This window comes from Dermacentor variabilis, chromosome 10 (genome assembly GCF_050947875.1).
Source record: "Dermacentor variabilis isolate Ectoservices chromosome 10, ASM5094787v1, whole genome shotgun sequence".
NCBI classification, from domain to species: Eukaryota; Metazoa; Arthropoda; class Arachnida; order Ixodida; family Ixodidae; genus Dermacentor; species Dermacentor variabilis.
Genome location: NC_134577.1, coordinates 9,168,069 through 9,289,964, shown reverse-complemented (window position 1 = coordinate 9,289,964; position 121,896 = coordinate 9,168,069). Strand labels below are relative to the sequence as shown.

The window sequence follows — 121,896 nt, the reverse complement described above, 5'->3', positions numbered from 1 at the left end:
TCTCAGTGCGAACATTGACGTGATCTATGCATGAAGACACAATTAAGCGATGTGCCCAAAATTTCGACACGTGTGGGAAGGTTGATAATAGAATCTATTCCAACGTCAGCAAGCGTGTTCAAGTAATCAGCTACAATGTGTCGTTCTTTCTTCAGCACGTCAATGTTAACATCACCTATCATGCACACGTGACCAGATGGAAAAGCAAGTAGATGCAATTCGTCCACAAACTTTCTAACACTTTGATTTGGCGGCCTATAAATAGCGAGCAATGTGATGGCAAAAGATCGTGTGTGAATACGAAGGGCTAGCGATTCAGCACTTGTGAAAGTTATGTTCAGAGGACTTGAAATCCAACAATTTTTAATAAAAATGGCAATTCCACCGCCACGGCCGTCCTTGCGCGTCAAAAAATGATTGTGATAACCTTGGAGTTGAAAGAGACCAGTATGTTCCTGCCCAATATTAATTTCAGTTAAGACAAAAACATCAGCTATATCACGTACAGCACCAGCGTGGACACAAAATTCATTCCAGTGCTTGCGAATACTAGGCACGTTTGCATGAAAAACAGTGAATGTGCCTTCACCTGGTTTTAAATGAACAGAAAAAGAAGGAAAGTCTCGAAATTGTTCGCACGAAGCCATGAATCAGGAAAAAGATTACAACAGACAAAGCAGAGGATAGAAGAGGTCAGACTAGCCGAGACAAGTCACAAGGGCTTATTATGCGCACAACTGGGTCACCCTCCTTCTTACGGGCATAAATTTTGCCATGTTTCACCCATACGAACTTGAAATCGGCCTCTTTGGCCTTAGTCTTTGTCTCCCAGAACAGTTCTCTGTTGTATTTCGTCAAGTTTTCGACAAAGAAAACCGAGGGCTCATTTTCCTTCGCCAGAGATTCCAGTTTCTTTCGCTTTGCCAGCCAGCTGTCACGTATGCCCGCCGAAAGGAAGCGCACTAAAACTGGAGCTGTTTTGCTCTTCCTGGGCAACCGGTGCACAGCTACTACGTGACCTGGCAGGAATGAATCAATGCCCAGTTGAGCGGCCAGTTCAGCAACAGTAGTAGTCAAGTTTTCACTAGGAAGTTGGGGTAGGTTATGAATTTCGAGGTTTGAGGACCTACTATACTGTTCAGAGGCATTTATTTCTCCTCTAAGGTCTTGAATGACAGCTGCCTGAGAAACGACCTGATCCTCAAGTACCATCACCCTAGAAGACAATTCTTTTTTAGGGCCGGCTCTGGACGTGCCGCCAACTGCCTCGAAATTCGAAATTCAGACACTGCAAACTCTTGAGCTCACAATTAGCGCACTCGCTCGTCCTTTGTAATCTGGACACCACCTATTCACTCTCGCAAATAGGTGGTGTCCAAATCCTCGTTTTATAGGGTGGCGCCCTTTAAAGTGCGGATCTTAAAGGCTATGCTTTCGCTTTTTGAATGCGGCGGAAAGAATTTTGCTAGAGCCAGAAACACGGCAGAGACGTGGCGTTTTTGACCACCACCTATTGAGCCTCGCTCTGGATATGTCGGAAAGATTTATATTGTCTGGCAACTCTGGTCAACTCACGTGCGCGTGAAAATGGCTGCTCTCTTTCGAGGTTCCGACAGCGATTCCGACGATGTTGGCGAGCTTAAATTAAATGAAAGCTATGCCAAGAACTACAACAGGTGGAGAGAGAAAGAAGAACTTCAGAAATGTTAGTTGTAACACCTCTTTTATTTCTTGGTACCTGCGGCTTATATTGCACCGCGCGCATGTTTACACACGTTTACACTTGTGGGCGAGCCATGTGGTTTGTTGCCTTGGATACGCGTTCTAGTCAAGTTTTTTGACCGTTTACTTGCCTCGGGAAGTTTCACCGCAGTCTTTCATTTATTTCTTCAGTGAAGGACAAATATGGCGAGAACGTCACCTTGGATTGCTCTTCGAGTTCATCGGAATCGGAGGATGAGGACGCAGAGGTAAACGTCAACTGATCTTCAGGTCGCATTAAATTGCGGACCTCTTAGTGCTGTCTTTTTCTTAAATCTGTTTTTTTTTTTTATCGTGACAGGAACTCACGCCGGCCCTCGAGAAAAAGTTCTTGGAGACCCTCAGTGCCCTTAAAAGTAAAGACCCGAAGATCTACGACAAGGACACTGTGTTTTTCGAGCCTAAAGGTAGGACGCCTCACTTTGTGCCTGGGTTCGGTGTCGCTTCCACACACCGGTGTAACAACACCGTAGAGGCAGCAGCTATGTGCACTGCAGTTGACTTATTCGTTGTATTAACTGCGCGCGCATCCGAAGATGGACGTGTTCAATACCATTCGGTTTACGAAATTGATTGCTGTTGACTGTCGGAGTCGTAACAGTAGTATTTGGACCTATTGCGCTTCAAAGGCACAAACAGAAAGCGTCATGGTGAAAGATGCGGTGACTGTCACAGTGCGTCTGTTCTACATGCAAATTCGGGTGACTCGTCGTGAAGTTTTGGCAGTGCTTTTTCAGCTGTCTATTCCAAGTCTTTTTAACACGTGCTCGTTGCATTGCGTAAATCTGCTTTTGACCCATGAACTGTATTCCAAGTCGATCATTTTGCTGTGGCGAATAATGATTGGCCCGGATCTTTTTCATTGATCTTTTTAATCATCGGCATCTTCACACTGTGCACCATTCCAATAATCTGTCCATATTTCTGTGGGACTGGATGCAGCCTTACTTTTTTGTTTCATAATTTCTGTACATTTTGACTGTGTAGGGTCATCATCTTTAGGAATGCTCTATATCTTAGAGTTTGTCTTGCTAGGCTCGGACAACTCAGTACGTGTTTTATGAACACATTTTAGTTCACGTGTTGTGGAATTTTCATTTCTTTAGTAGCCACCGTTGTTATATCGTGCATATCACTTAGTACGACAGGAATGGAGACATTACTCTTCCTCTGCGTTTATTCCATCCACTTTTTCCTCCCCCTTGGGCGGCTCCAAGCGCGCGCCTTCTCATGGCGCTGCGGTAGGCAGCGATGCCTTATATAACGTATCCCCTCGTGAAAAAAAACAATTGTCCGTTACTTCCTGATGTAGTCATGCAGCATCTTTGGTGTCTTCTTGTTGCGGGCGCTTCTCCTCACGCGCTATTCGCATCTTGACAAATTACCTGAAGCTTGTTGCGTGCGCCCTGCGGCAGGTGGTTCAGGATTCAGGGGTGCATTATCTGCGCTTGATTTGCCAGGTTGTGACGAATGGCTTACAGCCGCACTAGTTGAGTGATTGGTTGCCGGTGACCAGTTCATGACAGCAGTGGTACCTAATTTCATTCTGCTGATAGCTTCAGGGTGAACGGCTGCTAATTTGGAAGCATTCCACACCCGCCCATCTTCCAAGAGGTAAGAGGCGGGTCCGCGCTTTCCAATAATTTTCTTAGGCGCAGAAAACTGTGAAGATAACTTCCCATGAACTGCAGGTAATTTAACCCGCACGTAGTCACCCACGGTGAAGTTGGGTTCCTTGGCACCGCGTTTTTGATCGGTGTAGCGCTTCGTCATTTGCTTGTTCTTGATGCGCTCTCTCAACTGCTGTAGTGCCTTTGAAGGGTCATTGGTAAAAGATCTGTCAGGAAATTCCACAATGTCGAGTCTGGTGTGAGGTTGGCGTCCATGAAGAAGAATAGCGGGTGCAACACCAGTAGTCGCATGAGGCGTACAGCGATATGTTTGTAGGTAATCAAACATCGCTGTTCTTATCTCACGACGTTCTGACAGGGCTAATTGAATATAGGACTTTAATACCCTGTTAAATCTTTCCACTGAACCGTTAGCTTGCGGGTAATACACAGAAGAGTTGTAATGGGTGATTCCGCGCTCTGTGAGAAAATCTTCAAAATTCGCTGAAGAAAATTGTGGTCCATGATCGGATACGATACCACGTGGATATCCTTCTCTTGCGAAAAGTTCAAGTAGGAATTTGGTCACTGTAGACGTGGTCGCATCGCGTACGAAAGTCACCTCTGGCCACTTGCTGTAATAATCAATAAGCGTAATGGCAAATCGACAGTCAGCTGGAGCTTGCGTGAAAGGTCCCGCAATGTCGATAGCAACTTTGTCTCAGGCTTTCTCGGGAAGAGTGACTGGTTGCATTGGGGCTGCAGATGTACGCACTGATTTGTCACATGACTGGCAGGCTACACATGTGCGTACAAGTTCTTCAATGTGATTATCCATGCACGGCCACCAATATGACTCCCTAAGACGAGCCTTGGTACGACTAATTCCTGGGTGTGACTCATGAGCCAGATCCCTAAGACGGCGGGTCAAAGCGGAAGGCACGACAATCCTGTCACCCCGGCAAAGAATGTCGCTAATAACAGAGAGTTCAGATCGCATGTGAAAGTAAGGTAGCAGCTCTTTTGACAAGGATTTCTTGTCAGGCCAAGAAGTAGTGTTAAACTGCTTGACTTGAGAGATAACCTGATCGGCGGCACTTGCTTCTTGAAGCTCTTGCATGGTAACTACTGGGGACAAGAGACATATAAATTCTTCTTCGGGTGCATCATGGGTGAAACTCTGTACCGGCAGCCGGGAGAGTGTGTCAGCCACGACGTTTTCGCTACCCTTCCTGTATTCCATGATGTAGTTGTAGCAAAGCAACCGTGATGACCAGCACGCAATCCTTAACGGACGGTGACCTGTGCCTTTCGTTGAGAAGAGCGCAACCAAAGCAGCGTGGTCTGTCCGCAAGGTGAAAGGTCGGCCCCACAGGTAAATGTGCCAGTGCTCGCAGGCCCAGACGCAGGCAAGGGCCTCACGTTCACCGACGGAGTACTTCCGTTCATGCGGTTGAAGAGTACGTGAGGCGAATGTGACAGTTTGCAGTGATGTTCTGTTATCCTGCTGCAGTACAGCACCTAATCCATATCCTGAGGCATCAGTTGTAACGTACACGGGTAACTGAGGATCAAAAAGGTGAAGAACTTCCCAAGATGTTATCAACGTTTTCAGCTGCTCCAAGCCGGTTTGGGCTGCCGCTGTCCAAGCGAAAGGCGCGTTTCCTCAAAGCAAAACATGCATTGGCTCCACGACATCAGAAAAATGCGGGATGAACTTGGAGTAGCAGCCTGCGAGTCCCAGCAGCGAGCGAAGTTCACTAATATTTGTAGGTGATGGTGCCTTGGTTATCGCCTCGATAGATGACATCAGTGGGAATAACCCTTTGGCGCTGACACATGGCCTAGGAAAGTCAACTCAGTGGCGTCAAAAATACATTTATAGTTGAGCCTGAGGCCAGCGACAGAGAGCCGTTTCAAAACAGTGCGCAAATTGACCAAGTGATCCTCTCTGGAGCGCCCGTACACGATTATGTCGTCAATGTAAAACAAGACGCATTTGCATCCTTGGAGGATCATATGCATCGTCTTCTGAAACGCTGACGGTGCCGATGCCAGTCCGAAGCACACCCTCTTAAAGCGAAATAGTCCGTCGTGGGTTATAAACGTCGTAAGATCACGACTCTCTGGGTTTAGTGGTAACTGATGGTGGGCAGAAGTTAAATCTAGCCTGGAGAATCGCTGTGCACCAGCCAAGCTGTTCAAAAGTTCCTCAGTTTGTGGCAGGGGAAAACTGTCCACTACTATAGCTTTGCTTGGCTCTCGTAGGTCTACGCACATGCGAATCGAGCCATCCTTTTTTCTGGCTACGGCAATTAGAGAGACCCACTCTGAAGAATCGACGCGCTCAATGATGTCCTGAGCTTCTAATTTTTGTACTTCTGGTGAGACTTGCTCACGAATGACGAGTGGTAGTCGTCTCAGTTTGCTAGCCACTGGTTGAACTCTGACCTTGTGACAGCGCGAACTCTGACCTTGTGAGTGAAACCTTTGACTGTTCCTAGCTGCTTTTCAAACAAGTGCTCGAACTCGGAACGTAATTCAGGAGGGAGCACAGGAGTTTCTTGCGTCATTAGCAGACACCTGAGAGGTGACCCTTGAATCTTCATATCCAGAGCCGCGATACCATCTAAACCAAGAATTGTTGTTCCTCCCGACACAACGTACAGAAGGACAGAAGTGCGTCGGCCATGAAATGAAACTGGAGCAATGAAACATCCTTTTATAGCAATTGCTGACTTAGAATAATCGAGGAGCTGGACGGATGTTGATGTCAGAGGAAATACAGTATCGAAATGGCGTCGGTAAAGTTCTGCTAGGAGTGAAACCGATGATCCAGTGTCAATCAGGAACAACACGGAAATTCCTTCCATTTCCAACACTGCATAAATTCCCTGCTTACGACTCCAGATGTGACAAACACTTATGTGATCGTCCGTGTCAGCTGTATCTGCGTCGCCTTCCGTGACATGCTGAATTTTCTTTTCAGACTTTCAGGAAGACTTGCACACCTTTTCCAGATGGCTAGTCATTCCACATCTGCGACACTTATGTGTCTTAGCTTTGCAGTGAGGGCTATTCGCCAGATGGTCCAAAGAGCCACAACGATAACATTCTTGCTCTTTCAGAGCTCGCCGACTTTCAGTTGGCGTCTTATAGCACGTGCAGGTGCCACAGTGCTTTGCTCTCATATTTGACGTGTTTGTGTTTTTAACGTGATGCACTTGCGCTTCATGTCGTGCAAGTTCTCTCGCTTCTCTAGTCGCCTGATCATGCTGTCTCGCAATGGTAAGGGCTCGAGAAAGCGTAAAAGACTCTTCCAGTAAAAGACGTTCACGCAAGTATTCGCTAGTAGTTTTTTCTATAAGCTTGTCGCGCATCATGTCGTCTGCCAAGTCACCGAAGTTGCACGCTCCTACGAGACCTCGTAGCGCGGTGACGTAATCTAGCGCAGTCTCACCTGGGGCTTGTGCACGTCGACGGAAACGGTGGCGCTCTGCAGTGACATTGACAGTGCTCTTGTAGTGACTTTCAAGTGTCGCAACAGCGCAGTGGAACTCATCTGGGGCAGGAGTCGTCAACGTCCCTCCGGTAGCGCTCGAAGCCAAAAAACGCGGGTCGTACTCCGACGTGAGAGTCTGGAAGATGCGTTGTCCTTCCAAGCCCAAGCAGTTGAGCAGAATCACCTTCCGACGCATGGCAGGTAGGTCGGAGGCGCCCGACGCCGCCATGTAGTTCTTGAACGCTTGAATCCATTGCTCCCATGGGATGACTGGGTCTCCAGGTGATGACAGGAACGGGGGTGGAGGTTGTAGCCCCAAAATACTCATCGTAGAGGATGATATGCAGCAATCGACGGCACAGATGAAGGGCAAGCCGGTAGCACGTGGGTTGTTGAATCCTCGTCGCCAATTATGTTATATCGTGCATATCACTCAGTACGACAGGAGTGGAGACATTACTCATCCTCTGCGTTTATTCCATCCTCTTTTTCCTCCCCTTTGGGTGGCTCCAAGCACGCGCCTTCTCATGGCGCTGCGGTAGGCAGCGACGCCTTATATAACAACCGTGTGCTTTACTTTAGGGATAAATTGTTTTTGCATTAGGTCACCTTGGTTACTTTTTAACCTTTGGCTTTAACCTTTAATTGGCGCCTGGAGAAACTGCTGGAAAAGCAAGACCACTGAGAAGTGTTGTCTATCAGAAGAATTTAGTGGTACCTATAAAAAAAAGATGGTGTGTTGCTGATAATGCAAAACAGTGACATGATAGCTGGCACAGTATTAGGAACTGTAAGTCTTGCACAGTTTCATGTCGTGTCAGTTGGAGTAAACCTTTAGAAATGAACGCCATGTACCTCTTCTTCAGAAGACCAAGTCATCTACGTTTCTGGAAGTGGCATACCCTTGTAACAGAGAAGTTGTTGTCTTTTAAGTATGATAGGCACAGCCTTTTTTACCCTGAAGTTGCCATAAATTTGAACGTCATTATTACATAGTTGCATCTGACATGAAAATACCTTTGTTATGTTGTGATATTGGTGAGAAAAATTTTTATTTACTAATGTGTGCTGCTGGGCTAATTGGTTCATAATTCAAGCTTAAGAATACGTAGTGCTAAGTAAGAAGAGTAAGACACTGACAAGAAGGACATTATTCTTGCTGTATACTGCAATAAAATTACTTGGAAGTTGGCATCGGTCCTGTCCTCCCGTCTTATTTTGAGCTATTCTTAAGCTTGAATTTTAGATTTGCTTCATCTTATTCAATAATTCATTATATTTATGTTCATTTTATTGATGTATGAATGACTATTAAAGATTACTGGTGGCTGTGGAGCATGATTAATCCTTCTATCCAGTTTCACGTCATTTTCCTTGAAAATGAAGAGCTCCTGATGCATTTGTTTACTGCTTGTATAGATTACTTCAATTGTTATGTTTCTGATTAAACTGCACCATTTTTTTTTTCTCGTTCGCAGTAGATGCAGATAAAGGTGAGCCAAGTAAAGAAAAGCAAAAGAAGGAAAAGCCCATGTTCCTGAAAGACTACGAAAGAAAGCTGATTGTTGAGAAGCAAGGGTAAGCTCTGCCCAAGGCACTTTTCTTTCTCTTTTTGTAAATGATATCATTTGCCATGCATAAGCATGAGAAAGTGCATAACTCATGTTGTGCACATGGCAGGATTTTACTGGCAAAATTGTCACCAAATCTTTCATTGTGCTTTGAGCAATGTGGTTCAGTCTACTGACACCTACGCAAAACCTTGAAAAGTGATGAGGTGTTGCAATGCACTCAATAAGAGACTGGTGTCTGTTAGTGCATATGTTCTTTCTCAGTGGTGATCGTAGCTTTTACAGCGAACACCAAAACTGTTCAGCTGTGTCATGTTTGTAGCTAGAAATTATCATGTTGTCATAATGAGGGCAAAATGATTTAGTGAGCATTTCTTAGGCACTTCATTATCTGTACATGATCATCATCACATTGTGTTCTCCATCTTCATCGCTGGTGGGGACTCATCTTGAGATTGATCTGTGCCTTGAGTGTGATCGGTCCATCACGGCTTCGAGCCATATTAAAGGTTGTGTTAACTGCTACGTCACACATGGTGGAGGTTGCTCCTCGGTTCCCCATCCTCTGCTTGCCCGTTCTACCTGCTGGAGCAGTGGTGGACTGAAGACGTGGTGGTCCGATCACACTGAAGGCACAGATCAGTCTTAAGATAAGTCCCCACAAACAATGGATATGAAGAATCCGATGTGATGACGATCATGCGCAGACGAAGAAGTGCCTAAGAAATGCCCACAGTATAAATGTTAAAGAAAGGACACCCCATCCAGCACAAGATCTGATGCCTTATTCTTTGAGAGTGACATGGCTAACTGTGTTGCATGGCTCACAGGGCACTTGTGGTTCTCGCCACAATGCATGACAGTCATAAGCGAAGGCGAGAGAATGGAAGCAAAAGAAGCGCACTGTAGTGCCAGCCTGGAAAATCCTGTCCGTGGCATCTTATTACGATAATCCGTGCCTCTGACGTTGTGTTCAGCCCAAAATGTTTCAATGTGAATGTAATAACCCACTGTCAATGTAATCACTAAAGCCCAATATGTGTGATGCCATTCAATATGTATGATGTGTAGCAGCTAAATCTTGTGCATATCTGACATTTTTTTACTTTAACCTTTAGACAGCTTCACTTAGCATCATAAAAAGCTGCAAATTGAGTTACAGCGTCCCTTATAGCATTTGAAGGGCTCTGCTAAGTTCTTGCTTGGAGAAACAACGGTGGAGAAACAACACTTGAGTCATGGTACATCACCACTCTCTCATCAGAATAGCTACAACATGTGTAAGAGTGTTCATAACAAAGTTTAACTGCCTGTAACTAATGAGTGATATATGGCTACCTTTCTGTTAGCATGTGTGGTGCAGGCTGCACATGCTAACAAGAACTCCAAATCATTTTTTTAGTTATTGTGTTTAATTTAAAGTTCATGAGCATTGGAAACAATGTTTCGTGTCAAACGTTGAGATGTGTATACATTATACGAGTGATTTCTACGATTTATTTTCAGTTATCCTGTGTTTAAGGTTCATAAATGTTGGGTTGACTGTTTCTCTGTCCACTCTTCGTATTGTTCATTTTGCACTTCCTGTTTTTTGGTGCAGCGTGCTGTCAGATGAAGAAGATGCCGCAGGACATGCTGACTCGTCAGCACAACATAAGCAGGGCCATTTTGCCACTGCTGCTGAGGAAGAGCAGTTGAAAAGGAGGTCTGCCACTGTTAACTTTCATTAGTAATGTGCTAGTTAATAGTCTAGTATTAATAATATACTAGACAGCTGCTGAGAAACATACGACTTTAGAGACTGCATGAAAATGTCATGCACAGCCTAACACCAACAAAAGCTGTATTTATAGAGACACAAAGGTTCATAAATGCAACAATTCCTTTGCTTTGATTCTATTCATTTTTTAAAGCTAAACTTTGGCGAGCTCCCCATTCCTGTCACAGAAAAAGTGTAATGCTTTGTATCTGCACAAAAATGCGCAATTTGCAAAGTTAAGAGATTTAATCATTTTGCTAGTGTTAATGTAAATTATTAGTAGCTTTTTTAAGTGATAAGGAACAACTCGAAGCAAAAGAATAAAGAAAATAAAAGAGTACCGATAGGGCTCCTTAGAAAATGCATGGGGAAGCTTATAATAGGGGCGGACCAACTAAAATTTGGACATGGGCCAAGCATAAATTTGGGGGACGGCCAAGTTGAAATCTAGGTGTGGGCCAACTTAGATTTGGGGGTGGGCCAGCTTGAAATTTTGGGAGGGGGTCAACTTAAATTCGGGAGTTGGGCCAACTTGAAATCTGGGGGTAGGCTAGCTTGAAGTTTGGTGGTGGGACAATTTGAAATTTGGTGGCATGCCAACCTAAATTTGGGGATGGGCCAAGTTGGAATCTGGGGCTGTACCTACCTAAATTTGCAGTGGGCCAAATTGTAGTTTGGGGGCGGGCCAGCTCACTTCACAGTGGGCTAACTTAAATTTGGGGGTGCCAATATTAAATTTAGGTGTGGGCCTACTTGAAATTTTGGGGTTGCCAATGTCCAACTGAACGCTGCGGAGCGTCCTTCGAGCGCCCTTCGCTTGCCCGCAAGGTGTTCATATTGCGGGCAAGCAAGTGCATTGATATGCTTGGCGAATTTTGGTTGGGCCTTACCAAGGCGGATTTAGAATGCAGGCGAAAGCTTGTGTGGAGAAGGAACGCGCACATAACACAGGCTTGCGAGAGCAACATGGCATCCAGACAATGCACTCTCCCCTCGTGCAACACCTCATAAATCACTGCAACAGCTGGGGTTCCCTTTTAACCAGTCTGCTCCATTGAAGCGCGCTCGTGTCTGGCGTTCCTTCTCAATTGATACAATTGCAGGGAAGGGTTCGGATGTGGCGAGAAAATTTGACAATTGTCTTCTAAAGCCTAAGTGCTCTTTGCCACCGGAAAGACCATGGGTAGACATGCATAAGCTAGGAACTGTAAGTAAGTAAAACTAAGCAAAAACGAAGTCTTAGCTGAGCTAAACAATGCTTACGCTTTAGTAGAGAATTCCCAGAATTTCTGTAGTGTTTATTGGCAGTCATTGTTAGCTGCTAGTATGCTGGCAATAATGAAGGCGTGCTATTGTGCCAGCCACTGATGAAGGGCAAGAACAGTGGAAAATAAAGATGGAAAATTATAAGAACCGTTGCATAATACAACCCCATAATTATATACCAATGGGCCCATCCTCTGCTTTGCATTGTGTTTAATAAGAGGTTTTCTTTGGGGGTGGGGGAGGAGTAAACTGTTCAGCCAATCATTGCATCAATCACTCAATCAATTAATCTTTATTTCCAACAGAAGTTGTCCCAGGTAGAAAGCAGTTGCAACCACTTGAATGTTGCTGAGGGCCCCCATACATTTTGGCTATAAACTTGCAAATGTAATTTTGTGACTAGAGTAGTAAAGTTTTTTGTTTTGCTTTCAGTCGAAGACGGCAATTTTCTTGTCATATTACAACATACACTGTTGTGTCAAACTCTCTTGAAGGGCATTTGAGCAGTGTGCCTGTCATAGTTCTGCACGCAAGGTTCACACAAGGTTCCTTCCAGCTTATGCTAAACTCTGTTCACTGTCTGCTTAAAAGGTGCTTCTCTTAATGCTGTGCACTGTGCAGCTTCAAGGCTGTCCTCGCAGACTTCGATGACGAGGATGAAGGATCACTGCTGCAGACAGCGAAGCAAAGTAAGGCACTACAGGTAAAAGAAATTTATGCCGTAGCTTGGTAGAGTTGAAGCAGTTCGCATTGTAATTATTGAAAAGCTTATGCAATAAAACACAGTGAAGTCGCTATAAGATCCCTAATGAACTACCATAATATCTGGAGTCATCATGCTGCCTCAGTATATACTCCATCATTCTTTCTTGCAAAATTTGAACTCTGCGTGAGATCAGCCACAGCTGCAAAGTGGTGTTGATAACTGATCGAAAACACCCCATTATTAGCAAAAATCACCAAGCCATGATGGTAACTTGTTTGGAATTCTGTCCTTTTTGTTTTTTCAATTCTTCCTTGACACCTTTCTGATTTCTTAAAACTAGTGTGGTTTTAAGTTACCTCCTGCTGGAGCAAGTCAGTGGTCAGCATGTGGAAAGAGAAAACCCCCAATTTTCTAAAGTGGTATCAGATCTCAAGATTGTGCTCGACCTAAAAAGTGGCTTTGATGCACCTAGATGGCTCTCTATTAAATACTTTGGTATGTCCTTAAAAGCAGTTACAAATGGGGCGTATATATCCCCTTTAGGATAAATTAGGGCAAGGAATTGAACCAAAGTCCCTTGAGAAATTTTACCAAAAAGGTTTATGTGTACTTACATCACTAAGACGTCCCTAAAAGGTTGCTAAGGCTACAAAAAGGCAAATTTGACATAGAGGTGGCTAAAATGTTGCCAAATTTATGGAAGTTACCAATACCGTTAAGAGCCCCACAGACCTCGCAATGTCATAACCTTTTCAGGCACCTCCATATCATCTTGTAGCAGCTGTAGACAGCATACTGTTGTTGCTTACTTGTCTGTGTTTTGTGTTCATCTTGGAAGCATGCGCTCGCCATCAGCATGGGACAAGTGCACTTCTCTGGCAGTCATTTACGGAGCATGTCGACTATTTTTCCTATTGGCAATTTGTCCCGATCGGTTTACAAATTTTATTTTTTACTTTTGTACTGAGATACTTGCCGTAGTGGCTCTGTAGCCCTGGCTTTCTGGTACTACTGAGTACAAGGTCATGGGTTCAATTTCCAGTCATGGCGGCTTCATTCTAATAGCGGGGGTGCGATGAAAAAATGCTTGTGTATCAAACATTGCAATCATATTAAAGAAACTTCAAGTTGTCAATATTAATTGGGGGTCTTCCACTGCCGCATTCCTCATAACCTCTCTGTTGCCTTGGAATGTTAAATCTAGTTCGTAAAGCATCTGTCAATATTGTACTGGCACAAATGGCATGACACAAATTTCTGAACTTGTGCCCATTGGATTATGGGGAAGGAGGATTTTAGTGTATTACATAAGGTGCTTATAAACATATTTGATGAACGTTTATGTGCATCTGCACATTGTCATGAAAGTTTCCGTTTAAAAGCCCACGGATAACAAAACCTGATGCCACTGCGACGTACTTGCAGATGGTGTCTGCTCGATGACTGAGGATTCACAAACAGTGCAGTGCCTTCAAATTTCAGTCTATTGGCTATCATTTGTCTTCGGAGTGGCATCTGATATATATTTGACGAACGTTTTCCAGACATATTGCATGATAACAATTGCAGATTTGTTTAACATGACACTTTAGGTCTGAGCCCTTTTATGGAGCAGTGCAATCAATTTGTTTTTGTGTCCTGCTTTTTCTATGGCTGTTTCTTTTTTGTATACATTCATTACATGCATAGTATGGTGAAAAAATAACTTATTTATTTATTGAGTAATGTTGCTGTGGCATCTTGTAATGTAACAGTGCTTTGTCGACTTAACTCAGTCACCAAAGTGCTGTTAGCTTTTTTTGTGTAGTGTATTCAATGTTTTTCACCATTATTATAATTCCTAGTGCTATTCAACTGGGCAGAATGCTAAAATGCTTGTGTACTTAGACTTACGTGCATGTTAAGGAACCCGAGGTGGCCAGAATTTGAGTCCTCTGCGGTGCCCATCATAACCCATTGTGCAATTTTGGGGGCATTAAACCATCCATTTTAAGAAAATCATAGCTACTTGGGAGCATTAGGTGTGAGTAAAGGAAGCATCTCCACTTGATGGTGGTAGCTTAAACCAGAATTTCGTATTTAGAAAAAAGCACTAGGGAAATGCACTATATTAGAAGATGTGGCTCATTTCTTGTGTGTTGCTTTTATTCACTGAGAATGATGAATCTATCAACATCCAGCACTGAGTACATCTAGCCATGTGCAATCTTTTAGTACTGAGGTAGCCCTAAGTAAGAGCAGAGGCTTGCGTCTTCACCTTCATTTCGTGTTCCAAGCACCAGCACTATTAAGCTCACATTTAGTGCCCCTCAGCTTTGAGTTCTCAATTAGATCTCGCGTTGCAATCGGCTAGCCTCCTGGTTAGCTCAGGTGGCAGAGCAACTGCCCCCGGAAAAGTGTTGGTGCCGGTTTCGAACCCCAGATGAGGACAAATTTTTTTTTTAACTGCAGAGGTTTGTTTATGAAAAACCCGTATTTGTTTCTCTTGTAGCTTCGTACTACTGCAAGTTGGATGGATGTTAATTCTCCCTTTCACTTTCAGCAGCACCATTGTGTTCCGCACTTGCACTTTTGTTCCGTTTGTTGTGTACCTGAAGATATGTGTTAACTGTTTATTAGGCTGAAGCCGAAGAGGAATACAAGAAGTGGCTGAAAGGGGAGGTGGACAAGATTCACCAGAGAAAAGACGCTGAGAAATTGGTAAGTGCCAGTCAGTAATGCATACAGGGTGTTTCAGCGAACACTTTCAAAAATCTTGAGTTGCCTGTGGCAGGTATCGCAATTCTAGTTCATGAGCTGATCTACTCGAAGTGGCGGACAATACAAAAAAAATTGAGATGCAAAATCAACTAATTAATAAACATTCACTAATTATGTTTTTAACTAGTTACATTATGGCCCATATTGCAATTTACAAATTCTAGCCGTGGAGTTCGCAAGGCGGATCCACTTGGAACGAATTTTCACGCTGACACTGGTTTCGAGATATAAATTCCCGAACTTTGCGGAGAAACGCATGGCGTTCCAGTTAATTTATTGACAAGACGTAAGATCATGAAGGCATAGTCGAGGATAAATCTGACATGCAAAAAATAGTGTTTCTTTAGCATCTTTGGACACTGATTTGAAATTTCTGCAAATAAAAAACATTTTACTTGTCTTAGATACTGACTGCCTGATGTCTACGTTCCATTTAAGTTTTGGCATGAAGTAAACACCAACGTACTTGCACTCTGAGACGTTTTTATTGTTGTGTTTTCAACTTTGTACTGTGTTTGACATTCGAATTTTTTATTGGAAAAATGGAAGACATTACATTTCATAATATTCAGACTCATTTGCCAGCATAGACGCAATTTGCCATTTTATGAAGGTCCCTCTGCAAGATTGGTACATCTGATGGTGGATTGATTTCTCTGTAAAGAACACAATCGTCTGCACATAATTTCAAAGGGGTCTGTATGTCATCTACAATGTCATTAATATATATGTGAGGAACAATAGTGGCCCCAAATGCTGCTCTGGGCACTCCTGAATATAGGGTTATGTGTGATGAACTACACCCATTAAGAAAGAGTCACTGTTTACAACCATTTAGATAATTACAAATCCAGTTTCGGGTTTTATTACGTATGGTCAAAGACGTCAACTTAATGTTTAGTAAGTGATGAGCTACTGTGTCAAATGCTTTTTTTAAGTCAAGGAATAGTGCATCTGCATGTTTATTCTTATAAAGTTACCTATAAATTGTTGGCATTCAACGAATTGTGTGTTGCATGAGCAACAGTTAGGAAAACCATGCTGTGAGGCAGTGAAAAAGTTAATGGATTCAAGGTATTTAAATAATTGATTATACAATATGTGTTTGAAAACTTTGCAGGATACTTAAGTTAAGGGTGTAGGCTTGTAATTTTCCACCAGTTTCTTGTCTCCTGATTTAAATATTGGATTAGCATGTGCAATTTTCCAGTCTTGTGGAACCAGCCCAGCCTGTACAACATTTGAAATATTGTACAGAGATAGTTAGCAATAGTGCCGTGACATTTCTTTAGAATATAGCAGGGAATTCTGTTGGGACCCATACATTTAGAAGGGTCCAGTTCCCATAAAAGACAGTCGATACCATGTACATCAATGTTTATTTCAGGCATGCAGTGGTCAAAGGCACAGTTAGGAGAAAGTGATGTGGTCATGTCTGTCATTAGTCCCTTCGAAAACACGGGTTTAAAGTATAGATTAAACATTTCAACCTTTTCAGCATCAGTCGTTATAGTAGTGTCATTCGATTTTAGGGCGAGAACTGAAATGTTGTTGGTTCTACTTGTTCTTATGTATTTCCAGAAACCTCTAGGGTTTTTTTTTTCTTCCCAGGTCTGTGTTTAAATGAGCAAAAAATAATTCCTTCGCTTTCTTGATTCCCAGTTTTAGCATCCAATTTGCATCCTTTAAGTGTTGGCGGTAGAGTGGAGCGTTATTACAGCATTTTTCTGTAAAACCCGCAGGGGTTTTACAGAACATGTTTGTCTAGTATTCCTAATAATTTGTTGTGAAGGGGGGACCGTAAGTGCTCTGTATCGCTACTCTCGTACAGGTGCTGGAAGGTTGGAAAGTATGATACTAATTCTGCCTGTATGGTGTCAAAATTGCCTTTTTCATATAAGAATTTTCGCCGTGGTAGTTGCGCCAGTATTGGAACCACTGAAATGTTTTTGTAATGACTGCGTTGTGTTCACTGAGGCCAGGTTGCATTGAGATTTTGCTTACAATGTTGGGGTTATTACAAAGGACAAGATCTTATGTAGCCTGTTGTCTAATAGGAACAAGTACATATTGGGTTAAATTGTTTAAAATAATTAGTTTGTAAAAAATTGTATTGATTTGTGATTTGTTAGTTATTGGGCTGTCAGTAGTCCAAGTTATGCCTGAGAGATTAAAATTGCCTGCCAAGAAAAGCAGTATCGGAGAGCACTGATAAAAGGTCAGCAAGGTTTTGAATTGGGGTTTCATTACTATCGGGTGGGCGGTAGAAGGATCCGAATACTAGCTTGCACCTCTTTGAGAGGTGCACTCGACACCATACTGATTCTGCATCGTTGTTAAAATGAAGTACTTCACTAGACAAATCGTTTGCCATTAAAATAAAAACACCTCCACTGTGCCGGTGCCTTTCTTTACGGTAGGCAGCAAACCCCGGTGGGAATACTTCGCTCTTCGTGATACTCTTATCTAACCACGACTCGGTGCCTAGTACAACGTGCGGCTGCACAGTTGAAATCATTGAGGCAAAATCATCCGTCTTATTTTTGATGCTTCTGTAGTTAACTAAAAGTATGAAAAATCCTTTAGGTCCAACCACGGAGCAAGAAACATTTAGGAGTGGGAACTCTGCTGTTTGCACACACACATGCCCGCGGAGCCGTTATCGTGCTGGCGGCCTGGAAAGAAATCACCGCCGTTGAGAGTGCGCTGGAGCCGCCTGCCCGGGCGCTGCATTTGTTTTTTTTTTTTTTCGCTGCGGCTTCTACGATGCGCCGCATGGCGCCGCCACTGTATATGGCCCCGTCGGTGCATACAACAATTGTGACCTTATCTGGTCGCCCGCGCTCGCTCGCGCTAACGGGAGTTTCACCTCCTAAATGTCTTACTCCGTGGGTTCAACCAAGCCATTCATGTCAGTTCTAGGTGATTTATCACGTGCATGTCATTCTCCGTCATTCAAATGCGCAGACACTCTCAGTAGAACAGGTTGCCGCATATTGTAGTCCCATGTAGTCGCTGTTTATAATTGCCTCGTCATATTTTAGGCGTAGACAGGACTCCTTGCGTTTTTCTTTTGTGTAATTCCAGAGAAGAAGCCATTTTTCCCAGACAGAGTGCTTAAAGTCTTCAGACACACTGAGACCCTTGTCTTTAAATTTGCGTGCATTTTGTAGCACACTCCCTCATGCTTTCCAGCTCGAAAAGTTCACTACAATCGGCTAGTTTTTCCCTTCCCAGTATGCTCCCACTCTATGCGCCCTTTCAGTAAGTATGTTTATTTACCCTCAGCACCGAAGCGAGTTTTAGGTTGTCTTTGCAGATGCTTTCGATTAGTTCTTCAGATGTTTGCTGTGTTTCCTTCGGGTTGTTGTCACGGATGCTAGAAAAGACCATATTTAGTCTCCAGCTCCTGTTTTCAAGATCATCCAATCTAGCCTCAAGCTTCCACTCTGATTCCCTGACTTGTGAAATACGATTTTCAATAAGAGTGGTCTTCGCAAACACTCTGTCAATTTTCTTCTTGAAGTATGGTTGTTTGGACTAGTTGGTTAGATACAGCAATGGGGGTCATAGTGCTGGAAAACATGGACAAGAGTGAGAGAACAGGACGAGCGCTCGTCCTGTTGTGTCGCTCTTGTCAGTGTCTTCTAGCGCTATGACCCACATTGCTGTTCCTTTTCGAGTTCTATATGGTTCATTTCAGTGGCTGTTAGCGTTGTCAAAATGGTCGCCTGGTCTGCCTGCAGCTGTGCGAGTGCATGTGCGATTTTCTCAGAGCATTCAGCTTCCGCTTTTGTCATGGGACTAGGGTTTAGCTCTATGCCTATAACAATGCATATCTTTTACTGCCCCCAAGGGCACAAATCACCACAGGCATGTCTGAAATAGCTCTGAAGGCTGCCACTACACTTATTAGGCGTATCGGTGCGTGTACTGGGATAGGAGACGGTGTGTGCTCGCGTTTATAATTAAGGCATACAAACCGTGTTGCTTGACAGTCGCTTCTTCCCACTCATAGTATGCTTCACCGCAATGCTTCGGGTTTGCTTCGTAGCCATTAGTGAGGATTACAAAGGCGGAGTCGGCGCCATTGCCAACAGTGGCGAATTGTTTTAATGAAAAACATGGCACCGAACAGCAACAAGCTTGGTAGCGAACATCGCAGTAGCTAGGTCTAGCGTTGCTGCGGTGGTGGCTACGGCTGCCAGCGGATCTGCGTGCGAAAGCGCCGGTTCGAGGTGGTAAGATAATGAAAATGGCGGTGGTGATGGCTTCGATTAATGCCGTTTCGGACCTGTGGTCATGGAAAAAAGACTGGAAAATCGGACAGTGAAGGTTTTTTGCATCTGAAATTTCAGACGTTCTTATACATTGACTCTAGGGGTATGTGACGATGCTATGAAGTCGTCTGAATTACCGGGCATGTCCGAAAAATTGGCCGTCCGGAAAATTGGTCGTTGACTGTATTTATTTTCCGGAATTTCAAGTACTTCGAATAGTAAATGTTTAGTGCTAATCGAATCGAATAACAAACACTATTCGAAAAATACTCAGAAGTTCCAATCTCGAATGCTCAAATATTCCAATCGAATATGAAAAAATGCGCAAATGTGCCATCGCATAACTAAAGATGGTGCGTTATTTCAGTATGCGATTTAAATAACTTGCAACAATGTAAATACTCTTAGGTATTTAGAATATATTGAGGTCATTCACATATGGGATGCAGAATCGTTGCTTGCAATAGGTATGTTACAAGTACTTGATGTCAGATCGGGGAAACGTTTCCATGACCGTCGAGTTTGCTGCATGGTAGTGATACAATTCCTTTGAGTCAATAGTTTTGGAACTTCGAAGGCCATCAACTCAATAGCCATTGAAAAGTGCCCACGTGACTTGTGTATTACTATCACCTTTGCAGATTCAGGATCTCTGTTTTTGTGCCTGCTTTCTTCTGTGTCAAATTTCTGGCTTTGATTTCTTTTGCCTAAATGAATGTGAACCAACTCTGCAATCTTTCTGCACTCTTCCAAACCTGTATTCTGCAGTTCTTTAGAGGCTCCTGGCATGGCACTTTCTGCTGCACTTTCAGGGCTATCTGCACGACTACTGGAATAGCAGCAACTTGGACAAGGCTGAGGATTTCCTTCGTGACTACATTCTCAACAAGCGCTACCTGGAGAGGAGCAGTTTGCTGGCAGCCAAGCTCAACGATGAAGAGGATCTGAGTGCAGACGAAGCGACTCTTCAGGAACAGGAGATGTTTGAGCACAAGTTCAACTACCGCTTTGAAGAACCAGACTCTGAATTTGTGAGTGGCATGTTTTGTTCTTTTTTGGTAAATCTCATGACAAGCTTTATTGCACCACCACTGCTGTGAAGAACGCAAGTAGTAGCTGTCCTTAAAGGCCAACAGCAACGAAATTTCACTTGGGCTAACTTTACTATAAATGCCCAGCGTATACTCTCAAAGTAATTGTGGCAAAGCCACAGGGCTCGTAATTGCCTAATTTTATTATTAGCAGCTATTAAACAACGCCTATGCAGACAATGTATGCACCTGGTGGCGTAGCGGTAGTGATGTGAATATGGCGAATATTGAAGAACCGTACGCAACTGTTGGTCTGTCAGTTGTGTCTAGGCATCCAGGCGCAATGCTCGCTGGTCATTTACAAGTTGACGAGCATCTCACTCGGCGTGCAATCTTCCTGTTGCAAGAATGCTAATGCATTGCATGGCCGTTGGGTGCTAGAACACGAGCGATGGCTGTGGAGTACACAACGCTGAGTAGAGGAAGGCCGAACACATCTTTGCTGTCCAAGCTTTCAGAGTGCAAGCGTGCACCGTGGCGCAGCAGGCAAGTGTAACGCGAACAAGCCAACACAATGTAAATACGGTACTTCAAGTGACCGTTTTTCGGGTGAAATAAAGGTGCAGTGTTGATACAGCCACATTTCGTACGTTTATTTCTCCTTTCTTGTCCATTTTTGATAATTTGAAAACCCTGTTAATTCGATGATTTTTCGCGGTCCGACGGAGTTGGAATTAACAAGGTTCTACTGTATATCCACGCCTTTAGGTTAGCCAACCCAGTGCACTCTTCAAGCGGAGGCAGAACGTATCGAGGCACTGCTGTTGAATGTAGACAACCAAATTGAGAAAAGCGGCTAGACTCGGAGAATACTCTGCATTAAAAGAACATCGTGGACATGCAATGGCATTGGCACAGCACACAAAGGAGCTAGTAAAGTATACTAGCTCTGTGGCTAGCACACATGCGGGACATGTGGGGATGCACAACTCTCACGCGTCCCCTGATATGTTGTTTTTCCCACAAAGCTTCAGTCTCCTGCAGTGCGGCTTCGCCGCGTGGCCTGGGGCCGGCGCCGGTCGGCGTGGTTGAAGCGCAATACGAGAGATGGCGCGAGGGCCGGCGCTCGTCGGCACGCAACCAAAGAGCGAGCGTGACTCGCTCTTGGGTTGCGGGCCGGCAAGCACCGCGGACGTCCTGCATGCGCGCCGATCCATGCCTCTGCAAGACCGTCTCGCGTGGCCACCTTCGAACGCGCCACCATTCATGTGACCGTACACGCGAACGACCAGGCTTTGGGATCCAGCATGGGGCGAACATATTCGCTCATTATCCGGTCGCGGTGAGTCGGACTTCTAGATTTGTTGCGCGCCCATCGGCATGTTTTGTAGATAGCAACTCGGCTAGCAGAGATTGATCTATAAAAGGTGCAATAAATGCCCTTGTGATTGTTTGCAGTACTGTGTTGTCGTTCCTTTGTCCCTAGAGCATGGGTTTGAGAATCCCACAATGTTCACTGATCCATGGAAACAGTATACAAGCTAGGGAGGCAGTCAACTTGGGTGGTGGCTCTCTACAGTTTGAATACAGTAAACGCTCGCTAAATCACCAATCGTTCATTCGAAATTTCAGATAATTCGAAGTAGCCACCGCGGTCCGTCCAACAACTTATTGAAAGCAATATGTAACGCATCCCGCTAATTCACACCAAAATCCGCACTGCCACCGATAATTCTAAATACAGGCAATCGTGGATGGGGAGAGTGCTAGTGCGCTGGAGTATGGAGCCACGCAGCTTTGCTCTTTCCGTCTGCAGCCGTCTGTCGCAGCCTCGTTCTCTCTCTCTCTCTCTCTGTCTCAAGACCAAGATAAAAACGCAGACAGGGCGCTGCGTGTTCCTTTTTTATTATTATATATTGCGATAGCAATATTATAGACACTACAGGCTCTTTTCTGCCGTCGGCATGGGTGTCACTGTCACCGTGAGGTTCTGTATAAAATCCAAGGGCGATAACACCGTCGCCGCGCGCCCTACGCTGCAGTGCGAGTGAAAGCGTGCGAGGGGAGCTGACGATCGTGGGTCACTCTCGCCCGCGCGAAAGGTACGAATGTGAAGAGAAGCGCTCCGTGTTATCTCGCACGCGAGGCAGCCAATCTTGCGAGGCACCAGGGGGGCTTCTCTCCGGCTGCAACTGTGCATGTGCCGGGTGCGCACGGTCGTGCGGCCGTATCTTGAGAGCAATCTGCGTTGGGGATTTGGGGGCAGAGTATAGTTGCGTTGGCGGCTCGTAGTTTTGTGCGTGTGGTTTGTTCTTGGCGCTCACTGCGCTGAAGCGATAGACAGCACGAATGTACAGCATGTTTCAGCAAACACTTTTGAATTATCGAGATTCGATTGTATGTTAGGTACCAGTAGGAAGAGGAGAGCAGTAGTACTAATATCTCGGAATAAAGTTTTGGCTGAAAGTGCACTGAATATTTATGTTTATATTAGACGTTCTTTCATTGCGTGCTTTCTTAATCTTTGGAATCGGGGACAAATTAAGAAAGGAGAAACATCATCGAGCAGAACCCACAGTGCAGCTGGCCTCAGCTTTCAGCTCAAGGCACCCTTGAGTCTAAGTAAGGTGGAAATGTGGGCACTGTCCCGCCACCATACTGCCAGCTGGACAAGGTTTGCTCTGGGCAGGGAGTGATTGCTGTATTACTCGCAGTCACACAAGTTGCCAGCCTAATAAAGCCTGATGCTAGACAAAGGCTTAAGTCTTGGACTAAAGGCTTTTTACTGTGCAAAATAATGTATTTTTTCCTCCTCTCTTGTAGTGAAAGTTAAATGGATAGGAATATGATAAGTGTAATATTGTAGAAATTGAAAAGAAAGAAGCGGAGTTGAATTGCATACTCTAACTGAAATGAAGAAATAGCCTTGGGCAGGGTGTGCAGTATGAAGAGATTATCTTTTAAAGTAACAAAGTGATACGAAGGAGACGGAAACATAGTTGAGGGTAGCAGAAAACCATACATAATAGCAGATCCGGAAATTGATAGCATAGCTGTTAAAATAAAGCTCAGTGCCCAACACAGTTTTTGAGCCTGTCAATGCATTTGTAGTTTTTACATTCTGAGACCACCCACATGTCAGCAGGCATATCTTTGCTTCTTTTACAATCCACCATTCTGGTACACTATTGGCGAACACAAGGCCGCAGATGCAATTCCCGGCCAAAATGTCAGCTGGTAGTTAGAGTTAAGCAGGACTCCTCCATTATGGCATATTTTTAGCCCCTCAATTTAAAAGCATACAACCTAAATAAAAGTAATTTGACCGTGGGCGATCCATTCTTTTTTTGCAGATCAAGAAGTACCCCAGAACAATGCAGGATTCCATGCGACGAAAAGATGATCGCCGAAAAGTCAAAAGGCAAGAAGTGAAGGAAAGAAAACTACAGGTGAGCTGACGCTTTACCTCTCTACCGGCACCAGCTGCAGCATGCAGTTGTGAACAGCGGTAGATGCTGCTCAAGTTTCTAGAATCTGTGTTTCTTTGTTATGTACTAGCACGACAACACAACGATCCATGAAGTACCTACAAGCCCAAATTGCAACTCTGTTGAATATTGCAACACATCGTTACACTTTTTGTCGAATGACCACTTTACCAAATGGGCACTGTTACTATCATGTCATTGCTTTTGGGTATGAGGCACTCTGTGTCCAAAACCTTGCGAACATTGTCACAAATTTGACAACAAAAAGACATGTTTAATCAAATTGTTTATCACACGCAAATGGTGTTGTACATTCTCTAATTTACGTGAGCGCCAGTGATTGCCCTATAATGTAGTGCGACTTGTGTATATATATTGGACTGGCTTGGGGATCCATGAGGTCAGATTTCACAACCGATAATTGTGCTTGCTACCATCTTGCCCAATAAGAAGTCCTTAACTGTTTTCTTAGTATTTCTAATTTTTCACCGTCACTATAATGCGAAAAAATTAGTTTTAGATTGGAGGACGCTAGTGGCTTGGGTACGTAAGAACTAGTGGGGTACGCAAGAACTAGGGACCCCTACGGTGGGGTGTGTGCATGCGCAGTACCGTTGCCCCCTAGTTCTTACGTACGCCAGCCACTTGCGTCCCCTAACCTAAAGCTCTATTATTTGTAGCCGTGAATTACCGTCAAGCTACTGGAGGTGATATTGCCCTGCCACACATCTTGCCATTCGGCACTTACATATTGCAATGCATATTGCCGGTGCATTCATTTCTGTGCTTTCAGGAGAAAGAACAAAAGAAGGAAGAAATCAATCGGTTAAAGGCACTGAAGAAGAAAGAAATCCTCGAGAAACTTCAGAAGCTCAAGGAGGTCACGGGAAATGACCAGCTTGGCTTTGCGGATGCCGATATTGAGGGAGACTTTGACCCTCAGGAGTACGACCGACGCATGAATGTAAGTACATATAGTGACAGTATTGACAACGCAATGAGCGGTATGGAGATTTGTGCTTTTGACATTGGTCAGTAGCATGTTATGCAGCTTTATGTCCATTAGGAAGGTGGGCGCTTATTAGCAAGGGTGGAACTCCTGACCCAATTGCGCCATTTTGATACAAACACTTCCGATTCCTGCCCCACGCTGCACCAGAATGACTTCAGCATCTGCACTCCAGCTGTGGCCATGAACAGCGAGCAGATTCGTTCTCGGAAAAAGGGTGCGCAATTCACATTTTACACACCACAAAATGACATCTCCCACGCAATTTCTTGTAATTTTTGCACATGTAGCACTAGACTTTTCAGCGCTTCTGGCAAGTGGCTGGCACGTGCATGGCCTTTCCCTGCTGTCGTTGCTGCTGTGGGAATGGCCAGGGTGGCTGTATTTAGTGGTGTAGCACTCCCCAGCTGAAGTGCAAAAGAATGAAAAGTAGACAGGGCTCTGCGAGTGTTCTAGAACCTTTTTAACTCTTTTTTCCCTTACTTCCTGTGCTTCATTATCTTGTTGCCACTGTGGCCTCTGGTTCTGCCCTTGTATTGTTGGCATGAATAGAAACACGTGCCATAATGAATGCCTTTTATGTGTAATTGCAGTCGACCGTTTTTTGGGGCATTCTTGATAATTCGAACACCTTTGCAGAACCGCCACTACCTCATTGAGTGAGTGCATAAGATCATCTGGAATTTCGGACGCAAAACTTTTTGCCGTTTGATTTTTCTGACTTTTTCACTGTGACTGCAGGTCTGAAACGGCATTAGTCAGAGCCACTGCCATTTGGATTATACTGTCAAAGCCTCGAACTGGTGCTTTTGCACACCGATTCGCTAATAGCAAACGCCGTGGGAATGCTAGGCCTAGCTGCTTCAGACGTTTGCTGCCAAGCTTCTCACTGTTCGGTGCCATTATATTCATTGAAAGAATTTGCCACTGTCAGAGAGGGCACCGACTCCACCTTTTTATTCCTGACCAATGGTTTCGAAGCGCAGAAAGCATGCCACTTTGCATATTGTTGATTTCAGAAATTGAGCTTTGCCGCAATACAATGTTGTTACGTGGTCAAGCGTAAGCAATGTATTGCGGTGAAGCGTAACAAGAGTGTAGAGGGGCAAGTGTCACGGGACATGGTGTGTATTCATTAATTGTACTAGCCGGAACCTGCCATCCTTTGTCGAAGTAGAAGCTACTGTACACCTAATAAACCTACTGGCAGGCCTTCAGAGCTATTTTGGGCGTGCCTGTAACGATTTCAGCTTTTGGGGCAGTAAAGCGCATGCGTTTATTTTTTCGGATGTTCGAATCCTTGAGATGTTCAGGAGATGTTAGGAAATTTCTGGCAATATTCATGAGCAATTGTTCGGGTTTGACACCTTGATTTGCGGACTATGACAGACATCAAAGATGAAGGCTTATGAATAATTTTGACCAGTTACAGTTCTACAGTAAGCCAGGGGCCAGAACACATCTTGCTTAAGTGAAGTGTCACATCACAAAAGAGAAAGTATCTTTTGAAGTGATCTGTCAAGGTTACAGTGTGGCACATTTGAGAAAGGGTCACTACTTCATGTCTATTCAACCAAGAGGATTGCATGCCACAGTGCAAATCAAATGGGGACAAAGGATTTTTTAGTCATGAAGAAGTGTTTAAGGAAGTGTTTTCTCCTTCTTGTGTCCAGACAATATTTAACAGTGAGTACTACGAGCAAGATGCTGAGGAGTTGAAGCCAGAAGACCCCTTGGATGAGGAATTGGGATGTGAGTGAGCCAGCTACATTGCATTGGCGTGAATGTTGACAATACTCAAGTTCATCATGTCTGCTTGCATTTGCACTTGCTCTCGAGGTAAAGTGCTGGTTTTACACGTAAATCATGTACAGTAAAACAGTGTTAAATTGTACCCACTTAAACAGTAGTTTTGTTTTTAAAGCAGTAAAGTCAAATCCCCGACTCAGCAGCCCTTGAGCATAATGCGTTTTGTATCCGCATAAACCTTACCACCTTATTGCATACGCATCAGTTAACACATAGTGTTAAATCACAGCGGTACGGCGGCCCGGCAGAACAACGAGCCTCAGAGATCAAAATGGCCTCTAAGTGCAAACGCAGAGGGCGCTTGGAAGGATGAAGCCACATCAACATCTTTTTGGCGCTGTGCCCGAGTTGGAAAGTGTTGTGGCACGTGTTGGGGCACGTGTTGTGGCATCCTGCAAGCTAGGGCAAAAAAAACTGTGTGCTCAGCATAGCAGAAAAATTGGACATTGTTTGTGCTATTGAACGTGGCACGAAGAAGTCTGTGCTGGCATGCGAGAGGGATCTTCCGTTGACTACGGTGGGTGGCATTTGGAATGTGAAGAAGTTGCTCGGCAGTGCTGCTGCGACCACGAAAATACGTTGGCTGTGAGGTTAAACTTTTCGAGGTTCAACTTTTCGCCATTGTTGCCTCTGTTATTGCTGAAGTGTCACCTAACGACAGTGACGAGGACAAAATGGAAAGCAAAAGTATTGGTGGTTCAGGCCCGACAGTGGCAGATGCTGCGCATTATGTCAGCATCATGCAGGTGTTTGCTGCAAAGAGGGGACGGACGGAAATGCTGGCTCGTAGCTCAAGCGAGTTTGAGGCTGCCATCGTCGCTGCTAGCCTTCCGTGGCAGCAAAGGAAAATAAGATTTTTGTTGCACGAAGTGAATAAATATGCAAAGCCTGCAAAACTAGCTTCACTCGAGATAGTTCAAGTGTTAAATGTTGCCGGCCACAATTCTAAGCCGACCCTCAAAAGTCCAAAGCCAGCAAAAGAATAAAAAAAACTTACCTCGAATGTAGGTCGAACAAAAAAGCGAAGACAGCATTCACAAAATGAAAACAGCATTTATTGCACAATGAACATGCCGAGCTCATTCTACGTCATCATTGCTGCTAGCCTCGCCGCTACCTTCCCTATTTATTCATTATTCCTAAATTTCAGCTCAGCATCCATTCCTAATTATTAAGGAAAGTCATTGTGTGTACCTTTAGCTCTTATGCCTTTGTGATGACTGTCACTGCATTGGATTCCTGTTTTTGTTTGGCCATGTGGTGCTGAGGTATTATTATACCTGCATGTACAATCTGTACGCCCACCTGCTATGGTCTCGGAGAGAGACTGGCAGTTCTGAAATAAATTACTGTCATCTTCAAACAGTGCACTACCTTCGAACAGTAAATGCCATCCTTGTTGCAACACATGCAAAATGCATCTCCCATTGCATCTCCTCCAATGACGGACGTCTTCCTCATTGGTGCCGAATTCCCGCCCGGCTTGAACGTTTGACGATGCCTCTGCACCTAGCACAACTTCTCATTTGAAAGCACCACTATCGCCTGTTTTGTGCCATTACGATAACACCACACCACACGTTAATAACATGGACCAAAAAAACCAGCTCCGATATGACACAGGTCAAAATGGCAACGTCGCTCGTGTACTTCAGTTGACTACTGGTGCGGCTAGTAGCAGCTGCAATACTGACTTTCTAGATGGTGCTAGCTATGTGCCGTATTTATCAGTTTCAATTAAAAACTGGTGCGTACTTTAAAAACCTTAAATACAAGCCGACCCCAAAGGTTGGTATAGGATTATTAAAAAATATATATATCAGTCTAGATTAAAATAAATATGGGGTTTGGAAATATAAAACAGCGTAACAAGACAGGAAACCAGACAAAAAAAAAACAAGAAAAAACAGCACTGTTTTTCTTCATGTGCTGTCCTGTCTTGTTGCACTGTTCTATAATTGCAAGTAGATCAGGAAGGACCTGCAGTGTATACCTACGGGCAATTCTGAATTGTGTAATCTCTTGCCACTTTCTGAATTAAAACTTCTGTGGTGAGTGTGCATCTCTGGATACAGTGCACTGCAAAAAAATATATTAAAGCAATCGCAATGCAAAAATTCATCGAACATATGATGAAATGCAAAGCATGTCCAATTGCACATACAATAGCATGTGCTTTGACCTTGCATGAATCCTCAAATTTTTATTGTCGAATGGATAAACATTAAGCTGCCCTCAAGTTCTCACGGGGAGCTCATCTATTGAGGGCAACACATGCTGCATGTTTGGCAAGAAAAATGATTTCAGTCGAAGGCTTCTCTAAAATTAGTTTACATCAAGGTACTCTCACAGCGTCGTGTTGACCTGTTGAATTGTGGTGTGCTGCAGTGGAAGACTGGGACCAGTGGCAAGGGTGTGAAGGCGAGGAGGGTAACGAGGAAGGTGGTGAAAACGAAGACTGGACAGAAAACTGTGAATACGACTATCCTGGCTATGAAGGTGGCACTGGAGAAGATGAAAATGTGAGTCTTTATTTATCTCCTACTTCTGTTGTCTTTTTTGTAGAAAGAAGCCCCGTGTGGACATATGTTTCCAGTGCATTGTTAGAGCAGTGTGTTCACATTATTGTCACGTTGTAGTGACTGAAGAACCAGACAGTGCCAAAAGTGTGAGTCACAAATATAATTCTTCTTTTGGCGAACTTGTGCCCAGTAAAACATGTTGCACTCTAAACAAAGATAGCGGCGATCACAATCCTGGGTCGTCAAAATCTTATCTATGGGTCCAGTGCATTGGCTGATTATAACATGGCTCATTGTAGTAAGTTCGAGTGCATTCGTGGGTGCTCGCGTATGTCATAGAATGTACACTATTATTCGCTTTGCACATGCAATCTGATTAGACGAGATAGTTTTGCTATAGAGTAACCATTAATATTAGGGAAAGTTCTGATACATGAAGTTATGTATTGCACTAAGTGATAACTTTGTAACAGTGGTTTGGTGGTGAAAAATAGTAACCGGGAAAAGGTAAACACTGTACATGTGTCGGTAAACTAAAGAAGAAAACTTGCAGGATGCATCTTGGATACATCAGTATTGCATTGGGGATTGGGCCGTAGACATGGGAAATATGGAGTGCTGCCACTTTTTACCTCTTCCCCACTGCATATCCGTGGTGCCAAAGTGTTTGTTAAAGAAGCCAGGGGAGAATGAAGCATTGACAGCAGGTTGCATGCTTGTTATCAAGGCCTAAATTTCAATCTGCCAGGGTTGTTACATTGTGCACGATAATATTTTGTTAGAGCTCATGATTGGGATATGACATTGCTGGCTCAGTGCTAGATTTAGAGGCGCCAGTTGAACATTGCTCTTAGGGGAAACTGTGCCTCTGTTTTTATTGCAAGGCTGCATCATTGTAAGCTTGGCATTTAGAGTAGTTTGAACATAAGTATAAGCCCAGGTAAGTTGTCACTGATGACTCCTGAAATCTGTAGCAGGCAGCAAAAGTACTGTTAATTTGCAGCAGAGAAATTAAATTTAATAAACATGTTAATTACCATGTGCGAGCTGGTAATTACCACCGTGGCCTATAAATTACATGCCCTGTTTAATTCAAATCAAATGTTTTGTAAATCATATGAGTGTGAACTATGATATAGCAGTGAAAGCTGTTTTGTTGGTGCTTTGAGCTAAAGTGCATAATTGAGTGCTTAGTAGGTCTTAGCTCCCTATATAGAATGTTATTCACTTTCCTTCATTTTATAATTATTTCAGGATTCTGAATTGATGGGTGAAAAGAAAGGCAAGCGTCGAAAGAAGTCTCATTTTGCCAAGGTTGTGAGCAGGAAAAAGCCAGTGTTTGATCCATGTAAGCAGTCTCAATGTTGCTGCAACACTTTGCGAGGGATGCTATGCATTGTCGTGTACAAGTCAACTCTGAATAGTATAAGACTTCAATGCCCTCCCATAATTTTTTTTAGAAAGCATGCAGAAAGACAAAAGGACGCTATTGAAGTGCAAGTCATGAGTGACAAAATTATTTCTTGTCAAAGGTGCATGCCGTGCTGCAACCTGTTGCAGGAATATACAGTAGAACCTCGTTCATACATTTTGGAAAAAATTGAGAGAAAAAAAAATGTGCTAACCGGGACAACTTGTGATCCAAAATAACTAAAAAAATTTGACAGACTGAACTTTTGTTAGTATCTACGTAATGTGAAATGTTGTGCAGATCAATGCAGCACGAGGCACCAATGCGTCTCGAGCCGGTGGTGCTCCGGCGGCCCGAGACGCTTTGTTTTTCTATTGCATCGTGTTTTAAGAAGCTGACCGAAAACCGAAACGAAATCGAGCTGGTGGGTGATGCCAGATGCCACTGAAGTGAAACGTGATGTCCACATCGCGCTGCCTGTAGGCAGGGAACGGCGGTGTGTTTGGATTATTGCCTACTAAAAGCATGCAGTACACTATACCTACACTTCACCTATCTGTAAAACAGATAGGTGAAGACGTATATCGCAGTAGGTTTGGCAGTGATATCTGTACATGCGGCATGCGACAACCCAGGCGGAGATTTGTTGGTACCAGAATAAGAAACCGAGCGTGCCGCCGTTTTTACATGAGACGGGCGGCTATACACTGTTCTTGATGGCACGTGCCTAGTGTCTTTTCTTGTTCACATGGGATCTAGCGGCCAGAAAACGTATCGTATTTGCTAGAATTTAACGCACCCTCGATTGTAATGTGCACCCGTTTTCTGAGACCAATAAAACAAGGAAAAAGAAACGCACTCGATTGTAACGCGCACCCGTTTTCCGTGACCTTAAAGAAAAGTCGTTTACAGTACCACGCACCTCATTCTTTCATACAGAAGTGCAACTTTCTCTCATTTGGAAAAATCAGATTTACTCCAAATGCACTAAAGTTGTGATAAATAAAAATTGCAGTTTTGCCCAAAAGGCAAAGCATCGATTACGATACCAAATTAGTAGACAGCTATACGAAAAGTAAGGATAGTAGTTTTAATGACCGTATAAACTTTTAAACATTCGCTTACTAACTAAATTAACAAGCATGGCATCATGTGTGCACAAGCAAACATGAACACGTCTCGCTCAATGACCGCGAAAACTCTATCGAAATGTGGGAGTGAGGAAGTGAGGTAGCAGGAGCGAGAAAATTCAATGTGAACTAAGTGACGAGAACACAGCGCAGTGCACCTAGATTTGTAGACTCTTGTCTCCATCGCAGATTGCTTTCAAGATAGGGGCTGCACGGCCCCACTGTATGTAGCAGCCACCGGTGTAGAATGCCTCTCCTGTTTGCGCCAGTCCCGCACGGAAGTTTCGGGAACCCCGAACGCTTGTGATGCGGCCCGATTTCCGTTCGTCTCCGCACACGTGATCGTTTTCCTTTTTATTGCGGCATCATGATGAGCTCGGCATGTCTTTGCAGTCGGCACTTTCATGCTGATAGAGCAAAAGAAAATGGAATGATGACAGTGCACTAACCTAAGCCAATGGAAGCATTGCCTAAGCAGACATACTGCAGCACATGGAGGAAGCTGCGACAGGTAGGCTCGAAGGTAGGCAGGTGTTCTCGGTTGTGAAAGTTGGTGCTGGAAGAACGTATGTAATGGGGATGTATCTATGAGGTTCTATTGTGCGTGTTCTGGTGTACTTTGTCACTCCCAGTGGTATTGGAGCTATCTGTCATTGCTACTAGAGCTGTCCTCTTGACTTCTTTCCTACTACAGCTGCATCAACATGGATCGCTGATATCTATGTCTGTCATTTTTGCAAAAATATGTTTTGGACTTCATAGCTTTCCAAGAGGCAGCTTCTGTACCACGACGTAGTTGTCCACTTGCTGCCTTTTGTTTCAGTGACGCCAAGCTCGTCAAATCATTTTGATTGCTAGACACACCTGACACTTTCACACCACAGCAGACATTGTGAGTGACTGATCACCTTTAAAAGATTGTGACTCCTACATCTTTTGCTTGAAAAATCGACTGAGAACTGGCTCCATGGACAACCTTGAGCCAATGTGAACACCGACCTATACATTCGTTACACTACGAGACAGTGAAGGCACTCATGAAATTTTTACATTCGAGTGGCCTATTGGAGAGACTAATTCTCATGGATGTTCACGACCTTCCCTAGCTTCTTTTTTTTTTTCATTTCTTTGCCTTTTCTCTTCACTGTTCTTTAAGTCTTTTATTTACCCTACCCCAAGTGCATGGTAGAAAACCAGAATCTTATCCAGTTAACCTCCCTGCCTTTCGCATCCCATTTATCTCTCTCTCTCTTGAGCCAATGTCAAAACCTAAACTGTGGCAGGACACAAAGTCAATTCTGCATGAGTACCACCATGCATGCGAAGGATGTATATGTTCTACATACTATGTATATAATATTTGTTGCACTGAATCTAGTTCAGCTGTGCTTGTTGAAATTTTTGAAAAGGAAAAAAAAAATAAAAAGAAGTAAGGAAGACCGTTGATAGTGTGGTACATGCTACACGCTCCAATGAGTTCAAACATAATTTGTCCTTTCTCACCCTTCCTTTGAATACTGGTCCTTTGATCCGATTGATGGAGTGCTTTTGTTAGATTGTAGCTTTGCTTAATGTTGACTGAAATGAACTAGGCACTCAAAATAACTTTCGTTTTCCTTCATTGCAGCCAGCAAGTCATTTGAGGAATACTTTGACGAGTACTACAAGTTGGACTTTGAGGACATCGTTGGTGGAATGCCGACTCGTTTTCGGTACCGCTCTGTTGTCCCTAATGATTTTGGCTTGACTACAGAAGAGGTACAAACATTCATTGCTTTCCTGACTTCCTGGCCCGTCATGTTTTGGTGTAGCTCTTGCTAAAGTGCAATGAAATGCTTTGTTGCAGATTCTTTCGGCAAAAGACAAGGAGCTGAATCGATGGTGTTCTGTGAAGAAGACCTGCCAGCACAGGTGAGGTCCAGGCATTCCTGACATGAGTGACATTATTGGTGCTGGTGTTCCTGCTGAAGAGTTACAAATAGGGAATTCCGATTTTTGCTTATAATCTCTGGATTTGCGTGTGCATCATGCACATCTTAACCTTAGCTTAAAGCCCAAACACCATTCCTTATATGGAGAATTAAAACAACCCGTGCACCAGTATTTCTCAGCCAGGGTTGGCCACTCAATATTACATATGACAGGAAATTAATATAATTGGAGGTAAAAATTTCATTACATAAGGCCCATGAGCTTCTGAGCATAGCTGTGTTCCAATACTCACCTTGCACAACTAAGCAGACAGTCGCCATGTAAAATCTCATTCCAATTCTGATGAAAATGTGAAAGAATATATCTTCCTGCAGAATGCATCAGAGTAAAAACTGATGCAGGCTACTTTCCTGTCCAAGCAAGATGGTAGCAGAGCAAGATGCTTGGAAACTCAATGGGGAGGTTGTTTGCACACAATACAATGTAGTCACGCTTTCCTATGCACTTAATTTAAGTCACGTAGTGTTTTTCATAGGTTTGCAGATGTAGATAATGTGCGTTTTTCTCGAAATTTTCTTGTTGCCGCCAGATGGCATCTCATCGCGTAGGAGTCTTCCGGATGGTTCAAGACATGTTCCATAACTTGGGCTCGAAGCTGCCTTCTGCATAGAGTTAACATAACTTAGCTGCATCCTTAGCTGTCTACGTAAACTGTCTCTGATGCTGGCCAAAGTTGGAACACACCCCACAACATATGCTCCATGATCACAGCAGCAGTTAGGGCTAGCTGCTGTGTCATAGCTTGAAATTTAGTCTTGTCACTTGCAAAGTTAATTTGAAACTTATGACACGCTGTTTTTGAACAAAAATTCACTTGAACCCTCACAAAGCTGATCTTTATCTGTGCTGTCCATACTGTTTGTTTTCTGTCACTTTGAAGCTCTTGATACTTCCCCCACAATGCAGCTAAACAATATGCCACATCACTGCCAATTCCATTGAAGAGTTCTGTATTTATGCAGTGTGATATGGTGTAATGTGTTGGTGACGATGATGTCATCATCCACAGGGCAGCAACTAGTGTCATCTAGTAGCAGCTTGTGGAAATGAACCAGCATGTCAGTGTGCTGTCCTTGTTGCTGAACATGGCACCCTGTAATACTAACAAGGTAGCTTAACAGTGTGAGTAAATAGCCATTTCTCTAAAGTAATCAGTTTATTCTTTCTGGCTAGGACTGAAAATGAAGAGATGCAGGATCTACACACATTCCAGAGGCGAGCCACCAACGATGCACTGAAGCGAAAGATCTTCCCCAGCTTGTACACAGAACCGTGAGTACAGTGTTGCTGAAACAGTTTGTCCTTGCTCTTTGAATAACTTGAGGTAAAGCCACCTGCAATGAAATTTTGTGCAGTGTAAGAATCCCCATTTTGTATGCCATTACCGTTCACTAGAATTAATGCATCACCTAGAATGCGCGGCTCCTCAGCTTGAACTTTAAATGTTAGGTGGCACCCGTAACTGTTCGCAGCGCACTGAAAAAGCTGAGGTGACGAGCTGGGTCTTTTGTTATAGCCACTAACCACCGGGTTCATGCATTGCCTGCTAAAGTGTTGTTTAGAGGCTGCTAATCAGATAATTGTACAGATACTAGCACTGCAGCTTTTTACTTCAGTGGTATATACAGTAGAACCAGTGGCGTAGCCAAAAATTTTGTTCCGGGGGTGGGGGAGGCTCACGTTGGAGCTCGGCCTCCTTCTTATAGAATTTGTCGAGGGTTGAAACATCTAAATAATACCTGCAGTGCCATTGCCACAGATGATGCAAACGAATTCTTGAACGCTACATTCTTTCAAGACAAGTAAGATATGTATTTTTCATAAAAGAATATACTCGTGTGTCCCAAAACTTGTGCCCGAAATAACTGATATCAATGCTTCCATGTTTTTTGTCTATTTAAAGTAAACAAAATATCACATGAATTTTAGAACTATATCAGTTCGAAACCAGCAAAGCAGTGCATGCCGCTGATATGAAAAATTTAAAGGCCATGTAAAGTTCACAACAGATATTTTAATGAAGCTTTGTCATTCAGGAACCTTGTTTACATTTTTGTACATATGCAACAGCAAGGAAAAAATCTTAGTGACACTGTCTTGTTCCAATGTATTGTGTAGGAGCAGCTGTCACCGGTCGTGTATTGTAATTGCTCTGAAATTCTACTCGCAACAGAGAGCACATATAAAAAGCAGCAGGTCTGCAAAATATACAAGAACAAGTCAAATGAAAGTGAGCCAATACAAATATATGACAAACGGGGTATTCTTTAAAATATCGTCTCCATGAGCGTTTTTACATTTGTGCCACTGACTAGCGAGTCGTGCGATTCCCATCTCATAAAATTCCTTGGGTTGCTGCTTCAAAAAGTCTGTAACTGACTCTTTCACGTCATCGTCCGACATGAATCTGGTTGCCTTGAGCTGTTTTTTCAATTGCCCAAAGTGTGGAAGTTGCAAGGCGACAGGTCTGGTCTGAATGGCGGATGTTGCAGCGTTCCTCACTAGAACATTGCAAGTTTTTTATTGACAACATCAGCGACCGGGGGGGGGGGGGGGGGGGACGAGCATCGTCGTGGAGCAAGATGACCCCATTCGTCAATTTTCTACCTCGTTTGTTCTTGATTGCGATATGCAGCCAATCTAGCATTTCACAATATCGGAAACGATTGATAGTCTCTCCAGGTGTATCAAATTCGATCAGTAATGACTCCTGGCAATCGAAAAAGACAAGTCAACAGCACCTTACCAGCAGAAATGATGGCCTTTGCATTCTTTGTTGGTGGTGAGTCCGGATGTTTCCACTTTAAGCTTTGCTGTCATGTTTCAGGCTTGTAGTAGTGACACCACGATTCGACACCAGTCACAATTGCAGACAAGAAGTCGTCACCCTCATTGTGATACCGGATCAAATGAGCCAAGGTAGCGCCGAACCTCTCTGTCTTCTGCGGTGGTTCAAAATCTTGGGCATTCATTGCGCACACAAGAGCCGCTAACTGAGATGTTCATGAATTATGGTGTGAACTGAACCATGACTGATGCTCACATGCTCTGCCAGCTCATCGAAGCTTACCCTCCGTTCTAGTCTAATCAGCTCATGTACCTTTGCGATTTTGTCGGGGGCGATTGCACAATGGCTTTGACCCGGTCTTGGATCGTCTTTGCAACTTTCACGTCCTTCGTTGAGCCGTTTGCTCCAACGCTTCACAGTGGTCAATGAAATGCAATGTTCACCGTACACAGAAGCCATACAACGACTAATTTCTTTTTTGGGGAAACAATTTCAGCTGTCAAAAACCTCGCGACACCGCGTTCAACTTTTGGAGCGTTCATTATGTCGCGCAACCACATTCAACCCAGTGCATGAGAGCATTAAAGAACATTTATCCTCACACCTGCGTGTCACTTTCGTAAATCGGAGATGCCTGTCTGCTACGCACATGACTCGCAGATAATGGACCGAGCCATTATTGCGCGGGGTGTGTTGGTTCACTTTCATTTGACTCGCCCTCATGCATTAGAAATGCGAAGATACAATGGAATATACAATGTGAAGGTACAGCTTAATAAAGGGCAAGAAAGTGTCTCTGGAAACAAAGTTCACTGCACGTATACACAAAACCTCGCAACAAGATATTTAAATATATGTATAAGTTTCCAATAAATCTACATATCTGAGAAAAAGTCACTGTATAATGCATCAGACAAGGCAAATAAACATGTTGCGCAATCATGGATTCACAGATCACAAAATCCTAAGCCCCCTCCCCCCTCCCTCCGCTGCCTCTGATCTATCGTGCACGACGGAAGGCTTCCTCCCCACTTTCCTTCCTTGCGCACAGCCACTATTGTTGGCTCACCCATGCCACCACCACTCTCCTACGCTTTCACTCACACATATAGCATGCGGCGCATAGTCACAATGTTGTCACCCTTGGACTTCGTACGGAATTTGATGGCGACGGCAGGAATGCGCCTGGAGTGTCCATATAATTGCTATCGGAATGTAATAAGAGTATCCGGCAAGTGATGTGTCCCGTGGCCGAATACTTTCCTTTCTGCAGAAGAAGAATCAGTAAAAAATCGAACTTATAACTCTTATAGTTATAACATGGAGGTATGCACATGGAGGATGCTACAGTAGCTCGGCTAGAAGTGCGTACGAGGTGGCCGTTTTTCGAATGCCGAGGTGGTATGGTAACGCGGATTTAGGGTCGTACTCGATTCTAACGCGCATGCAATTTTGGGACCCGTTTTATCAGAAAGAAGGTGCACGTTAGATTTGAGTAAATATGGTAATTACCTTGCATGCTACTGCTAGACCATGCTAGAGAACCAGATTTCATGATGGTGGTATAAACATTAAAAACTGGGAGCCTTTCTTTTTTGCTTGTGATGGTGCTCGCGGTGCCATCCAATGGCAGGTTCAAGCTCTACACGCGGCCTGCACCACAGCTTTGCTTTCTCCTGCATGTTCCTGTGCACTGTCGCATGTTACGCTTACAGCATACAAAATGCCAGGTTCTGATGGTTCACAGAATTGTCATCCGAATTCCTTTCTGGATTTTACTCATGAATGCTTTCCGACTAGGTCATGGCTTTTAGATATGTTCTAGGAGCCTGCGGATTTTTTTATACTGCTGCAGCATAAAACCCTCATAAAAATTTGTGATTTAGCAATGTTTTTGGCTAGATGTGCAATATTTTTTTAAGGGGAGGTTTGACATTTGTGATGGTAATGCATACTGTGCATTGTATATTGTGCAATGATCATGCTTTAAGGCAAGATTATTGTCTTTCAGTGCTGAGACAAGTGAAACAAAACTGTTGGAGGAACCGAGCAAGAAGAGGAGACGAAAGAAGAAGAAATCTGTGCTCCTCCATGAAAGTGCTGCAAGTGCAGAGCATGTGAAACCCTCAGGCACTACGTCGGCAGCAGTTACTCATGATGCTTCCAATTCTGACGTGACTGCAGCAAGGAAAAGGAATCGCAAGAGGAAGACATCTACTCAGACTGAATCTTCCTCAGTTAGCAACAATGACTCTCAGCATGCAAACATTGCTGTTAATGATGATGCTTCTGAACTTTCAAAGAAATTCAAGTCTAACGACCAGAATTCATCTGCTGAGCTCAGCCAAGGCTCCGTAACATATAAGAAGTTGAATATTGGAGACATAGCAAGCAAGGATAGAAGTAGACAAATGACAGCTAACCCTGACATGTCTGCAAGCAAAAAGAAAAGGAAAAAGAAGCCAAAGGGTACAAAACAGTCAATGCCACTTCAGCAAAACACCCAAGTTCCAGCCCTGAAAGTTTCGGACAGCAGGCTTAAAGCCTATGGCCTGAACCCCAAGAAGCTGAAAAAGCAGTTGATATATGGCAAGAGAAAGGACACTTCTTGATGCAGCCCTTTGGGGAAGAATCATGTGACAGCCTTTATGTTGAGAAGCAATGCCAGAGGACATGATTTTAATGTTCGTTATAAAACCTGTAAATACCTCCAACAGCTGTCTAGTTTCTTGTTGTTGTTGGGAGTCTTTGTTTTTCTTGATTTATGACCATCATGACATCATAAATAAACTTCCCTTTAGGAAGTAGGTGTAGTAATGGGATTCATCACATGAATGTATGGTCCTGAAGATGTTGCCTTTGTACAATACAAGGCCCTCTACAATATCCGATGCTTCTGACCTACCACCTCAATATTTGTTTGTTATATGGAGTGGATTTTTTCGTTAAGTAATCTTTTAGTGTATTAATATTTTGTTTGAAAAATATACACATAAGACGAAAGGGAAAGCGAGGAGCAGGCTGGCAGCTGCCACAGCAAGGGGCACAACACCTGCATACTCGTGAGCAAGTGGTCACAAGATGTAATTTTGAAGCCCAGAAGAGTTTCTTGTCATTCTTATCTTGTTTAGTCTGACATGACAGATTTGCGTGCACCTCTGCTGGCCTTTTGGGACGTTCATTTGTTCTCTTAATCGACAAGGCCTACAGGAGCGTTTTCCTTCACTTTCCTCTTGAGCACACTGTACTGTGGCCTGTATAAAGACTGTAGATTGTTTTAAAACTTTCAAGGCCATTTTGAAAAACAAGATTTTAGGGCGCTTAAAAGACACAGAGTGCTCGTGTGTCTGTGTGTTTTTCTTGTGTGTCTTTCGGGTGCCTCAGAATCATGTTTTCGAAACGGCACCAACTTGCCCAAGAAGTTTTATTAAAGGCTTCATAGCAAATTTTTGTTATACAGTGGAAGTTGTTATGTGTCCTCTAGGGAGAGTTCTGCCGCAAACATTTTTCAAATCGGCTCATTGATAGCCGAGATAAAAGTATTTCTGTACCGCAAACCCGTGATTTCAGCAGGCGGGCTCCGCTGCAGAGCGAGACTCTCTCTCCACTCGCCCCGTCTAGCCTCCGCGGGCGGAATTCCTTTCCTGCGTTCTCCCATACAGGACCTCGAGGATCGCGTGACGCATACGTCACGGGCCCCGCAATCATTTTTTTTCTTGCTTTTTTTCTTCTTTTTTTGCCCACGTTGCGCGCGAGTTATTGTGATGTCTCGTTTCGCGCAGCGCACGCTTTTGCGCGCTGTGCACAAGCACACATGACTAGCGTCAGTGCTGCACGAATACTGAGGCAGAACAAGCGGATCGCAGAGCGTGATCACGCGCTGGAACAGGGTAGAAAATGGCAGTTTCTGTACCTGCACACGCAGTGGCGTAGCTAGGTCGTCTGGCAACCGGGGCCGATAGCTCTTGTGTCACCCCCCCCCCCCCCCGGGTGTAGTCGAGGAAGGCGAGCATATCGACAATTTCCGGGTGTATTCAGACGTATATGACACCCCCCCCCCCTTCTCTGGCCCCTTGCACCCGGGGCCCACGGCCCCCCGGCCCCCCCTGTTGCTACGCCACTGTGCACACGTCACTGCACGACCGCGGGAACAAGCAGACGAAGCGGAAGTACATCTCTCGCTTCGGTGCGAAGTAAAACAAAAAACACTCAGACACTCCATTTGTGTGTTTTATTATTTCTCTAAACTTCAATTCGTCAATTCAAGCAACAGACCACACAAATAACAGATGTTGCCTGCAATAAGTCACGTGTCGCCACGAGCGACGTCACACTGCGGACACGACTACGTCACCGTCCCGCTTGGAGCGCGGCGGCCGCGTGGAGAAGGAAAAACGGTGTTCGGTTTGAAATTTCATTTCTTTCCGCGGCGCCTAGCGATGTAATACTTTGCAGACACGATCGTTGGAGCGCATTGTATGCTCTACGCTTGTGAGCTCTAAATGGCCCTACCTGGTGGCGTGCCCTTTAAGTTATATTTGAAGGCCACTTTGTGAGTCACAGGACCTGTAGAGTGACTGGTGCTCTGGAGTTGAGGATGAACAGTACTTACGCTCTTTCATGTTGAATCGCTGGAACTTTCAGAGAAGTTTGGCAGGTGCCCTTGTAGCTGCCACATGGGCATCTGCTACAGGTCTAGTCTAGTTTGCAATGACTGAAACCTTTAAGACTGCAATGTGTACAGCCCAATGGCTGAATACGACCTCCGGTTTAGAAACTGCATGCTCTGAAAACATGCATATTTTAAGTGTGTGCTCTTGAAGCTTTGGCCATGTCTCCCATTGTGACCGTGGATTCCTCAGGTGCGATTTTGCAAGAGCAGGAAGTGGACCCTACTTCGCTGTTGCTGTGTTGGGGAAGGGTAAAGTGAAGTGCAGCCGTGCATTCGCAATCTTCCCGGGCCCAAAGTGTCGATGGGCGCACGCTGTTGCCGTGCTGCTTGGCACCTTGCTCGCACAACTGCGCCTCGCTATGCCCGGGTAGGGTGGAGTGGAGAGGATGAGTCTGGAGGGAAGGACGCGTGGCAAAAACAGACATAAAACGGGCACAGAAGAAGACTGCTTGCCGCAGTTATTTTGGGCTACTCGGGGAACCAAGGCTCGCCGGCATGGCCCGGGTCTTGGGGCGAGACTTTCGTCCTTTCCTCCTCGCCGCCGGTGCATGCGCTAGCCTTCACTTCGGAAGGCCGCCGATGTGCGAAGAAAGGAGGGAGCATCATGATCATGGCGACTTCCGCTGGCTCTCGGTCGACTTCTGCAGCTGCTTCGTTTGTCCTGAGGTGAGAAAACGTTTGTCCATCCGCAGCTCGGGACACCCGTGATGCCCTAGCTGCCTACCTGCATGTGTCAGTGGCGGTTCTGCAATGCAACGCGTTGATTACTTCGACCACGTACGTTGTGTCCGAGGCTACTGTGCGCAGGTGTACGGGCATCGTGTGTCGTCTACGAGCCGCGAAGCGACGACTGCAGTCAGCTGTCTGCGTGTGCGCACAGGCACGGCGGCGCATGCAGCTTGCTTGCCTCGTGACGGTTGCCGGGCTCCGCTACGCATCAGAAGCGGGTGCTTGCTTCTTTTCGGGTCGAGTGCAGTCTTGCTCTATAGAATATTCGACTTGCGATTCAATGATTCCGAGTTGTGTGTGCAGGTTGATGACTGAGAGTTGGTCTGAGTCCTAACGCAATGTGAACACGATGTACTGCAGTTCCGTTGATAAAAGTAGAGATCCTCACGCAAATGAGCCGCTACTGTTGGGGCTTTTTATCTGCTGATTTTGGTTGCGTCAAGTCTTCGAGTAAAACAAATTGTGACGGTTCTCAGGACCAGCGGACCTGCAACCGTTTAGGAGCACGTCAGTTGCAGCAGCGGTGATGGCAGTAACATAAGTGTTTCCAGGCCGTCAATTTCTAGCAGTGTTTACAGTTGGCCAAGAGTCCAAATGGTCGAAATTTTCTTTTGCGCAGGTTGACAATAAAAATTTCGTTTGCTCCTTTAAAGCAAGAACCCGATCATTTTTTCTGTCTCAGTACTGCGTCGTGAATATCGCTAGAAAGATGGGTTATGTATCCGCGTAGATAGGTTATGTATCTGCGTTTATGTTCGCGCTGTTCTTTATGAACGCGCTTATTTTTTAATCCTGAATTGTGCATATCTAAGAATGGGTAGTACCAGCGTAACTGAACTGAGCGCATAGTGTTGCCGGTAAACCTGTAATCGCCTTCTTCAGTTCTTCAAGTTTCAAGTTTCTTCAAGTTCGTTATAAGCGACATTTTGCAGCAGACGTTTGCCTACGCTAATCCTATAGAAAACAATGTTATTGCATTCGCTGCTCCTCATGCTCGTGTCAACCGATTCTTGCGTGTTTATGGAATGTTCTAGTTGGATGCTAGCAGGATTTAGTGCCCTATAATTGTGTGGTGGAGGTAACCTGCAAGGTGCATTAGATGTCGTAGAGCCACTTCCAACTAGTTCAGACTTCGACTTTACGTTCAGCCACGACCTCGCTACGATCCCGGCAGTGTCCGAACTGCATAGTGCCCACGTGAAACGATGCCCGCCGTATGTTCTGCCAAGCGTCGCGTCGCCCGATCTCGGCTACCATAGTTTTGGCACCGTTACCCGCCAGTAGCTGGTGCCTGATTAGTTCAAGCTCAGCTCAGTGGTTCCAGGACTTACATTTGGAAATGCGGTTGTTTACTTGAAGTCAAGGGTACAATCTGGACCCTATAGCAGCGAAAGGTCAGTGGGACGCCTCGCATTGGGTGATCACGGGAAGACGACAAATGAAGCTGTGCAGGGTGGTATGGGCTTGACAAGTTTTGAAGCGAGGGAACGATTTCGATTTTTTTTTTTTCGATTTCGTTTTTATTCGGACATTTCAAGAAACGCCCACGAAGAGTATAATTGGTTTTGAAGAACGACTGCGCAATATGGAAGAAAGTAAATGGGTTGTTAGAGTGTTCAGATATTTTTACAAGAAGAACGTTGACTCACATCGGAGGAAAAGAACTAGGAAGCTTACCAGCAAGTAGGCGACCGGCATAGTAAGCAACATGGCAACAAAGAACGCCAAACGCAAAGTCGGAGAGGCTGAGACAATCTCATGGGTGGCGGCAATGGAAAAGAAACCTTCTATGAGTAACTACCTAAGAGAAAAAAAACGAAATCAAGAATATAATTTACGATAACTGAAAGGGAAGCTCTTTTCGAAGCGCGGTCTTAGAACGCGTACTTATAAAGCGAGGTACACAAAGGAAAAAGAACCACGTGCTTGCTGCGGTAAAGCTAGGGAAACGATGGAACACGTATTATTAGAATGTGAAGATACCTGCCCAGCTGTCGGCTTATGCTACTGTGACCTCATTTAAGCCCTTGGGTTCAGCGATAGCAGGGATGTGGTGGCTAGCAGGGGAAAGTAAACATGTCCGTAGTTAAGATTAGTAAGAGGCGATTGGGAATTGGGTGGCAGAGAGAGAACAGCGCGGAGGCGTACGAAAACATAAGTTCCCAATAGTGGTTCAGAAAGTTTGATGCTGTCAATTATTTGTGTTCTTTTATTTTATTTTTTCTAAATATAGGTACGACGTACATAAGGCGAAATAATTAGAGCTTGGTGGAGCAACCCATGCCCCGTTTCAAAAGGAACGCTCATAGCATCCATCCATCTTCGGAGTGAAATTGATATGAAAGAACGACTGATGAATATGGAAGGAAGTAAGTGGGTGGCGAGAGTGTCCAAGTATTTGTACAGGAAAAAAAAGTTTCACTTTCGCCCGAAAGGCGAAGCATCGATTGCGACAGCAAATTAGTAGACAGCTATACGAAGCAAGGATAGTAGGTTTATCGGCCGTGTAAACTTGGAAACATTCGCGTACTGAATTAACAAGAATGGTGTCGGCGCGCGCAAGCAAACCATGAACTCATCACACTCAAAGAGCGCGAACGTTCGCTGTCGAAGCGCTGGTGCGAGCAAACGCGGCGGCAGCGAGCGAAGTGACCTTTGTGCTGTCTGTCGCTTCAAAGCAAGAGGTGGCGAGAATACAGCGCGCCCAAAGGTATGAGCCGTGCGAAGTACGCACTTGTTGGCAGTCGAAGCCGCCCCTCCATGCCGCGAACCTTCACCGCTTTCCTCCATATATGGCGCGCGAGATTGAGCCGGGACAGCCAATTCCGCTTGCGCTCGTTCACGAAATGCTCAGCTGCTGCCGAAGCACCACGCTGTCCTCTCCCTCCCCCCCCCCCCCCCCCCGCGGCCTTTCGCGCGACGTATGACGGCGCGTTTGCTCTCTGCTTCGTTCGCGCGCACCAGATTGAGCCGCGATTGTCGGCTTCCCTCGCGTGATTTCACTCGCATTTACAGCGCGCGGCGACGGTGTTATCGACCTTGGACTTTGCACAGAACATCACGGCGATGCCGACAGCGACGGCAAAAAATGCGCCTCGAGTGTCCATATATAATATTGACTCGCAGTGGAGGAAAAGAACTAGGAAGCTTATCAGCAAGTTTGCGACAAATAACGTCAAACGAAAGTCGGAGGGGCTGAGAATTTTCTGGGCGGCGGCAGTGAAATAGAAACCGGCTTTGAGTAACCACCTAAGAGGTAAAAACGAAATAAGGGAAGACAATTTGATAGCTAAAACAAACTTTACTTTTCGAAATGCTATAAGGATGCCTTAGAATGCGTAGTTGTAAAGCGAGGTACGCCAAGGAACAAGCATGTGCTTTGTGCGGTAAAGCTAGGGAAACGATGAAACATGTTTTATTAGAATGTAAAAATGTCAACCCAGCTGTCAGTTTAGGCTCCGCTGGCCTTCTTGAAGCCTGTCACCGCTATATCAGCGGTGACAGCTGCAGGAAAGGCGCAGACCTCTATAAGAGCAGACATGCACGTGACGTTACCGGAGTTTGGGACAAGCCAGTCCGCATGCGTGTCGGGTGCGTCCCGCAGACAAGCGCAACGAAGCCGAGTTACACGAAGTAGCAGCCGCTTCGGTTTGTGGACGAACGCGATGTTTCAATCACTTTTCTTTAATTCTACCCTTACCGTAATGCTGTTTCTGTACTTCAGTAAAAATCTGTGGGCACTTTGCTGAGCTAAACTGTGATAGGCAGAAGCCTATCTATGACTGCCTCTGTTGCTGTTTGAACTGTTCTGCGAATGGACGCCGCCTTGGCAGTGACCGCGAGTATGGGATGCAATCGCAGCCATATGGCTGCAAGGTTTATCGCCGATGTGCGCGCACCCCCGCCCGCATGTCCGCGCTCTCCCACGCGCCCACTCGCACAGCGCTACTGGCATGGCGCCTCCTCTCCTTCTCCTCTCGCCGGTGATCACCGCTTTCCTGCGTCCGCCACGGACTGCGCCCGGACACTCATGAGCCACTAAAGGCGTACGCCTTAATAGGCAAGCATCCTTGGTGCAGACTTATACCTCGGACTCCACACGGCACGACCCGCCGTGGCTGCTTAGTGGCTATGGTGTTGAGCTGCTAAGCACGAGGTCGCGGGATCGAATCCCGGCCACGGCGGCCGCATTTCGATGGGGGCGAAATGCGAAAGCACCCGTGTGCTCGTTTTTTAGGTACACGTTAAAGAGCCCCAGGTGGTCCAAATTATTCCACTACGGCGCACCTCATAATCAGATCGTGGTTTTCGCACGTAAAACCCCACAATTCCGCACGGCACGACTCCAGCACACATTGTAGTGATCCATGCTATTAATGAATATACATCGCCTAATAAGTGCCGTCAAAGTCGAATCAAAAAGAATAATTGCGAATTTGTTAATCGAAATGCGTACGCTAGTCAACGGAGTCACCAAATGTAAGTGGCCTAGGTTAGTGCTGCGCCGACGATGCAGTTCCGCTGCGTACGTCGACGAAAATCCCTACCCGCTGCCGTTTCCTCAATCAAATTCCCTTAGCGGCCTGTTTGGAAACGTACAAAGCTAAAGAATTACCAACCTTTGAGTACATTATTATCGATTGTTACGAAATAAAAACGTCGCAGTTTCGACCGAAAGGCGAAACATCGATTGCGATAACAAATTAGTAGACGGCCATAATAAGTGAGGATGATAGCTTTACCGGCCACATAAACTTGTAAGCACTCGCCTCCTAACTGAATTAACAAGCATGGTGTCACCGCGCACAGGCAAACATGCACACATCACACTCGATGACAGCACACACGCTGGCATGAGGAAGCGCGGTAGCAGCAGCGAGCGAAGTGACCTTCGTGCTGTCGGTTGCGTCAACGGAAACTGAGCGGCGTGAATACAGCTCACGCAAAGCTACGAGCCTTCGGTACACCTAGACTCTGCCACCAAAGCAGATCGCTGTAAAGATAAAACCCGTGCGACCGCGCCATACGCAGTTGCTGCCTAAGCAAAACGCCCCGCCCCTGACCTCCTCTCCCCCCGGTTCTATGCGTGCGACAGATGACTGGACGCTTTCCTCCACGCCTTCCTCCATCGCGCGAGAGGTTGAGCCGCGATCGTCGCCCCACTCTCGCACGTTTTCACTCGCACATACACATATACGGGGCGCTGCGACGGTTTTATCGCGCTTATATCGCCTTTTATCGCCCCGTGATAGACCTTATAAGGGCCATCACGGCGACGACGACGGCAAAAATGCGCCTGGAGTGTCCATATAATTGTTGTCGCAATAGAAGCCACATGATATATTTAAGGACTAAGCAGCGCCGGCCAAGGTAGACAGGCGCAGGCGGCAAGGCCAGGTCTAGTCCTTTGCGGCGTGGGCATTGCACTCCTACACCGCAAAAGATAAGAATTTGATTTAGTACAAAATGTACACGCGGAAAGGCGCCCTGTGCGGTAAGGCCGCTCAAACAGCAACAAGGTGTAACGAATTTGCAAACATGAAACGAATTTTTCATCGACAATCGAACAGCAATACCATATGCCGCAGCTAACAGCAATCCTCGCCCCAAGATATACGTCTTTCCTAGCACATTCGCTAAGCAGCCACAATATCGAAGATGTCCTCTGGAGAAACGACTAAAGTTGGTAAGGGGCGCACTTGACTGTAATCATTCTGATAAAACTCGGCGTGATTTAAGCCCCTTACAAACGAGGCGGCGCGGAAACGTCGCTTTTAAAATAAATCGACAGTTCTGCATAAAGATCTGTATAAAATCGACCCAAAAATTATTAACTGCGTGAGAGCTCTTACGGGCCGCATAAAACCAACGAGATCAGTCCTTGAAAGCCTCAACAGCTATGCCACATCAGGATGCACTCGTACAGTCGTGTACCTACAGTAAGAACAACACTGTAAAGAAGCGGCAAACGGTATCTATATTTATAGGCGGCAAGCGGCAGGCAGAATCTAGGCGAAATGTATTTGACGCGCATACTGCATTGCGGGCAAACCGAACCAAGACATGGTCAGGCTGTGATCCACTTCCTCGCTTACCCGTGTAAACATGAATGAGCACAAACACCGAGATGGCAAAAGAAAGAGTGGTAAGAAATTTCCAGCCGAACGGCGCCGAACCATTGTTGCCGTTGCTCCCGCTTCAAACTGGTGTCAATCAGGAATTCCTAGTTTGCGAGGCATTTCGTGCCTCGCAAACTTACCGGCTACAATTCGTAAATTGCAATATGTGCCATAAAGTAACCACAAAGCTAACTATAGTGATCTTTTTTAATTAGTTGGATATATGTGTGTTTAGAGCTCTTGTTAAAATAATGTCCGCCTCTGAATAATGCAGCTCTATAGGACCAGAATTATGTCAAATGCGACAGGCGATTTTTAAACATTCCGGAGAACTTAAATCCCGTATATGGCTCAGATGTTCACGGCATTATACCATGTAACGGCTAAGTAGATTTATTTGCTATATTTAAAACACGTTGCAGGTCTGTTTAATCGGACGTCTGCGTGGAATGTCGTTAAGTCACCAGCAGGCTATTCCGTTAACTCTCGCGTGCTGCACACCTTCGAACACGGAGGAGCGTCGCCAAGGTTTGCATCTCTTCACGTGCGCGCGCGTCTGCGTGTTTGTGCACGCTGACTGTTTCTCTGCAAAAAAAAAATAATAATAATAGTAAGTGTTTCAAATATTTCTCTGCACGGGGCTTACATGCCCCATGGTGCGAGTTTAGCTCCGCGTTCGCTTATTTTTCCCGTGACAGTTTTTTAGGCTGTCGCCATTTGAGGTCTTCGCCGGAGATCAGGCTGAGTACAACGTCTGGCTGAATGTTGCATCCGTCGTCAGTCGCCACGGTAATGGGTTTACCCTCAGATTTCCGTAACTGTTTTGAGGATGGCCACATAGCCGTGATCTCAGCTCAGTAGTAGCCAGCGTGTCAACACCACGAAGTGCCTGCCTTACAAAAATAGTCATGTGTAGAAAGACCTGTAACCGCAATGACGCAGGGAGGCGGTGAATTGTTATAGATGGCCAGAGGAGGGCGTGCCTCCATTTGCGGGGTTTAAGAGCTGCGAGCCGTAGCCGTTGTTTCAGATTGACGCCTTTCGAAACGACGCCAAGGCTGTTATTTTTGATGGCTCCCTGTAAATTTGCCAGTAAGGAAGCACGTTTAGTTCCTCGCTATGTATGGCGTTTACTCTCCGCCTGAAGTAACAGCCACTGCTGCCTCCCCAACAATGTCATTATCACTTCTTCAGTGTCCTGTACGCATGCCTTAAACGTCCTGATTAATTGTCTTGCTTTCGCTCTCGACTGTGCTATGTAGTCTTCTTTGTGAAGACGATCTCGCGTATCTTTTTTTCGAGACGTTGACTAAATAATTTTTTTTCTAGCTTTGTCGCACATGGCCGAAGGTTCGCGGCTTCGAATCATTGAATGCACGTAGCTTACAAAAAAAAAAAAAAGTGCTGGAATCTTTCGCATGCGCAGACGCACCTGCATTATTTCCAAGAACTGCGGTGGCAGACGCGGGACGTCATGAAACGCTCGGTATGAGCAACACTGTTTGAAATTAGCAATACAAATGAACTTGAGTTAGTAACGGTAGGGAACATATGCTTCCGTAATTGAAGGTGATAAGGTGCTTGGCGCCTGTCAATTTAGCAAAAAGCCCTAAACCACTTAACCCAATTTAACTTATTGTAACTAACCAGTAACCATGTTACGTATGTGGATTAATTATGGGGAAAGTAAACATAGCGCTCTTTATACCTCCGATATCATAGCTCGGCAGCTCTTATCTAAATACATGGTAACGAAGAAATACTCTCTCGGCAACCACTGCACCAATTTTTATGGGATTTATTACGTTTAGAAGAAAATTTTAAAATTTAGTGACTGTCGGAAGCTGATTTTGTTGTTCAGGCCATCAGTTTTTTTTTTTTTGTAGAAATATTCTTGAAAATTGATCTAAAAAGAAGACTAAATTATCTAGTCTACAGCTTCGTAACTCGGCAATAAAAGACTGTACCACATTTTTTTAAATCTAGTTATAATGCATTTCAATCGAACAAAGTTGATATACAGCGCTCTGAAAATGTATACGACTAATTTGTGAGTAGGAACATTGCTAAACCCTGGTAAATATTGTAAGCTTTAAATTCATGTATCAGTTTACCCGCTGCAGATGCTCTAAAAGGCGCAGTTTACAGAAGTGCGGTATCTATTTTTGATGCGGGTTAGTGAACGGATTAGCAAACTTGGTGTCTCTTTATTTCTTTAAGCTTGCCAATTTTCGGAAATTTTCGTCGCAAATGCCGGGCCCTAAATAAAAATATTGCTTTCTTGTCACTGTGATCTACCTTTCACTTTCAACTGCAACAGTATTCATTCAATGCGGTCCAGGGTTGTCTCAGAATAGCATTTTTGCATTTCACATATATTTGAATAGGTGGAATCGGAGTTGGCCCCAAGTCAAAGCTTCCTCTAAAAACATGTGCGGAAACATATTCATTGAAAGGCGTCGCATAAGTCCCACTGTGTTTTCAGTTTTGAACAGAATGTGTTGCAGGGTCCCTTGGAATTCTTTTCTGATAGTCAAAATTAATACGGAGCCCTCAACGATGGCGTCCGTCATAGCCCCTGTGTTTCTTTGGCACGTTGAAGCCTCACTGATCATCAACCATCCCACCAGGATCCCATCCCATCCTATCCAGAAATTCCGGATAAGCCCCTGACCAGGCGTACGTTGTCCACTACAGATGCGCTAGGCGTTGAGCTTGGCGAAAGGTCGCAATGGAGTACGCCGTCGAGGGCGAGTTCCTGCGGGAACGGTCTCCACAACCGCACGATGATGACGACGACGCCGAGAGCGAAGACCCGCGAGCGTTCATCGGCTTCTGGCCTCGGGCGCTGGTCGACAGCGAGGCCCCGGACTTGGAGCAGGGACCCTGGGCGTCACTGCCAGACGTCCTCCTGGAGACCGTCTACAGCATGGTTCCTATCGCCGACCGGTACGCCATGTCGCAGGTGGGAGGCAGTGTCGCTACGGTGCGTTTTAGCCTTACGCGTAACTACGTAATATCATTGCAGTTACCGGGAGACGTAGATGAAAACATCAGTGCTAGCGGGGACGTCTTCTGATGAGTTTCAGAGGACTCAGAGCTCAGCATTATTATTTAAATGAGAAAGAAACAGAAATTGTACTTAATAGCATTACAGTGAGAATGGCTACACCCTAAAAGTGTGTATTGAGTAAATGCTCTATATATATTTGGCAAGGGACGTTGACCTAATACGGCAAATAAATTGGAATGAAGTTCAATAAAAAATTCGCCGACAATTACAACACTTCCTAATGCGAAATTTGAGCACAGCTTTATGCGTGTTTCCATTTCGCGATATATTGGTGCGTTGCAAACGGAGCGAAATGTGGTGCATCTGCCTCGCTAATCGGGAGATCACGAGAGGCAGCGCGTGGTTGACGCGTGGGTGCGATTCACAGCAGCCGCCGCAGACAGACCTCCACTCATGCCGCTATTTGTTTCCATACGTCTGAGGCGCGCTACTCTCGCGCCATCTTGTAGCCATCGTCGCCGCAGTGTTCATATTGCGCGGCACGACACATTTCTTCTCACACTTTCGCCATACCCTCCTTCGCCTTCCTCCTCTCCTCGCTATCACCGCCATTAATCACGCGCTGCGCTCCGCGTTCGCTCTTTCATTCTTCGCTGTGCTCGTTCGCTCGGTTACGAGAAACGCCGAGGCACGCCGACGCTCAGCGCGGGAACGGGCGCTTAAGAGCTGCGCTCTAAAGGTAAAACACGCACAGGAAAATCTCAAGGTATTACACGATGGGTTCCACGTAGTCAACATGCCAATTCACCGCATTTAGTGGCTAAGCACGCTGGCCGATCAATGCATTTTTCAAAATGCATTGACGGTATCGGGAGGCACCTAACGTCACTCATATGCCTGGCTCCCAAATGTGCAGGTTTGCCGGAACTGGTACCGAGTCTTCTACTCGCCCCGGGTCTGGTCCGTGTTCGTGCTCGACGACCGAACCATGACGCGGCGCAAGTTCAACTATTACATGGGCTACCAGCACCTGCTCGACCACTACCGGACGCAGATCTGCGTGCACAAGATCGGCCGCCACATCCGGCACCTGCTCATTCCCGCCATGTCCAACTTCTTCAACCTGTATGAGTTTATGGTCATCATGGCCTACTTCGGCGAGCGGAATAATGCGCTGGGACACCTGCGGCGATTTGACTTCACCTTCGGCTGCCACCTGCTCGGCAACAACTCGGACGGCCAGAGGCAACAGGACAGCGTGTTCGGCACCGGAGGCAAACTGCTCGAGTCGCTCAAGCGTCTCATGTGCTGTTTCACGGGACTGCGTCACCTGGCCCTGACAGACTTGCTCTTGGAGCCACACGAGGCCAAGTTCCTCCTCGACGACGTGGCCGAGACATGCATGACGACGCTGCGGACGCTGCGGCTCATCAACTGTTCCAAGGAGCCGTACCCGTTCCTGCACGCCGGGGTGTTCCTCAACCTGACCGCGCTGTACATCTCGCCGCAGCACCTGGACGACGACCTGGCTACGCTGCTCAGCTACACATCTCTGCGGGACCTGCACCTGATCCAGACCACGTACACGGAGTTAGGGCTCCGCGTGTCGCCCCGGGTATGGCGAGAGTGCCGGAGGGCGGCGCCCAGGCTCAGGGTACATCTCTCCGTCGAGGGCACTGTAGCCAAAGAGGTGGGGTCTTTTCGCTCTCAATTACGAGACCGAGAATGGTCTGAACGTCTCCATTCGTTTGTTCGTTCGGATCAGTAAGCACTTGTGTAGCCGCGCCGAGGCTCGTGACGCCAGAGGCGCGCCGCTCGTAGATGCGGGGATTCTCCGGAATATGAGGAACAATGCGCAATAACCTATAAAGGGAAATCAATTTGGCGCCGTGGATGTGAGGTAATCGAGAAGCAACTTAGCTGAGAGCGGTTGCAAGAAAGAAAGAGGAAACAAAAAAGCGAACAGAAACTTATGAGGGAGTATATGGGCTGAATATGTCCGTCAGGAGTACGTTCTTAAAGATTGCTCGAGTTTCTTGCACATGTAAGAGTTCAGAGTTTGCGCAGCCACTCGTCCGTATGTAAAAATTATGCGACCATAGTCAGTAGTGCATAGTCTGCATAGTTAAGGTGAATTTTGGACTGCTATATTCGCGGTGATTGAATTAAGGGTATCAGTGACTCACTGGAGCTATACAGCGACGCTGTTTGTGGATAGGGTTCCGTACATTCTTTTGTTGTTGTTCTGCGTGTGCAAAAACCGTTGGCCGTCCTGCGGCTGAGGTGAAGCAAGCTTGAAGCACTCCGCCAACTTGCAAAAATAAGTTTAAGCTATTGCGTCCACATAAAACCCGTATCGGCCATGTCTACGTTCGCACCGCCCTCTCTCTGTCGTCGTTCCTAGCACTTGCGTATATACTAGCGCTCTCCCGTGATGGCGGTCCCGTTGAAACGTTATGCGTGTCTAGTTTTCTCCGTCACCTCGGGGCGGCAGTCCCGTCGCCCACGCGAATGTATACAAAGATCACGGTAAATGAGTTTGCACCTTTGTTCAAAACTACGTGTCACCTCTGTGTCGTATGCTAAACAGCTTCGCTGGTCATCCACCTTCACGTTTATAGCACCTTCGGTTGAGCCCTGCTGGCACTGAATCGGAGGATATTTGATGAGGGAGGGACTGAGCAATTGTTAGGTCCGTCCGCCGTGTTAATTTATCGGACTTACGCTGACTGCGCAGTGAGAGGAGTCGGCGAACTTGGCTGTATTCCAGTTTCGCGCTACTCTCGCCGCGCGCATTCTTGTGTTTTCCGTACTAATTACATCGTGCTAAAATGCTCTTTTGCCAACGAAGCCTTTACGCAATGTAAAGTCTGATTTCCCGACACTTATCTCTCTACGAGACGCGTTGTTTTCCTTGCCACGCAGATAATATGGCAAGAGTGTGCGCCGGTGCACTCGATAATCTACAAGACTGCTTATAACCAAGTGGGGCCAGAGTCTGCGCTTACGGCAGCCACCTACTACCCCGAGGACCTGAGGACCTACGCATTTCTTGGGTTGCCCAGATTCCACATGGCCAAGCGCTTCGTGGATAGACCAGATTCCGCGCTGGTAAGCCGGCCAAATGAGTTCATTTTTGGAAACATGGGATAGAACTGGGTCCTTTTCTATGACGTCTACAAGTTTCGGTTTAGTCTTCTCGCTAAACAAGCTTGAACGGATTGATCGAGTCAGCATGAATCTCAGCTGCCGCGGTAGCCGAGTGGCTATGGCGCTGATGAGCCCGAGGTCGCGGGTGCGGTTGCGGCCGCATTCCGATAGGGGACGAAATTAAAGAACACTCGTATACCGTGCGTTGGGTGCACGTTGAAGAAACCCAGTTGGTCAAAATTAGCCCGGTCTCCACGGTTACGGCGTGCCTCATCAGATCGTGGTTTTGGCACGTAAAATCTCAGAAGTCAGGTAGTTTTATTTTTAAGCATGAACCTCAACGTCGTTGTCACCCTCATGCGCTGCATCAATGCGTGGTATTGGTGCCTTCGACAGTGTGTCAGCAAGAACCAGGAGCTTTCAAGTCACGTAGTACTAGTGCTCATATTTCATGGGTGGTAGGAAAATGCGCTGCAGCCTAGAAGACGTGTCACTGATATTTCTTTCATATTAAAGGCAAGGTGATGTGGAAGCACTGTACTAAAAAGATTGTCTCAGTGCATGAAGGAAGCTTACAGTTTGAGCCCAAATGGAATCGATGATTTGGCGACATCTCGTCTTGTCAGGAGGAAGCACGTTGAACAAAGGAAATAGTGAAAGCGCCGACCGATTGCGGCTTCCGTACGAAGCGTCCAGTTAGAAGCATGCGATCTTTTAGTGTATTCATGAAAAACGTTTGTAGTTTGTAGACCCGCCGTGGCTGCTTAGTGGCTATGGTGCTGGGCTGCTAAGCACGTGGTCGCAGGATCGAATCCCAGCCATGGCGGCCGCATTTTGATGGGGGCCGAATGCGAAAACACCCGTGTACTTAGATTTAGGTGCATGTTAAGGAACCGCAGGTAGTCCAGATAATCCCGGAGTCCCCCACTATGGCGTGCCTCATAATCAGGTAGTGGTTTTGGTGCGTAAGACCCCATAAATTAATTTTTATTTTTTATTAGTTTGTAGTTGCTGCATATTTGCAGGATGATTTACTGAGGGAGGCGTAATGACAATGATCGATACTTTGATAATGATGACTATAAAAGCTTCGACACATGAGTAGTGCGAAGATTTGGACGATTTGGTTGTGTTGAGCAGTCCAGGATGGCACATCAGGCAGAAAGTGAGAAGATGGTAATACGCGTGCGTATGAAGTACGTATCTTCATTTTTTACCAGCGACGCCTCATACATGCAAACTTCGACTTAATGTAAACTGAAAGGTATCCGCACGCATCATAGTGGGCACCTTGACTGCCAGCTTCTCCACAATAACAGTATTAGTAAGGAGAAGCCTTCTCCAGTGATGTACATTTTGCAAGCGATCGCCGATATGTCGGAAGCATCTATGCGTACGTGGAACAGCCTACTTCATCATGCAAACAGGACTACAAGCGCGTGGGAAAAAACTGCGACTTTATGGACGTTTCGTTCGCGGGACTGGTTACTTTGTCGGAGGACACTCCAGCGAAGGCCAGTCCGACGGCCGTAAATTTAGTAAGGCGATCACCTTTCTGTTTTGCCTCGTATTATGCTTTATCTTGGTTTCACCGCTCTGACATGTGAAGGACGCATTGCTAGTCGAACGCAAACCGGCACGGGCCTCCGAGATTTCCGGTATGGAGCAACGCGCCGCGCCTCTGTCAAGCTCTCGGCGGTCAGACCATTGGCCAGACCTCGCCCTTGCGCCATTTGACTCCATTCATCATCACGATACTCTGCCGATGTTGGCGCCTTTAAGCGGCGCCGGGTACTTCTTTTTTAACATAAAGCGAACATTTACTAAGGATTAAATAACACGCCGGCATTTTACAAAGGAAATAAGGTAACAAGAACGAAAAGAGTAATCGAACTTGAAGTCAGGTGACATAAATGCATCAATGACAGCTCACAACAGATCACATAAAACACGCTGGAACGTAAATTCATCTCCCATAAATGCAGAAAGGACACTTTCATCCAGTGTGATTTACAAGTACGTTTCGCCTTCGCTGATGCTAGAGAAAAATGGTAAGATTTGCAGGAACAGAACGGTGGCACCGTCTCTCATTGTAAAGGCGATAGGAGCCACGCGCCGTGCTGATTGATTGATTGATTGATTGATTGATTGGTTGATTGGTTGATTGATTGATTGATTGGTTGATTGATTGATTGTCTCTTATGCGTCGCTTTCCACTGTCGTTGCAGGTCTTGCTGTGCCGGTCCTGCCGCCGACTGGAAACACTTGTTATTCGGGAGCGCATTTCGACGGCCACCGTGCTTCTGCTGGCTTACCACGGCCGCTCGCTGAGGCGGTTCGTTGTGCGCGGTAACGCCGTCATCAAGAAGTGCGACTGGCCTCGCAACCCGGAGTGGAGCGAAGAGTTCTACGCCTGGCTTCGACACACGGCGCAGTCATACGACGCGGTCTGCCAAGAAGTGTCGCAGATTCTCGGCTTTGCCTGGGCGCCCCTGACGGATAAGCAGTTCAAGACCATCGTGCTGCACGAGTCCGGGAGCAGAGATTTCTTTCCAGTGTCCCCGCAGTCGTCGATGAGCGACTTTCGGTTCCCTGCTGCCGAACACAGGCTCTCGTTCTCGTCTAGCGGTTCGTTTTCGCCCATCTGAAGCTGGCTTCTAGGGCGCGATGACTGTGGTGATCGTCACCTGCTGGCGGACGTCTCACGTGCGCATAACATTGGTCGGTCCGGAGTGTCCAGCCATTGTTAAGGGAACACCAAAGGACAACAATAAGTTAATCTTTCAAAACTCTATTTTCGTTCATTTGGCAGAAAAATAATACGTGGACTCTTCGTGTTATCACCTGAAAGTGATATGTAATTTGATAGCATTTTGGGTATTATATCAATCGATGATCTCCCACCAGACACTTAATTCAGATGATTTTACCTATGTGTCGTGTTTTAGAGTAACCTTTATGAGCAACAGTAAGTTTTGACAACCGTAGTCTGTCACCTACGCCGCAGGCGAGACCGATGTCGCTTTACACAGACCAGCGGATTCTTTCTAGCAGGTGCACATTGTGAAGGGTCATTGCTTGTCATTCAATTTTAGCTTCGTGCCGGGACCTCGCGTTGACGCCCATCCCTCTCAGCCTCTGCCAATCAGCACGACGAAGCGCTTCGAGTTCTCCTGCCGTTCTCCTAACGACGCATGTTCGATGCCCTAGCGACTTCCAAGCGAGCGGCGCATTGTTCGGGCGGTTCGGGAGCCCTACGTCGCCGCACTGCATCGGCCTGGTGACGCCGTCTCTGTGCCGCTTCGTCTTCGGACACGTGACAGCCTTGTTATGCACTCGGTGGCGCGGCCTAGCGAACGAGGGGAGTGATACCGCGCTTTCACGTGACGCTGACTCAATCGCCTGCCAGTTTCTCATCGTGTGACGTATTTTCCCTCACCCGTTGACCTATTTCCATCTTCACTTCCACGCACCTCACCCTCTTCTAGCTGTTTTCGCTCTTAACTCACAGTGCCAAAGAGAGCCCTTGAATGAGAGCTATGGCATTAAATATTTAGTTGCTATAGAGGAAAGAAATAAAGCAAACTACCCTTTCCTTGACTTTCGCGCAGAAACATCGGCGTTATTACGTATGTATGACGTCACGGATATCAAGGTATATTGTCGTTTACGTGGCCAATATTGCGCAGCGAAAGTTCTAGAAACCAGAGGTAACGTCAACTCTGCCAAACATTTACATATCCTTTTCTCGCTAATGAAAGCTCTGCTGTCGGCAGAAGTCGGGGGCGGAATATTATAATGGTTCGGAAAGCGAACGGTTCATTTCTCTTAAATAAATGGGCCGCATCCGAGCCGGACGTGAAAGAAGGGGAGGATGCTGCCAATAGACGAGAGGGGGCCCCCTCTGAAGTGCGCGTCATATATTGCACGCCAGTCGCAGAACTGCACAATGTTTCCGCTTGCTTATTAAATATAAGATCTAAATTGAATATCTTGCAAGTTTTGAATTATGAACTTGCGGTGGCAGGCGTGTACGGAATGCTTGAAGTAATTTATTATTGTCATTCTTAGCAAGTGCAACAGAATCGTGAAAGGGCTCCTAGGGTCACCTTTACTAACGGTCTATATCAATTTGCCTTTCTTTTTGGTCTTCGTCATTGGTTTGGATGTGACTCTCATGCCGCTGCGCTTCCGTTAGCACTGCGATGTGCCTCACGGCGCGTTGCGTGATAAAACAAAAAAAAATTACTGACGATTACGATACCTCTGAACGCAAAATTTGGGCGCAGCTCTATGGGCGTTTTCATTTCGCGATTTAGTGGCTGGCGCAGACAATCTGCCACGTGTGGCACGTTGCAAACGGGGCGAAGCGTTTCAAAACAAGTAACGCTCGAGTACAATGATAGCGGCGAGCAGGGGCCGAATCTTATAACGGTTAAGTTGGGGAACCGTTCCTATGGCCTCACCTGATTGGCCAAAATTTTGATTACGTCACAGGTCGTCAGAGGCAGCGGGGCGGTATCGCAATTTTTGAATACGTCACGCATCTGTCAATCATCTTCAAAGCGAACCGGTCGTAGGAACCCGCGAAGGGGTAGTCCGCTTTGGGTTCCGTTGCTGTGGCTTGGCTGTGGGCTTGCGACTCTGGCCGCGCGCGCCGGTCGCGCGACCCCGGAGACACGCGGGCGTAGCGCGCGCGTGCGTTGGTTGCTTCGGAGGCTATTACTTGCCTTCGTCGTCTGCTTGGCGTTGCGGCGTTGCTCTTTCAGTATCAACCACGGCTGGAAGTGCAATACGCGTTCGAAGAAATGAAGGATAATGAATTGCACCGCCCCTGCCGGCTTTCTAAGTAGACCTTTTGCAGGTTACGCTATCAAATGGAGGAGACTCGGGTGCAAGCGTACCAGTGGTCATTCCACGCAGAGGAAAGAATATTGCGCGCTGCGGTTCATCGCCACCGGCCTGCAGCTCCCAGAGGTCGGTCGGACGTGAAGCATTCATCGGAATTACCTAGATTTCTGCTGCCGACGCAGTCCACAAAGTTGCTCTCGCACTTACTGTGTTGGCCAGTAGAAGAGCTGAGTCAGCTTTCCCATGAACTCCGCTTCAAAGCCACTGCCAAGGAGATATTTGCAAGGTGAGATCGAATTCCCCGTGCTATCGCCAGCGTGAATAGCTTGCAGATCACCGTTCAGCAATCAGAAGGGTTCAAACTAGACTGGTTAAACGCTTCCTTCGTTCGGCTGATCAAACCATACAGTCAGGATAGGAAGATATATTATGGAGATATCTTATTTGGCTGCCCTTATTTTTCTAGTTCGGGAGTGCAACACTTTGTTCCTCAATTTCACGGCACAGCGCGCACCGTCAGCACCACACTCTTCGATTTTGATTCGCGCAGGCAATGCAGGGCCCGTGTATCGTAATGTTCCATTACGAGTTCCATTGCTTTTATCACGCGACGCGCCGTGGGGCACAGATCGCAGGGATAGCGGCATTGCGGCGGCGAGCGAGTCATGTCCGAGCCGATGACGAAGGGCGAAAAAAGAAGGAAAATTGATATAGTCCGCAAGTAAAGGTGTCCCTAAGAACCAGTTCACGGTTTTGTCGCGCTCGCTACGTAAAAGTACTGGCAGTGCGTTCCTGCTGCGTGCATCGTGCGAGCTCATGGTAGCAGACGAAATAGCGTTGCAAGCGTAATGTATTTACGCTTGCTATACCGCCTCTCGGCTTAGAGTGAAAAACAATGACATTAATAAATTACTTCTGCATTGCGTAAACGCCAGGCACCACTCGTTTGTAGTTCAGAACTTGGCATATAATATTTAATTTATATTTTACATTTATTTAGCAAGCAGAAACATTCTGCAATTCCTCGATTAGAGCGTCATATAATGACGTAAACTTCATAGGTGGCACCCTCTCATCTATTGGTCGCGTCCTCCCCTTCTTCCGCCATCGGCTTGGGAGTGGCACATTTAGTGACGTAAGCGGCGAAGCGAACGGTTCGTATTCCGAACCGTTATAAGATTCGGCCCCAGAGTCGGCCGAGATTGTCAAAAATCTGATCAGTGGGTCAAGCGCGTCGACTTTTGTACATGATTTGGCGAAGGTTCCAGCTTAATCGCTGGTGCCCGCGTGGCTTCCAGGAAGTACTCGAAAAAAGTTTGGTGACAATAGCTGATAGATAGAACTATCGATAACATTCGAGAAACTTCTGATATATGCAGGCGCGTCGTGCATCTAGGGATAACGTTTAACATTTGTTAGCCGATAAAAAGCAGTGACCGAAGAAAAAGAACAGATGACGCGCGGTACCGTGGCGCCATCTCCTAGCGATCGTCAAATGCAGAACGCGTCGCGCGCGGCACCACGATGTGCGGCACCAGGCGGCACTAAGCGTTTGTATTCATCCTTGGCTGTTGTGCTCGTTCGCTCGGTTACGCCAGTTACACCGCCGACGCTCGCCGTAGCAACGGGCCATTAAGAGCTGCGCTGGAAAACAATCGAGCATGAACTTGAACATTACTTATACGGGCTTTGCATTGCCTGGTGCTGGTGGTGCGCGCTGTACTGTGAAACTGAGAACGAAAGTGCGGCACTTGCCGAACTAGAGCAAAAAGGGCAGCCAAATGAAACGTCTCTACGCTATTCATGGCCTGACTAGAGTCTTATCAGCCGAACAAAGCGCTGGAGCTAGCTGCCAGGGTTGAATCCTTCTGGTTGTTGAATGGCGATCTGCGAGCTATGGACTATGGCGATATCATGAGGAATTCGTTCTCACCATGCAAATACCTCCTTGCCATTGGCTTCGACAGCCGGGGCCACGGGAAAACTGATGCAGCCCTTCTAACGGTCAACACAGCAATTACGAGTGCAACTTCGTGAACAGTGTCGGCAACAGACATCTAGACCATTCCGAAGAATGCTTCGCTTCTGCCATACCTCTGGAAGCTGCAGGCCGGCGGGAAGGAATCATAGCGCGCAATTCGTTCCTCTCCGTGGAGTGGCCGCTGGCACGCTTGTACCCGAGTCTCCTCCGCTTCGTTACGTAGCCAGCTTAATGTCTTCTAAAGAGCCGACAGTGACGGTGCAAATAATTTTCCGTCATCCATTCTAACGCGAATGAATAAATGAATTTCTAATTCTCCTGTTTACAACAGATAGGAAGAATCGCATTTCCAGTCGTCGTCGACACCGAAAGAGCATCGCCAAGCGGACGAGTGATCGCCTCCGAAGCAACGAGCGCACGCGCACATCCGAGGCAGCGCGACCAGCGCACGCTGCCCGGGTCGCAAGCCAGCAGTCGGCGCAGCAACCGAACCCAAAGCGAACCACCTCTTCGCCGCTTCCGCTATTTTTGCTTTGAAGATGACTGGCGGATGCGTGACGTGTTCGTAATTTCTGGTGCCGCCCCGCTGTCTCCGACAGCCGGTGACGCAAACACAATTCTGACCAATCATATGAAGCGGAGGAAACCGTTCGCTTTCCGAACCGTTATAAGATTCCGCCCCAGGTTGTGGATACCGTGGAGTGCTGAAGTGTCACTTCTATCTTGACTTTGATGTGTTTTCAGCATCGCGAACGACGCCGGGGGAAGAATGAGTGTCGCCTAGTTACATGCTCGAAAAAAAAGAAATAATGCGTCTCCTTGTACCTCCCATCTTGTTTAATGAACATGCCCATTTAGTTTTCGTATGACAGAGCTCTCACGTACGTTATTGCCAAATGGCTTAAATTGTCAGCTTTTGTGCATCGGCCTGATACGACATGATGGACACAAAATTAACGAGTTGTAAAGCTTCATCTTTTTTTTTTTCTTTTTTGTCAGCTGCCCTTGCTAGTATGTTGTACATCTGCTTCTGAAAGGGTAATAGTAGAAACGCTCCTCCTGAAGTGCTGGAAAGAGAGAAAGCACACGCACGCACACAAACAAACCGGAATTAACGCGTACGAGCGGTAGTCGGGAAGAACGTGACGTCTATTTGATTCAGCCAAGTTTCTCTGCAATCTTCTGCGCCTATTCACGGTGCACTGCACCTGGACCCTCGATTCCCCAAGGTGCAGCAGCGCACCCTGCACCCCCGCGCTCGATTGAACAAGGCAAGGTGCCGCCGCGGGGCACCTTGAACCCTGCAGCGAGTGGGTGCAGCCCGGCACCCCCTGCACCTTTTCGTCTGTGGTGCCGTGCACCTTTTTTCTGAATCGAACAACCTGTGGTCTCGACGTTCTGTTCCGCTGCACGATTGTGACAAAGATTTTTTTACGATGCAGAATTTTCAGCCCCGAGGTTGGTGTTTGTTGACTGACGACGACATAAGTGAAGTACGTATTAAAGTATTTTCTGTTTTTAATTTGTTATTTAACACATGCAAAATCTGCCCGACTCTTGGCCAATGCCTGTGAATGGGTATGTGCCAGAGGCATTAAGGTCATCATCGTCATTTTTTCAATTTGGAAGCACAGTGACGCGTTGGCACTTGACTATTTCTGTAAAGTAGTTTACTGTTTTCGGCGTCATTTGCACTTTGCAGACATTGGCGAGGAGGCATTCTATTTTTGTCTTTCACCAATCTTTATAGCACTTTTTAGTGCAATGTAAAGCTTACCGGTCAGAGTATCGAATCGTGCAGCTATAACGCAGAAAACGCAGTGCAACATTTTTTTATCAGAATTTTTCGATATTCAATGAGGATGTAGTTCACTGGGAGCATGCTGGAAACTGATAGCTGAGCGCGATAGCGGTTATACGCTGTTATTAGAGACTTTTAGCTTGTACGCTATTCCGGTAAACGGGAGCGCTTTGGGCGGATTACCGGATGGGCGGGGCGTAAACGTGAGCGGTGAAGCCGCCTGGTGTTGTAGAGCTCAACCAGACAAACGCATAGCTAAAACTGCAGTAACTCACCATATCCTGCTTCGCCACTCGTGCAAATTTTTGGCAGCGGCGTAATTGTGAACACGATTACGCCACTGTCGAAAATTTACGCCAGCAGCTAAGCAGAATATAGTAATTAGCTCTGTGTTTGTGTGGTTGAACTTTGCGCCACCAGGTGGCGCCACCAATCTGGCCGCTCACGTTGACGCCCCCGCTAAACCGGAAAACCGCCCGCGCTTGCCCGAATACCGGACACGCTAAAAGTCTCTATTGCTGGGAGGAAGGCAAGTGCGGTAGTAGCTGTGAGAAATTTAGTTTGTCAAGCCGATGTTTCTGCGATTCACGTCATCCGAGGTGTTCAAGGGGTACTGAAGGAAAAAATTAAGCTAAAGCGGTATATGAGTGCTCCGGAACGTATAAGACGTCAAAATTATCACAAACAATGTCGCCAACTTAGCGTCTCCCGAAAACGAGGATGGAGAGGAGGTAAAATGGGAGGATCGTGTAACCAGATTTAATGCCATCGCACAACACTACAAATTGCAAAGGTGCGTTTTCCCACCACCTCGCCAAAAGCTCAGCAAAAAGCAATCTTTCGAATGGCGGCAGTTACAGACCAGAACATACCTGAGCCCGGTGAACTCGCACCTTATTTACCCAGGCATATGCAAGACAGATAAATGTAACAACCGTGGTTCTAGAGTGACTTTGGAACATTTACTATGGGAATGTAGAGGCGTAACAAGCTCAGCTTTGCCCTTGGTGATCAACTTTGGGCTGTCCAGCAGGCCGAGGAAGCCGCCAGGACTCAAGAACTCCTGGCCGTCACCTAGGCGGGACCTTTTACCCGTCCCATAAACTTTCAGGACCTTTCAATAAAGTACTTTGACTGCCTGACTGAAAGCTTTAATAATCGAGAAATGGAGGTAAATGCCGGACGTGATTGGGATTCCCCCCCTATGATGTACTAGAATGGGGCAGCGTGTCGTCCGTATAGCAAAACAAAGCGATCACCGTTGCACCGAGCAACTCGATTAACAAGCATGGTGTCATGCGTTCACAAGCAAACAAACATCTCACTCGATGACCACCGAAATCTCTGTCAAAATGCTGGAGCGAGGAAGCGCGGCAGCAGCATCGAGCGAACTAAGCCGCGAAAACAGTGCGCGGCCGGACTCTGTCCCCGCCGTAGAACGCGCGCCCCCTACCTGGACCTTTGCGCGCGACGAAGGACGGCGCCCTTCCTCCCCGCTTCCATCGCTTGCGTGCGCGAGATTGAGCCGCCATCGCCGGCAAATCACGGCTCGCCGTCGCACGCTTTCACTCGCACATGCAGTATACGGCGCGTGGCAACTATTTTATCGCCCTTGGAATTTATGTGGAACCTCACGGCGACACCGACGACGATGGCATAAATGCGCCTGGAGTGCCCATATAATTGCGATCGCAATAAAGGACTCCGCATATGCGTGAAACGAGGTACATGACTGACAGTCGCGTATCCTTACGTGATGTGAATGTGAAAGCAGCATGACTTCTTTAAGTCGTCTCTATTAAAAACGTCACAGCTCTACGTTAATCTACATTCATCCAGCTTGCTCTAATTTGTGCCGACCTTAATCCACTTTAATCCGCCTTAATCCACCTGGCTCTAATTCATACCAACCTTAATCCACTTTTATGCACTCTAATCTGCCTCTCTCTAATTTGTACCATCCTTAATCCACACTAATCTTCCTCAGCCAGCGTTAATCCACCTTAATGCACCTTGCTCTAATTTAAACCAACCTTAATAGACCTTAATCCCCTTTACTGTAATTTGTACCAACCTTAATCTACTTTAATCCATATTAATGTACCTTGCTCTAATATGCACCAACCTTATCCACGTAAGACGCTTTAATCCACCTTCCTACTATCTGTACCAGCCTTAATCCACTTTAATTCACCTTCATTCATTTTCCTTCAGTTTATTTATTTATTTATATTTATTTTCACAATACTGCGGACATCTGCTCTTTTTGTATTTGCTCACATAGCCCCCTCCTGCTTGGGCAAACATACAAATATATACAAGGGTTACAGTCAACAAGATTCATCAAGTGGGTGGCTGTAACCAGTGGGAATTTCCAGGTAGGGCATTCCAATCATTGATTGTTTTCGGGAAAAAAAAATGAGTTTTTGAAAATGTTTGTTAGTGCAAAGATCGGTTTTAAATACTGGCTGTGTTTGTGGCGGGAAATTCGAGATGTGTCCTTAATAATATAGTCATGCGGTTGTATTCCTAGTTTCCCGTAATAAAGCTGGCGAAAGACATTTAATCTGGCAGTTTTTCTTCGATCAGTTAGTGGTTCCAATTTTGCGGCTTCCAGCATACTCGTGGGGAATCACGTCGTTTGAAGCGCTTATAATGAAGCGCGCGACTAACCTTTGAATTCTTTCTAGTTTTTCAATACCTACCACTGTGTGAGGATCCCAAACGATACTCGAATATTCTAAGAGAGGCTTAACGTACGCTTTATAGGCTATAATCTTAATGAGGATGTGGAGTCACCTAATTTAAACTTTAGAGAACCTAATCTTTTTCGGGCTGCACAGGTTATATTGTCTATGTTAATTCACTTTAATGTCTACTTTAATTCACTTTAGCTTGTCACCTTACTTTAACTTGTTCTCACTTTTATTCACATTACCTCAGTGGAATTCACCTTAATTGACTTTAATTCTCGTTATTTACCCATGTTAACTAAGTAACGTTCTTGTACCATTTATAATCTTCTGTACTCCTGCTGACGTCATACAAGACGCTGATCACGTCACATTGACTTTTTTGGTACCACTCGTTGCGGACAGCGCCGGGTTTTCTGCCTCATTGGGCATATGATGATTTCCCATCAAAAGGAACAGCAGTAGTTTGTGCTATTTAGTAGCAAGAAAATGCCAATAAATAGTTTATTTCTCCGCCAACAGATAATGAATGGTACAATCACCAAGTCCCCATAATCAGGGCCCGAGCGAATATAGGCACTGCTGTGCGTATTATTTGGGAAGTTTTATTATGTGGGGGGAGGGGGAAAGGGGTGTTATTTGCGAAGTCGATGCCAAATGCGACCGTTCTGCAAAATTTGAGCAAGAACAGTACCACGGGGAGCGCAAAATCATATTTTGAAGACGCGTGGCCAAATATTCAGGACCCTGCATGTATATAGCGATGCGCGTTGTGGCTGTGCCAGTCGGTGTTAGGGGCATTAAGTCGGTGCGGTGATCGGCACAATGCCTCAATATATCGCGAAATGAAACACGTATACAGCTGCGCTCAAATTTCGCATTAGGGAGTATCGTAACCATCGGGGATTTTTTTTTCTTGCTTCGTAAGACGCGTAGAATAAAGCGCAAAAGCCTAATAATATGCTAACTGTAATTTAAGCAATAAGTATGCGGCGCTTAGTTACAGCCGACTTATGTACATTATTCTCGTGTACTACATCCGAAGTACCAAGGCTTCATCGCCAGTTTGCGCCACTTACTAGCTCGTTCTTGAGGCTGTCAAAGTGTACATGAGCATTAGCGCGGGGGCTCCTATCTGAATACAAGAAAAAGAAAGGGGGATCGTTTTTCTCGGCGAACGCTGCACCAAGTTAATTTGGTGAGGTGTCATCACATTTTTGTAAATCGCACGTAATAGTACACTCTTAAGCAAAATTACACTCTATTGCCACACAACGATAATCGCCATCTGTCAGGTCCGCATTTCCTTTCTTTAACGCGGCGAGCCCGGTACCTCCCAGTAACGAACGGCATGTGCGTTATCAGCATGACATAGCATTCCCGACAGGAAAGTAACGGGCGCGGCGTTTTCAAGAAAGGAAACGCAAGCAAGGCAGATGACGATTATCGCTGAGTGGCAGAGATACACCCCAAAGGGTGTAACTTTGTCTAAGAGTTGTAATGGTTGGGGCCGGGCATGAAATAGATGGTAGCTCGCCCATACCGGTCGTCCAACTTATCCACGCTGAGGACGTTCGTTGTTGAAGGGAGAGACTTGTTCTCATCCAGAACGAGGAATATGGGTTTATTTACAGTATTTACATTAGAAAGTTACAGTTCATCATGTATAACATGGCTCAAAGAGGAATGCACCCTGAGGAGCCGCCAACGGCTCCTTAAATACACTCTGTCCTCCCTAGATCCCTAGGTGAGGGAAAACGTCAGTTCACCGCCGACCAATTCGGAGCGTCCAAAGTCATTGTATAGCCGATCCGCCTTTGAGGGGGAGGGTTTACGCACTCATTTCTGCGCAGGTTGCACCAACCACACAAAGGTGAGAGGGTTCTCGCAGACACGGTGCTTGACCCGAGCAGGCGCCTCTTCATCCCAGTGTCGACTCCGCAGACAATGGCCGCTGCATCTGTCCATGACTTGTAAGCCCCGTGAGACGGCCGCAAGACATCTCCCAAGATTTCCACCGCTTCGAACAAGCCGTGACGGTGAATCTACCAACAATACTTGGTCCGCCGACCGCGTTATAGCGGCGCCGACGGGGTGTTGATGCGACACATCGTCGCCCCTACAAATCGAGTCGCCGCAGCAGGCGGGGAAGGGTTCCACGGTCGCTTCTGGGAAGCTAGCCACCCCTGCAGCAGCAGCTGGCTGGGAAAATTATGTAGGTCGGTACGCTCGCAGGCAGTTTGTAACAGAGTGTACACTCTTAAGAAAATGTACACCCTCTGGGGCGCATATTTGCCAAACAACAATAATTGTCATCTGTCATTGCTTGCCTTTCCTTCCTTGAAAACGCTGCGCTCGCTTCTTTCCTGTCGAGAATGCTCTGTCATGATGATAGCGGGCATGCCGTTCGTGACTTGGAAGTACCGGGCTCGCCGCGTTAAAGAAAGGAAGTACGGGGAAGCCAGATGACCAGTGGCGTAGCTAGGTCGTCTGGCACCCGGGCCCCATGGGTCTTCTTTGTCACCCTTCCCCCCCCCCCCCCCAACGGGTGTAGCTGGCGGAAAGAGGGGTGTCTTCAGACGTATATGACACCCCCCCCCCCCCCACTGGCCCCCTTGCACCCGGGGCCCACGGCCCCCCGGCCCCCCGGCCCCCCCTGTTGCTACGCCACTGCAGATGACGATTATAGTTGTGTGGCAAGAGGGTGTAATTTTGCTTAAGAGTGTACGTCTGAAGTGGACAAACTTGACATATCGATTAATAAATCGATATTATGCGAGTAGAACTTTTGCGAAACCATTGTAGACAACGTATGAAATTCATGTAAGATATAAATTGACATATCAGATTTGTCCGCTTTGGATGCTGTAACAGATGCAGTTTACGGAATTGCGATATCTGTTCTTGGTGCAGAGCTACGAATTTGTAAACCTGCGCCTTGATAAATTCGGGCAGCCAACGGGGGATGTCGATCGGCACGTTTAAATGACTTGATCTTGATATATAGCGTAAACACGAGTAATTAAGACTGTCTCGCATATGCTGGTAGATTTAGATGGAGAGGGGGGGGGGGGGGGTAGGTTGTCTGGGTGTTCGCTCCACAACTGCTGTGCGCTTTCTTGATGAACAGCCATTTGCCCCTCTCCTCATATCAAGTGCTAGCGCCTCCATTTCCCGTGAAAAAAATTCCTGGCTACGCGCCACTGCATGTAGGCGAACCTAAATGACAGTGTTCTCGCGAGGACAATGCAAGAACATTTATAAAAGGGAGGTGTACTATCGCCTAAAGCCCCTCCATACACGTTTCCGCGGCGGTGGCGCGTCTACGGAGGGGCTTTACTATCGCCCAGCAAAATTCCTTCTTGACACAATGAAAACTCGTAGTACAGTGCCCGTAGCAGGCCTATGTGGCTTTGCTAAGTCACTTGGTAGAATGTAGAAGCGCGACTGAACGAGGACGTAGAAAGAAACAGATACACAGACACAGCGCAACCATGGATTCTAACCAACTAGCCCGCCAACGTATTTTAACTGAGTCACTGCGACATGGCGGACATTGGAGTGCCGCCATCGCATTACGGTTGATTCGTACGCAACTAAATGATCGCATAAGTTCTTTCAGTCTTTCAAGACCACGTTAACTTTCGTTGCAGCTTAGTTGCAACAAGATGGCAGCCCCATTCGAACCGAAAGTAAAATTGAACGGCCGCGGACGAAAGGCAGTAGATACGGTTGTCATCGACATCGAGGAAACTATTCGCTTCGTTTTGTGCTTCCGTGATCAGCAGCTGCAGCTCGGTGGGCTTGAGGGGTTCGAGTGGGATTACAACGTTACCATCGGCAACGATTTCAAGATGGGTACAGGTTGGGTGGCGATGCGGTATCTGCGCTGCATTATTGCGACGTAACCCTCGGACACGTCTATGATATGATTGCCTATGTGATTGCCACGCTACTCGCCCCTATCTGTGTATCATGAAGGAGCCAGCGCCGCCGCCTGAGCGAAAGAAGGTAGTGAAACTCATTTCTGCTACAAATTCGCGTTTAGATATCGTTAGAACACAAAACGTTGGGATATCGTATTACAGGAGCCAGCGGCGCAACCTTGATGCTTGCTACGTCCTGGAAAAAGAAAAGAAAAAAAACGGTCGGAAACAACGTTGAGTAAACTGCTAAAGTACAAGCCGGCCTGTTGAGCAGATCCGCAAAAGAATTTCAGCTCTCTCTCGCCGATTTAGATCGTGGTTGTTTGCAGCTGTTGTACACGCATTCAGGGGCTGAAAATAATATAAAAAAGACATTGACAACGTCGCGAAAATAAAAAGGTGCGAGCAGCCGCGCTGGGTACACCTGTGCATGCTTTCTGCATTTCCGCTCTGAGGTAAATGTCCCGCAGTTGGTCGTTGCGAGAACTTGCTTAATCGTACACAGGGCGCAGCTTCGCTTAACGATGATTGAGGAAACTACCGAAACTGCGAAGGACTGGTTTGCTACCCGTGCCGTTTTTCAGATGGCGAATGCACTCAAGTATACGTCGCTAGTTTTCATCGTAGTCCAGACCACCGCCATGGTGCTATTGCTGCGGTATTCACGCACGCAAGCGGTGCAAGGTCCGCGTTACCTGTCCAGCACAGCTGTCGTGTGTGCCGAGTTCCTCAAGATCCTCACCTGCATAGCAGTGCTGCTGTGGGAAAACGGTAAGCCCGCGTCAACGTGTCCCGGCGTTGCGATTTTGCACAGCCACTAGTTGAAATAAATACGCACAAGAACTATTCAATAACTTTCATAGTTGCCTGCAGAAACATTAAAAAAGAAAGCAATGACGTTGCGTGTTCTGATGTTGTTTGTTATTGTGTACATCCTAGGCATTATTTTGTAGCTGCATACGTGTACCGCAGCCCAGATGGTTTTGTAGTGTCGCTGGTCGGTACAGTCAAATGTATCGTGTGAAGTTTCAGGAGACGTTCCTACTGTAAAATGACACCTAACATTTCATGTACGTATTCATGTAAACACCGTGTGAATGGTTCAAAACGAATTCCTTTCTTCCTAAACTCGACGTGTATATGTGAGCTTAAGTTTCACTATTTTTGGTTTCTACCTTTTCACTATCCTGTGTAGTTTTCCGTTGAAAGAAGCAATCGTTTTTTTTATTTCATGATGCATATCTCTTCAGCAGTATCAGCTGGGGAGTTCTTCTTTGAAAAAGAAATTCACACATTTTTGTTCAGTGGTTATTTACATCACACTTTACATCTCACTTGTTATTCAGTGGGATGTTGTTGCAGGCTTATTGCATATGTCTCGGAACAGCTTTCTCCATTTCAGCACTTTTTTGCCTTTGTGTACACATTATTATCATTATTTTTTTGCATGCTTCCAAGTTGTCATGGGATTCCTACCACCATTTGGAGGGCTTACTCTCCTGTTTGAAAGAAACTGGTTTCGCATGTGTAGGTTGGAGCACAGGATATGTTCAAATCCAGTGGACATAAATTTTCTATTTTTGAAAACAAAATGTCTGAGTGCTAACAAGCACAGGAAGAGAAACGATTGCAACGAAGTGGAGAACTTAATCTGCTTATAGTAGTAAGTGGAGAAAGATAGAGGGACTGCACAATCAACATAAAGTGGACAGTACAGTTGCCTCTCATTAATTTTACCCTTGTGGGACTGCAAGTTTTGGGAAAATATTCTAAAGGACGAGCAAACAAACGGCAGCAAAATGTATTCAAGCCAGTATTACAATAACTAAATGTGTCGTCATTGGTCAGCGCCCCATAGAACTCAACACTATCATTAGTGCTGACAAAATCTTGAGAGAGAAAGTGCCCCAGGCATAGAGCAAGTAGTTATCAACACTGCAGGACATGTTACTGCCATCAGGGTTGTTGCCTAAGAAACCAGTAGCACCGTCTGCTGTTTTCAAACATTTAGTAGCTGATGCATGATGCGGCACCAATGGGAGGTCGAATTAACCAAAGCAACATGCTCTCCGTGCGTTCATTCGTGAAAAGTTGAATGAACCGAGGTCAAATTAATAGGAGTCTGCTGTATTATAAAGCGTGCGCTCAATTGTCAAGCATGTGCAGAATATGATACCAAAGTTGAAAGAATTGTTGATGAGCTGTCACCGGACTGTGAGAAAAGTTTCACTTCATCATGTTTTTAAATTGTGATCACAACTTTGGTTAACACAGATATTCTTTTTATGCTTTCTGTTATGCCTTCTGTTATGCTTGCCAAGTCCTTGCTAAACATGTACTCATTCCATGTAAGGAAGCTTTGTCCCAAATTGTTTCATTTGTCACAATTATATTGTTACATTTTGAATGCATTGCAATAAAGTATTAGTACATCCTTGTAGACTTCAGAGGCATATAAGAAGTATGCAGGATAAATATATTTCCAACAGGCATTAGAATGTTAACAGAATGCTAATGTATAAGATTTAAGCTTAAAGTAAGTATGAATATTATATTTATATGCTTATAAGTATTGTGTCAATGAATAACATGTCGCCTCACTTTTGCAAAATAATTTCTAGAGGACACATTTTGTAGAATGATTGCATAATGTTATGTGTCATTCCCAAACTGTAAATTATTTTCCAGCAGCAAAGGTACTCCAGAGAAAGGTCTGTGGAGGTATCAGATACGTTTGTTCAGCTATTTCTGTCATGAATGCAATGAAACTCTTGTTTGTTCTGTTGGGGTTCAACTTAGTGAAAAATTGCATTTTGATCTCCAACGAAGTCAAACTGAACTCAGCTGTGTGGTCTTCTGTGTTAAGGTTTCTCGGTCCCAGCGCTAGTGCTGCAGCTTCGCAATGAAGTGTGGAGGCAGCCGAAAGAAACTTGCAAGATGCTGGTGCCTGCGGGGCTCTACACAGTCCAGAACAACCTGCTGTTCTTTGCACTGTCACTCCTGGATGCTGCCACCTACCAGGTTTGTTCTGTCAATTGGTAGTTGTAGTACTGTGAACTTTTAGCTAGTCTTGGACTTCAAAGTGCTAGAGAATATACTGGCAAGCCTCAGAGTGCCTTAAATACTTTAATGGCTATTCTGATAATGAGTTTCGGTTTCGTGTCTCTTATGAAGGGTGTGTGTCATGGAGTGGCGACACACAAGGTGACCACTTGGGAGCAGGACATTGGGACATTTTGGCACTCGTTCCTGCTCCCTGGGGGCCTGTTATGCTGCTGCATCGAGCTACGTAGTGAGTAGCAGCATAGCGGACAGCCGAGTCAGCTGGAGTAAGTACCAAAACGTCGTGTTATTCTGCTCCCACGTAACCACCTTCTGCGTCTGACATCACGGCACATGCACCTCCAGGGAAATGAAACTAATACTAATTCGTAGAAAATCTATTATAGTGAATTATTTAGGGCACTCTGACTGAGGCTTCAGAGTTTCAAGGTCCAGGATGTTCATTTAATGCAACAAATGAAATGTTGAAGATGTCATGCCAGTACTCCATTAAAGATGGAGTTAGTGCTAGTTCTCCTGTGGTTAGTTCTAGTAGATAAACATAATATACCCCAGGAAGTGGATGGGAAAAATGGCGTTGCGGTAGCTTGATTGGTAAGAGCATTGCACATGTAATGTGAACACCTAGGTCATATCCCACCTAGGGCCAGTTGTGTTTTCACCCACTTTCATTTTCATTTATTTATGATTTTCTTTAATTCAGTTAAGAACTTCAGGTAATTTCCTTTATGTTGTCCTTGGTGTAACTTTTTGTTGGCTCTTGTGATGACTAATAAAATTCGGGCCCCTTGGTTTCCTTTCTTCTTCTCACTCATTACTCCATAAATAGAATTCTTGGACCAAGAATTAAAAAAAAAAACTTATTTGATCAGGTGCATTGCTGAAAACTTGTAAGTATATGTAATCTTATGCGCTTATTTGTGAATATGAGGTCCTTTATTGATTACCTGATGTGGTCATAATTTTATGCAAGCTTGCTTTATGTAACTTACTAGAAGATATTACAAGAAATCAGTTGCTCAGATTTTGCTAAATAGTATGTCAATGGCTTCTGCATGATTCAAGAAATACAATAAGGCCAATGTTATTGTTCTGTCTACCTTTTAACAGAAGTTTCCAAACTTGCCGAAAAAACACTCCTCTCAATGTCAGTTTCGACATCTCGCACCTCTTTTTCTGGTGCAGACGAGACTAGTAAGGTTGGCCTATTTGGATTTGTTGTATCAGGCAGAAACCATCGATAGCCTGTTTACGAAATCTGAGAGACTGATTTTTTGCAACTTTTTCTAGCAAATAAAGAAATTTCAAAATTGTATTTTTCTAGCAAGTAAGTAAAGGAAGCTTGTGTAAAATTATAACCAATTCAGGTAAGCAAGAATGGATGTATTCTAAATAAGCATTTAAGATGACATATACTATCTGTTTTCAGCCCCAGAACTGGCGGAATGCAGATTAAACAAAAATTGAATTTTCTCTGACTGATAACTTAGGTTTGTGCATGTTAGTTTTCATAATTTCTTTGGCTCTACATTCTATCGCATCCTGAAAATAGATCTAGAGCAAGTTTGGTGACCAGAAAACATGCGTTCCAAGCTGTTGCTTGTGAATGAATTTCAGCACATGAGAACATGACTTTGCACCAAATCACTGAAGCAGGCAGTGGAGTTTTAATTTGTCACTCATCATGTAATTGCACAAATATTCTAGTATGTTAAGCAACCTGGGCTAGATTTTGTGAAGATTCTTGTTTTTTAATCCCTCATTCCTGTCACCTTTTGTCTTGCATATAGCTGTACTTCTGGGATGGGCCCTCAGCATGACAGACATTAGAGAAAGAGTTGAGCCAAAAGGAATAATTAAATTGTGGGATTTGATGTCGAAACAGTTTAAGTGCGCTATGAGGGACAGCATAATGTAGGGCTCTGCATTAGTTTTTACCACCCAAGTTTCTTTAATGTCCACCTATATCAAGATACGTAAGTGTCCTTTCATTTTGCCCCCATCAAAATGCAGCATCGGCAGTGGGAAAAAGGCACCAGGCAGCTGTTGTAAGGCGCCATCCATGTGCTGGTGAACAGTGCCACGAATGGCAGCGGTAGGAGCACTGGCATGTGAAGCAGACGACAGAGCAAATGCGTACACAGCACTTCCAATGATTTTGCACTGCGGTATTTAAGGCTTGATGTACCAGAAAACTTAAACAGCTATCGTCTGGATGAACACACCACACAGGAAGTCATTTACTGGAACCAATTTTTGCAAGAACTGAAACCTTCGAACACAGTTTTTTTCCGAGGACCGTTTCAGACTGGAACTGTCTTGCGGGGGCCATTTTCCAGTCACCTAATTTTGTTAAAGCTCTAGAAGAGCATTTGTTTGAGTGAATGAGTGCTGTATATGTGTGTATATGTATATATATATATATATATATATAAATATGTATATGTGTATACACATTTTTATGCTTGTTTATTAGCGGCAATCTCTTAAACTGCCGTTCTTTTCTTTTTTTTCTTTTTATGTCACAGTGTATTTACATGCCTTGTGTAGCCCTTCCTGCATGGGCCATAACTGTTGGCCTGCAGTATTCTGAAATAAATAAATAAATAAATAAATAAATAAATAAATAAATAAATAAATAAAACACATTTTCATGTGTCTGCTGCCGTGAAAGGTCACCGTCTGTACTAGGCAGGTCGCATTTATGTCACCAGGTAGTTAGTACATGAAGTAGAAAACGAGGGCAAATTGCGATGCAAATGCATCCCGCATAGAGAGCTCACCGCGGCAAGCCAGGACGTGGAACTCCAACAGTCATTTTCCACATGCTAGTTTGCTGTACATGGTAACATTGTTGCATATTTAATCATGTAAATTGGCTTAGCAGCACAAAAATTACAGACAAAAAAAAGGGAGACGTGCATCTCCTTTTTTTGTTTCTTGTGCTGCTTTGCTGATCGCCCATGTGTCAGTGAGTACCCATTCTCTGTCCATTGTAATTATTTCTTTCCTTGTGGTGCTTCGCTGATCATAGTGTTGTAGAAACTAGCCCAATCTTCAGTTTTGGTCTATTTCACACAGCGCGATGAGAGCCAATGGTGGCAGGTGTCCATGTGTAAGGCCAGTGTAGACGGCAAATGTGAATGCGCCGCTGGGCTTGTGTCTACCTTCAATGCACAGCAAACAGTCATCTACCAGATGCAACCAGAGCTTGGAAGCGTGAGAAAGGAAAATATACCCTAATAAAATAAAAAAAAAAACACTGAGCCACATAGAGCACAAAGAAATGGCTAAAATCTCAGTGTTTTCTTTTCGTGCCGAAGCTCTGGAGGCACCTGCAGAAACAAAGACATGCCATTCACGTGGCATGTGAAACTCTTGAATATAAACGGCTCCTTTATTAATGTTAGACTAAATAGACAAAATTTGGAGGATGCTTAAGTTTCGCTTTTAAGAGTGGAACACAATAGCATTCAAAGATCCCTGACTCCCTATCAAGCTTTCCGGCAACTGGAAAGTATGTGACCGTAATGTTTATCGGGAAACACTGGCGGCGAACGCTATGCACGAAGGGGGGCTTTCTGGTAGAAACGTGCCCTCATGCATGGGCCGTGATGCAGCGGAGGCAAGCACCATCTGAATGTGTTGCAAGAAACTGGGCGTGCTGCTCCGTGGCCTCCAAGATATTCATGCACCGGCATGCGCAAATGGCAGATGCCGTGGCTTGTCTATGAATGGTATTGTTACGTAAGAAGGCGCAGATGAAAAGCTATATACAAGTATATTTACTACGTAATACGCCGCACTTGGCCAAGAGGCAATAGCCCGCGCTAGCCTCCAATCGTCGTCGTCTTCTTACTGCTCGCCTCTTCGTCATTGGAAATACTATTCCATAGCACTACCCCCAGCGGCAAAAGCGCTGTCCCAGAGCGACTAAAGGCCGCACTCGGAAGCAGTGTAGTAGGCCTTGAGCCTACTGACGTGCACGACATCACTAGATACCAGAGTAGATGACGAGGTTGAGCTCACAGGAGCAATTTCGTACGTCACAGGCGTCACCTGGTGCAGCACTCGGTAGGGGCCTGTGTATCGCGAAAGGAGCTTTTCTGAAAGCCTGATGGGATGAGAGTGCGACCACAGGAGCACGAGCGCCCCAGGCGAAAACTGTACGTTACGGTGGCTGGCGTTATACTGACGCTGCTGAGTCGTTTGCAAGTCCGTCAGTCGAGCACGGGCAAGCTGGCGTGCATGGTGGGCGAGGGCGATGGCGTCGCGCGCATACTTGCTTCTTGAGATTGAAGCAGGAGGAAGTGCCGTGTCAAGGGGCAAGGTTGGTTCGCGACCGTAGAGTAGATAAAATGGCAAAAATCCGGCGGTGTCATACCGGGAAGAATTATAAGCAAATGTGATGTAAGGAAGGGCAATGTCCCAGTCGTGGTGGTCCTTGGAAATGTACTTGGACAGTGGAGCAGGAATGCACTATGTCGGCGATAACTTTCGAGAGGAAGTTACGACTACGGTCCGTAAGCAGCTGTTGCGGGGCTCCATGAAGTAAGATAATGTCACGCAATAGAAAGTCCGCGACGTCAGTGGCGCAACTGCTAGGGAGAGCCCGCGTGATAGCGTATTGCGTGGCGTAATCAGTTGCGACGGCTACCCATTTGTTCCCAGAGGATGACGTGGGAAAGGGACCGAGGAGGTCTAATTCAACACGAAAGAATGGTTCCACAGGGACGGTGATCGGCTGGAGTTGGCCGTCAGGTAGCACCTGAGGTGTTTTCCGACGCTGGCAGGTATCACAGGCAGCAACATAGCGTCGGACGGAGCGAGCGAGACCAGGCCAATAGAAGCGGCGGCGGACGTGGTCGTACGTGCGGATTACCCCAAGGTGTCCTGCAGTGGGTGCGTCATGCATCTCAAAGAGCAAAGTCTGTCGTAGATGTTTTGGCACGACAAGAAGAAGATCAGAACCATCGGGGAGGAAGTTCCTTCGGTACAGAATGCCGCCCTGGAGGACATATCGGCGAACGGATGCGTCGGTAGGTGTAGAGCGCAGACGCTCAATGAGTGCTCGCAGCGATAGGTCTCGGTATTGCTCATTGGCGATGTTAACGAAGGCAGACACAGAGAAAATGCCGTTGGCAGTACTACTGTCGGCGTCGTCAGGCTCGTCTACTGGGTAATGAGACAGGCAGTCAGCGTCCTTGTGTAGTCGGCCAGATTTGTAGGTGACAGTATACAAATATTCTTGGAGGCGTAAGGCCCAGTGACCAAGTCTTCCTGAGGATCTTTCAGTGAGCATAACCAGCAAAGCGCGTGATGGTCTGTGACAACGGAAAAGAGTCAGCCATATAAGTATGGGCGGAACTTCGCAACCGCCCAAACTAGGACCAGACACTCACGCTCAGTGATGGAATAGTTGCGCTTGGAGGGTGAGAGGAGCCTGCTGGCATAAGCGATAACACGGTCGTTGCCGCGCTGGCGTTGTGCCAGTGCTGCGCCAATTCTGTGACCGCTGGCATCAGTACGGACTTCGGTAGGCACAGAAGGATCGAAAGGGGCCAGAACTGTAGGCGTTGTGAGACGGTCGATTAGATGCGAGAATGCAGAGGCCTTGCTATCGCCCCACTGGAAAGAGACGTCTTTGTTCAAAAGCTCAATTAGTGGTCGTGCTATGGCCACGAATTTTTTAACGAAATGGCGGAAGTACAAACAAAGGCCGATGAAGCTGTGCACATCCTTGACACACTTCGGAACAGGGAAGTGCGTAACAGCATGGATCTTGCCTGGGTCTGGTTGCACTCCTTTCGCGTCAACGAGATGCCCAAGGACGGTAAGCTGGCGACGGCCGAATTGGCAATTCGATGCATTCAATTGCAGACCGGCTCGGCGAAAAACGTCCAGGACTGCCGAGAGGCGTTCGAGGTGCGTAGCGAACGTTGGGGAGACTACTATAATGTCGTCCAAGTAGCACAGGCACGTGGACCATTTGAAACCATGAAGAAGGGAGTCCATCATGCGTTCAAAAGTGGCAGGAGCGTTACATAGACCGAACGGCATCACTTTGAATTGATAAAGACCGTTGGGTGTTAGAAAAGCAGTCTTCTCACAGTCTAGATCGTCCACGGCAATCTGCCAGTAGCCGGAGCGAAGGTCAATAGAGGAGAAATAGCGAGCACCGTGGAGGCAGTCAAGGGCGTCATCAATCCAAGGTAGGGGATACACATCCTTTTTGGTAACCCTGTTAAGGTGCCGATAATCCGTGCAAAAGTGCCATGAGCTATCCTTCTTTCTTACCAGTACAACAGGTGACGTCCATGGACTACATGACGGTTCTATGATGTTCTTGTTAAGCATTTTGCGAACTTTTGCATCTCGATACGGGCAGCGATGAATAGGAGGGGCATTGCCGGTATTAATGCGATGTTTAACAGCTGTAGTTCGGGCCAAAGGACGATCTTTAAAGTAAGAAATATCGTGGTAGAAAAACAGAATGTGGTAGAGCTCACGAGCGTGCTCAGACGGCATGTCGGGCGCAATCATTTTCTGTAAGTCGGCGATGGTACAAGTTGCCGACTGCGGTGGTAGAGGAGGATCGGCTGAATTGTCGTCTACTGCAATAGATGCTATTGAGTGATCTTCGAATGAGCAAAGCTAGGCCAGAGACATCCCGTGTGTCAGCACTTGTGTCGTCAAGCCAAAATTGACCACTGGCAGACAGACGCAGCTCACCGTAATAGATAAAACGGTATGAGGTACTGTGATCCTGTGTGTAAGTAGGACGTCTTGCATAGGAGCCGCGATGTAGTGACCATCGGGCACTAGTGGGGATGACACTAAGTCAACGCAAGTCAGTGCCGAAGGTGGCAAGTGAACGAAGTTGACGGAACTGAGGTGACTGGGGTGTGGTTCAGCGGGATCCAGGACAGGCAGGTCAAGGCGGAGAGTACTGGCGGAACAATCCATGAAAGCAGAATGTGCAGAGAGGAAGTCTAAGCCGAGGATGATGTCGTGGGGACAGTGAGCGATGACTGTGAATAGCACGATAGTGGAGCGATCGGCGAAGGAGACACAGGCGGCATACATACCAATTACGGGGGCTGTTCCGCCATCGGCGACACGGACAACAGGTGTCGTGGCGGGTGTGATTATTTTTTTGAGCCGGGTACAAAGGTGAGCGCTCATTACCGACAAATGCGCCCCAGTGTCTATAAGAGCAGATACAGAAACACCGTCGACTTGCACGTCAAAAAGGTTCAAATGAGTGGGCAACGTCAGTAGAGGATTTGGCGGCGTAGGGAGCAATGCAGCGTCACCTTGAGGCGCTGCATCATTAGTTTTCAGGCTGGGAGCGGCGTCCAAAGGGAGTCGGTGAAAAGGAGCGATGGGGCTGGGGAGAGCAAGATTGTCATCGTTGGGGCGAAGGTGAACGAGAATAGGGGCGGTTCGGCGCAGGAGAATCAGCGGCAGCATTATCGGAGCGTGCGGCATAGGGACGAGAAGGGCCACCTGAGGGGCGAGAGTAGGCAGTATAAGCAGACCGGGTCGGGGAAGCCAGCGACTGCGACAGTGCTGAGAAATATGCCTGATTCGATGGCAGTGAAAACAGATGGGCTTGTCGTCAGCAGTGCGCCATTCAGATGGGTTGTGGAAACGTGGCAGGTAAGGAGATGCGGGACGGGGCGGATTGAAGAAGCCGGGTGGGTATCAGGGTGATGGGCCGAGCAGAGCGTGTGAAGACCCATGTTTTCGAACTCCTGGTGGACAACTGCCTGGATCAGGGAAACCGTGACTGCAGGTGCGTTGGTGGAGCTGGAGTTGAAGGCAGCTGGATAGGCAGCCTCAATCTCACGCCGGACGATCCTGGTAATATCGCCAGTGTTGTTTGGAAGAGGAGCGTCGGCACAGGAAGATGTCGCTGGGGTGTTGGGCAAATGGGCAAACTGCTGGTCGATACGTCAGCTTTTAGTGAGTTCCAGGTGGCGGCACTCCTTTATAACTGCATCCACCTTCGTGACGTTGTTGAATACGAGCAAGTTGAAGGTGTCATCGGCAATGCCTTTGAAAATGTGGGATACCTTGTCTGTCTCAGTCATGTGTGCGTCAACTTTGCGGCACAGAGCCAAGACATCCTGAATGTACGTGACATAGGGCTCTGTTGACGTCTGCACCCGGCTGGAAAGCGCCTTCTGCGTGGCAAGTTGGTGACCGTAGGGGTTGCCGAACAAGTCTCGGAGCTTTTGCTTGAGTGAATCCCAACTGGTGAGCTCATCTTCGTGTGTCCGAAACCAAACTCGAGGTGTGCCACCGAGGTAAAAGACTACGTTGGCGAGCATGATAGTAGAGTCCCACTGGTTATTGCGGCTGACGTGTTCGTAGAGGCTGATCCAGTCATCGACGTATTCCCCGTCTTTGCCCGAGAATACGCCAGGATCACGGGGAGCGGGGACAGTGATGTAGGTCGTCGAAGTGGCAGCAGCTGTCGAAGCTGGCGGAGTCTAGTTGTCCTCGCCGGGAGCCATGAAGGAAGGCTCGATGTAGCGTCCACTGCGAAACTCCGTGACGGGGTACAGGGAACGTCCACCTCCACCAGATATGTTATGTAAAAAGACGCAGATGAAAAGCTATATATGAGTATATTTACAACGTAATACGCTGCACTTGGCCAAGAGGCAATAGCCTGTGCTAGCCTCCAATCGTCGTCGTCGTCTTCTTACTGCTCGCCTCTTCGTCATTGGAAATACTATTCCGTAGCAGTATAAACGCTAGAAAAGGGGTTTGTTTGAGTTTCCACTTAACAGAATTATGTTTTCTAGTATATTCAAATTGCAATCCAAGGCTCTCTTTGCAATTTTTCTGATGTAGTTCAGCTTGCGAAATATATTTAGTTTAGTAGCTTCCTTGTGCCGCATGGAGCGCCTAGGTATGGGTGGTTCAAAAATCTTTTTGCTGAAACAATGTCCGACGCTAGACGCCGGATGCCGACACCGAATGTTCTGCGACACGAGGCCCTTAACGCTGTCGCGTTAAAATCAAAGAAGTGTAGGATAAGTACAGTGCTCGACAATCAAAATGTGATACTCGGAGGGTGCACAGTTGCTGCTGCCTTTTTGCACCACTGTTGAATACTTGGTGATTGCCATGGTACCAAACACAGTCAGAATGCATCACAAAGGCTTTCACTTTCATCATATATCACAATGCACCGGCTAGGTGTCCTCAGTGCACACAGTTGGCGCATAAATTGCCAGCGGCCCTGCACTTTGAGATCATGTTGCAATTGCTGAGTACTGTATGTGCCATTGCCTACAGACCGCACATATCCATGCTTTTAGCCATTCCATCTGGTGAGGCTGCAATGAAAACCAATTGAACTTAATGGCCTCACCAGCTTCTGTCATCTTTCAGTAACTGTTCATACTCCCAGAAATGTAACACGTTTGATTGGATTTGGTTTCATGTGGTATATCGGCAATGCAAAACAGAAGAAACAACAAAACATATTCAGCCAACGTAGATGGCGGCAGCTCCTGCTGTGCCTGGCGCAACCACATGCCATTACATTTGCGGTGCCGCCGCATGGAGGCGCCACTGGTCCAAAGTCGTCTGTGTATATTGAACCCTTGAACTTGTGCTCCGTAGCATACTGCCGTAGCCACTGAGTGGCGGCAGTTAATAGAATCAAAAGAACAGAAAATACATGCAAAATACAGTCCCTGCAAGGTGCCTAACATCAGCCAAACTCCAGAGTCATGCTTCTTTTGCACATAACATTTACAGCAGACATTATACTACACATCAGGACGTTCTCAACTGCACAGAGAAAGGTCGGCTTTTACCGACAATTGGTTCTTACCAGGCCCCCCAATATTACGCTGTGCTGAAATATATTATGGCATGCCGTTATAATCTCATGTTGCTCTTTTTGACTTTTGCAGGTCACTTACCAGCTGAAGATATTGACTACTGCTATGTTTAGTGTGTGGATGTTAAAACGTAGAATATCAAAGCAACAGTGGTCCTCGCTTGTGCTTCTCATCATTGGAGTCGCACTCGTTCAGGTGAATGGGCTTTACACTGTTTTATGATATCTTCAAGTTTTGTTCTTTACAGTGCTCCACAGCACCTTCAGTATTTAAGATGTTTGCAATTCAGAAGACTGAAAGGGAGCTTAAAGCCACATATGGCTTCATGCACAATTTGCGCAGACAATTCCTGTCGGATGTGAAACAGGCACTCATTGCACTCACTCTACATAACTTGTGTAATACTACCAAAACCAGGTATGCTGCATAAGTCTTTCTCCTCTGACTGTGGTTTCAAGAGAAGCAGAGCCGTGTGTCAAACCTCTTCATTTTCTGTTCCTGCCCTAACCCAATAAATGACACATGCTGCCTGTCATTCATTGTTGGCCAAAGATATTTAGCCAGAAGCTTCATACTCAAAGGTGAAACATCACCATAAAAATGTTTATTTCTGGTCCATAAAGGGTTAGAAATCCCCAAGTGGTCGAAATAATCTAGAGCCCTCCACTACAACGTTCCTCGTAACCTACTGTGCAGTTTCTGAACACAAGAATAATTCATTGAAATTACAGGGTGTCTACCAACCAGGAAAACGGGGAATTCTCAGGGAATTTGAATAGTCTGAATATCAGGGAAAGCTCAGGAAATTTGTGCTTCTGTCAGGGAAAATTAGCTGCAACTTTATTGAAAGGGAACGAAAGTCGTGTTAGTGCTGGTTCCAGTAACAGACGAAGTGCAACGAATCGTCATTGACGCTGTGTCATCGGCACGAGGTATTGCCAGAGTAGTTAGACCGATGTTTCAAACATTCCCAATAATTCACCCGGCTTTGTGGCACCACCACATACTCCATATAGTCAGTGTATATTGCCCTGACTGCAGGTCTGAAATGGCATTAATCAAAGCCACCACCGCTGCCATTTTGATTATCTCGCCGCCTCGAACCGGCACTCTTGAAGGCAGATTTGCTGGCAGCCGTAGCCACCACCGCGGCAGCGTTAGTCCTAGCTGCTTCTGCGTTCGCTATTAAGCTTCTTGTCGTGCGGTGCTGTGTTTTTCATTGAAACAATTCGCCGCTGTCAGCAATGGCACCAACTCCGCCTTTGTAATCCTCGCAATTGGCTTCGAAGCTCGCAGAGCACAGCGCATTGCATAATGCCAGCCTCCGAAAGTTAGCTTTGCCTTAGTACAGCATTGTCACGCAGTGAAGGATAACAAGCGTGGGAAGGGGCAATTGTCACGGGACAGTATGTATTCCTTAATTGCACATGCGTGCACCCCTGTCTCCTGTTACAGTACGAGCACCGATATGCGTAATAAGTGTACTGGCAGGCCTTAAGAGAGCTTTTTCGGACGTGCCTGTGGCAATTTTAGCCCTCAAGGGCAGTTAAAGACATGCATTCATTTTCTTCGGACCGCCTGATTTTTCGGATGTTTTTGCGGCTCCTAGGGAGTCCGAAAAATCGAACGTTGACTGTACAACTGACCAAGAGGATGCTTCAAATGATCCATGGGGTGAACACATGGCAGAAGGAGGATGAGAACAAAAAGGACCGACGCACTGAGGAATTAACAGAAAAGGAAGCGTGCCGCCGCCTCTTTGAAGGAGCTTGAGCTCAAAAAACGAAGTGTTGGCTGATGCCGAGATGCAGGTGTCCCTCATTCAAACCAAAATAAGCTCTTTAAAGCAGTGAAACCCAATAATGATATGTTGTGTACGGGCTGAGAGTATGTCAGGACAGTTGAGGTTGACTTTCCAGCTGCTGAGAGAGAATCTTAGTTGTGACAAAGTTCAGGCCTCACATTGATGAGCTTGCTATCAGTTGATAGAAATAGCTCATATTCAAAAATATTTACTAGTGTATGCATCTCCTTTTCATTGGTATTTGAAGATGTTCGACTCAATTTGGAATGGGTTTTACCATTTTTTTTTCACTGTGCCCTCTGTTTTCTTTTTAAATAAAATAGATATTACTCCTTACTATTCAAACTGGACTAAGTCATTTTTTTGTTTCAACACGCTTCCTAGAGAGTGACAGATTTGAGCAACGTGGTGTCAGCCTGTCTTGACATAAAACAAAGTTCTGGCTCATTACGGGATTTTTGCAAAGGTGCTCAGGGAAAACCTGGAAAACTCGGGGAATTTGGAAATGTCAACTTGGTAGACACACTGAATTAATTTCACCAAGATTGTTTCAGTAGGCCATACCACTCATTTATAGTCAATTCAGTTAAAGTGAAACTTCATTGCAGTTGGTTTATATGCAAGTGGGCTTCCTTGTAGATGCCAACCGAGGAAGAGGCACCGGGAACAACAGCCAAGCAAGGCTCTTACCAGTTCCTGGGCCTCATAGCTGTGCTGATTTCGTGTCTGTCCAGCGGCTTCAGTGGTATTTACCTAGAGAAGCTCCTCAAGGAGATCACTTGGTCACTGTGGATACGAAATATCCAACTTGGTAAGGCAGAGCACTTGTCATTTCTCAAGAATATTTTCATTTCTCACATTTACACTTATACAGCTGACTTCTGTTCATTTAAGGGCAATCAGCTCTGCAGAATTGGCTTGAAATTATTCTGAGTTTAAATAAGGTGCACACATAGTGATAGGTGGCTAGATTATGCATGATTCTGCATAGTTCTCGCAATGCAGCACTACCATAGTCTTAGGAATGTTATCTGGGCTGCCTGAAGATCTTTCCTTTAGGTTCAATAAGAGAGAAAAGACCTTCAACGGAAGCAGTGGCATTATGCCAAATACAAACCGCAACTTTTCAAAATCTTGTCTCTCTTAATAAATTCTACCCACACTGTTATGCAGATCGTTGCCCTGGCTGTGGCAGCTCGCCCACAATCTTCCACATCACTGCACTGCAAACCTCTTTCCTCCCTTGCCAACTTTCCTTTACCCCCTACGCAACAAAGAGCTGTGGGACGATGCCCTCCGCGACGGACCTCCCCAGGTCCTCCGAGCTGTGATACAACGGGCTCGAAACATCGCCGGAATCATCTTAGGGACCCTGGACTGAGGGTTCCTCCCATACTGCTCTCACCATTCAAATATTATTAATAAAGATGTTTTACTCTCTCTTAACAAATATAAAGTTATCATCAAGTATCAAAGGTCGAAATGACCGGATATCACTTTCAGCCGGAGAGAATGCAGAATGGACGTATTCATTTAACATGTCAGCTATGTCCCTTGGCTCCGTTATGAGCATATCCACGTTATTTTGTCAGTTTGTTTCGATTTTGAGCTGAGAAAGCACCAGAACTTCTGAGGGTTTGTTTTAATACAACTAGGCAGAGTAATCTTGAAATATTTGTTTTTTGCACATAACACATGATGTAATTCTTCTCAGAGTTGGCGCAGTGATTTGTTATTGGCGATTTTTTTCTTCTTTGCTCGCTTAATCCTGTGCTTCAAATGCATAATGTTCCTATGAACCCGAGGGTTGTGGCAATCTGACTTAATATGCCGCATAGGAACAAAATTGTAAAACCATTTTTGAACAGCTTCTTTAAAGTTATTCCACAAAGTAATAGCATCATGGTTTCACAAGTTATCTACTGACTGCCACAGCTTCTTGAGGATCGCATTATCATTTGCCTGATTAAAGTTTTTGACAGTCTTGCTCTTAGGCCGAGTCATGGCCGTGACTCATGGGACTTTACTACAGTCGAGTTCCATTTATTGTGTTATGACAGGACCGATGAAACTGTTCAAATTATTCAGTGGGTCCAACTACACAAATGACAGAAAAAAAATTCCGAAATGCTATTAGTTCGCTTGGCAGTATTTGCCTTCAAAGTTGCCTTCGCTGCAACACAGACATGTTATGTGGTGAAGCATACTAAGTGGGAAAATAGTGCTGCTGTTGCGGGACATAGCACGTGTTCTTTTATTTACACGGGTTTGTGTCATTTTGTTTAGCGCACAATTTTGCACGCTGTGCACGAGAACATCTGACTAGTGGTATAATTCAGTGCTACACAAATACTGAGGCAGACACAAGCAGATCACAGAGCGTGATCAGATGCTGTTAGTTGTCTGTGCACGTGACTGCACATCTTTGAAACAGGCAGATGAAATGGAGGTACACCTCTCTTGCTGCGGTACGAAATAAAACAAGAACACCTAGACATTCCGTTTGTATATTTTATTATTTCTCTAAACCTTAATTCGTCTACTGAAGCAACAGCTTGCGCAAATAACAGGTGTTGCCTTGAATAATTCTCGAAATCACATGCCACTATGAGAGACGTCACAGCACTGTCGTGTATGTGGATGCTTATCGCACTTGTGTGATAAGCATCGACTATTCGGCTGGGAGCCATGCCTGCAAGGAGAAGGGCAAATGGTGTTCGATTTGAAATTTGTCTTTCCGTGATGTGTAGTGATCTAATAGTTTACAGTCCATGGTGCGTAGCAATCTAATACTTAACAGACACGACTGTTAGCATGCATTGTATGCACAGTGCTTGTCATCTCAAAATGGCCAAGCCTGGTGACGGGCCCTTTAAGGAATGGTTAATGGTCTCATGTACAAGGCACGCATGGTGGGTGAAGCGAGGGCTCGAATCACCATAGCAACATTAGAAACAACTCTGAATAGCTGCCAGTGTGCTTATTAGGCATCTAGGTACTCGTACTGTGACTCGAGATGGTGTGTGCATGCCTGTATAATTAAGGAATGCATAGTATATCTTGTGACAGTGGCCTCTTTCTATTCTTCGTAAGTTTCACTGCAATAAATTGCACATTCTTTGCTGGATGTGCAATCTGACCAATGTGCAATCTGAATCTGACCAGTCAAGTTTAAATTATCCTGTAAAGGCCAATTTTGAAATTGAAACAATGAAGGTTTGGTCCCATAGAAATTTATTGGTGCCAGCAGGGACCTTTGGTCGAAATCAAATTAACAACAACAACAACAAAAAAAGAATTGGCTGGAGAGGAATTAAATGGAAGTCTAAACGAGGTTTGACCGTATAACGTAGGTATTGTCCTAATGGAAGCTACTTTATCATAGCGTGGTTCAATTGTATTGATTTGAGAGTGCAGAGTAGCACATATTTATATATTTATTTAATTTATTTAATACATGCTGTGGACTCGAGGTTCATGCAGGGAGAGCAAAATAAATGAAAAAGAACAATGCACAAAACATGTGAACGCAAAATAAAGTTCCAAAATTCAAATTGAATTCTCGCCTACTTGTCTAGTGAAGTGATTGACCTAAGCAATTCTAGTATTAAAAAATAAATAAATTATGGGGTTCTACGTGCCAAAACCACTTTCTGATTATGAGGCACGCCGTAGTGGAGGACTCCGGAAATTTCGACCACCTGGGGTTCTTTAACGTGCACCTAAATCTAAGCACACAGGTGTTTTTGCATTTCGCCTCCATCGAAATGCGGCCACCGTGGCCGGGATTCGATCCCGCAACCTCGTGCTCAGCATCCCGACACCATAGCCACTGAGCAACCACGGCAGGTCTCAATTCTAGTATGGAATAGTATCAAGAAAGGAGGGTGTGTATTTAATGTGTTGCAATGTCTTGCAGTTATGATGCAAAGGGCATTACAGGGTTAACAAGATGTTTTCCTACTTTTCCTGTGTTTCGTCAGATGATCTTGAAAAAGTTACCTTGCAGCAATCTTTGGGTGCCTCTTGGGAATCGTGGCCATGTTGATGTCTGACTGGAACCAGCTGTGGGTGGGTGGCTTCTTCCAAGGCTACAATGTCATAACATGGATAGTCATCTTACTACAGGTAAGCTTTTCATTAATGCTCACCGGGACCCAGCCTGCACGAAGTGTTATTGACTTCATTTATTATTTTGTCCTTGTCAATGACAAAGTAATTCAATTTGTCATGGCTGCATACCTAATTTACTCGTCTTAAAACTTTTTGTGTGCAAACAAACAGGGACGAAGAATAGGGGCAACACAAGGATGAGCGCTTTCTAACAACTGGTTTTATTTTTGAAGAACCACCTGCTTAAATACCCACAGAACAAAAAGGTTTAAGATGAATCTGTTCCAACTAGGCCAACTCGCAGTTATGCTTTAATTTACTCGAATCTAGTCCGGCCCCAATTCTAAGCTGACTCCCGAAAATCTGAAGCCAAGGGAAAAAAAAACTTACCTAGAATGTACGCCGAACAAAAAAGTGAGGACAGCATTTACAAAATGAAAACAACATTTATTGAATGTGAACATGCTGAGCTCATTCTGCGTTGCTATCTTCCTTATTGTTGTAATCACCACGTTGTGGCCAGTGCATGCAAAGAGCATCTCCCACTGCCCCCTCCAACGATGGCAATTTTTCTTATCGATGCCGAAGTCCTGCCTGGCTTGAACGTTCAACAATGCCTCTGTGGCTAGCACAACTTTTTGTTTTAAAGCGGCAGCATAGTGGCATTGACTGTTTGGTGCCATTACAATAATGCCATGCCGCATGCTGATGCTGCAATTCTAGGCACTATACGGATATGACAGAGTTCAAAATGGCGATATTGCTCGTGTACATGGTGCTAGCTATGCACCATATTATTACGATATCATCCAGCGATGGGGGGGGGGGGGGGCTCAAGATGAAGCGACAACGACGAAGAAGTTGGATGAAGCGACAACGACGAAGAAGTTGGTCGGTGCCCTTGGCACGAGCGAGTGTCAGCCTGGCTGCCTGGCTCCAGTGTAAATAGCGTGTAAATAGCATCTTTCGTCTGTGTCTTTCCACACATAATATTTCTGGTGGAGGTCAGCGATCCCCGTCCTCACCACGGAACTCCGAAGTGGTCGGCACACCGAGCTTGTCACCATGCCTCCCGGTGACGAGCTCACCTCTGCAACGGCTTTGGCTTGTCCGACTGCTCCAATCATCACGGTTGCCTCACATCGTGGCCCAGGTGTGTTCTCTGGCCTGGAGGGACAGGATGTCGACGACTGGATCAAGCTCTATGAACCCGCCAGTGCTAATAACAGGTAGGACCCAACGATTATGCTCGCCAATGTCATCTTTTGTCTCAGCGGCACCCCTAGCGTGTGGCACCAAACGCATGATGACGAAATAACCAGTTGGGACAGTTTCGAAGAAAAGCTACGGGAACTGTTCGGCGACCCCATTGGGCGCAAGGCTGCCGCGAGAAAGGCTCTTGCGTCTCGTGTTCAGTCATCTACAGAGCCATACGTTTCCTACATCCTCGACGTCTTGGCTCTATGCCGTAAAGCTGACGATAATATGTCCGAAGCAGATAAAGTGGCCCATGTGCTAAAAGGCATCGTCGACGACGCTTTCAATTTGCTTGTTTTCGGCAACGTCTCGACTATCGACGCCATTATAAAAGAATGCCGTCGCCTTGAATAGGCTAAGAGCCGCTGTATCTCACACCACATTGCGCGGCTACCCAACACTGCTGCTACATCGACACGTGAGGGTCGACCGCGTCAGACCACCACCTGTGACGACGTCACCCGTATTGTTCGCCGCGAACTCGAAGCCGCCTGTTCGCCCGCCTTCTCCACGACGCCTCCCGATCCGCCAGCAACCACCATTGCGATGATTCAGGCCATCGTCAGACAGGAATTTGAAAACATGGGTCTGAACACCGTGTGTTCCACGTCTCGACCCAGCGTTCCCCAGTTATCTAGCGGCCCTCCTCGTCCCTGGCAGTCCTTTTCTCCCCCATCTCGCCGCAACACGTCCGAATGGCGTACCCCTGATGACAGGCCGATCTGCTTCCACTGCTGTCGCATCGGCCACGTCGCCCGTCACTGCCGCAATCGATGGCCACCACCTCCTCGGACTTACGCCGCCACTTATTCCCGCACCTTTGGACCTTCTGTACCCTATGCCACCCATCATGAACCCACTACCGCTGAAGCCCCTGCTCCGAACCTTCGCTACAGCTGCTCGCCCTCACCTCGACGCCACCAGTCTCATCCGCCTCAACCCCGCCGCTTCTCTTTGCCGCCTATCGCCTCCCGGACCCAGCCGGAAAACTAGGCACTGCAGCTTCTGGAGGTGAAGCTGCGTTGTCGACCCTGCCCTCAAATTCTCTGCTCACGTTACCTACTAACCGAAACCTTCTTGATGTTGACGTTGATGGCTATCCTCTCACGGCACTCATCAAAACAGGAGCACATCTTTCTATTATGAGTGCTGCCTTCTGACGACAATTGAACAAGCTCCTCACTCCAGCGTCGGCACGCGTCGTCCGCGTTGCGGATGGCGGTGCTGTGCCTATTATCAGCATGTGTACGGCACGTGCCAGCATCGCCAGCCGCCACACTCCTGTCCTCTTCACCGTAATTGCTCATTGCCCCCACAGCCTTATTCTCGGCCTCGATTTTCTCTCCGCCCATTCTGCTCTTATTGACTGCTCTTCCAGTACCCTTCGCCTTGAGTTGCCGATGCTCGCAGAACCTTCTGACGCACCCCACTGCTGCTTACGTTCCACCGGCTTTCTTCGCCTGCCGCCAAAGTCCATAGCCTACATTGAACTGTTGTCTTTCCCACCAGTTCCTGATGACGAGTACCTCGTCACTCCTCTGCCCGACATCCCAATACAGTATGACATCACCGTGCCTCACAGTATACTTACTATTACTGCAAACCACACTCGCGTGCCTGTCTGTAACTTTGGATTGGCAAAGCAAATTCTACCGCAAGGTATTTGCCTTGCCACCATTGATTGTCTCGGCGACCAATACGTGGTAGCGTTATCGACTGATGGTTCTCGCGATCTTAGCATGCCCCTCGCGCCAGCCTCGGGCGTCGATCCCAACATAAAGAAAATGGTTGCGACGGACCTGTCCTCTACGCAGGCTGAAGACCTTTGCGAATTATTGTCGTCCCTACCGCGATATTTTCAACTTCGACGATTGCCCTTTAGGCCAGACGCTCACAGTCAAGCATCGTATTCTTACCGGCGATGCTGCGCCTATTCACCGACGACCGTATCGAGTTTCTTTGTCGGAACGCCGAGTAATTCAAGATGAAGTGAACAAAATGCTCGATAAAAACTTCATTGAGCCTTCATCGAGTCCCTGGGCGTCACCTGTGGTGTTGGTTAAGAAGAAGGATGGCACGTGGCGCTTCTGTGTCGACTACCGTTATCTGAACAGCATTACAAAGAAGCACGTCTACCCACTCCCACGTATAGACGACGCCCTTGACTGCCTGCACGGTTCCAGCTATTTCTCGTCTATTGATCTTCGTTCGGGATATTGGCAGATTGCTGTTGATGATATGGACAGAGAAAAAACGGCGTTCATCACACCTGATGGCCTATACAAATTTAAAGTAATGCCGTTTGGATTATGCAACGCCCCTGCCACCTTTGAGCGTATGATGGACTCCTTGCTCCAAGGTTTCAAGTGGTCCACATGCCTCGACGACTTCATCGTCTTCTCGCCAACGTTCGACACTCACCTTGAGCAACTCACAACTATACTTGATGTATTTTGAAAGGCGAAGCTGTAACTTAACTCGTCCAAATGTCGTTTTGGCCATTGAGAAATTACTCTTCTGGGCCATCTTGTTGATGCTTCCGGAGTACAGCCTGATCTCGACAAAACTCGCGCTGTCCGAGAGCTTCCGGTTCCGAAAACAGACGCAGACGTTCGAAGTTTTGTAGGGCTGTGCTTGTACTTTTGTGGTATTGTTCCAGATTTTGCGACAATTGCTAGGCCCCTAACTAATCTTTTGAAGAAAGGCGTACAATTCTCGCGGGGTGCTGCAGAAGCCGCCGCCTTCTCTCGTCTCGTCACTCTTCTAACCTCACCACCCATTCTCGCCCACTTCGACCCTGATGCCCCTACAGAATTACGTACAGATGCCAGCGGTCATGGCGTAGGTGCTGTCTTAGCCCAGCGTCAATGTGGCAAGGATTGCGTTAGTGCTTCTGCGAGCCGCCTCCTAGCACCATCGGAGCGCAACTATTCCATTACGGAACGCAAATGCCTTGCTGTTGTCTGGGTGGTCGCGAAGTTCCGTCCTTACCTTTACGGTCGCACTTTTTCCGTAGTCACTGACCATCATGCTCTCTGCTGGCTCTCATCCTACAGGCCGGCTTGGTCGATGGGCTTTGAGGCTACAGGAATTTTCATATTCCGTGGTGTACAAGTCTGGCCGCCTGCACCAAGACGCTGACAGTTTGTCGCGTTACCCTGTTGACGACTCTGACTCCTACAATATTGCCAGTGCTTCTTGCGTATTCTCTGTATCCCAGCTGCTTCATTTCGCTGACGAGCAACGCCGTGACGCCTACATCCGAGCACTCATCGACCATTTTGAAACCTCTCCGGCCGATGCCGCCTTATGCCTCTTCGTCCTCCGCGACGGTACTCTGTACTGTCGTAACCTTCATCCGGACGGCTCTGAGTTCCTGCTTGTAATACCTAAACACCTCCGCTCCACCGTTATAGGAGAGCTTCACGACGCACCAACGGCAGGACACCTCAGTGTATCTCGAACCTATGACCGTGTACGTCACCGTTTTTACTCGCCGGGACTTGCCCGTTCTGTACGATGTTACGTCGCCGCTTGTGAACTTTGCCAACGACGCAAGAAGCCTTCCCAGCTCCCCGCTGGTTACCTGCAGCCGCTCGACATCCCCGCCGAGCCCTTCCATCGTGTCAGCTTGGACCTTCTCGGCCTATTTTCGGAATCTGGAAACATCAGGAAACAAGTAGGTTGCAGTCGCGGCGGACTTCGCGACCCGCTACGCCGTAACCCAGGCTCTTCTGACCAGTTGCGCAACTGATGTTGCGGGATTCCTCCTACATGATATCATTTTGATGCATGGTGCTCCGCGTCAATTGCTTACAGACCGTCGCCGCACCTTTTTGGCCAAAGTCATTGATGACATCATGCGTGCCTGCTCAATACAGCATAAATTTACCACCTCCTACCACCCCCAAACGAACGGCTTCACTGAGCGTTTGAACCGCACCCTTACAGACATGCTATCCAAAAACGTTTCAGACGACCACCGTGACTGGGACCTGGCTCTACCTTACATTACCTTTGCATACAACTCTTCCCGTCTCGAAACTGCTGGCTTTTCCCCGTTTTACCTCTTGTATGGCCGCGAACCGACGCTACCACTGGACACTGTGCTTCCGTCCGCCACAGCTTCAACTAGCGATTATGCCCGTGATGCAATCGCCCATGCTGACCATGCTCGCCAACTTGCGCGCGCTCGTCTACAAATGTCTCAAGACAAGCAGAAACAACGCTACGACCTCCGTCACCGTGATGTCCATTTTGTGCCCGGCGCCCTCGTGTTGCTTTGGTCACCATCGCGTAAAGTTGGCCTTTGTCAAAAACTGCTTTCCTGTTACACAGGCCCATATCGCGTGATACGCAAAGTGACCGATGTCACTTATGAAATCGTTCTAGCCACGCCCACTACGTCCTCCGCTGTGACAACTAGTGACATTATCCACGTTGCCCGACTCAAGCCCTACAACTCTCCATGCACCTTGGATATTTAGCAGCACCGTGACGGTGCTTTTGCCGCCGGGGGGTAATATTACGATATCATCGAGCGATGCTCAAGAGACGAGCCGAAGCGACAACGACGAAGAAGTTGGTCGGTGCCCTTGGCACGAGCGAGTGTCAGCCTGGCTGCCTGGCTCCAGTGTAAATAGCGTGTAAATAGCATCTTTCGTCTTGTGTATTTCCACACGTAACAATATTTATCAATTTCAATTTGTAACTGGCACATTTTTTAATATCCTTGAATCTAAGCCAACCCTACAGTTTGGTAAATGATTATTTGAAGAAAAAGAAAAGCTATTGGCCTAGATTCGAATATGTACAATAGGGACTTAATTTTAGCTGCACCACCAAAGTCAAATGAAAACTGACCAAAAAAAAGTACTTTGAGATTTTGTTTTCACTCGGAGAAAAATATGCATCGCTTGGGCTTATCTTGTCTTGAAACAATAATCGTTATCTATCTTGCAGGCACTTCCTTCCTTTAATGCTGCACTCTTGCTATTTTAAGGTCACCGATAGGCATGCATTCTTCAGCAAGATTTACTTCTCCTTCGAGGAAACTATCAGACGTGCATCATTAAAGAAAGGAAATGCATAGATGGCTGTATTATTGTTTGGGCACAAGATAAGCCTGATTCGGCCTAACATTTTTGTAGATGCATTAGCGCAAGCTCTTGGTCCTGTTCGTGCATGATGAACTTGAAAAAGAGGGTACCAGCGAAGCATAAAGGACATGCACACAAGAAAGAGGCATTAGACACAATTGATGCGCATGCGTCGGAGGTTATGTGGGGCTATGTGAATTCCAATAAAGTACATTTGAAAGTTCAGCATCCCTCCGTGTCTAACACCTTTTGCTTGTGTGTGCGTCCTTCGTGTTTTTGCTAGTACCCCTTTCTTCAAGTTCATTTTTGTAGAGTGTTGTGAATGCCACAACCTTACTCTATGAAAGTGTCTCCCAAACCAATGTTGGCCAGAATGCATAGGATTTACCGTATGTATTTGAGTGTGAGGCAAGGCTTTTTTCTCCACAGAATCGTGAGCCTTGATGTCAACCCCTGCCTTTTATGCGAGGCTCATAGAGTCAGTTACTGTTTTAATATGGCAACAGGCAGCGCCACATTCCCAGTGATTCAGATTTTAAAGACAGTGCAAATTGTACCAGTTAGCTTGGCAGGTGAATCTGTGACGCATTTTTGTGTGTATAACCAGCACCAGGAATTCGACAATATTTACAGTAAGGTGGAGTGAGGGTTATATGCCAATTTCATGTTAAGGTGTGGCTTTATGGCAGGGCAAATTTCTTGTTATAGTGTGGCTTTTTGGGCAATCCCTGCCAAGTATGAACAATCTGTTAGATACTTTATATCGTCTCATATTGGTGTGCATACTTAAGTTCTTTTTCTTGGGTGCCTTAAGTTCTTAAGGCATACTTAAGTTCTTTTTCTGGTACTCATGCCTTATATTCGTGACTGCCTTATATAATCAAATAAATACAGTTGTTCTTTTTCTGCAGGTCTAATTTCAAATTGAAAACATTCAGTTTATCGCTACCACTGAATTTATATGAACTCTGCAATTTGAAATAAATGTCATATTCAAACATTGCTGTTGTTTTACAACACTGTCACCTCATGCTGTGCTAAAATACACCCATAAAGGGTTAATTTTTCTTTCATTTCTAAGTAAAATATACCTCTCTAAACTCTCAAGCAAAGCTCCAGCCTCCATGCTGTCTCTCACTGCTGTCAAAAAAAAAATCGTAAGCTTCTCTCAAACCTGTGTGCGTTTTGACGTGGGGTTGTACCTTTATTGCTTACCTTACATTTTTGGTGAGTTGCAGGATATCAGAGCTTGAAGTCCACTGCAGCCACTTAGGAGGGTGAAAGGGCCACATTCTTGTGACTGGAGTAGCAATTGAGCTTGTCTTTGTCAAGCTGTAGACATAGTCAAACAGTTGGAGTGCACTACACTTTCCAATGTTGCCCATCTTAAACTACATGGACCTATATAGGAGGGTCACATAGTAACTATTTACTTCTGCTGAGAAACAGACAAATAAAATTGTGTTTTTATTCATAGGATAGCCACAACCCAAATTCGCATGAAATCTTGAAAAGAAGGAAAGGATCTTTACAGGGAACGAATTGAATCAGAGGCTGGAGGGATTCACCTGGCGCTGTGCTTGTGTGCTAATCTTGATGGTTAGGTTGATAGGTAGAGAAAATATTAGAAGGCGATTCAACGTCTAGTTGAAGTCGATGAAAGACTGTTTTTCTAGAGAGTGGGGTTGAGAATGGGGTGTATGAACTGTATGACTTGTTCCAAAAGCTGCTCTGGAATGACAATGTTTGATCGATGTCAACCAGAGGTTGAATCTCCTTCCAAACTTTTGTCATCACTTATCATACTCATCATCCTCAGACCATCGCAACTATAACCATCATCATCATAGTCAGTCATCGTCATTATCACATTCATCACATACCCAGTAACTCAAAGGGCACTAACCAGTGGCATATACTTATGGTATCTTTGGCTGTTCATTATTGGGCGCTCTAGAGCACTGTGACATGTGGCTCTGTATTCGCCTGGTTGAAACGGAGCGCTCAAAACGTATTCGTCTGGTTCCATTCGTGCGATTGAATCTGGTCAAGAGTGCTCGGAGCCACTCTGACTCTCATCGAAGCGACTGCAAGATCTTGTCAAGCTCTGATCATGTGACGTCTATCGCTTTTGTTTGTTGAGTAGTAAAAGTGGAAGTCACCAGTTTTCCCTGTTCTGCAGTCATGTAATTGCGGAAGTTGCCCATGGATCCATTTTTGTTGCTCTAGGCGTTTTTGGCTGAGGCCTCTAGCTCAGGCAGGGAGCGACTCAAGATCTGGCTGCTCCGAGGCAGAGCCTGGGATCGACCAGCCGAAGATACCATTAGTAACCCTAGGGGCACGTAACCCTTGGTGCGTACCTAGTGGCCTCAGTGGCACTTATATACTTATACTGCTCTATCTTTGTGATTGGCCCATAATAGAGCTTAGAAACAGGTTAGAAATAGACATACCCGATGCAGAAAGGTGGCACTAACTTGCAATGGAAGGCATTGTCTTCAAAAACTTTTGTGCTGATGCTGCTTTGAGAAATATATAGAGTTCACAACAATGGCATCACTTTATCACACTGAGAAGTGGTTTTCTATGTGTTTTGAGGCTTTCTTACACTGAGAGCCCTTTTTAAACTTTATCCCACTGCTCACTATATTAGATTAATCTTTTACTTGAATAGACGTTTGGTGGATTGGTTGTCTCGCTGGCTGTGCGCTACGCCGACAGCATTCTCAAGGGTTTTGCAACGTCCATCTCCATTGTGCTGTCCACATTCTGCTCCTACTACTTGCTGGGTGACCTGCTGCCCACTCGGTAAGCTTCATTTTTCTAGTTCTGCACAGTCAGCTTAAAGGCACATTAGAGGGAAAAGTAATTTGAGCCGTATTAGTAAATGACCCTTCTACAATACCAAAAAAGAAACTCCTATCATGAGATGAGGCTTAATAAGGCAATAAATTGTAACAAAAGACAGCATCATTGAGATTTTCCCTGGCTATTGCATATGTACAAAAATGTAAACAAGGTCCATGAATGACAAAGTTTCATTAAAAGATTTGTCCTCAGCTTGTTCATTTCATGGCCTTCAAATTCTTCATATCAGCATCGTGTACTGCTTTGCTGGTTTCAAATTGATATAGTTGTAAAATTTGTGTGATATTTTCTTTAGTTATTAAATAGACAGAAAACATGGAAGTGTTGATATCAGTTATTTCAGGCACAATTTTTAAAACATATGAGTATATTCTTTTCTGAAAAAAATACATTTTACTTGTCTTGACAGTGCGTAGCGTTCAAGAATTCATTTGCAGCATCTTTGGCAATGGCAATGCAGTTATTATTCATGTATTTTATCCCTCTATAGATTCTATAAGGAGAATGCCGAGCTGCAATGTGAGCCCCCTGCCCGAACAAAATTTCTGGCTACGTCACTACTCGGCATGTCTTTGCAGTCGGTACTTCCATGCTGATAGAGCAAACGCAAAAATCGGAAAGACGGACGGTGCGCTGACCAGTGCCAAAGGCAGCATTGCCTAAGCACACGTACTGCAGCACATAGAGGAAGCTACGGTAGCTAGACTCAAAGCATGTACGAGGCAGCCATTTTGAAATGCCGGTAGCGATATGGTAAGGCAGGTTCAAGGTCGTACTCGATTCTAACACGCAGGCAATTTTTGGACCCGTTTTATTGGGAAAGAAGTGTGCGTTAGATTCGAGTAAATATGGTACATTATTTTGTCGCTGGCATCCTTGGATGCATCATGCCTGCCGTACAAAGGCCTGAACAGACGGCTTTTCGTCCAAATGGTTTCCGAGTAAATTTTTCGGAAGACATTCTCATTCACTGTGACCCAGAAGGAAGCGTAACTTTTGTGCTTCACTTTGAACTCGCTGCTATCAACAACTTTTTCCAGCCTAGCACAGATTTCTTTGCAAGTTGTCAAAGGGGCTAAGTGCAACATGAAAAAAACAAACATTTTCCCGGCTCAGAAACCAGCATGCTTGAAGTACTTGCCCCCAGTGACGGCTTCACCCTAGTCTTGGCCTGGAACTAAATTGTTTGTAGGCCTGGATGCACATTTGCTTCCCGCAATGGCTCATCTACAGGAGCTGGTGCTGGTTTGACGCTGGGCTGTTGTTCCCATACCGACGCGAAGTCGGTGGAGAAGACTGGTTGACTTGCGACATGACAGGGACATCGGTGAGGGTGCCAAAGGAGGCCACTCATTTCCGTCACCTTGCTGCTGTGTGCATTTGCCTAACAGCTCTATGTTGTGGGCCATGTGCAAGTGAAGGCTGTCATTGTCCTTCTTCGGATCAATAACCACACCTGTAAGGGGAGCAGTTCTGTTGCATTGGGCCTGCATGACAACAGGAAGTTGGCAGCAGGTTCTATCACAGACGACGATGCCCTGGTCCAGCAAGGCTTTTGCAGCTGGTGGTTGGGGCCCTGTACTGTTTGACCCATTGCATATACAGTCAAACCTCGATAAACTGTAGTGCATACTAAATGATAGTGCTGCTTAACCGAAATCGCATGAGATCGTCTACTTACCTGTCAAAAATGTAACTCATAGAGAGTGCGATGAAAAGGCAAAACCATGCAGTATTGATTCACTTTGCACGACAAAAGTCTTATTTTCGTTTGATGCCGCGGTGACTTAGCAGCGACGACAGTGGCCTCAAACTTACTGAAGCTGCGAGCCAGCCTTTCAGCTGGCCCCCTCTTCTCGGCAAACACTCGCATGGCAGATCCCTCATTGGCATTGCATATTCTCCGTGCACGGGCGCGGTAGCGCTGCAGAAGTCGTGGGGTGCCTTTTTCATTGCAGGGTGCTGTTCTCGTCGCGACGATTGTATTCATGGGGCTGACGTAACGCGCAGCTTCAGCAACTGTCGGACTTGAAACGTCGGTGCTGTCGCTTTCTGTGTCGTCCTCATCACTGTCGTTAGGCGACACTTTGCCAACAGAGGCAACGGTGGTGAAAAGTCGATTCTCGTAGCCGACATCTTTTCACGGTCGCTGCAGCGCTCCTGAGCAACTTCTTCGTATTCCAAATGCCACATACCGTAATCAACGGTTGATTGCTCTCGCGTGCCAGTGCCAATTTTTTCGTGCCCGTTCGATAGCACAAACGATGTCCAGTTCTCCTTCTATGCTGAGCACCCGGTGTTTTTTTATCCAAGCTTTGCCACAAAGCTTTTTCCTTCCTCCATGTTCTGCACGATGCAAGTCCTTGCTTGCATGACGCTGAAATGATGTTGATGTGGCTTCACGCACAAAGGCACAGGGCTCTTGGAGGCCGTTGTTCTGATCTCTGAGGTTTGTTCCTCTGACAGGCCACCTTATGGGACTACGCACCAGTGTGATTGCGCTCTGAAAAGTGGAAACACTACATGTTAACCGATATGTATGCAATAAGATGCTATGGTTTATACGAATACAAAACGCATTATTTTCAGTAGCCACTGTATCAGGGATTTGACTTTACTACTTTTAAAACGAAGCTACTGTTTAAGCAGGTATGGTTTAATGAGGCTTTACTGCAGTACACTAGGAGCACCTATGAGTGCTCGATCTTGTGAACATGTATAGCTCGTACTCATCGTCAATGAAGTTCGAGCATTTGCAGTGGAACCAATGGCCACGTGCACCACAGCAATGGATAAATTGCTGTCAACCAAAGAAAGGCAGCGAGCATGAATTGCACTTGTCCTTTCATCCTGTTATTGCATGTCAGCAGAATAAATGGCCGCACATGTGCAAAGTTGGCATAATTAGGGGGTGCGGCAAGAATGTGTTCACGCTCATTCAGTGCTCGGCGCTGAATCTGAATATTGATACCGGGTTAACAAAGTTGTGTGTTGCAGTATTAATGCTGCTTGCAACGTCTTGCGATGTTTTCACAAACTTGTTAAAAACGTTTGTCTTATGTGTGTGCTCTTGATGGAGAAAAAAAAAACTGCTTGTCATCGGTTCTGTTACTGCTGACACTTTACACCAGCAGCTATGTACAGAAGTTAGCCAATGTAATAGCTCTGTCCGCTCTTGTCAAGCACTGCACCACAAAATCGTGCCATCATTACTGCTGCTTGCATCTACGTCTTTAGTAACCTATGTATTGCCTATGTATATGGACAAGTTAAATCTCTTTTTTGGCACCCTTGTACTAGTAATTTTTACTGAGTCACAATTTTCACATTTTTTTCCTCCTAAACAGAAATTTTTTCTTCGGTGCTGGGATCGTCATCACTGCTACGTCACTCTATGGCGTACCACTCTTCAAATAGTATGACTTGCCTACTTGGTATGGTAGTCTGGTTTCAGACGTTGTGCAGGAAGAGCCCTTTTGCTCACCTGTGAATGGCGGCACGGCTTTGTTTCAGGGCGAAATTATGGAAGGACATTTGCTGCCTTGTCCATCATCAACTCACTAGGGTGGAATGTAGTATTTATTATGTGAAAATGTTGCTGCTTTTCTGCAGTCAAAAGAAGGTGTGATGCCCAACCATTTGTGAATAGACTTTTAATGTTTTTTCTTCTTTTAGGTACGTGTATGTCATGCAGTGTGTAAATAGTTTGGAATACGAGCTTGGCACAAGTTCTTTTACAAACCTCTCGTGTTGTACAATCCTGATAGTGCTGACTATGAATATGGCTGAAAAAAATGTAAAGTGACCTAGTTGGTCTTGGTCGTGAATGATGGGTTGTTTTGAATGCAAATTAGACTAACACCAGAAATAAAGAGTGATATAACACAGGTGATACTACCGAGTTTACTTTGCTGCCATCAAACTTGTGTGCACAAATGTGGACATATGCGACAGAAAGAAAGAACCGAAATAAAATACACTCAAAAGCAAAGGAAGCAAAGGCCATAATCTTGGCACTTTCAAGAAAACCAAGTTCTTTTGCATGCAGTTTAACAGAAGGCTTGCTGATACAGACAGCTTTTGTATTCAAAGTGGAATGCCACTTCTTGCCACAATTTGGCTATTACGTTTCGTCAGTATGTTGTGAAATGTACACATTCACCTACTCCTGCAGATTTCATTGACTAATTATGTGTGGTTCTTGTTGCTTTGGTGTATGTGTGTTAAGGCAGCAATAAAGAAACTGTTGGTGCAAAAAAAGAAGTAATGGGACACGTTTGGCACTAATGTTAATGCGAAGTGTGTCCTCTCACTTCTTTTGTCCTTATCCGCAATCCGCTATGTTTACTGTTCATAATAGATCACCAGCAAGCTCAAAGTGCCGTTTTAGTGGTAGCATTACTTGTGTTCTCCTAACTTTTTTTGTGTGTGCAGAGTTCATTAGATCTGCACTCAATGCTTGTTATTCAGAATGATGGTAAAAATTCTGCTTAAATGTAGGCAATTTGTTGTGTGAAAGTGATTTATGAGTTGCTGAGCTGTACCCAAATAGTCCTAGTCTCTTCACTGCATGTTATATTGCAACCCTTGCGTCAGTGCAGTTTTTTTTAATTTGTGAATGACATGAAAAAATTGCCACCTTTAGATATTAATAGTTCGCCTACGGCGTTTGTTTGTCCGAGGGCTGTGCACGTGATCTCCAACCTGTGATGTTGTAAATAGTGATCCTGTAGTAGAAACTAAGATGCTTCGTCATGTGCTCTGTACTGTCACCTTGCCAAGTAGGGCTCCAGACTCTTGCTTGTGTAGGAGAGATGCACCTTCATGTTGGTGTTCTTCAAAGTTTGAGTTGTACAATGCTGCGACTGGTCCAAAGAAAATAAATTTCTTTTTCAGGATTTACTTTCCAAATGTCTTTGGTTGTTTATTGCCGAATTCTGCCAGTCAGCCTTTAGAGGATTTCTGTTTTTCTCTTTTGTTTTTTTTTCTGCTGAACTTGCTCCATGGCAGAGTTATATCATTGGGATGTAGATTCGATTGGAAATTGTAGAATGTATTGCATCAAATCTGCTTGATGTGTGCTTAACTTTGCCCCTTCTAGGAAGTATAAGCATGCAGTATTGTGTGGTTACAATTTTTGATTACATTTAGCTGTATTACCTTATTTACTCCTTTAAGATCCACATTTGTGTGAGACCTGCAGCCCCTGCTTCCGATGCAAGAAATATAGGGGAAGAAAAGGTTTTGCGAAAGTTGCCTGCCATAATGCATGCATCTACACAACAACTCTCTTTGAGTGTGTGCTGATGACATAGCAAGCTCCGATGATGGCGGGAATGACATCGTAAGTAGGAGTGATGAGAGTGATGTGGAATGGAATCAGTGGTGCTGAATCTTGAATAAGCCTCTTTGTTGTGTGTAGCGAGTCATCCACAGTTTTAGCAAGTAGTCATACGCCCAATTTGTGTAAGAGCCGCATCCTTGGAAGATTTCGAAAGAATGTTCGAGTCTTGCATGAGTAAATATGGTAGCATTTCAGGCATTACAGGCAATGCAAGTTTATGACATTGAAATTGCACCGATACCTTCTTGGGTATTAAAATATGTTATGGGGATGTTGGGGGTATAACACTGTATTTAAAATGTATATACAAGCAGAGTCAATGGGGTTACAATGGCTGACTAGTAACTACACGCAACAGCCAGCGCCTCGCGATCTTCTTCCTCTCTCTCTTCTTTCATCCTTCCGTAATAGGACCCCCGAGTGGTGAAGTGCCGTCTCCGCGCATGGTAGGCAAAGAACTGCGAGCAAAGTATGGCTTCAGCCGCGAAATGTGCACGACGTCAACAGGCGGCGGACTTGAGGATGGATGAAACTGTAACGGCACGATCTCGTAATTGACGTCGTTAACTTGATGTGGTACTTCATAAGGCCATGTGTAGCGAGAGAGAAACTTCTGGGAGAAGCCGACCCGACGACATGGTGACCAGAGCAGCACCCAAGCACCTGGGGTGAACTGAACATCGCGATGGCACCGGTCGTAACGCTCTTTCTGCAGGTGCTGCGATGCTAATAAGCGAGATCGGGCGACTTGACACACCATGTGAGCGTGATCGATGACTTCACAAGCGTACTCAGTGGCAAAAACGTGGGGCACAGAAGGTAGAATGGTGTTAAAGGCAACGTGGGGTCGCGACCATACAAAGGATAAAAGGGTGAATATCCTGCGGTGTCATGTCGGGACGAGTTATACGCGAATGTCACGTAGGCCAGCGTGGCGTCCCAGTCGTGGTGATTGTTGGAAACGTACATCGACAGCATCTCTGAGTGTTCGGTTGAGACGTTCCGTAAGACCATTCGTTTGTGGGTGGTAAGCGGTGGACAGCTTGTGCTCAGTGGCACAAGAGCGGAGGAGGTCGTCCACAACTCGAGACAAGAACGAGTGACCGCGGCCTGTAACTGTCGTGGTGCACCGTGCTGGAGAATGACGTCGTGAAGGAGCAAATTGGCGACGTCAGTTGCGCAATTAGTCGGCAACACTTTTGTTACGTAGCGTGTCGCGTAATCAGTAGCGACAGCGATCCACTTATTCCCTCTAGTCTTCGTCGGAAAAGGGCCAAGCAGGTCAAGGCCTACGCGAAAGAATGGTTCATAGGGAACTTCAACTGGATGGAGTCGGGCGACAGGTGGCAGGGGAGGTTTCTTCCGGCGCTGACACATTTCGCAAGTTGCGACATAACGCACAGAGCGGTAGAGACCCGGCCAGAAGAACCGATATGTCCTTTTGCCGAAATTAATTTAACTTGAAATTGAAGACTTGAGTCGAAAATTATCATTGCAAGCTATCGGAGCACTCGTCAATATCAGTTGGTGCGTCTGCATCACGCATAAGTCTAGTTATTTTCTGCGAGCCTGTGGTCCGTATAATTTTGATCACGGGTGTACGTAAATCTTAATATTTTTGCAAGGATTTTAATCTCTCCACATGAATACACAGCGTACCGGCGATGGGAACCGGCAGATATTCGACGTCAGTTTGCGACAGCAATGCAAGGCTTCACGAATCTGCGTTCCGCAGCGCGGTTTCCGAGCTTGAGCGTACGAACGGTCCGACGAATATGTCGATAAAGGAGCACAATAGCACGATCGTGCTGCTCGCGAAGACAGAGAGATGAGACCGCAGATACGCCGGGCTACTCAGCTCGGTGGCCTTGGCAATGGCCGAGCGTGCGCAGTCCCACCGAGACGCGACAGAACGCTATCGAGAGCTGCCTGCGGAAGCCACGGCTGCGTGCGAGGTGAGCCGAACTGCAATTTTTCTTGCAAAGAGGTTTAAAATAACAATTTTAATGAGAAGTAGGCGAGAGGCTACTGTTTTAAAACGTACATAGGCTGGATAGAAAAAGGAACGCGTTAAATGTTGCTGGGGGATCCCAAAGAAGGCTTCGTTTTGTGCGTTTCTTGCCGAATTGTAGCGCAAAATATGGTCTTGCCTTGTAAGCTTGATGTATATATGTCTCTAGCTAAAGCGCGCTGTCCTCAGCGCACTAGTTTCGGTCAGACGCTCTGAACCGCAGCACGGGGAATATTCTGAGTGGCTTCGTTGCCTCTCAAACACTTCAACGCGCGTGCAAGCCTCTCTGCTGAAGCAGTGGCAAAACTATTGGTCGACATTTAGCGAAGGCAGATATTTTCTATGCGTCTCCGTAATCGGGACCACACCAGCAGCTCTCGTGACGCCTCATACCGGTCATTCTATGCTTAGTTTGTGGGTACCATGATTAGCCGCTACTATTACTACGCATCAAATCAGTTAGTCCGCTACAAGCATACCATCCCAAATGGTGTAGCACTGAGGAACTCGCAAAAGTGTTATAAACGTCCCTTGGGCATACCGATCTTCGACTGAACAAATATGTTCAAGCGACAGGTCAGGGCCTGATATACAATGCACAGTTTTGATCAATGCCAGCTTTGAATCATCCTAAGCTTGTTACCCAACAAAGAACAGTGGCAGAGCATCTTAACTGTTTTCCTAATGCGCTACTGTCAGCAGGTGTAATTGTTCCTATGCTATCTTCACGTTCAGCAATATGCCAATAGCCAAAAAGCTGGAGGTGCCGTCCACGGTTCAATGCGACTAATTTAGAGCCCTTATGCTAAAGAAGTGCAGGTGAAAAAATTTATCCGTCATTCCGCCCTCCCTATATACGGCGTGCCTCATAACGCTATTGTGGTTTTGGCACGTATAACTGCCGAAGTGAATCTAAAGCCCTTCTTGTAAGCGAATCTTAAGATTTCGCATAAAATGCCGGGAACAAATAGGTAGGGATGTGTTCGAGTCTCTTAAAACTTCGTTTTAGGCGCCGTATCCGTTCCAGTTAACGCTCACAACGGGGCAAAAGAAAAAAAAAAAATGCGCAGAGTTGAAGTCGTGCTTTACGTGAAGCACTATCTTTCCATGCGACGTTCGTTTAGTTCGGGACCGTCAATAGCTGAAGGAACGGGGATTCTTGATGGCCTGGTTGACCAGATGCCAGCTTATATGTCAGACCAAGTCGTCGCCGAAGTTTGCCACGCAAAGAAGCACTGCACTTTTTGATGTCATGCTGTTACAGCGAGGCCGTTCGTGCGAGCGTGAAAGCGCTTGATTATCCACGGTTCCAGCGTGTCCCAAGAGAACTAAATCGACCTCTTCCGTGCGCAAAAGTGTGACGTCATGGGCCGTGCGCAAAGCGAAGCGCGAAACGTGCGGAAATATATGATGGGTGAAACATTTCCCTAGTGTCATGGCTGCCATGGCATATGGGCGATGGATTTCTCCGATCACGTGAGTTCGCTGCCAGAAGCTGCTCGTCAGCGGCAAACAGTTTCCCGATTTTTTTTTTATATATATACGGCCCGAAAGGCGATCCGAAGTGAAGGCCGACGTGCGATTCTGCGACATGCGTGTTTAATCGTGGAATGAAACCGTACTGCTCGCTTAAAGGGACACTAAAGGTTACTATTAAGTCAACGTGGACTGTTGAAATACCATCCCAGAAACTTCGAAACGCTTGTTTCGTGCCAAGGAGAGACTTATTTTAAGAGAAAATGCGTTCTGAAGCGTCCGCGTACCTCTAGCGCAGTTCAAATCGCCCGCCCTCCGATCGAGGAGAACTGACATCATGGTCTCATAGTGACGTTGCGCCATCGGTGAGTAGAACGGCGTCCGCAGACGGCGCTACGGCTTTTCTGCGCAAAACGCGAACGCGCGGCCAGAAACAGAGCCAAGACAGAGCCGACAGCAGAGCGAAAGCGGGAGTATGGTGGCTAGCGGAAGGAGAAACGAATTACGTCCCACGTTACGTCCCACGGCACACGGAGAGTCCGTTTTCGTTAAACTATAGGCTGCAGCGAGCTCGCAGCGTGGTCGGCGTGGTCTATGAGAAGCGACGAGCCTTTTCGCACTCGCAACAGGGCATAAAAATGTGCGAATCGACGCAAAACTCGGCCTAGAAACTTGCTCCGCCACAGCCAGGGCTCAATACGACCCAAGCTGGCACGACCCAGATGTCGTTTCCCGCACCGCCACCAGGCGCCGCTACTATACCTCACACTCCAGCGCAAGACGCCCATAAGCTGATACTTCATTCTATGACGCTAACTTCGACGCTCGTCGCAATGGATCCTGACACCGACAGATTGGCTCGCGATGGTGGGCTCAACTTCAGCGATTTGAGCACCGACGAGCGCGACCTGCTTCTGAGGGCTCGCACTGCCGGCGTCGTTGCGTACTACGACGGCGGCCTCGACACCGGCTCTCCGGAGCGGGAAAGCAACGAGGGCTTCCCACGACATCACATGGACGTGGCATTCTCGCTGCTTGTTCCAAATGAAAGTTTCGCGAGCAGAACCCTCACAGCACGACGCGATAACGAAACTACTGAAACTCCAAAGCGTGCGCGGCGCAGAGTCGAGCGCGCAGAGTCGAGCGAAAACGAAACCTTTCGAACACCCATATTACTGAAGGGTAACGTCAAAATGTTATTTTTTCCTAGAATCGAATAGACGTAGACAAGTAGCATTTTTTCCGGCTTATAATCGAATGAAATGATATTTTTAATACGAGTAGTTGAGTATTAGTAACACAAATTATGAGGAGACCTTTCGTCATCGGGCTAGTACCGGAATGTCGCTGGGGGGTCTCAAATCGTGTCATGCATTTACCTCAATTTCTCGGTTACTAAAGCTCTGTTCGCGATTATATTGACGCCTTAGACGTTCTAGAACACTGCTCTACCACTTTAACTTGAGTTTCTGGTAACCTTTAGTGTCCCTTTAAGGCCTGCCCCTTGCCATGGAGGGACATGGTAGGACATGTGCGGTTGAGCTCATTAAAGCTTCGAGGGTGCAGACGATTGACACCGCAATCGGTAAGCTCTATCACGATTGAATGGTACCGGATAGAGCAAAATAGCGATAGGAAAAGCCAGCATAGCAGCAATCTATGCAAATTTGGCTCTGCCGTGATCGAAAGTGCCCGTGTGGCTTCAACCGATGTGACAGGAGGCACAAATACCTGTTCGCTGGGGTAGCAAACTGTTGTTCACATTTTTAGCCATAGGAAAAAGCCGATCCGACCGCATTTTGCAGTGATGCTGTATATAGCAACCCTGCGGCGGTGGTCGATGCCCATCCGTCTATCGCGTCGCGTCGACACAAAAATTATTTTCAAGTATCTCGCGAATGCTCTGTAGCTCTCAATTTAATAGGTACCTCGGAAGAAAATATGCTGAAATTGGTCGCTAAAACAATTCTATCATTACGCCGACTCATTTACTAGTCATAATTAGGTAGATAGTTCACAGTGAAGCAGTAAACGTTACAGAATTCGCGTCTGCTCTCAATACATGGCCGTCTACGGAGGGAATATGGTACCCGCCGTGGTTGCTCAGTGGCTATGATGTTGGGCTGCTGAGCACGAGGTCGCGGGATCGAATCCCGGCCACGGCGGCCGCATTTCGATGGGGGCGAAATGCGAAAACACCCGTGTGCTTAGATTTAGGTGCACGTTAAAGAACCCCAGGTGGTCAAAATTTCCGGAGTCCTCCGCTACAGCGTGCCTCATAATCAGAAAGTGGTTTTGGCACGTAAAACCCCAAATATTATTATTAGGGAATATGGTTTACTCTTGTTTTAGGAATACTCGAGGAATACTTTTAGGAATAGGAATACACTTGTTTTTATCGAAATTATTCCGAAACACATTGTATGACAAGTAACTGCTAAGTCGACTCGAACATGAAATCAAGTTTTATCTGCTTGTCGTTATTACGTAGTTCACAATGAAGTTGTAAATATTCTGGAATTCCCTTCTGCCATGTGGCGCTACTAGCACACGTCACTAGTTCATAAAAAAATAAGATTAAATCGCTCCACAGACAAGCCTTATTCTTTGTATGTGTCCAATAATAATAATAATAATAATAATAATAATAATAATAATAATAATAATAATAATAATAATAATAATAATACCTATATATACATTTATGCGTCAACTGATGTAAAAGATGCCACAGCTTCGCTGCTCATCATTCGTCACAGAGTGGAAGGGCTGATGCATTTTTTTTTTCTTGCGATTTACGCGTCAAACCGCGCAACAACTCGCCGCCATAACCATCCGGCTTTGCGAACGCGCGCAAAACCCACAAAGAAAGGAACAACACTTGCAATATGCAAAGCTGTCAGTGAATGCTAACGAGCGTGCAACGTGATTTTCGCCCTCCAAACCCTTCAGCCTGTACCCGAAAACCACATGACCGAATGATAGTGACGCAGACAGGGAGAGGTCTATTATTCACCGAGTTCTTATTTGAAGGTAAGCTTAGGCACTTGTAGAAGTGAACTTCGAGCGAGTTGTTATAGCTATGCATTATATAGCTATATAACTGTTGTTGCGACTTTGAGGTGGTCCCGTAGCGCTCGTCACCCGTTTCGTGACAGAGCGTTGCCAGCTCTCTAGTTGGTAGCGAAGACTCCGAGTCAGGCGTCGGTGAGAATAACAAAAGGGACATTATACACTTTATACAGGTCATTATACAGGACAAGATCGGATCGGTACGTTGGCCGAGAGCTAATTAACAGCAAACGCGACTTCCTGCACGGCGACGTCCAGCGAGACCCCAACGCGTAACACATCTCACTCCACTCGAGAGCGGCACTCGGCTCACGGTGGTTCGGTGGATCCGGTTTTGCAGGCGGCAGCATAGGGGCACGTTCGTCTGGCTCGTCCAAGTCCACGTCCCGTGTCCGGACTCCAGGTAACTTCACGCGCCCAGGTCCCACTCGCCGGGACAGGAGCTCTGCTCACAGCGTTGTTGCCAAGGCACCTCGACCAGCTCCGCTCTGGTCGTTCCGGTGCCCTTGCTTCTCGCCACTGGTCATGGTCGGTCGTTCTGCAGCTTGCAAAACCGACCGGCAAAAGGCAACACCCAACACGAGCAAGTGCCCTCTGTCTCCCGTCAAACATCAGACAAGGCCATAATCCAAATCAACCTAACTAAATTGCTATCCCCCTTTTGGCTCCCGCTGCAACAAGAGGCAGGCGTACGATCTGGTACACAAGGCTCAAACAAGCATTTTTCAAATTAACAACACACCAAAATATCGGGAACAATTAATAATCAGCAATAATAATGAAAAAATAGTATGGTCCCCTTGAAGTCACTTGGACCAAAACGTACTACTGAGGGAGCAAATGAAGTCCTTCAAAAAATTTTTTTTCGGTGATATTGTAGAGGAATCAGAAGCTGACCATATTTGCGACCTGCTTATCCGTGTAGCGGCGGAACAATAAGCCAGATTCCTCGTAAAATGAAACCCTCTTTTTTTTTTCACTCCCCGTTTGACGCTCTTCATCAGATCGGCTATTGAACAGTCTTCCTGTTGCTCGCGAATCAGAGTTTCATTTTCAACTGCAGCCAGCTCCTGCCAGCTGGCAGAAACCGGAGCGAGTGTGGAGCCCGCGTCGCCTAACTGCGGCATCGTGTCCATATCGCGGCTAGCACTGCACGTGTCACTCCCAGTCACTTCCAGGACACGCTCGCCCAGGCCAGCCTCAGAGCTCTGCCTCTCCCACTCAAGTTACCTTGATCGGTCCGTGTGCCGCACCGCTGTTCGCTCCCCGACGCAAAGTCAAGTTCCCTCGACAGCTGGCGCGCTTTGGATCGCGTGAGGGTCACGTACGCCACGTCGGCAAAGAATGATTTGCCCTGATCCTTCAGCAGCTGCTCCGAGCTATTTGAGAAGAGGTAGGGAAAGTGCTCCGGGAGGGCGGCAGACACAGCGGCTTCTGTTTTAAGTTTTCCAAACTCTCCTTCCATGATAAGCGTTGCGATCGGTAAACAGACGCTCTCCTCCTCGACCACTTGTCGTATCCAAGCGCACTCTCCCGAAAAATCAGTCGAGGAGACGAAAGACGGGTGGACAACGCCCATAGTTGCTGCAGAGTCCCGAAGTGCTCGGAACTTCTTGCCGTTTACCTTAATTTCTTGCATATATGGCTCCAGTGGTCGTATGTTTTTGTGAGTTTCCTGTATTGTTGCAAAAGCAATTTTCTCTTGGCAGTTCGCAGCAATGTGCCCTTGCTTTTTGCAATTGTAGCAGGTTAACGGTTTCCGTTTTTCAGAAGAACGCGTCGTATCGTTTCGCTGCTTGGGACCATCGTTATCATTCTGAGATGCATTCTGTCCTTCCCTTACAGTTTCTTTAGTAAGGGACTCGTCTTCCCGAAACTGGCGACGCGTGATTTGGTTCCGTTCGTCGGGCTTCCTAAAAATCCCATCTCTCCTATCTGCTTTTTCTACGCGCACTGCCTTGCTGTGCAAGCTGCGGCAGGTGTAATACTCTTCCACTAACTCTACTGCCTTGTTTAGCTAACCTCCTTTAACCTCCTTTAATCTTGCAGCCAGAGCCCGACATCCTCATCAATGCAACGGTACAACTGCTCCAATGCGATGCATTCGACGATTTTGTCGCGGTCGTCGTAAACCTCTTCCCCCTTCAGCCATTCCACCAGGTCGGCTTTTAGACGAAACGCGAAGTCAATATTCGACTCCCTGCCCTTTTTTGCATACCGGAACCTCTGCCGGAAAGCTTCGGGCGACAATTTGTACTTCCGCAGTAGCGCTTCCTTCACATCACTGTAGCTCTCAAACGCCTCTTTCGATAAGCAAGTGATTACGTTCGATGCCTCCCCAGAAAGCAAGGCTAACAGATTCTGTGCCCAGAGGGATCGCTCAATGCCATTCCGTTCGCACACGTGCTCAAATTTCACGAGGTATTTGGCCATATCCTCTCCGACGACAAAGGGTGGAAGTTGATCGCGTATTCTTGGACCGTTAGAAGTGAGACTAGGTGCCGGCGAGCTATTCCGGGTCTCCAATTCTTTCATTTTAAGCTCGTGCTCGCGACGTTCCTTCTCTTTCTTTTCCTCCTTTTCCTCTTCGCGACGCTCCTTTTCTGCCTGCCGCCCCCGACGTTCATTGATATCCGCCCAGGCCTCTTCGGCTTCCTCAGCCGTTACGTCTCCAGTCCTCATGACCTCAAGGATCGCATTCTTCCTTTTTGTTGAGCCCAACTCAATGCCAAACTCCTCACAAATTTGGAGAAGTTCTTTGACCTTGTACTTCTCCATCGTTCACACTGTCCTCCTGCTGTTTACCCCCTTTGGATATACCTGCCGTACGCTATTATAACGCTACTAGTAAGACATCCTGCGCACACTGCCCTGTTTACCCCCTCAGCATCCCCTGGTTTTCAAAACACTCTCACTAGGCTTGAAACACACAAGGTTAACACAACGCAACACCAAATCCTTCCCTAAGCTACTATAACCTGTGTCAGAGAAAGTCTGGTGTTTGAGGTAAACTTCAGGTACTCACCGCGCCGAGGTAGGCGATGCCGGTCAATCCCGTAGCTGCCATCTACTGTTGCGACTTTGAGGTGGTCTTGTAGCGCTCGTCACCCGTTTCGTGACAGAGCGTTGCCAGCTCTTATAGTTGGTAGCGAAGACTCCGAGTCAGGCGTCGGCGAGAATAACAAAAGGGACTTTATACACTATATACAGGTCATTATACAGGACAAGATCGGATCGGTACGTTGGCCCTGAGCTAACAGCAAACGCGACTGTTCCCGCACGGCGACGTCCGGCGAGACGCCAACGCGTAACACATCTCGCTCCACTCGAGAGCGGCACTCGGCTCACGGTGGTTCGGTGGATCCGGTTCTCCAGGCGGCGGCGTCGGGGCTTATAAAGCCCCGAGAAACGATTGTCACTCAAGCGGCCCAATACAAAGCCAGCACTCGACGGTCGTCCGAGAGGTCCAACCAGCGACCGCGCTGGCCACCCGCTTCAAATTTGCCGCGCGCGGTGACCTCCAGGGGAAAGGAAATACGGCGTCGGGCTGTGTAGCACTTCGTTGCACGTTTGGACATGTCGCTAGCCAATGCCCCTCCACAGGACGCCACTGCCTGGCGGCGCAGCATCTTGACTTGTCAAGGGAGCGTTAGGGCGTTGTGCCTTTCGGCGCAGCCCCGGGTTTGGCCAAAGGGCGTTTGCAGGATAATTTCTGCCTCTTGTAGATTCGGAATCCGGGCTGGTTTTACGGGCACAACACTGTATAGCTGAATAGAAAAATCGCGGTTTAACAGGCCATAGAACGTCGCAAGTAGCCTTAAGTAATACGAGCAACAGAAGTTGCTGGGAAAGGCGTGGAGAGAATGACGTGCTGTGACTGGCGAAGACGATCGTGACGTCATCGTGGGTATTATCGGGGCGCGTAATTCAAGTGTGGCGCGGAACTTACTGGGCTGTGTCCTGTGCGATCATAAATGTGTGATGTGTGGTGCGCGACATGGTGCAGGGATCGGGACGGTCAGGAGCAGACGACAAGGAGTGCGCGCGCCGAGGCAAATTCCGTGCTGGAAGGAAGGAGAAAAACGACAACGCCGAAGAGCGTCCGGCACGTGAACGCGCGGCGCAAGAAAAACAACTAAAAGAAGAAAAGCAAACCAATTAGGAAAGAAGACGTGGCTCTGGCCTGTTTTGTATTTTGAACAAGTGTCGAGGCAGGTGTCGGCCAGCTGCTCGACCAGGGGGTCGTTCGGATCGCAACAGTGAGCTTTCGGGGTTTTGGCTAAGTGTCGGGCGGATCTAGTCCAGCTTTGTAGATACCAAGCAGGGTTTTCAGATAAATTTACATTGTCTGCTCCGGAGATAGTGCCACAAATGTCTAAATGTTCTCCAGGGGACAGCACGGGGCGATCTCCGCCCTGGTCGGCCTCGCTACCACCTGATCAAATGCCTCTTGAAGCTTTCTTTCGTAGTGGGGTGAGCAGCATTCCTGTGGCGCTGGTGCCTCTGCATGGAGGAGCCATCCGGCTCAACAAACCGAAGGCAGTGCAGGCGGAACTTCAGGCGGCAACGCATCACTACTTGCACATCACTGATGTGCGACAGTTTGGCAGAGGTGGGATTGTTTGCCGTTCGCCAGACCAGGCGTGTGTGTACGACTTACTTAAGTGCTCATCATTTGGATCGATGCAAGTGAGTGCCTTCATTCCCTCGCATCTTGCCTGCACTAAGGGAATCGTTCGTGGTGTAGACTCCTCCTTAAGTCCGATAGAGACCCTAGAAAAGCTCTCCGCGGCTGGAGTAATTTCTGTTTACCGGTGCAACAGAATGGTGGACAATACACGCGTCCCTACTGAGTCAGTAATTGCCACGTTTGCAGGTACGTCTTGCCCTACAAAGATAAAAGTCTGGCCTCTAGTATTCAGAGTGGACCCGCTTGCTTCGCGTCCATTACAATGTCGAAATTGTTGGCGCTATGGTCACAGCATGGGTGGTTGCAAATCCAGCCTTCGTTGTTGCGTCTGCGGCGGGAGCCATTCCGCTAGTAATTGCTCGGCCGAGTCGGACTCTTGCTGCCTCTACGGTGGAGCCCACAAAGCTGATTGCTCAAACTGCCCTGCTCGAACTCAAGAAGTCCAAAGAATGGAGGTTATGGACAAAAGGCGCTGCTCACGCCAAGAGGCGATTGCGGCGGTAAAAGAAAGAGCCCATGGTTATGCGAGTGTGACATCACGAACCCAAGCTGTCGTTGATGGAAGCCTGTCAGAGGTAATCGCACAAGCTATTGAAAAGTCTATGGCTAAAATTATGGAGCGCATAGTAGAAAGCGTCACGGAATGCTTCAATGGACTGGTTTCCTCGAAGTTAGAAAAATTATTACCGAGTGTTACTGCCCTGCCATCATGCTCTGACGTGAATGCTTGTTTAACCCACTCTCAGGAAAATGGAGCAATTGCGTCCGCAACCCATATAGAGCAAGTCAGGTATGTCCCAGGTACCCCAACCAAGGCAACTAATAGCCCAGACAACCCTGATTATCCAGATACCTCAAACATGGAAATTGACGTGAGGGCACATAAAAGGAGGTGTTCTCCCTTTGAGGCTACCACTTCACACTCAGTTAGTAAATCCAAGAAAATCCTCCCTGAAGTCAACCCGAAAGGTAATATATTGGAGGAGGCTGTGGCCTCTGCGGTGCTCTCATCACTGGAAGGTAGAGAGGGTATTGCAGTGGAACTGCAGATCAGTATTCGCTGCTTCTACAGATTTAAACGTTCTATCGTCTCAAATTTCTCCAGATGTAATTTTACTGCAAGAAACCTGGTTATCCCCTGAAAAACAATTTTCTCTGCGCAATTTTAGGTCCTTTCGCCTAGATCGCCCATCTAGAGGTGGGGGACTGTTAATTATGGTCTCAAGCAAGTTTTGCCACAGGGCAAATATATCATTCCAGCTGATGTCTCCAGAATGTGAAATTCTAGCAGTAGAAATTACTCTCCGTGGCAGTAGACCTTTCTCGTTAGTCAATATATACTTTCCCTCGGGCGTGCAGGATACACACCCACTAGACTCGGTTATGGCAAAATGCGGTAAAGAAATAATTTTGGCAGGTGACTTCCACTCTCATCATGTATCATGGGGATCCAGGACAGACCTGTGCGGAAAGCGTCTGTGGGACTGGGCAATCACAAATAACTTTTCGTGTCAAAATTCGGGATCAGTTACGTTTCTTCGCGGACAGTTCAGATCTGTGCTGGATCTTACATTTTCAGGTCCAGGTATTCTCACATCCGCATGGGAAACGGTGAATGTCGGGACGACCAGCGATCATTTGCCTGTTGTGTTTGAAGTGGTAGGTCCACAGTCCACCGTGGAGGCTCGCATCCACTCTTTTGTGGATTACCGTACATTTAAAAATTGCTTGCGGACTACTTTCAAATCAATGGAAAATTCTCCATTTAAAGCCGAGGATATTTGCTCAATCATTGATAATTCGCGCAAAAGATCAGAGTTCCAGGTAAAGGCATGTAAAAACACTGCTTCTACAAATTGGTGGAATGACGAGTGCTCGCGGGACTACAAGCGACGCAAGGCTGCATGGAAACAACTCATGCATGACCAATCTCCGAAAAACTGGAAAAACTATAAATTTATTGCTGGAACATTTAAAAGAACGGCAGGTAAGGCAAAAGACGATTACAATGTCCGACATTTCGAATTCCTTTCGAAAGCAAATAATAAGCGTGCATTATTTCGGTTTTTAAAATCCCAAAAAATGATTCCACGTCCCTTGAACTGGGAGTCGGTAGTTTTAACCACAAGTGAAAAAGCTGACACTCTAAATGTAATCGCGCAAGGGTTCGAGACCCGCTTCGCTACCTCTCTTCCCTTCTCTCCTTACGCGCAGGGAAATTCAGAAGATTTCGAAGAGTTTTCCATGGCAGAATTGTCCCAAGCCGTTTCCTGTTTATCAACTGCAGCCCCACGTCCCGATGGAGTCACTACCAAGATGATTAAGCTTCTCTTTGAAGTCGCTCCTAACGGCTTGTTAGATACCATCAATTACTCAGTACAATATGCATGGTTTCCTCCTGTGTGGAGAATTGCGAAGGTGATTCCTCTGCTGAAAGACCAAACCAAAGGGTATGTCCTAGACAATATTCGGCTTATTTCTCTAACATCAAATTTCGTAAAATTAATAGAAAGATTATTAAACGCACGTATGGTTCAGTTTGTGACCACAAGAGAATTATTGAGCCCCTGCCAAATTGGATTTAGACCTGGGATGTCCATTTGGTGCGCACATATCGACCTAGAAAGCCGAATTCAGTTGGCTCGTTACCAAAACCAATATGCTGCCCTAGTCACATTAGACATTTCTAAAGCATACGATAGTGTGCAATACCCTTTATTAATAAAGAGGATGCAGGATATTGGATTGCCAGACTACTTCGTGACGTGGACTGCCGAGTTCTTGCAGGGCAGGGAGTTTTACTGTGCTCAAAGCGGAATTTCATCGGGAAAATTCAGACAAACACGCGGGGTTCCTCAAGGGGCAGTTTTCTCCCCGCTGCTGTATAACATCCTACTCAGCTCCATTCCTCATCATAAAAATGTAAGCACGTACGTTTACGCTGATGATATAGCGTTTTTTGCATCAGCACGGGATATTCAGTCTCTGTACGAATGCTTACAGGAATACTTATGCGAGCTAGAATCATGGCTGGACAGTATTCGCTTGTCCCTTAATGTAAATAAGAGTGCCGTTCTTGTCTTTCCCCTACAAGACCCAGTTACTATATCCCTTTCATACCGTCATTCCACTATCCCACAAGTGGACAAGGTCAGGTACCTTGGAATTATTTATGATAGTAATCTTGATTGGCGTCAGCATATTGACCATATATCTTCGAAAGCTTCTCGTGCAATCGGGATATTACGAAGGATAAGTAATTATCGATGGGGCATGCGCAGAGACACACTCATAATGATTTACCGCATGTATATTCGACCTATAATAGAGTTCGGTTGTGTGTTATTCTCCGGCACCGCGGCTTACAAGCTACGCCCACTAGTTTTTCTGGAACGGGAAGCGCTTCGCTTATGTCTGGGGCTACCAAAGTTTGTAGCCAACGCTGTGCTCTACAAGGAAGCACGATTACCTTCCCTTGAAATGAGATTTAAAATACTTACCGTCCAAACATTTATAAGGCTCTATGAATCCCCACTAAGAAGATCCCAGTCCATCTTCATCAAACAACGAGTCCAATTTTTTGGAGTCAGATGGCCACGGTTTCACACGCCACAAGTCATTGTATCGCAATCGTTATTGAATCCGTTAGACGTAAATATAAATGACATAATCACGGAAAACAGCATCTCAAATTCACTAGTTATTACTTATGATGACCTATACCCAAATAATGCAAAGCAGCTTCCTTCGCATATTCTTAACGGCTTACTCCAGGATCACTTGAATCAACTCCACACTAACGTAATTATAGCAACGGATGCTTCGCAGAGTGAAGAAAAGGCAGAAGTTGGAATTTTCTCATCATCATTGGACTGGTCTTTTTCTATTCGGCTTCCCGACTTCACTCCAATATACCTAGCGGAATTCCTAGCTGTTGTCCTAGCTTTACGAAAGCTACAATCTTCCAGGACAACGGCGGTAATAATCACAGATTCTTTGTCGCTGTGCACCTCACTTACTGCTCCCGGCGAGTCACACATATTGAAAACTTTTTACTCACTGGCTCCTAGTCATTTGAGAAGTTTACGATTAATATGGGTACCTGGGCACAAAGGCATATTTATGAATGAGGTGGCAGACAGCTTGGCCAAGGCTTCTATCAGCGGCCCAGTGCTTCCCCTTCTTCCAACGATGGGTTTTATCACGTCCGCCAGGTTTAGAAGATACATCCTTTTAACATCACAATCGAACCTTAAATCATCCTTAGAACTACGCCACTTACAATTCCCTTGGAGCAGGAAGTTTTGCAAAACAAGACAAACGGAAGTTACATTAACGAGACTACGTTGTCGAGTCCCATCTCTAAATTTTTACATGCACCGATCTGGTCTGGCAATATCCCCATTGTGCCATTTTTGCAATGCATTAGAGACGATTGAGCACTACTTGCTGGAATGCCGGCGTTTCTCCTCCGTGAGGAAAATGACATTAGAAATTACAGTGCGACAGCTTGGCCTGCCATGGAACACTCCGGTACTACTGTCTTTCGGAGCGTCTGTGCTTGGGCACTCACACAGGAATGTGTGCTTCGCCTTAGAAAAATTTATTATTGAATCAAACCGATTTCATTGATGACCATATTATTCTATTTATTCCTCCTCTATTGCCGCATCGATATATTATAGATAATTTTTTTTCCTCTACGAAGCATGACAGTCTACTGAACCGTTTCGATTTTCTCTCGGCTAAATTCATGTAACAAAATTTTAGGTTGTTACCTCCATTTTCTGCACACTTAAGCAAAGTCTGCCCGACTCTTGGCCAATTCCCGCGAGTGGGTAAGCGCCAAACTCATCAAGGACATCATCATCATCATCACCACGGGGCGTCAGGCAGCCAATCGGAGAATGCCTAATCGGCCAGAGAGAAGAAAAAGCGTGGTGCGCTGGCAGAAGAGGGGAGACCGGGGAGACGCCAGGAGGAGGTCAACCACCGGACCGGGAGTTGAAGACGGGCCGTCGGGTTCCGGACCCGAGCCACCAGGACTTCACCCGACCGGAGCCTCCTGCCAGCCCGTTCCTGTGCGTCGCCCGTCTACCCGAGCGTGCCGTCAGCTCAAGGCCGGTGAGCTTCTGCGCTCGTGGGCAGGACGAGAACAGTCGGGCTACGGGCCCGGGTTCTACGCCAGCTGCCCGGCCAGAACGCCGCCCCCGTCTGTCGTGCCGCCTGCTGCCCGAGGCCGGCGTTCGAGCTTCTGTGCCCGTGGGCAAGAGAGAGCAGTCGGGCTACGAGCCCGAGCTCTACACCCAGCTGCCCGGCCAGAACGCCGCCGCCGTCTGCTCGTGCCACCAAGCCGCCTGCTTTACCTCTCCAAGCCAGAGCTGGCGCGCTCCGGTCGCTCCACGACTTACACCACGACCTTTGGTGAGACCGGCGCAACTCTTTGCGCCAACTTGTCGCCGCATCTCCGCATCGAGACTGTTATGCGTCCCTGCTGTCGTGGCAAGCCCGAACTCGCGCACTAGTTAGCTTCACACTAGCCCCAAATGTGTCTTACCGCCGTGATGTCTATTTGAGTGTTTATTTTATTCTTTCTATCTCTTTCTGTCATTTATTTTGAGCCTTTTTTAGTTCCTATAAAAGTTTGTGTGTGTGTTCGAAACCAACGGCTTTGTCCTCAATTGGGTTCTCGGAGGCTCCGCGTAAGAGAACCGTTAAAACCTTGGAGTACACGAACCGTTGGCCCCATATTTGGGGCATCACAAAATGCTGCACATTTTGCCTTTAGAGTGGAGTTTCTTTTTCGTTTGGAGTTTCTCTTCTGCATCCGTACTGGAATTGGTAAAACGTGAAAGCGATTGTGGTAGTTTGGCAACTACAGTGCAGTGAAGCATGGTGCAAGGATGCGCGAAGCACTGGGCCAATTTCATCCTTCAGAAATGCCGATTGCGGCTATTTTAGTTAGTCTTAGCTTAGCCCTATGTGTTTTGCGGGAAAAGATTGGACGGTAAATGTCTACACGGAAGCGTAGCTGAATTTCCCGCAAGGTACCCGACAATTTACTGCATGTCAAATCCTCGAGTGCGTGTGCATTCAAGTACAAGTATAACCGCTTTTATTTTCAAGTGCTGTTGTACTTGTTTTCATTTTGAAGTCTGCATCAAACAAACATCACGTTAGGGTTCAATGAACGGTATTTTCTTTCGGATTAAGCAGGATCTATTTCCAGCTATGTGTCAAGAGGCACGTCGCTATAGCGAAACTGCTGCATCCGTGTTTCTTGTCCGTTGCCGCGTTCGCTCGATGAGAACAATGGGGCGACGGACAATTGGACCGAGTTCCGCTTTCCCACGCACAAGGTGAGCACAAACCAAGCTGCTGCTATCGAAGTTAAGCTGTTGCGCTCAACAAAATTCGCGTGTATATAGCATTCGTTGGATATGTTTGGATGAATTTTTCTGTAAAGTGCTTTTTTTTTCCCCTGCTCACGAAATGGGCGTATCAGCTGTTAGGAAAATGTACTACAGCTTGCCAGTTCATTGCAGCACCCCACTGAAGTTGATATGAGTACCTTGAAAAGACAACTGGTTAATTGGTAATCCTGAAACGCAATTCAAAATTTGTTGAGAATGCATTTAAAGAATATCGTAGGCAGCTTTACGTTTGCCTACGTTTTGCCCTGTGTTTGTTCTCTTCTGTCGTGGCACCATTGGTGGAAAAAATAACGAATCAGGTATACGCCAAGAACGAAAATACTGTGCAGCACGAAAAATTACATGTAGAGCCAACGCATATGGAGGAATTTATTTGAAGCGAAGCTTTACACGTAGATGTACACATATTTGTGTCGAATTTCATTATGAAGCTTCATCTATGCAACGAATCAATTCACGAATGTCTGTGCTCAGCAAATGTCACAAAATTCAACTCGTAAAATTTTTTGCATTTGTGCACTACGCCGTTCGGAAGCTGTTCCGAAATGCAAATGCCAAATGTGGCGCCAGCACAGTGCGACACGTCTGCGTAGCGATGCCACCAGGACAGAGGCAATGTGTGATGCTGTCGAGGGGAGAGGGCTGATGTCAGCAGTGAGCGCAGAGAACTAGGACGTAATTGTAATCGCTGGACTCAGTGAGGCACCTGTAATCTGGAGGAGGCGCAGTTCGGCAGCTTTGCGTGCATAGTCAACGAGCGCCGTGTATCTTCGGTGGTTGCGGCTACGTGCCTTGTTACTTAGGTCGCACATTATATGATGAGCGGTCTTATCATTATTTAGAGTTTTGTCGGCGTTGGTGAATGCTCTAGGTAAATTTTTTTAACAATCAATTTTACGGTGCAACGCTGCATTATTTGTGAGACCAGGTTTTCGTACAACAGTTTCTTACTGCCCGTGCCTGTTTCATCTGGTTTGCTTGTGGTTGATCCGTGAAACTTTTCTTTGTGTGAAATATGGACCTCCTGTTTTATGTTCACTTGTGTTTGTGGCTTTCGGGAAGTCGGTTTATACTTGTCATATTTCAGAAGTTAATTGTGAACTGCATTTAATTTTGTTACGTTCAACTAGAATCAATCAATCTTTTGCCATGTCCTTGAACAAACACAAGGTCTGTATGCTGGTGCACGCATTCGTTAAATATCAAAAACAAAAACTGCAGGGGAATATAAATAAAAAAGAACAATTTATGGAAAGAACAGATGTGGAAAGAAGCCTGTACCTAGACCAAAACTCAACGTAAATTCAAAAGAAAAAAGGAGAAAGGCAGTTGTAAAGCGCGTGAAACTATGACCCAACAAGGCAGAGCACCGGAAAGAACGATAGCAACGAGGTATGAAAAAGAAATATTAAGATCACGAAAATAGGCGTTATAAAGACTCAGTATTCCGTGAACGGTTTGGTGTTCGT

At 46.3% G+C, this 121,896-nt stretch overlaps 4 protein-coding genes across 9 annotated transcripts; 3 read left to right on the top strand and 1 right to left on the bottom strand.

Moving 5' to 3' along the window:
• Positions 1-693: 693 nt before the first annotated feature.
• Positions 694-1,212, bottom strand: LOC142559878 (uncharacterized). Its single transcript, XM_075671564.1, has one exon. The coding sequence runs from the start codon at positions 1,210-1,212 to the stop codon at positions 694-696; it is 519 nt and encodes a 172-aa protein (XP_075527679.1).
• A 351-nt stretch (positions 1,213-1,563) lies between these two features.
• On the top strand, positions 1,564-39,109 carry LOC142559815 (protein KRI1 homolog). Of its 2 annotated transcripts, none has more exons than XM_075671486.1 (17): positions 1,564-1,705; positions 1,894-1,970; positions 2,063-2,168; positions 8,355-8,451; positions 10,045-10,149; positions 12,091-12,172; positions 14,795-14,875; positions 20,028-20,246; positions 23,600-23,695; positions 24,528-24,698; positions 26,417-26,495; positions 28,941-29,074; positions 30,329-30,422; positions 33,243-33,373; positions 33,462-33,526; positions 34,781-34,879; positions 38,407-39,109. In XM_075671486.1, the coding sequence occupies exons 1-17, from the start codon at positions 1,588-1,590 to the stop codon at positions 39,005-39,007; spliced, it is 2,355 nt and encodes a 784-aa protein (XP_075527601.1). In that variant the 5' UTR covers positions 1,564-1,587; the 3' UTR covers positions 39,008-39,109. The 2 variants fall into 2 exon arrangements, with proteins under 2 accessions (XP_075527601.1, XP_075527600.1); XM_075671485.1 differs by having other exon boundaries at positions 8,352-8,451.
• A 2,422-nt stretch (positions 39,110-41,531) lies between these two features.
• LOC142559814 (uncharacterized) lies at positions 41,532-57,678 on the top strand. Of its 2 annotated transcripts, none has more exons than XM_075671484.1 (5): positions 41,532-41,733; positions 50,613-50,880; positions 51,845-52,618; positions 53,854-54,039; positions 56,307-57,678. In XM_075671484.1, exons 2-5 carry the CDS (start codon positions 50,647-50,649, stop codon positions 56,724-56,726), a joined length of 1,614 nt encoding a protein of 537 aa, XP_075527599.1. In that variant the 5' UTR covers positions 41,532-41,733; positions 50,613-50,646; the 3' UTR covers positions 56,727-57,678. The 2 variants fall into 2 exon arrangements, with proteins under 2 accessions (XP_075527599.1, XP_075527598.1); XM_075671483.1 differs by having other exon boundaries at positions 50,546-50,880.
• Positions 57,679-69,155: 11,477 nt separating this feature from the next.
• On the top strand, positions 69,156-102,303 carry LOC142559813 (UDP-N-acetylglucosamine transporter-like). Of its 4 annotated transcripts, none has more exons than XM_075671478.1 (8): positions 69,161-69,415; positions 69,915-70,101; positions 72,197-72,351; positions 82,332-82,454; positions 84,703-84,874; positions 88,073-88,191; positions 97,207-97,340; positions 100,748-102,303. In XM_075671478.1, the coding sequence occupies exons 1-8, from the start codon at positions 69,380-69,382 to the stop codon at positions 100,815-100,817; spliced, it is 996 nt and encodes a 331-aa protein (XP_075527593.1). In that variant the 5' UTR covers positions 69,161-69,379; the 3' UTR covers positions 100,818-102,303. The 4 variants fall into 4 exon arrangements, with proteins under 4 accessions (XP_075527596.1, XP_075527595.1, XP_075527593.1 ...); XM_075671479.1 differs by lacking the exon at positions 69,161-69,415 and adding an exon at positions 69,761-69,785; XM_075671480.1 differs by lacking the exon at positions 97,207-97,340 and having other exon boundaries at positions 69,160-69,415.
• The last annotated feature ends 19,593 nt before the right edge of the window (positions 102,304-121,896 follow it).

Bases quoted from the DNA above. Each gene is read 5' to 3' on its own strand.
- LOC142559878 (XM_075671564.1), bottom strand. From the start codon at position 1,212: ATGGTACTTGAGGATCAGGTCGTTTCTCAGGCAGCTGTCATTCAAGAC.
- LOC142559813 (XM_075671478.1), top strand. From the start codon at position 69,380: ATGAAGGAGCCAGCGCCGCCGCCTGAGCGAAAGAAG. The intron at 69,416-69,914 runs GTAGTGAAACTC...GCCGTTTTTCAG, and splicing joins CGCCGCCTGAGCGAAAGAAG to ATGGCGAATGCACTCAAGTA. The intron at 70,102-72,196 runs GTAAGCCCGCGT...TTCTGTGTTAAG, and splicing joins AGTGCTGCTGTGGGAAAACG to GTTTCTCGGTCCCAGCGCTA.
- LOC142559815 (XM_075671485.1), top strand. From the start codon at position 1,588: ATGGCTGCTCTCTTTCGAGGTTCCGACAGCGATTCCGACGATGTTGGC. The intron at 24,699-26,416 runs GTAAGTACATAT...TCTTGTGTCCAG, and splicing joins AGTACGACCGACGCATGAAT to ACAATATTTAACAGTGAGTA. The intron at 29,075-30,328 runs GTGAGTCTTTAT...TAATTATTTCAG, and splicing joins GCACTGGAGAAGATGAAAAT to GATTCTGAATTGATGGGTGA.
- LOC142559814 (XM_075671484.1), top strand. From the start codon at position 50,647: ATGGAGTACGCCGTCGAGGGCGAGTTCCTGCGGGAACGGTCTCCACAA. The intron at 52,619-53,853 runs GTGGGGTCTTTT...CTTGCCACGCAG, and splicing joins AGGGCACTGTAGCCAAAGAG to ATAATATGGCAAGAGTGTGC. The intron at 54,040-56,306 runs GTAAGCCGGCCA...CTGTCGTTGCAG, and splicing joins ATAGACCAGATTCCGCGCTG to GTCTTGCTGTGCCGGTCCTG.